The sequence below is a fragment of the Molothrus ater genome, chromosome Z (genome assembly GCF_012460135.2).
Source record: "Molothrus ater isolate BHLD 08-10-18 breed brown headed cowbird chromosome Z, BPBGC_Mater_1.1, whole genome shotgun sequence".
Classification (NCBI taxonomy): Eukaryota; Metazoa; Chordata; class Aves; order Passeriformes; family Icteridae; genus Molothrus; species Molothrus ater.
In genome coordinates this window covers 10426040-10570218 of record NC_050511.2, presented here as the reverse complement: position 1 = coordinate 10570218, position 144179 = coordinate 10426040, and the positions used below count along the sequence as shown (strand labels likewise).

Genomic DNA, 144179 nt, shown 5'->3' with positions numbered 1-144179 from the left:
AGTTCTGCTGGCTGCTATTACAAGAGGCAAACTGTAGAATATGTGGAATTTCAGCCTTTTCAAAATTCTAGAAAATTTGATCAAGATTTAGAAAAGATTCTAGCTGTCATTCATTGGTATATACTCCCAACTTTTAATGGCAATTTTTTTACTGGGACCCATTTGAGAGCAGCAGACATTTTTTTACACCAATGAGTAAACAAAGAGAATCCATCTAAAAAGAGAGAAGTCACAGAATCCCTGAATTTGCTGAGTTGGAAGGAACCCACAAGGATCGTCATGTGTAACTCCTGGCCCTGCACAGGACCACCCCAAGAGTCACACCATGTCCCTGAGAGCGTTGTCCAAACACTCCTGGAACTCTGTCAGGCTGGTGCTGTGATCACTCTCCTGGGGAGCTGTTCCAGTGCCCAGCCACCCTCTGGCTGAAGAACCTTTTCCTAAAATCTGACCTAACATAACTTCAGGTACTTCCGTTGTGTTCTGTCACTGGTCACCACAAAGAAAAATTACAGAATCACAGAATCAATCAGATTGGAAACGACCTCTGAGATCATCAAGTCCAACCTGTGACAGAACACCATCGTGTCAACCAGACCATGGCACTGAGTGCCACATCCAGTCTTTCTGTAAGTGTCTCCAAGGACAACAACTCTTCTTGGGCAGCCCATTCCAGCTAACCAGCTTTTCAGTGAAGAAATTCTTCCTAATGTCCAACCTGAACCTTACCGGGCACAGCTTAGGATTCTGTCATTGTACTGCTGGTTGCCTGGGAGAAGAGACCGACCCCCACCTGGCTACACTCTCCTGTCAGGGAGTTGTAGAGAGTATTAAGGTCCCCACTGAGCCTCTTTTTTTCTGGGCTAAACAACCCCATCTCCCTCATCTGCTGCTCAGTCTCTGACCTCCTCTTCCCCTCATGAAGGAGTTGTAACTGCAGTGAGGTCTCCCTTGTCTTCTCTTCTCCAGGCTGAACAGACCAAACGACCACTCATCACACTGCTTCTCCTCTTGACCCTTCACCATCCTCGTGGCCATCATTTGGATGCTTTTTAATGGTTAAATGTCTTTCTTACCCTGTGGCACCCAAAGCTGCCCCCAGCACTCGAGATGAGGCTGCCCCAGTGCAGAGCAGAGCAGGACAATCCCCTCCCTTGCCTGGCTGTTGATGCTGTGCCTGATGCCCCCAGGACAGGGTTGGCCCTCCTGGCTGCCAGGGCACTGCTGGCTCGTGTTCACCTTGCCATCAGCCAGGAGCCCCAGGTCCCTTTCTGTGGCACTGGTCTCCAGCATCACCCTCCCCAGTCTATACACACAACAAGGGTTGCCCAATCCCAGGTGCAGGAGCCAGCATCTATCTGTGCTGTATTTCATACAGTTGATAATCTCCCATCTCTCTAATCTGTCAAGGTGTCTTTCCAGGACCTCTCTCCTTCGAGGGACTCACCAGCTCCTCCCAGTTTTGTATCATGTGTGAATTTACTTAGCATTCTTTCCAGTCCTGAGTACAAGTGATTTATGAAGATGTTGAGGAACACAGGGCCAAGGATGGAGCCCTGTGGAACCCTGCCCAAGTCAGGGGACAAGTCACCCCAGTCACTGTAACCCTTTGTGTCCCACCTATAAGCCAGGTGCTCAGCCATCAGAAGATGTGTTGATCCAGCTGTGAACTGGGTGTTTTGTCCAGAAGGATCCTTTGAGAGACAGTACCAAAAGCTTTGCTGAAATGCAAAAAGATAAAAATAATGCGCACTGGCTTCCCTTGATCAGCTATGTGGGCTACTTTGTCATGAAAAAAAGTGAGGTTTGACAAGCAGGACTTTCCCCCCATGAAGCCATGATCAATGACTGCATTGTCCTCCAGGTGTTTTTCAGTACCTGCTGAGACCCTCTCAGTCCATCATCCATAGGTAAGATGGAAAGACTGCAGTAAACACGCCTGCTTTGTCTATGTCCCTCTTGGTGAGATGACCACCATTTTCCTATTACAGAAAGTAGAAGCCTTTAAAAATGAGGGTTCAGTGGTTTAAAATTGCATTGCTACTTCTGCTTCAGGCTGAGATTAGGAACAGAAAACTTGAAGGGGCAACTTCTGACTTCTTCAACACTTCTGTGTTTACATTAACACACACAGGAGTGTGCAATGAAAATTGGGCCAGAGTTTTGTAAATAGAGATTTGGGAGTGCCACAAAGTAAAGAAAGGCTTTAAAAACATACTTTATCGATCCTTGGATTTTTATGATGCAGCTGAGTGTTTTCTGAAGCTTCCTGATATAAGGTTGTAAGGCTTACTGCCAATATGCAATGACTGAAGGGGATGTAAGAGGAATGGTACCACAGCTGACATTTCTGTTTCTGGACAATCCAAATGACAAGAGGAGCCTCCATGAAAAATGCAAGTGATAACTGAACTGGCAAGGATGGCCTGATGACAAATTTTTGTTCTATGAACCTGAAGTGAAATGAAGCCATCTAATATTTTGGCATGCAAGGCACACCTCCAAAAGGCTGCATCAGATGAGTGTGGTATGTAACCAGCATTCCTCAGGATGGAAAGGCAGCATCTGAGAGTGTTTGTGGCCCTCAAGCCAAGACAAGAAAAAAGTAGGAGCTGGGCGAAACACATTCCTCAGGAAGCCATACAGTTGTGCACATCTCTATTTTTTCTATGGCAGACACTTGCTTGCAAATCTCACCAACTGCCTGTGGCATTTTAGGAGCATCCAATCAAGTCATCCTGTATGAGGCAGTCACTACTCTTGGTACTCTGGTTGTCATCGAGATTGTTGCTTTGTGTGATCTCATGTAATCACCTGCACTGCCTCTGGTCAGAGATTTGTGAACAAGGAAAAACTTCCACTTATTTTTCCTGTTCAGTGACGGAACAGAACTTTGTGGCTATGAGAAATGTAAGATTGGCAATGTTTATGATGTCAGGAGACAAAATCTCCTTGAACTGACGTAATATTGGTAAATTGAACCATTTCAAAAGGAATGGGAACCTTGTAGCCAGCCAGAGCCAGGGAGGCCTACAGAACCCTTGCTTTTTGGGATACTGCACTTCTCTGGTCAGCATTCCAGAGCACCTGGTTCAGCCCAATGCAATATCTAGTCCAACCAGGGCATGCTAGGACTCCTCAAAGGCTCAGTTCCCAACTTCATCTCTTTCTCTAATCATCATACAAGATTTTAAATACTAAAAGCTATGGTCTCTGAACTAACTTTTCCATCTAAGATGTCCTGCCCTGCCCAGACCTGCCAACAGTGCCCAATGGCCAAGGTCTGGAGCTTGACCTTCCCCAGCTCTCAGGGGGATCCAGCCAGCTTGGGCTCTCAGGCAGGGAAAGCAACCACCTGGCTTCTCCCTTTTGCCATCTTTTGTGCCATGGCCTAAGCAGTGGCAGTTCACAGGACCCAGCCAGCATCACCCCAGGGATCTGCCCTGCCCTCAAAGGTGGTGCTGGGGTATGGCCCTTTGTGACAGTCATCTGGTGTGACAATGGCTGTTTGTGATGCAGTGCCCTAGAAGAGCACCTCCCCCAGGAAGCAGCAGCTGCCCAGGGCAACACGGGTAAGTCTGTGACAGAAGATGCCAAAGGCAACCATGGAGAAGGAGAAGCAGCTGGGAGCATGGCCGGCACAGGCACGTGGCTTCGCTGTGTCAGCTTCCCTGAGCAGGGATGCCGATGCAGGGATGGACCACCAGCAACAAGCAGCACAGCAGGAGCCACCAGGGCTGTCAGTGTGCATTGAGTGCTACCAAAGCACTACCTGGCGGTGGGGGCACAAGAAGCAGGGGCCTTTTGTGAGGGAGATCATTGTGTCCTTTAAGAGAATCCCTCCCGAGGACCTGGATGGGAGCTGCCCAGCCAGAAGCACATGCAGACAGGCCCCCCTCTGGAAAGCCACCCAGCAGGATGGCCTGGAGGGCAGGGAGGTACAACAGCCAGAAATCCAAGGACAGAGTTTCTCTCTGAGGTGCTGTGGGGGACTCCATGACACACCTGGGCAGGTGAGTGCCAAAGACAGAATGGGATGGCCTGAGATGGGATAGGACAGGGGCATAAGCCTCTCCTGGGTGGCTGGCTGCCCCTCACCACAGGTGACAGGGGAGTTCATGAAGGGTATCTTGAATAAGCAGGTGATGCAGGAACAGCTGGGAGCTCAAGCTCCAGTCATCAAGCCAGTGGCCTTGATTAGGGAATGGGAGTGTGAAAATGCCACTGATGCAGAGCTGTCTGAGGAAGAGGAATGGGCAGATGCCATGGACACAGAGCTCTCAGAGAAAGAGGAATGGGAAGATGCCATTGACACTGAGATGTCAGAGGAGGAGGACTGGCAAGATGCAATAGCCAAAGAGCTGTCCCAAGGAACAGATGCTCTTGGGTCACCTCCTGTCCACCACTGGGTCAGTTCCTTTGGCCTGGAGAACAACACTGATCCCAGGGAGGGTCTCAGCTTCCCCATCAGTGTGGACAGAGAGGTTGCAGGAGAGGCAGCTCACAAACTGCTGAAAGCATCTCCTGCCCCAGTGCATCCAGCAGATGCCCAGCCGGCTGATGCTGCCCCACTTATAGCTCCCGAGGAAGAGGAGCACCATGCACCTCTCAAACATGAGAAGGCAGAGCCACCAGCTTCTTCTGCCCCCGTGGAGGCAGCAAGAGTAGCAGGGGCAGAGAACCAGGCACCTGCTCCTCATGGCCCTACAGCCAATGGCCCAGCTCAGCTGGACACAGCCCAGTCCATGGAGGCTGAGGGCCTGGACAGGTCTGTGCTTGTAGTCCAAGAGCTTGACAAGCCACCAAGAGAAATATGGGGCCAGGAACAAAGCAAGGACAAGGTGACAGGAGAAAAAGTCACAGCAGAAGGGGCAGAGAATCTGGAAGTTGGCCTGCAGAGGCCCACAACTGATGCAGCGCTACTGCTGGACTCTGCTGATTACATCAGAACTGAGATCATTAAGAGGGCCTGGCTTATGATCCAGGAGCCTGTCCAGGAGCTAGAAGAAGAGAGGGAGCAGGAAAGAAGCATGGATGAGGCAACAGCAGCAACAGCCAGAACAGAGGGGCCAGAGAGCCTAGCACACAGCCCACAGAGCCCCACAGTCGATACCCCACCTCTGCTGAACATGGCTGACTACATCAGGACTGACGCTGTTAAGAGGGCCTGGCTTATGATCCAGGAACCTGTCCAGCAGCCAGAAGAAAAGTGGGAGCAGGAAGGAAGCAGAGACAAGGTGACAACAGCAACAGCCAGACCAGAGGGGCCAGAGAGCCCAGCACATGCCCCACACACCCCCACAGTCGATAACCCAGCTCTGCTGGACATGGCCAAGTGCATCAGAGCTGAGATTGTAAAGAAGGCCCATCATTTGGTCCAGAGATCTTTCCAAGAGGTGAAAGAGCAGCAGGACCAGAAACAAAGCCCAGATGAAGCGATTGCAAGACTGGCAGGATGTGGCTACAGCCTTCTTGCCTCTACTGTCCTCAACACCCCTCATGAGGGATGGCTGAGCCGTGCCCTTAAACTGCGGCACAGGAGAGAGGCAGAAGCAGGAGCCAAGAGCCGATGCCGGGGATCTGCTGGACACAGCCCAGGAGATCAGAAGCGAGATACTGAGCAAGGCTATGCTTGTGGTCCAAGGATTGCAGGCTAAAGAACAGCAAGATCTGTGGAACAACAAGACCAAAGGAGCAGGCAGAAGAACAGAGAGACCTGGAAAAGGGGACGGGTTAGATGATGAGAGTTATAGACCCATTTAGGATTTGATGTAGACAAATTTTGGTGATAATAAAAGTTGTTACTTTACCAACAGTGCCTCGCTGCTTCATTTTGCCTTCTCAGCCCCTCCTTGTATTCACAGGTCCCCAGGGTGCTGACATGAGCCCTTCATGGTGCTCGTGCTGAGCTCCTGTCAGATGAAGTGGTTATAGTTCAGTCCTTTAGCTCAAAATGTCTTTCTTGCCTGGATTCAGGAGGAAGCGGAGGAGACATTATTCCCACTGCTAGCGCTGAGATCTCACAGGACATGGCAGGGCTGTAGCCGGCCTCCAAACAGCCTTTCTTCCCTACTCAGCGCATGAAGAGCCTCTCTGCACAGGAATTCTTTGAACATTTATCTCTCCCTTCTTGGCAGTGAAAACCCAGAAACCTTTAGAGATAGCGTCATCTCATCTTCACAGCTTCTTGTGAGAGTAACAAGAGGAAATAAGATCACACAGCCTTTGCTACTCAGCCATAATGCTTTGACTTATTTCAGAGCGGTGCCTGACAGTCACATTGCAATATAGATTTTTCCAACATCATCTTTTCATTTTATTATATAGAAAAGTTTGGTCCAGCGTACTTTACCTATGTCAAATTTTGCAATACTTACCTTTATGTCTGAAGAGAGGAACTATTTTCCCAGGCCAAACCTGACAAACTCTTTCTGAGAACTGGGATAATTTAATTTATATAATCATAGAACATGCTGAGGTAGAAATAACCCACAAATACACTGTGGAACCCCACTAGTGACGGGTCAGCAGCCTGATGTCACACCAGTCACTGTAACCATTTGTGCCCCACCCATGAGCCAGCTGCTCAGCCATCACAGGATGTGTTTATCCAGCTGTGAACGGGGCATTTTGTCCAGAAGGATCCTTTGAGAGACAGTATCAAAAGCTTTGCTGAAATGCAAAAAGATGGCATTAAATGGATTTCCTAGACCAATTCAGTGGGTTACCCTATTGTAGAAGGAAATCAGGTTTGATAAGCACAACCTTCTACTTATGAAGTCTCACTGGCTATGATCAATGACTGCATTGTTCTCCAGGTGTTTTTCAATACCTTCCAGAAGAACCTTTTCTCTGATTTTACAAGGCAGTGAGACTGACAGGCCTGTAGTTTCCTCCCTGTAGGGTCCTCCTTCTTGCCATTCCTGAAAATCAGGACCTCTCCAGATTCCCAAGACTGCTCAAAAATCATCCAGAGAGGCTTTGCAGTGACACCAGCCAGCTTTTTGGGCATTCTCTGATGAATCGTCAACAGATTTGTAGGGATCCAGATGGATTAGCAGATCCCACACGTGTTCAGAGTCAAAGGGGGGTTGATCATTCTCGCAGGCCACTAGGACACTCTTGGTCCATTTTTCATGGGGAAGACAGAAGCAAAGACTGTAGTTAACACATCTGCCTTGTCTGTGTCCCTCTTGGTGAGGTGACCACCCTCATCTGGTAATGGGCTTATGTCATTTCGTCACAGCCTTTTGCTATCCGTGTATTTGAAGAAACTTTTTATTTTCTCCCGCAGTTCTGGTCAACTTCACTTCAAACTGAGCTTTGGCTACATGAATTTTCTCCCTACAGCAGCAAGCAGCCTCTCTGTGTTCTTTTCTGTGACACTCCCTCTTTCCATAAACCTTCCTTTTTCATCTTAATTCCAAGAGAAGGACCCTGTTCAGCCAAGCTGCCTTTTGCCTCATCTGCTTGACTTCAACATCTAGGATTTGCCTCTCCTGTGCCCTTTGGAAATCAGAACTACCTCCATCATAACCTCTCTGTGGCTAAGAAGAATTATTGTCTTTGTTCATTTTTTTTAAGGGACAAAACTGAAATGGGCCGAATTATTCAAATAATGAAATGGGGGCCAAATTATTCAAATAACAATTTACAGGAAAAAAGAGACCATTCTCAGTATGGGCTTGTGAGAAGGTCCCGACATATCGAGCAAGCTGATATCAGTTGAATACTAAATATTAAATTCATATTATAAACATATTATTACATATTTTCCCCTCACAGAAAGCATCTCTGAAGACCTGCTGGAAGCAGAGGCCACTTATTTCTAAGTGGGACATGCTCACATGTATCTCCAGATTCTACTAGGTACTGGGACAAGGTAAATACCCAAAGAACCATCCCTGGAGTCTGGAACTTTCTGTCCAGCAGACACAAAGGGTGAGAAATTGCATTTTTCCTGGGGAAAATGGTGGAGCAAACCTCCATTTCCTCTCTTGAAAATGTAGTTACTCTTCTCCAGACATGGCTTTGTCCAAAGGAGGAGAAGCATCCTACAAGCAAGAGGCCTTGTAAGCTGCAGCATGGAACAGGTATGGAATGGGGTGTTTTCTTCTTTCTCTTTCTCTCAAAAAGACTTCAAATGGTCTTGTTTTCATCCCACTGTAGGAAAGTAAAATATTTAAAAATAAAAGGGGACAGATAAACAGTTTCCTTCGAAGCTGCAAGTTAGAGACTGTTAAGACAAACCATTCCGACCTCACTGTTTAAATTTCATATTTGCAAAAAATAAGACTCTGTTTTTTTGAATGGGAATTACTTATCTGTGGTAGCAACAATCTGCAAAGCCTCCCCCAGAAGTGGCTATGGCAGTATCACATCAAGAACCAGACCTTGAACTGGATCAGTGCTCACAGCATACAAGAAATTCTTCAAACCACCCTTTTCTTACAGTCGAACACCGTCTTCTCCTTTCTAGGCCCTGTGGTCACCTTGTTGGGACTTACCTTATTCATCTTTATTTGAAATTCTTTTATATGCAAGGGAAATTCTTAAAGAAATGTAATAATTTTGAAAGTCACAATTTTGTGCTGGGAATACACACATCATTTCAGGATTTTGGCTCTGTAACAGTTTTCACCACACTTTTCTAATGATAAAATAACTCTTGCTACAGAATGGAAGTTGCCCTAGAGCAAAGTAAAATAAGTTATATTTGCATTATGTAAAGTGTTTTGTGATGTGACTATATATGTATATACACTCACTTCTATTAAAATGTGAGAAAAATCTCTTTTAGTTCACATTTGGAAGTTTGGATTAAGTGCCAAGCCTTGATTGAAGGGAAAGCTTAATTTGAACACCTGAACCAACAACAGATATTTCAAAATCCATCCATACATATTGCACAGCTTTTATTTGAAAGTTCAGAAAATAATGTTGGTAAGAATTTAAGTACCGCGTTAAATCTTCAGCCAGTCTTTCCACTCAATATATTTGTTCAAACAATGTGCTGAAGCAGCAGGAATTTATTATTGGGCTTTTCCACACAAGACACACCTTGGATTTTTCCATTCTAAATCTTTTAACAGATGCATAAAGTAGTAAAGGGCTTTATACAAAAAGCTTCAGTAAGTCCAAACAGCAACAAGCAACAATAATGAAGATATGAAATATCAACTCTTGACCTATATCTTAATTAGTTTCAATTTTTAGTCTAATGTTTTTAGGTGGTTTTGATATCAACAATGGTATAAAATAAAATCTGCAACAGACATTACAGACATTACATTACATTATGGAGAGAAGTCAGTTATCATTATCATTTATTTGGAGTAAGTTCTGGATTGAATTTGTTTAACTAGCTGGATTTAAGTATGACTTTTATAAATTCAAAAGACTGGTATACCAAGCATTTGTCCTACATAACTGTGAGCTAACATCCCACTGTTGCTGACCTTGGGTTTATTGACAGACTAAGGGGTGTCTGAGACACAGAAATCATTACTGTGTCACAAGAAGTAACTAAAAATGCATATTTTGTTGAGAGAGATGAAGTCAGATGATAATATGGAGAGCCTGCATACCTAATACCTTACCAGGATACACAGTGCCTTTGATTTCTGAAATGTGCATACAAAACACTAGAACAAATGTGGAGGAATGAGACATTTACACAGCAAATACACAGGTACAGTGAGAGGTATACCTTGCAGGTTTGCTGACAGCACTGGCACAGTGCAGCTGGTACAGGAGCTGCGGAGATGGGTTAGATCAGATTTCCTCTTTTCCTTGTTGGCTGCAGCACAGATATTGGTTTCTTGCTCACTGGCCCCTTGCATGCCTCCTTCTTTAAAAGAGACGAACGTTTCCTGATGGCCATACATATCAACTTTCGCTTTAAAAAGGATGGCACCATGTTACACAAAGAAACAGCTAAGCTGTCATGAAATTACATATTAGAATTTTTAAAAAAAGTACGTTTTCTTGATTTTTCAGTATAAGAATTCATTTTCTTACCTTATTTAAAATCCTACCTTGCCTCTGGTAGCATCCTATCATTCCTTCCTGGAAAAAACACATGGAGAACATGTTATTAACCCAACACCTGAAGAAATGAGCTTCCAGGCTCAAATCTGGAAAAGGCAGAGACCTCTGTGAAGCTTGTAAGATTTCAGTTATAACTCCTAGGTTTTAACATATGTCTGATGGCTTTTTTTTTCATCTCCTAAGGGGTATAAAAAGCAGTATGCAGGCTGTTTGTAAGGATACTGAAACAGAAGTCATTGCACACTGAGATCAAGCAGTTGAATCAGTAAAGCCTGAATTAACTCAAAGGCTTAGAACCAAGTTTGCATTCTTTAGAGGCACTCAAGTTGCACATGAATTGGGCTGCATGAGGCAAGCCATGGTGGTGTCAGATTTCCAACACAGCTTATTGGGCAGTGAGTGAGCTCCTGGCTAAGAAATTATATCTATAGTGTTTTGCATCATACTGGAAGAGTTCCTATTGTGGGAAGAATAGAATGAAACTTTTTATAAGGACATAAGCAACACATGCAGTAAAATATGTGAATTTCAGTAATTATGTCACTATCATATGTATTTCAAAAATATGTGAATTTCAGTAATTATGTCACTATCCAGCGTGCTCCTGGAAGTAAATCGCATTTTCTTCTCCCAGCAGGCTACTTATTGCTGGGTAGAATCCACTGCCTGTGGGCAAGCAGGAAGGATTCCTGTCAGCTCAGGGCCCAGTTTGCCATTTCATTTAACTCACTATTTGGAAAAGAGAAGCCAACTGTGAGAAATGCAGAACAATGCCTGGACTCAAACAAGATTAACCTTGCTAATTTTAATGTTTTAAAGTTGCCAAAGAATCTGTGCTTGTGCAATTAAAGCTTTGGAAAGGACTTGGAGCTCAAAGGGTGTTTAGAAAATGGCTTGAACAATTTATGGAGTATTTTGTGGCAAGAATAATTAGGCAGTGAAGTCAGCACACGTAAAAACAAAACAAAATTGTAGTTTCATTATTGCTGCTAAAAATCCCCAGCCTGTAAAGCTTGTGTAAGGTCCCATCAATCACAGAAATTTAAGTAATCATTGCAGGATCTGTGCTATCGTGATGTGGTAGCACTGACAGAGCAGATTAAGCTTTCACAGGCTGCTCAGTGAAGAATTGGATTCTGATCAACAACAGGGAGACAGAATACTCTAGAATGCAGCTACATTCAAAATCACGGAAAAATTGGAAATGTGATCAGTGAAAATGTTGATCTTGTTTAACATCTTAGAAGAACATTTGAAGGAGAAATGGAAGAGATTTACTCATGAGATAATACTGGAGCTGAAGCTTTTGGCAGGAAGATGATTCTGTTCACAACAGATACTGAAACTACTTGTATGAGAAATGGCACCTCTTCATTGCACTTATATTTAAATATCAAAGTGTTTAATCTTTTGGAGGCAAAGTAGTAGATGTGTAAGTACATGTTTTATAAGATGTGTCCTCTGCCCTGGACATGGCGCATAGGTTGCAAGCCAAATAGACCATCTTCAAAGAACCTGGCATCTGAAAATAAACACTGAACAAGGGACCAGAATGTTTAGAAGAAAGCACAGCTACTTGATTATATTATCTGGGCAGATTTAACCCCTAAAATAAAATAATTTCCTGGTAGAGCACATGTAGTCAAAGAGGGTGATTTTTACAGCTGGGTTGTGCTCACTCCTGTCACAGGTCTGCTTCCAGCCACTTTGCAAGACACTTGGGAATGAGCAATGTCTGTGCTCACATTGTTCCCAGTGAACTGTTTCTTCCTTTCTCAGAAGCTGCACAAATTTGGCCTTTTCTTAAAATTGCTCCCAAGCTAGAAGCCCACATCCTAGTTTCAAGAAACATGACTTGCTGCTTAGGAATGTAAATCACTTTGCATCCTGGTCTTTGAGAAACGTGAGTCAGCCCATGGAGTGGGAGAATGAGCCTCCTTGTTCTGCCCCATCCTGGGGGTCATGGGGTGGCTGACCTCTACTCCCAGGAGCAGAAAGTTCCTGGCAGAGAAGCAGGCAGGAAACCAGGGCAGGTCATTTTGAGCTGAATATGTTTCATTATCATGGTGAGGGCATGCCCTCCAGCAGGCTGCAGCAGGGAGAAGGTGGATGATGAGATGGCAGACAGAGCATTTCAGTGCCTTTCAAAAGAGGGCATTTAGGGCTCTCTTCAAGGCTTTTTCCCCCTCCCTTTATTTCATATACATAGGCACTATATGTGCAGAGGCCTGGCTTGCTGGAAACTCCTGGGGTAAGCAGTAACATTGTGCAAGAGAGGGAAGCAGAGGCTCTCCTGAAATGTTTTTAAAATGTTTTGTCGAAGGTTTTAACCTACCAGTACAAACAGATGATTGTCACTATAGAGCGTGACACAGCACAAGCACCAGGACTCAGATCAGAAATAGCTGTATAGGGCTATTTATTAAAGCAACATGTTGCCCTTATAGTTTTACACGATATTTACATTTGCTTAATAAACACATACACTGCCCATTGGTCATGACAAAGAAACAAAACTCTCAATAGGTGAAAAGGAGGCACGTCACTCTGAGCCAACTAAAGTCCATATCTTTTATCTTTCTCTCTTTCTTCACGTTGTCATAGTGATAGCCTTGGTACCTTCCTCGAGAGAGATACGAGGCTTTCCTTATCTTCAGGAAGCCTTTGCTGGCTCACAAGAACAGCACAAAATGTCTTTCCTACAGATTATCACAGCCTTTAAACAAAGAGCACATCACAGGGTTAGGGCTGCTGCCAGCAAAGTGCCATCTACACACCAGGAAAGGATGGCATTGCTCTGAATCCACAGGAATACACTACAGCCCCTGTGGATCAGCAAGTGCTGAAACAAACCAGGCAGTGCTTCCTAATCTTCTCACACAGGCACACACTTTTCTCCTATGAATATGAGGTCTTTAAAGTAGAATTTCTACTGGAACAGCATATCTAGGAGCAACAGAATATTTCACAAGGCTGTTGAGCATCACTTAATGTGATACAAACTGCTGAACAAAAATTTCTATGTTCATAATCAGTGAAAATTATATTGATTCAAATAATTGCCCCTCAGCTATGATGGAAACCTTAAGTAAACAACTGAGTTATCAATAGTTACTACAAAACAAAATTCACATTCCCACTTTGCCCTTTAATACATTTGAGGACTGCCAGAGGATTTCTTTACTTTTAACTGGATGGCTTACTGATTCCAACAAAGCCAGTAAAAAAATGCTGAGTTATGCATATGAACAAAGGGAAACAATTGAATAATGTGTTGAAAAGTATTTGATTATGTACAACTCTATTGTTTTTATTTTGGCAATAACTACCAGTCAGCAATATCAGAGTCTTCAGTGAGGACAGTAAATAGCAGTCAGTTGCTTAGAGCCCAAAAGTAAATTCACATATTTATGAATGAAGTAGACTAATCATAAAGTCAATTATCATGACTACTATCATGCTTAACTGGTAATTGTGATTGTGAAATTTTGCCAAAGGACTACAAGGAATTTCAAGTAAAATTCAACTCAAGTAGAGCAAAACCAGATCAATTTCATATTCAGATCTCTTAGAATAAAGAAAAAACTCAAATGCTTAAAAACTATTATGATAATTGCTTAAAATCTCAACATTGCTATTATTAAATAATTAAAAATAGCTTTTAGGGCTCCTCTAAGTAAATCCTGTCGTAAGACTAATGCTAGGAATACAAAGATAATGTCATATAACAATTTCTGCTCAAGGCTATGGGGTACTTCTGTTTACCAGTGTAGCTGAATATTTTCTCATTGCAAAAGTTCAATTAATGTAATTTCATCCAAAGAGATCAATACAATAATGTTACAAAACAGGAGAGAGAGTATTGCTCACATTGGATTTGCTGCACAAACAGGTTCTGGGTTTGTTGGGCAAAGGTTGGAATTTCATCTTTTCTTTATTCTAAAAAGCTACTTTTTTCCCATCAAGAATACATATGTATTTCTTTTGAAACTCAGGGATCCCTTGTGGAATCTGAAGCAAGAAGCATTGATTTATCTGATTTCTCTGACTCTGAGCCAGCTGGGTGGACTCCATTAGCACACCAGCTCCCCACGTGTCTGTGGGGAGCTGGTCAGAAGGAGTGTAGGGAAGCTCTTGGAGAAGGAGAGGTTCCTGATCACTCTGATGTTTGGAAAAGCTAATACTTTCCCAGAATTTCTGACAGCTTAAAGGACTCTTTGGAGAATCATAATCTTTAGCTGGGGAGTTCATCCCCTTCTTCACATCCTGCTTGAGAAGAAATTTTCCTGTGAGTGGATGTCAAACTTTTCAAGCCAAGCTCAGGCTTTTACCATTTCTCTGATTCCAGTTTTTTGGTTTTGAATCTGAAGAATATCAGTTGGGATCATGAGAGAGAACCTACTGTTGCAGCTGCTGCCAAGGAGCAGACGTCTTCTTTAAACACAGGAAAACTGTATTCCTCTTTTGTTAAACAAGCCTCATGTTTACTTTAAAGTATCATAACCATAAATATTATGGCCTAAATAGAAAATTTCATTTGAAGGGTCTAACAGCCTAGAGAAGTTGAAATATAGGTTGCAAACAGTATAGTATCTAACTAGCAGCACCTCCTCTGGTTACTTCTTACTTCTCTCAAGACAGAAAATAGGAAGGTTTTTTGCTTGGATTTTTTTTTTTTTTGGTTTTTCTTTTGGTTGGTTGTTTTTTGGGGTTTTGTTTGGTTTTTCATTTTTTGGGGGTTTGTTTTGTTTTGTTTATTTGATTTTTTTTGCATTACTGCCTGAATAGGAACTCCCAAGCAGAAAAAATATCCCATTGAGACAATACGTGCAAAAAGAAAAAAAATTGCTGTGTATTCTTTTGGAATTTCAGGCTTTCTGGGAAGAAATAACTAATTTGAACTGGTTTAGAGTAATTGTTCACTTGCAGAAAATTGCTCTTTCTGAATAAGAATTTCTTAGTGCGTACTTGGCTGGTAAATTTGAGTTATTTATTTCTGAACTCTTCTATATATTCACCCATTTCAAGTTCATAGGAAACTTTTCAAACAATAAACATGGCACCAAACTTGCTGATTTCTAAGTAAGGAAGGATTCTCAAATGCTAAGCCTCAGTATTTCAGCAACAGCAATAAATTCTTGATTGCAACCTTCCTGAGAGAATCATAAATATTTTTGTCAGTGTGCAGTTCTACCATTTGCTAAATGATGTGACGTTCGTGGTAGTATCAAAAGTCCAAATCATAATATCTTGCCAGGAAGCTTTCAAGCAGCTCTTGGACTGCACTATGGTTTCTGTTTGGTGTCAAGCAAACATAACCTCAGTATTTTCCCTGCTGACTACTATTTACTGACATGATTTTCTGGATGGCACAACAAAAGATACAGCTTACAGAATGTGCTATTACAAAAGAAAGCAGAAACAAATGGAAGTGTTGTTTATTTGGTAGTTCAAACTATTTTATGCCTAAATCAAGAAAGGACATCCCTGCACACAAAACGGGGAGAACACAAATTGCACACAAAACAATTGCACACAAATTCCTGTGGAGAGGAAGCAGCCACAAAAACCCAGCAAAGGATTTACTGTAACATTAATTCCTTGCGTATTCTCTGTGCATGTCTGCCACAGCTATGACTAAAAAGCAGGATGTGATCCTGGCAGAAATTATTTGTAGGTTGAAGTTTAATTTAAAGCCAAAGAAAAATGTGCTGAGAACATTTATGCATGTGATGCTACAGACTTATGCATGAGTTGGCTGCTACATGGGATATCAGGTTCCTCCAAAAGCACAGAACCCTCTCCTTTATTTCAACCCAAAATATTGAAAGGTTGATACATTTAACTGATTCCCATCAGTTGTTGTTAATCTCTGTGTGAAATATGTCATAAAACTCACTGATTTATAGGTACCACTCTTCCTTCTCAAATAAAAATTAGCCATGAACCTGAGTTTAAATGTTTGGTTTCAGATTTGGTTTTATTTATCCTAATCATGATTTTCTATGCGACAAATTTTCCATTACCCAGTAAAGTGTTATGAAAGAGATCAGAAATGTACAATAAAGTGTGAGAACTAATAATTAATAATAATTTTAATGAAAATATTGCTTCTCCGTCATTTCTTTTCTCCAAGGACAAACTGAAAGACGTAAAATTAATCCTCTTTGCCAAAATTAAGCAACTAAACTTCCAAGGGGAATTTTCAGTGAAAGCATATCCAAGCAGAAAAGTCGAGTGTTTTTGTGGTTCTCTAACCATCTGTGAAGCTGTCACATAAAGTTTTATGGCCCTTTTTTGAGATGTAATAATTCTCTCATAAGTGCATTGGACGTAATCCAAACTCTTGAAAGTATTTTCTAGGTACCATGAATATCATTGCCCTCCATGCTAGCATGGGTTGTGTAGAAATACAGCAGATACCTTTCCTCTGTTTAGATGAGAAAAGGACTTTCTTCACATGTAAATGGGTCCCTTTTGGGTACAGGGTAATTTTTTAGGCATCTTAATATGGGTAATTACTTCCTTCGTGAAAATCTGACTTCCATGTTGTGAAGGAGAAATGTAGAAGCTCTTGAAATGTACAAATACTGACAAATTCACTATACTTAGTGAGCTATTCACAAATTCACTATACTTAGTTAAATTTCTCCACTCTTGGTGGAACAGTTAGGAATTCCTGCAGCTCTTACAGCTCCCCTCTCTCAAGTTTGTTACCTTCTGCTAAACTTAGTCTTTGAAAAGATGTGGAATGGATTAAGTTCATCCCTCTCAGCTGGTGATTGTTCAGAAGGTTAGAAGTTCATTAATTCATTTTCACCAGGGAGGGAGAGAGGACCTGCCTTTCTGGCAAAGAGACCACAAACATGTTCATGGAGAGATTGAGGCCTGTCAGTCTGTCAAATCAGTGGCTATTTAAAGACCTTCTACATCTCATTTCTATGTCCCTAGACCATGGCTAGATTGTGAAAAAAAATGGTCAAGGACAAGGAAAAGATCTTTAATTAGCCATTGCCCTCTGCAAATGGGATCACCAAGGCCATGAGCTTACTCAGCATCCACCAGCAACAGGTTTTGGTAAGAAGTCAAACCATAACCACATGCCAGGCTCTCTCTAGCCCCAGCCACATCTCTCCCAGAGGGACAGCAGCCTCCAAGAGAGCTCTCCTGGCAGGCTCAGCTCTGAGTCATTCTCCAGTCTCCAGGCCCCTATGACAGCTGTGGTTTTGAGTGCAGGGAATAATAATAGCTAAGGAGAGAAGTTTACACTGGCCATATCTGTGCTGGGTGCCCTGTGCACCCTTCTGGGTTTCTTGTCTTTCCAGGCCTAGCTCTGGTCTGGTCCCAGGGACCAAAAGCCCACTTGTGCCTCCAGTTCTCCTGGTGTACTTCCATCCTTGTAGCACCAAAAAGAGAGCTCAGTTCATACACCCTGACACTGGTCCAGGATGTAAAACAAACCCTGGGAAGTGAGAACAGGACGTTGCCTTCAAAAGCACTCTGCTAGTCCACACATCATGCCTAAAGGTCAGAGTCTGCCTCTCCCAACAAGTGCAGCCACTGTACTGCTAGGGCAGCCATCCTGGAAGGCTCTCTCACCTTCTAATTTCATTCCTAATCCACACAAGTACCAGTAATTAGCAAGGGGAGACTGACTTGACCCGATGGCACCTTATGAATCTTTTTCTGTTCCTCATGGACTTTGCTTCTCTCATCCCACTGGAACATCAAAGCCCAAGAAGTTAGCTAAGCAGAAAAAATACTTCCAATCCACCTGGGAGAGATAGGGATCAGAATTAGGCAGGTGGTTTATTTACTACATAGTGGTTTATCCCTTCCATCTAGGGAAAAGAATTTTCTTTGTGAAGGAAAGCAGCACTTCTCTTTGCTTTTGAAGCCAGCATCTTCCAGCAAGCAGCAGATGATACATCTCTTTTGGAGTTGTCCATGTAAAAAACAAATTATTGGCAATTATTTACGCCACTTTCACATTTCTGCCTTTCACTTCAGTCATTGCATTGGGTATTGGTATTGCAAACTCTTGGTGACTATGGGCACGGTGGGATGAGAACAAGACCCCATGGTGCCACAGCAGGTCCAGAGGGGAAGGAAGGGTCACAAACTGCAGCATTACACAATTATACCTTTCTTATATCCACAGTGCCAAGACGCATCATCCTTTAAAAGAGAATTATTTTTTGGGGGGGGGGGGCGGTAAACAAAGGTATGGTTTCTAAAGGAAAATAATTTCTGTCACAAACACTTTGAAGCCTTTAAAGAAGACTGACCTATGGCCTCTGGGCAGCAGTCTGACTGGCTTCGGTAGGCCAGCAAAACAGCCAAAATGCATTTCACTGAAACTAAACAAAACCACAAACCTAAGCATTCAAAATAAATTTTGAGAGAATAAAATAAACTTTTGCCAACAATATGGTGTCTATTTCAATTAAAGTTTTGGGCTGCTATTATTTTAAAGAGAAAATTTTCATGATGTTCAGTGATATAATCCAAATACTGCAGTAAGCTTTGCTTCAGTTAGGAACTCTGAAGTCTCCCTCCTGAAGGGAAAAACAAAGGTCACTTTATGCTTTAGCAGAGGTGAGGAGCAGAGGAAGAGTTTCCGTCCCAGGGAATTTGCTCTTTTTTGTCCTGGAATGTACAAACTGTGTGACTAATCTTCCTTTGATTCTGAAATACCTCAGTGACTTGAATGGAAAAGCCTTCTTTCCTCCACGGACAGTCCTGATACCATTTCCTTATGCATGGTCTTTGACATTTCTGTGAAATTCCTAGAAATCTCCCAGCAAGCTGCCTGCAATATGCTTCTCCTCGAGGAGTTTCTCATCTCCAGGTGCAGCACATCTGCCTTAACCATCCAGCTTGAAAACATTTCAGTCCCTCTTCTACACTCACAGCTCCTTTCCCTGTTTTCCTCCTCTTGCAGCCACAGGTGCTGTGCAGCCTGCCCAGAGCTGCACTGAGGTGCCCCAACAGAGTGACCCACTGCAGATGGTATGAAAAGAATTCCACTGAGAAAAGGGGGGGCAACTTTAATTTCTTTTAAAGTGGAAGTGTAAAATTCCATGTAACTCGTCCTGTTCCTCTGGCATCAAATCCTGTTGTACCAATGGCTGTGAAGCAGATAATTGAAGTCAAGAGCAGTTTCTGCAGCCAGTGGGCATTTACCCATGGAGCTATAGCCAATATCCTACCATATTCCCATTCCTTTCCCAACCTTGTGTTAGCCTGAGAAATGTGTTTACCTATTCCTCCTCACTCCCAAGGAAACTGAGTGCAGTGGTGATTACCTCCAAACAAACTTTCAGGTTCAAAATGAGGAAAAGTACAGCAGAAAAGCACATTATACCACAGATTCATCTTGGAAACAATTGCTCAGAAATGTTACTAAATGCTTTTGTTCAGCCCACATTTATGTTAGAAATACAAAAAAAAAAAAAAAAAAAAAACAGTGGTCCTTCCACTTCCCTTCTCCACTGGTCCTTATCCACTGCTTTAGAATTAGGCCAACATCTCTTCAGCAGGCATACAAAATTGTTGTTGGTTTCAGTCTATCCATTTTCCTCCATTGCACAGGTTTTCTTGCCTTTGTACAGAAAACTGTGAAATACACATTTGTGCAATATATGCACAAAAAAGAAAAAATAAAATCAACCCACAGGAGCCCTCACAGCAAGGTTTCACTGATGACCTTTCCACAGAAAAATGCTGGCCAGTCATTCTGCATCTTGTGGTTCTGTCCAGGGGTGCTGAGACCTCCAAAGTCAGTGCTGGAATTTTAGTGCCCATAACCAGCCGTGCTTGAATGTTTCCTCATTACAGATCCATCCTCTGTGGTGCTGGCCACCTCACCACCATCAAACCACAGCTCCTGCAACTCACAGGGCCTGGGACAAACAGAGCAGATTCATTGCCATTTTCCCTCCACGCTCTTCCTTTTGGCTCTTTGGTGACTATTAAGAAGGTGACGGGAAAGGTGAGCATCTCAGTGAATGTGATGGATTACTACTCAGGTGAGAGGACTTCTTGTTTTGTTGAGTTTTTTTAAACATGTACTGAACTGGTAGCATCTGGGAAAAGACTAAGAGGCAAAATGTCATTTGAGCAAACGGAAAATGGCATATCTACAAAAAAACCTGACAAACAAACAAAGCAAAACAAACAAACAAACAAAAACAAACCTAAGCAAAACAAAACAAAAAAACCACAAAATATTTAATGGAGTTGTCAGAATGGCACAGTAAAGCAGAATTGGATGTTAAACATCTGTGGGTTCTTCCTCAGGCTGGTCACTCTTGAAGGCAAGAGACATGATTTTGTCAATACCGAAAACAAATTCAGAGTTTTGTTGCCATGTCCTCAGCATGGTGTCATTTCTGTACAGGGTGATTGGACAAAGAGAGACCTTGCCTTTCTTCCCAGTCAGTATGAAAAAAGTAAGAAAATCATAGTGAGAGGCAAAGATTTATAACTAATAAAGTATATGTGCACATTTATCACTTTTCTTCTCTAAGGGATGTCATAGTGATTTTATGATGCTGCTAAGGAGAACCTTTGGCTTGGATTGGTTTGGAAACACAAATTCTTTGCATATCATAGTCATTAAGTAGCCTAGTTTAGAATTACACAATGTTAACCCTGACCTACACATATTGGAAACCCCTTGATATTAAGAGATTTTTCATTCAGTAACCATAGAAAGCTATTTTTCACCCTGGGCCCACACTTAAAAAAAATAACAACAAAACAACAAAAACATGTTTTCCAAACCAGCGTAAATGCTAAATGCAAAAATAACATTTACACTCAAAGCACTTTGTCTAAACTGATGCAACATCACTTCTTATGTTAAATTTGGACCTATTTAAACAATTGTTGGAGAAAAACAGCAAGCCTTGGAGCTCAGAGTGCTTAAGGGCTGCTGTGGCAAGTTTCACCATCCCACTGCTGTGCTTGGAGAGTGTTGTGTCATCGGAGCAAGGCACAGCTGCGACCTTGGAGGGCTGAGCACGTAGATTTGGGTTTGGCTACAGTCCTTGCTGCCCCCAGCACAGCACAGATGTGCACCCTTTTCCCCTTGTAGTAAATGCTTGAGCCACAGCCAGCAGTGGGGAGTTCCCCTTCTTGAGGGGAATTTGCTCAGTGTCTCTCTGGTCTAGTTAACAGAGTGACCAAGGAGTCCAGGGTTTAAGTATTTCTGTAAAGAGATTATCACTACAAGAGCTTGTTAGCAGAAACAGAAGTTTATAACAAGCAATTTTAACTAAGGAGTCAAGGTGCAGGATGAGGAAAGAGCTGCTACTTGTGTTGTTCCAAAAATTGCTTATTCACATTCTCATGCAAAACTGCCTGTACCACATCTCCAGGGTATTTTAAAATGAACAGTTTTTTTGTCCATCAACCAACAGTGATAAAACTTCCCTACGATTTAAGTATGTAATAGGAGCATGACACACAGGGTTTCTGGTAAGAAGCTGTGTTCTGGTTTCCAGCTCAAGCCACAGGATGTCATTCTGGGCTAGGGACGTCACTGCATGGCAGGTGTCACCACCTGGGGCTGGTGGGACAACAGGCTGTGGGGTCAGTCCTGGCTGGGGGCTTATGAGCTCTGCTGGGGCTGCAACCACGGGCAGGGATATGGGAGCCCTGCAGGATGGCCTGCTGGGCCAAGGGTTTGAGTTTGTATACAGCCAGGATCAGGGAAGGATTTTAGCCTAGATTAGAGGATGTTTTTTAGCATGTGCAGGAGAGTTTCTTGTCCTTCCATAAAGAATGGTTGAGTTGGAGGACAAACACAGGAGGAAAGTGAGCTGTGGTAAACTGTAGAGACACTGAGGGAAATGTTTCTGAGACAGAAGGGAAATGAGTTGTGTTGAGAGGGAAGGGTCAGGGTGAAAGAGCAAGTTGGTGAGGAGAACTGGTCACATGTGAAGCAAGAGTAGGAGCAACAAACACATAAAAACACTGTCTACTCTTTGGATTTCACACCATGGCTTACACAGCTCCCTCCAAATGTGAGGTAGTCACAGCAAGTAAAACATCAGGAGTAAAAGATCCCACTGCAGAGATATTTTACCATCTCTATTTGAGATTAACTGCTTGGTATGTTTTTTCTTTTAAAATGACACTGTTTTCTGGCTCACCACTGATCATTAATTTTGCCTGGAAGCCTCATAGAAAAGCAAGAGAGTCTTGGCAAGGAATGTCACAGTTGCAAAATTTCTTCTCCAGGTCTCCTGACCAGAGCTGTGCTCCTCCAGATGTATTGTTCCCCATGGTGCTTCTGCAGCCTGCAACTGATGAATTTGGGCTTGTTCAGAGGGGATTTGGGGGCACATACAAGGATCTCCCACAGAAGGCAGTCCTCCACAAATGTGAGTTACAATGTGACTCCTTCCCACAGACTGCAGCTCTCCATGAACTGCTCCATCCTGTGTCCCCTCTGCAGGGTACAGGCCCTCAGGAGCAGGCTGCTCCAGTGTCAAGACTCTCCCTGGGGTTCTTCAGGAGCAGACTGCTCTGGTCTGGTCCCCTCTACAGGGTACAGTCCCTCAGGAGCAGGGTGCTTCAGTGTGGGCTCCCCACAGGGTCACAAGTCCTATCTGCAAACCTGCTCCAGCACGGGCTCCTCTCCACAGGCCACAGCTCCTGGCAGGGAACCTGCTCCAGTGAGGGCTCCTCTCCACAGCTCCTGCCAGGAGCCTGCTCCAGTGAGGGCTCCTCTCCACAGCTCCTGCCAGGAGCCTGCTCCAGTGAGGGCTGCTCTGCACAGGCCACAGCTCCTGCCAGGAGCCTGCTCCAGTGAGGGCTCCTCTCCACAGCCCCTGCCAGGAGCCTGCTCCAGTGAGGGGCTCTCTGCACAGGCCACAGCCCCTGCCAGGAGCCTGCTCCAGTGAGGGCTGCTCTGCACAGGCCACAGCTCCTGCCAGGAGCCTGCTCCAGCACGGGCTTCCCATGGGGTCACAGCCTCCTTCAGGCACATCCACCTGCTCTGCTGTGGCTCCTCCAGGGGCTGCAGGTGGATCTCTGCTCCCCCCTGGGCCTGCAGGGGCACAGCTGCCTCACCCAGGGCTGCACCAGGGGCTGCAGGGGAATCTCTGCTCTGGCTCCTGGAGCAGCTCCTGCCCCTCCTCCTTCACTGACCCTGTGTCTGCAGAGCTGTTCCTCTCTGTGTTCAAGTTTCTTCCCCCTTCTTAAATCTGATATCCCAGAGGTGTTGTCAATGTCACTGTTTGGCTCAGCCTTGGCCAGAGTGGGTCTATCTTGGATCCATCTGGCATTGGCTCAGGGGAAGCTTCTGGCAGCCTCTCACAGAAGCCACCCCTCTAGCCTCTCTGTTAGCAAAACCTCGCCCTGCAAGCCCAATACAATAAGAAATCATTATTTGCGTAGTATTGGACCAGATTGCATCCAGATTGTCCCTCTGTTGGAGCTCAGTTGTATTTTATTCCACTTGGGTAACAGCCCTGGACCTGTCTTGGAGGGATGGGTTTGCATTTTGGATCATTGCCTGACAATTGGCAGAGCAGGACCCCTCCTGCAGAGCAGGTATCTTCTACCACAGGGGTTTTTTCAAGAGCACAGAACTGTGGGAGAGAGAGAATGTTACATTTTTTTTCACAACACTTAATATATAGTGACTCAGAGACCATTGGGGTCTCTTTTTGGCTTCATTCAGCCCATTGTTAATTTTTGCCCCTTTCTCTAAAAGTCAAGGGTGGGTGACACATCAGTTGGCTCTGAAACTCGTGCTGTGGCTGGGATTTGTCAAGTTAAAATTGAACAAAGTCCCAAAAGCAAAGTTGTTTTGGGGGTTTGGTGGTTTATGGTTTCTTTGGGGGGTTTTAGGGGGTTTGGGTTTTGTGGGTTTTTTTGCTCCCATTTGTCCATGTGGGTATTTTGCTGCAGCTAGATCTGTAGGCAGCAGCTGACACTTTAAAGCTGCTGTCAAGGCCCTGAGGGCACCAGTAAACCTTACTGACCCTGACCATCATCCCACAGGGCCTCCCTGACACACAGAGCACCCTGAGACAAGTCAGGGGATGGATGAAGACAAAGATGGAGCCATTCCTCTGGTATCATTCTACTTAGCTCACTACCAGAAATGCATGCAGGGGATGAGTGAGAACCAGGGGGAAGGTAACCAGAAGAAATTGCTGAAGATATTTGTAGGTGTCCTGGTTCAGGGCAAATTTGGGAGAGAACCCCCAAAGGGGCTCCTCTAGGAAGGCAGATTCAATTGGCCCCTCCCCCCAACCAGTCCAGGAGAAAATATGTCCTTGGAGAAAAGTGGAAAAAAACTGTTTATTAACAATAAAACCTAAACAATATTAAACAATAAAACCCCTTGCTGCTCCAAAAGAGATGACAAACTGAGAAAGTCCCTCCCCGGGCTGCAGCTGAGCTCACTCAGTCTCTGGTCAGTCCCTCCTGTGCTGGAAATGGCGCAGGCCAGGCCTGGCCTGGTGGCCACAGGTGGAGCTGCCGGTGCTCCCCTGTGTGTTCAGTCCAGAGCAGGTTTGAACAAGTCCAAAGAAAAAGGAAAAAAACACAGTCAGGGAACCTCTTTGCCTCAGCTAGCTAAACTAACTAAAAGCAAAGGAGAGCTCGGTCCCACTGTCTGTCCATCCACAGACAACACAGTCAGGAGCAGGAATGTGGAGGAGTGAGTGCAGTGTCTGAAAACAAACTGCCCGCTTCTTCTCTCCCCCCTTCACTCTCTGGAACACGTTTTAAAGGTGCAAAACTTATTATTCAGCATAAACAGAACAAGATGATTGGGGATAAAATCATCATATAGTCAACCTAGAACAGTAGGGAATGTAAAAGCACAGCAAACGGTGCTTTTCTGATTATTGGAAATGCAACATGGAACAGAAATCCCCTCTCCCTCTTTTCTTCTCATTCCAGCAGAATTTACTGTTACGGAGGTAGTTAGATAAACCGTCATGTCACAGACAGGGTCAGGACATGACCTGGGAAAGCTCCCAGATCTCAGGTCTGTAGCTCAGAGGGATTAAAAGGGTGCTTGGGTGGAAAGCAGTATTAAAATGATCACCAGCAACAAACTGCACACAGTTCTGAGGAATGTGACTGTACCCACCTCAGAGGGCCAAGGCAGGAATTTAATGGCCAGAGGGGTCACCTGGTGCTGTTGCTCTGCTTATGTAGCAACACTGAACCTCCTCCAGCCAGCTGACAAAAACAATTTTTTGGCCTTATATATAGCAGCACAGAGGAAACAAAAGTAAAAATGAAACATTTTTCACAGTGGTGCTGTCTCTTTTTAAACATTTTAACTCTTCCGGAAAGACATGTGTGGTTCAGAAAGCACTGAGATAGATTACTCAGCAAAGCCTGGAAACACAGACCTCTCAGGTGAGCTCTCAGGTATCAGCGGGATTTTATTCCTGATGAACCTTCTGAGCAAAATTTACTTCGCTGTTTTTCCAGTCCCCTGCAGTGTTCAGCTCCCATAGCGCGGCCGGCGGTGCCCTCTAGCTGCCGGGGATGCTCCTGATCCCAGCAGCCTGCTCCAGCCTTCCCGAAACAGCGTCTGGCTGTTATCCCTTCCGCTAGAAAACACCTTTGTTTTCACTCGAGGCATGAGATAAAAGGCCGGTGTTTCTGGCAAGTTGTGTCATCCTGCTTCTCGCCTTTCTTCTGATTTCAATCAGTTCTGGTTTTAGTCAGATGCTACTGTGATTGCCCCTAAACCTCTTTCTACAAAGAAAGAAATATTGCCCCCTCTCCTCCACCTGCAAACTATCATCAGCCCCTCTCTGATATCCCAATAAGCTGACAATAAAGAAGATATTATCTATTCAGATTTTTATTTCTCTACCACTATTCAGGGGGAGAAAAAAAAAGTGAAATAACGGGCAATAAGAAAACCTTTTCATGCAGATGAGTACTGTTACTCATGAAAGTGTCAGCAGTTCTAAAGAGGATTTAATTGTGAAAGCGTTCACTTCGCAGCAGAGTCGTGAGCCACCGGAGACCTCCTGGACACTCCCATCATCAATGGATCCAGGCTCCAAAGCCATCCAACAGCTGTGCAAACAGAGCTGGTGTTGCACAGGCAGTGTGCCCTGCCACAGCATCCCTGTGCTGGGCTCACATCTTTCCAAGGGGAACCCATGCAGTGCTGCCCAGGGATGACAGTGCACCTACCTGGTGAAAAACTGACATGAATTGGTCTCAGGTCTCACAGAAGCACCAGAGGATGACCATGTTTCTGCCATGGCTCCTTTGTCCTGAGGTACTCTGAGCTGCCAGCAACCTGGCCATGGGGGAAGAAGATACCATGTATTCTGAGTTGTAGAGGGTAGATGTCAAATACCTGTAACTCAGCTGGTGCTCATTAGCCACTCATTACCCCTCTGCCTGTTCCAGGAACTGGTCTATGCCTGCAGAATGTGACCCATGCATCTGCCATGGTGTGAGAAATACAGCCAAAAAGCCAGGGACTGTGCATGACACTCAGGAAAGGATCCCTTGGGAAGGGGCTGATGGCTTCTCCCTGAAAAATCCCATGCTGTGCAACATCAGCACAGCTGCTCTAATTTTGCTTGGGTGTTGTCTGTGTCTGTGCATTCATTACTGCAGAGCATGACAAGGCAGAGGTGGTGGAGGTGGTGTGAGAAAAGAAGGAAATGGATGGCTGAGTTAAGGACAGACCAAGTCGAGCAAGCTGGACACCAGCACTGTGTGGATAAGCTGTTGCCAACACATTTGTCAGAAGACTGAAAACCTCATTTATGTGAAGCGTATGAATGAATGTAGACAAGTCCTGCAGACTGGCAGAACTCAGAAAGGGGGGGTCTGTAACCCGTGCTGTCCAAAGCTCCTCTATGCTAGAAATTCCTGTGTATTACCAAATGTTCATCCTAACCAATTTCTTCAGTATCTATCACAGCAATTTCCTTCTGGACAGGATGAAAAGCCATGAGGCAAAACGTTGTGCTGTGACTGCAGGTAGGGCCAGTGGCTCAGCCTTTCACATTGCAGTGAAAGCTTGATCCTTTGGACTGTAAGAGCCTATTTTCAGGCACTTACAATGTTGCCAAACTATAACCATTTGGAATGAAATTTTCCATGCCAGGTATCTGCCTCAGGCTGAAGTTTTTGGAAAATGTCCACAAACTTAGCCGTTTCCAATAATGAGGGTAAGGAAAAATTCAATGTTTTGTCCAAGTTAGAAAGCAATTGTGTTCCTTTGAAAAGGTCTGGCATCTCTCTTCCTTGGAGAGGGTTTCCTTTCATCAGAGATATCCCCTTGGCCCTCCTGAAAACCTGCCCAAATCTGGCTATGTTATATGCCTTTAGGAAGCTGAATTTGAACATGCTCAGGGGACAACTATGAGATTCCTTTCATTTTAGCAATTGAACTCCTGAAGTTTTCATCCTCCCTGAGCAGGTTCCAACTGCAGTTCAAGCAGGACTGCCCTTGCAGTTTCAGCTGCAGACTTTCACAGCCCATGGCAAGGCCAAGCACCTGAGGAAGGAGAGCCAGGAGTCTGTCTCTTGCACTTTTGGTGATGATCATTGGGGTGAGACAACATGGAGGAGAAAAACTCCTGGATTCAAATGCAGAAGGGACAAGAGCCAGATGTGTGGGTGGTGGGGGGGGAGTGAAGACTCAGGAGTTCTTCCAAGAAGACAAGCAGAAGGACAAGGCTGGGGGTGGCCTGGGGATGTGATGGGCAGTGTGGGGTGCAAGGCAGGGCTGTGGTGGGAGGCACAAGGATGTGGTAGCAGTGGAGAGCAGGGGGAAATGAAGCCAGAGGGGAGAGGAGGAGCCCAGACAAGTCTTTTCTCACCTGAGACATTGGTTCCCTGGAACAAACCGCAGAGCCTGGAGTCAGAATTTTTGCCTGCCACATCTAATATGTGAAATGCACAGCCTCAGCCCAGACACCAAAGTTAATATGTATTCTTTCCATTAATCTTCACAGCTGGTGAGTGAAAGGGACTCATTTCCTTCACATTTGAATGATGCTGTAGAAGCTAATTATTTCTGAGAACTTGACTATAATGCAGAATATCATGGGAAGAAAAGTACATTAGAAATCAATAGCTATTTAGGGAAAAGCATGAATAGGAAGACATAATGAAAAGGTGTTTTACAGCAGAGGACAGAATTGAAATTCCACAGCTAACTTTAATTCCAGTGTTTCCTTATCTGTTTGCTATTGAGATATCAAAGTCATGTGATATACTTGCAATGTTGCCTTTCCTTTACTGTCTAATTTTACTGTCAGTGCTGTCGTTGTCCACAAGTACTGACTGCCAGCTTCTACTTCAAAATGTGGAACAATAGCGAGCATAGATAGCAATGAAACCTGGGATCTGGTGTTGGGATGGAGATGAAAAATCTGTGGCACAAGGTTTCCGGAAAGGCAGGCAAGACTGGACTGTATCTTCTGGAAGGCTGATTTGGACTGAAGAAAAGAGATGGTTATTTCAGAGGAGGAAGTGATCCTGAGAATCTCTCCTTCTCTACATTGCATTTTCTTCTAACAGTTTTTGTCAAGGATACTGAGAAAAGTACATGCGAAAGATGCATGTCTACATCATATCATTAGATTTAAATTCACTTCATAGGAGCTTTCATTTCTACTAGAAAATGTCCAGACTCCCACAAACTAAAAATAATTTTAGAACTCTGACTAACAATTTTGGAAAAGAACTTTTGATGCATCAACAGGTTTGTGCTGACAAAAGGAAGCATTGCAGCCCTCAGCACTTTTTCCTGAAGTTCTTCGTAGTGTAATGCATGAATGCTCACAGCTCTGTCACAGGCACCCACCCTGTTTGCTAAAACAGGGACAGGGGATGTTAAGGACAAGCACATAACCCAAACCTGTTGGGACCAGGCTAATGGCAAGAGCTTGTTAACACTGGAGTGCTGACAGCACAGCACATATTTGGTGCTAAAGGACTGGTTCTATAACAAAGGGAAAACCTGGACTTTTACTGTTGTTGAAGTCATGTGCAGGAGACTTCCTCATTGTGTGACTGCAGGGAGGTTTGTGTGTCCTACTCAATGACTGGACATAAAACTCCTGTCTGGAGAGGGACCTCCAACAAGCCCTGCTACCTCCAGCAGCTTCCCTTGCAGCAATAATACTCTCAGCTCCTTTCTGCTTTGCTGGGAGGTGCATAAGCACTGGGGCTGAATGGGACACATTTTTTCTTGTGGGAGATACATCTTATATACACAGTGGTGGCAGTAATTATTAAGCAATTTTTACCCTAAACCATCACCACCAAAGCAGCCTCTATAACTATTATTTCCCAAGAGATCTCTGGAGCTGGGAAGGTTTCACAGTCACTTATTTCCATGCCACTGGGGAGAGGACATTTACCATGCTGAATTTATCTCATCCCTCACCCTTTGAGCAAGAAAACATGCTTTTCTTTATCCAATATACTAACTATAGATGGACAACAGGTTGGTTGTTTGGGTTTTTTTCTCACTGCCCTCTTGCTTCTAGAACAAGTAAAATTTTTTCAAAGTATCAGAAGCTCAGAAATGCAGGAAACTATTCACACCACTGTCTGGAGTGTGGGTTCAGCTTGAGTGAATATTCAAATGCTTCTCCAAAGCTTATCTGGCCTAGCCAAAACCTCCTGAATTTACAAAATTGGGCTGGGCATTTTATGAGAACAGGATGTCTTACAAGATTTTCAGAATTTCCTCTGCTAACAGAAAATACCATGAGATCAGCTTGGAAACCAGAATAATTTCTTTTGATTCAAAGTGGGCCATACTGTTTCCAGATCCTAAAAAGATTCAGAGTGAATTGGCTTGTAGAAATCAATTGAGAGTGGAGGAGAATGACTCCTTTTATTTTGCCTTCCTTAATCCAGTTTGCTCTTCTCCAAAGGCATCCAAAATAACTCCACTCTTGGCAGACGTGTTTCCCGTTTCAAACCCAACCCTCCCCTTTCTCCAACATTGCCTTGCTGTTGGAGCACCTTGTCTAGAAACAAATTATTAACTTTAAATTCTAAGCCAGCAATTAATTCTCTTAAAGGTCAGACAGATCAAATGACTTCCACATCAGCTCAAAACTCCTCCATTAAAAATTAGTTGAAAGTGCTGGTGTTCCTGATCCTCATTCCAGTCTGGCATTCCCAGATTTCAAAGGCTACCCTTTGGTTTGGAGGATGAGGATGGGCAGCTGGATATCTGGAGGGGTTTTGCTGTAGTGCTGACGATCTCTCTGCTCTTTGAGCATGTATGTCAAATCTTTAGCACTTGTGCTCTTTAAAGTGGCCCTTCTTTGCTGTGTCCACAACTGAGCTGGGTTTATCTGGAGCAAAAAACTGAAATGCCACCTCCCAGCAAAGCCCAGGTGAATCTGTGCTGGGAGACAGGGTTCTGCTGAAGGGGAGGCACAGCAGCTCCCTCACAGCACCCATTACACCTGCACCTGGCACATACCACCCAGGCTCCTGGGGAATGTTTCAACACAAAAGGGTACTTGAAGTTCTTACAAACTTTCCCCAGAATAGTCTGTTTTCCTGATGTTGCCTGTAAGAAAGAACGCAGACACTCTGGTGGCTGCAAACACACAAAATGTAGATGCTGAGTGTGGTGGAACTCAACCTTGCTGTGACCCTACTGGGTAGGGCCAGGAAATCTGCAGTGGCTGCTCACACCTGCTCTGCCTTTCTGTTCTCAATTTGCTTTTATTATTTGTTTCTCCTCTGGTGAGTAGTTGACTTTGATGATCGAGTTGTCCCATTAATGTCCCAGGAGACTGTCAGGGCCTAATTGCCTGCTTTGTGCACAGACTGTCCCATTCCCTGATCCGTGCCAGGGGGATAACAAAGGGGACCAGGATGGGGCTGCTCTTCTGCTGCAGTTCCAGCTGAGAAAAACATGGGTGTATGTGACTCTCCTGGGAAGCAGTAGCAGCAATGTTAGAGCTCTTTTCACACTCCAAGGAAAGCCAAAGCCAAAGCCAACTTCAAAGAATAAAACACAGTGGCTGTGACTATCTCAGAGAATGGAGCAATCTGGCCAAGTCTGGACTGCATCCACACATCTCAGCTAGAGAAGCTGCAGCCCTGCCATGATGAGAAGAAGCAGTCACTGATCCCACAGAATAAATGCGTAAAAGCCACTTTAATATCCTGCTCTGAACTACAGCTTTTTATTTTAAAGGCTTGCTCAATGTCAGAACTTAGAGAAATTAAAGAATTTGAGAGGGAAAGTCCCACAGCTGCAAACACATGAGTGAGTTCACTGGTCACTGACATGGTCACAGTAGAGAATAACTGTACAGCAGCACTGCAGGTGATCTGCAGTGCTTCTTCCAGTGATTTAATTTGTACATCATGGCTTCCTAACAGTGATGTGTGGAAACCCAAAGATGGTACAAGACCAAGCCCTTGGGAAAGCATTTTGGAGGGAATGGTGTTTAGCCTGGTGATTTAAGATGAACAAGTTGTCATGGATTTAATTTTACTCCAATATAAATAATTCTTCCTTTCAGGACATCAGAGCTAGCTAGCTAAATACACATATATGCAAATATCTGTATTTCTATCAATATATAAACTCTTCTGACAAGAAACTATTTAAAACGAAAAGGGAATCTCCCTTTAGCCAATAGACCAATCATTTCTCATAGTGCAAATTTGAGGTCAATGAGACTGACTGGTTGGATTTAAAAACTAGAACAATGGCATCAGACTGACATATTTCCACTTATTGAAAATAGGTGTTAAGTTACTTAACTGGAAATTGAATAAAGATTTAATGATCAATACAGCTATTTACCAAAGCAGTGTATTTGTGAGGTGTATACTAATGCAAATCAGAATTTTCTTTAAAAATATCCCTAGCTCAAGAACATATGCTCAAAACAGTGGTTAACACAGGGAATTCTAAACAGATCAAACTAAATCATGTCTAAAAGACTTTCTGGTCTTAGAAATTTGCAACAAATATGCAGCAGCAGAGAGGTTGTTCATGGGTTTAAGTGGCCTATTTAGTTCCTAATGCTTGAAGTTTAAGTAGCGTCTTTGAAGCTGTGGCTTAGGTGTTAAGAAGTCATGTAGGTGGAAAGGGAGGGTTTATTCAAATTCCTTTCCTCTGTCACACCCTGGCCCAGGCTGTTGGAGAGGTACAACATTCCCTGTACATGGTCAGATAGGGCTGAGCACAGGAGAGATCTGCATTCTTTCCCTTCTGAAAGGTGAGATATGAGTCCTTTGAACAGCTGTGTCTATCCTGCAGTCATCCCCTTAAAAGGCAAAGATCTGCCTCCCTCGAATGCAGTCCAGGCAGGGAAAAGGCAAAGCTTCAGCAAGAAAAGGCCACTCAAAACACAGGTCTTTATAAAAAAGCATTTCCTAGTGTCTTCCTCTCCATCAGTCCCTGAAGATGGCTTTCAGCAAAACACAAAACCCGTCTATGACCTGAGACTGCACAGGGCACCCCAGCAGTAAGTGGAGCTTAGAGGGCACAGGGGAACTATTGTAGGGCAGCTCGTAAGGAGATTTCTCCTTAAGCAAACTGTATTTCTCCTTATTCCTAGCTGTAAAGGAATGAAAAGAATCTAAAATTACCAGGAAAAAAATATCAGAAAAATGCAGAGGGCAAAGGAACAAAAAATCTGGATCTGTGTCACACTTGCTGCCAGATGTCTGTCCTGTGCCCTCCTCTCCTGAGGCACACAGCATTGTTCATGTTTCTGCTTCTCCTTGTCAGAAAACCTTGGCAACAAGCTCCTTGACCAGTTGAAGGATCCAGGTAAATTTTCAGGAAATGGCATCTTTCGTGTCCTCAGATAGTACACAAACTTCACAGCTCTTGTGGTAATGTTTAACTGGGACCTTTTCACTGTGAGCTGATTATTAACACGGATTTCACACCCCTGAAAGAATGTTCAAAGCCTACAAAGAAAGACATTGTCTGCTTTGTTTAACAAATGACACTATTTCCCTTCTGCCTAGCAACCTGGCCAGAGGATTTGTAACAGGGAGCAAGCAGGGTGAGCAGGACAGAGCAACTCAAACAAGCAAATAAATCTCATCCCTTCATTGCACTGTAGGCAAGAACTTGTAATAAGATAAAAAAGCATGTCTCTCCTAATCCAATAACTGTAAAATAACTCCAGAAACTCAGATGCTTAGAACTATTAGAAACTATAGTTTCTAATAGAAACTATAGAAATATAAGAAAATACACTTTCAACACCATTTCAAAATACATTTTTTGAAAGACTGATTGCTTTGCATATATTTCCATGCAGACAGTAAGATCATTATCATGCCCTTAAGGACATTATCATGCTCTTAATTTCCACAAGTGAGAACTGATAAAATAATGTAACAATGTCACTGCAAACATTAACAGATCCATAATTCTCTGGCATTTCTCACATGTCTTCAAAGTCATCATTCTCTTATCTTCTCTGACATGCTGAAACTGAAAGTATATATGCCTTTTAAAACTTCCTTATTTTATGCCTAGAAGAGATTAGGCTTGTTCACAGCCAAGTTGTATGAGTCAGGCTGTGCCATTCACACAGAAGGTGCAGTGGATGAAGGACAGAGTCTGGCCAAGGACTGAAACTGCCAGCTTGACCAGCTGCTGATGTGCAGGTGTTGTGGCTGCAGTAGAGCTGGAGAGAAGGAGGGACAATGCTGCAATATACCTAGATTTTTTTGTCAATCCAGAGTGACATGACAACTTGGTAATGCACTGGGGGGACCACAAGGCACGTCAGGAAATGGCAGGAGCCAGATGCTCTGCAGGGGACAGCAAGGCCATGAGGGAGATGACACCAAAAGCGCCATTGCTCAAGTCCATGGATGCTCAGGGTGAGCCACAGCCCTTTTCACTAGGGCTAGTAGTGATAAGACAAGGGGGAATGGCTTTAAACTGAAATAGGGCAGGCTTAGATTAGAACTTTGGGAGAAGCTCTTTACTCTAGGGTTCTGAAGCACTGGTAGAGGTTGCCAAGATAAGCTGTGGATGCCCCATCCCTGGCAGTGTTCAAGGCCAGGTTGGATGGATCTCTGAGCGACCTGGTCTAGTGGAAGATGTCCCTGCCCATGGCAGAGGGATTGGAACAAAATGATCTTTAAGGTCTCCTTCCAACCCAAACCATTCTATGACTTTACGATTGTCAGACAGGTCCACAGTGATGAAGCAGAGCAGAGGCCAAGCTATGAAGGCAAGTCAGTGGTTTAGGGTGACAATGAGCAGGGTGCAAGGCTGGACACTGGCATTTCCACAACACAGCTCAGAATGGCACCAATGGCCTGTGCTTTTCTGGAGCTGATGGGCAAAGCAGAGGAGACTTCAGCCAGGATTCCCACTGCTCTTTCACAATTACTGTTTTCTCAATATCCTGGGAAAGTGCTCGTTTGTATGAAGTGAGTGCTGGCCAAGGAGCCTGGCAGCACAAACCCCTGGGTGTGCACAGGGCTTTGGCAACATGTGTGACTTGAAACCTTTCCAGTTTCTTCCTGGGATGGAAGGAACTGAGTGGTGTTGACTGTGTTCCCATACATCCCTGGGTCATTAAAGACCTCAGAGAATCTCCTGTCAGTGAGGTTTGAAACACCTACGTGGCGGAGGCACTTGGTGTCCCCACCAGCACGTGCTGTGACAATTGTGAAATATAGCTCAGCTTAAGGGGAGATCAGGCTAGCACTTAGGAGAGAAATCTATTGAGGGTTACTAAATGTGCAGAAAACCCAAGCAGCTGAAGAAATTCCCAAGCTGAAGGCAGAGGTTTGGGAGGATGCTCCAGGGAAGCATCCCATTTGCTTTTCCTGGCTTTCCCTCTCACTGTTTATCACAGCCACTGCTGGAGACAGGATACTGAGCTGGAGGAGACCTTGGTCTGACCCAGGACAGCTGCTTTGATGAACACACAAGTCGCACTAAAGGATCAATTTTATCCCTTTTAGACTAGGAGTGATTCAGCCTCCCTGCATAGAAGAACCTCAGTGAAAGGCTCAGCCGAAAGTCATCTTCCTTCATTCATGACCCAAAGACCATTCCCTCAGAATCCTATGGTTATGTAGGATCAGTCTCTCTCTTAATGTTGTTTCCAGTCCTAATGCAAAACAAAGATAATAAAAAATAATTTGCAAAGTCCCTTTCCCTTCAAGAATTACAGATAAAAGTTTAAGTATCTTATTTCTCAAATAATTGCAAAACTGGACAAGTAATTTGACTCCTGCTGTAAAAATCTCCTTGGAGGATGCATGTAGTGGTATTCTTCATAAAAACAATCCTTAGATATGTGAAAACTTATCCTTTGTTCAGACAAATGTTCTGGTTTGTTGCATAAGTCATTAGGTCAGATGATAATTTTTTTGCAGATACCTTTTTCTATGCTGCTACATTATCTCCTGTATATGACAGGTAAGTTCTAAACAGGCTTGGCCCTATGAGTGATCTCAGAGTCCCTTTTGCTGTCTTTTATTGCTTTGCCTGATTTGGCAGGTATCTGTGCCCAAATAAACAAACTTCATTAGGGACAAGCTAAACAAAACCTCTAAATATTCAAAATCTGTCTGCAAGTGGCCCAGCACAGCATGCCCCAGCTGGAGCTGTCTGCACCCAGTTGGCCAGAAGACATCAGAAGATATCTGCAAAACAGCTGGAAAAAAGAAATAGCACAAGCAGTCTCTCATAGCCAGTCACAGGCAAGGGAAAAAAGTTAGGGGAAATGTAAGTATTAAGTGAACGTTCAAAGCTTGGCCCAATTTCCATTTAATTGTAACTGAAAGTCCTTGTTGTAGTACAGTGGAGGATGGCCTTGAATTTTATTTTCCCCAAACCTAGGATGGCTCTGTGAGCTTTTGAGCACTACAATAAAGCTTAAATCCAAAAATTTTCACTGTGTTTGGGTTCTCTTTCAAAAACCAGGATTTAGAACTTAGATTAAGGTCAAAGCAAGTAGTGTAACCCCAGGTATTGGATAATTAAGCAATACATTTACTTTTGTTTCATTGATAATTCATCTATATGGAGGAGCGCGCACACATATACAAGGTAGAAGTGAACTTCATTTTTGTTGCCTACATCACATAGATTCTGTGATTATTTTAACAGCAGCATTTGTTTTTCCTTATTTCCATTGTTTAATTGGAACAAAAACAACCTACAGTCCCACTCACAAACAGCATAAATCTCCCAGTTCAGTAATCTGTTCAGTCAAATTGTGTTCAAGCTCTGGGGCAGTATGAGAACTCAGGCAGTCCAGGAAGTGTTTGTAGAGATAAGAGATTTGCAGAGAGAGGAGGGGTGGGGGGTGAAGAGAGTGATTCCTGTGGGATTTTGGTTGCTCTGGGGCTCAGGGGCTGCAAAGAGGGCTGCAGGACCACACAGCCTTGGTCCCCTCGGAGGAGCTTGGGGTACCAGGGAGAGGCAATGAGCACCAGGCTGGAAAGGTTGGGTCCCGTGTGCGTGCCCAAATTCAGGCCTCAGGGGCTCCTGGCAGAGTCCTTCACCCGCAGGACTGGAGCGACATCCCATCAGGAATGAGGAACAGGCACTTGGGGAGACGTGAGCACCTTCCATGTACCCGGAAAGGTTGTGATGGGAGAGTTAAAGAAACGCAGAGCGCATTGCGTGGCTTACAAACAAAGGCCAAAGTCAACAAAAAGCAATAACTTATCCCTCAGAAGTCATCGATTTCCCCTATTCTCACACTAGAGTGCTGCAGCGTCAGGAATCTGTGTCCACAGCCAGCACCAGGAAATCCTGACTCCCGCGGTCCAAAGCTCAGCGGGATCATTAACTCCAGCAGATCAACACACAGCTGGGAATGAGATATGTGGGAGCCTCATGTGGGCAGAAAGAGCCCTAGAGAAATGGAAGAGAATGGAAAAGGGCCTCAGGCTGTGTCCTCTGCTGCTTCCACACCGGGAGAGTGAGCCACGGCTTCAGAGGGCAATGGGCAGGGAGAAATGTGAAACACATCCAGGTGCTGAGAGTTTGAGTCCTGGTACATGGATTTTATGCAGTTGCACACAGCAGGAAAAATAGGGCTCTTTCTAAATTGCAAAAATAATCAAGGAAAACCTGATATGAAATGCTTATTAACTAATTAAAGATGCATACAACCAGTTTCCAAATTAATTTGCTCTGGAAGGCTTGGAAACTCCTGGAAGTTGTTGAATCCATTGTCAGAAGAGCACAGGAATACAGTGACAGGGTCTGCCTTCCTATTTGCACACGGTGAGCAAGTAATTTAATTTAATGCAAGTAATACAGGAAGTTTCCTGAGCCCAGCCAGGGGACACATTGTGATCCTGGAAAGGAAGGTGTTGAAAAAGCACGAAAATTGAATAAATTACTGATTTCATGGCCACTGTAAAAGTTGTTGAGAACTAGGTAAACAAACTCATTTTCCCAGTAGCATTAATGCAGTGGGAAATGAAAGGATTAATTTGATTTAACTTGTGACAGAACGCTTATAAAATGTGCTAAGGGTTTATGCCTTGCAGATGGGGTATTTTTAAAACCATATCCCTTCTAGCTGTGTTGCCTTAGCTGTTCAAAGCTGAAAATTTCTAAAGACATTTCAGGGAATCTGGTTTAAATGCCCGCCTGGAGTTGTGCAGCTGTCACACAAGTAAGTCTGACTGAAGCCTTTCAGGAGTGAAGGCAGAAGTCAGTGTTGCCTAAATTATACAGATTAACAGAGAGGATTTGGAGATGAAATAAGAGTACCAAAGGGCAGTACAGAACCTCTAAGATGTCCTGGCTTCTTGATTTGTGTAACTAAACAAGACAAATGTAAAAACAAGGTTTCCAGGTTTCCTGTTTAGACTTGGCAAATCTCTACTTAGATACAAAAATATGTAAAAGCCTCTACAAGATTTTGGAACAAGCAGCTATCAAACATAGTCCAGAAGACATAACTGAGGGACAATAAGGCTGGAAGCAAAAATTCACAACAGAAAATACAAGTTTAACATGCAGGTGCTGTATCTGATTGACCAGGGACATAAGATTGAGTTATTAGAGATGAAGTCCTTAACTCAATGTACAGCTGCAGACAAGAGCTGCTTTTGAGGTGATAGCAAACACGCAGCACTTTCAAATTTAAAGAGACAGGTTTTTAATTGATCAATTTAAGGTTCGCCTTTAGCAATGCTTTCTCACAATATTTGGCTCTTTCATTTATATTTCTTACTGCTTTTCCAGTGCTTTCTCACAATAGTTGGCTCTTTCATTTATACAGCCAAAATGGAATTGCTGGGCATCAAAGACACCCTCACAAGGTTCACTGCCATCATCTCCTTGCTTCCTTTGGATCCCCCCATGGCTTTGACATAACAGCTTACAGAGCCATCTAGACACAGACAGGCACGATTTTACATCATGAGACAGAAAGGATGGTATGAAGGTTTTACTTGGACAGTTTATAGTAGACCCTAATCTCCTCCAAAGCAGCTGCCTGGACACAATGCAAATGCATGTGGATCTTTTAATCACACATCTGTGTTCTGAACATGGCCCAGCAGCAAAGCAGAGTGCTGGTGGTTTTACTCTGCCACCAGATTGTCCCAGGCTTTGCCAAGGAGCCAGATGTACTGGGGACTAGCAGGCATGGTGTCCCCTGCTGCTCCCTTCTGCTAGCTGTGTGCAACAGGGCACCCAAGCCCTGCCCTTATCTTTACCCATTTCTCCTACTCCAATTCAATTCAAGTTGGCACCCTATGTCCAAAGCCTCTCAGGTAAGTCCTGACAAAACCAGGATTCAGCTCCTCAGCTGAATTGCAGATACCTCTACTGTCCTGATCCCCTCAGGTCACTGTCTGGGAGGTCTCCACTTCAGCACAGGGAGAGTTACAAGAAACACATGCCTAAGGTTCCATAGCCTGTGGCCTGCTGTGGCACAGCTGCTGACTTCCCACTGCTCATCCTGGATACTTTACCCTATGTCCACCTTAGAGCTATCTGGGTTCTTTCCGGGATTTTTGCTGTGCTCACAGAGCAGCTAGCCTAGCCGTGCTTCCTTGCCACACCTGCAGAACAGGAAATGACCCAGCATCTCACAGAATAAAGGGCAGAGGCCACTGTTTCTGCAGTGCATGGAGAGGATGAAGAGGACCAAACCTACAGCTCTCCCTCAGTGCTCTGAGTAAAACCAGAGCCTGGTGGCTGTGCCCAGCAGAACAACCCATGCCATTTTGTGTGGAAGAGCCTTCAGCCTGCCTATCCCCTCAGCAATGGCCTGCTCCTACCCCATCACCCAGCAAACTGCTGTGTTCATTGGCATGCTCCCCTGTTTATTTAGGTGTGACAGGTTTCTGTTGTTATTTGGATCGAACCTGCCTCATTATGTTCATTCCAAGCACTGCTTGTGTGCTGTTTTGTTGACATCTCCTAGGCATGCAGGGCACCAAGGAGATTAATAACATTTATCCAAATGTTTTTGCAGAGGTCGGTGAAAGAAAGAAATACTGGTTCTGACCTTGCAGACTTGAGATACAGATAAGAGGAATTTGGAATGTGAAGGGACTTAAGTCTTATTGCAGCCGAGGGAGAACATTACCATCCACAGGATTTCAAGCTGTTTTGTTTTTTTTTTCTGGAGGCTCAGTGCTGCTCCCTCTAATGCAGGACCTCAGGGCAGAACTGCTCTGTGCAGTTGGAGCCTACAAAGGAGGCTGGTTGAGGACTGCAGAAAAAGCCTCATGCAATGAGCCTCTTCAGAGTATCACCTCACCATCATCTTATCACACAGACTGTCCAGTTCTGTTCATCTTCAGTCTATGCTTTTCACCTGCAATAACCTGGGGAGTGATGCTGGAACGCTGACACACACAGCAATACTTTGAGATCTCTGTGTTCAGAAGCTTGCAGGAGGTATAGCAGGAGCAACCACAGCAGATTTTAACTCTCTGGAGCCAGAAAGTACATCATTTATGTGCTCCCAAAGAAGAACCTGTGCTGGCAGTCACAATAATGTAAGTTAAAAAAAAAAAAAAAGTAACCTAACTTAGGAGAATAGAATTGAAACAGAGGAAGATGTACATGTAAGGCTTTGGGTGGGTTTCCAGTACCATCAGGTACTCCCAGGAGCTTCTGTATTTCAAGACTAAACTTTTAAAAGTGCAGTTACATGTACTGATGATTGGGTTCCTGACACACAAACACAGAGTTGGGCTCCATCCTCAAATATCAGCCCTTCCATTGGCTCTATTCCCAAATGCCAAGGCAGGGATCCAGCCTGCCTGACCCTGAGCATACATGGCACAGTGCTCACAGAACTGAGAGGCCTCTGACTGACCCCGTGAAGGCCACCTTGGGGAGCTCCTGAGGACAAGGTCTGAGTTTTGCACAGCTGTGTGCCTGGTTCAAGGAGTGACCTGCTGCTGGGGATGTAGGAAGACTTGCTGCTTCCCTGCCTTTGCAGGCACAGCAGCCCTGTGACATCACATCTGTCCCCCTGATGGCAAAGCCACCATCCCTGTAGAGTCATTTGTAGCTTCAGAGCCATGGAATTGCCACAATGTGTGCCACCAAGGCCATTTCCAAGCTATGACTCAGTTACAGACAAATTCCTTTTTCCTGACCCGCTTCCCATTTTCCCACTTCCCTCAAAGCCAAATTTTCCTCCTGCATTAGAACTACAGAAAATTTTCTTCCTGCTGCCAAAGTGGAATTCATTGTATTTCACACTGCCATTCTGGCCCTTGACACCTTCTTGTGCATCCTGTTTTCCCCCATTTAAAACCAGCCTCAGCATGCAGTAAATGTCCAGGTAAGAAATACCTGATTTCCAGCATGTCCCTCTGTGGGACAGCACCTGGGGTCCCTGCATCTGAATGATCTTTGTCCTCTTGGCCCTTGAGGCTGTGCTGGTTTTGCCAGAAACTGGCTGCAGTTTCTCAGCAGCTTCTGCCCAAGGTTCTTGTTCTTGGTTGCTTGGTTTGAGCACTTCATCTTCCAGCTGAGGAGGCATAGCCTTGTCCTTAGCACCCTCCAAGACTTGGCTACTCATGTCCCTGACAACCTGATTTAATTTGATTGGCTTAGGATGGAGGTTGGATGAAGGGGTCTTTGAAGGTGCCTTTAAGTTTAAATCACTCCTCAGCTGTGGTGCCTGCAACAGGGACTCAAGAAGACTAGCAGTAAATCAAAGTGGGTGATCAAGGATGAGGGCAAACATGCAGCAGAGGAGTGTGAGACACCCCTGAGGCCATGAAAGCAAGGCTGAGAGGGCTGGCAGCTGGGGATGAAACCACCTGAGAAAGGCTCAGCAAGCCATTTGGTGCCAAGAAGGTTGAGGACAATCTATGATGGGGAGCCCTACAGTACCAGGCAGGAAGCTGATAAAGCAGTCTGAGCATTTGAAGAAATCACCTGAGCAGAACTGCAGTATTTGGGAAAAGAAATATAAAACTTTATCTTTAGTAAGGGCACTTAACATCATCAGGATGAGTTAAAAATTTAACACTGCGCTTATAAAGATCAGGGACCCCTTCTCTGCTCTTCTTGGGTGAAAACAAAACGGCAGTTCCATGAAGAAGAAAAAAAAATAAAATGTATTAAACAGAGCACAGTCTGTGCCTACACAGCACCCCATTAATACAGGAAAAAAATTAGACAGGCATGGGTAAGGATTTAAATATGGTTGACTTAATTCTTTTATATTTTGACCAGCACATATTAAAAGTATGTGTTTCCTTTCCTTACTAAGTACAAACCCAGATCTACAATTATGAAGTCTAGAAGAGAAGGAAATATTAAGGTAAAGTAAGGTTCATGCTGGTTTTGGATGAAGACAGGGTGCAAAACCCACGAGTGACTTCATTACAAAAATAAAGATTAACAAAGGAATTTACCAACACATAGACAACAAGTGGAAGAGTGCACAGTTACACTTGCAGGGCCAGTTGCCATGGGAGATAGGGAGATTTAATGTGAAGGCTTTTTGTTTTCTTTCTAACAAGATATGATTCTACGAGTAGAAATCATGTTTATGATCCTTTTCATAAGCCTTTAAAGCCAATTCTTAGTGTTGGACACTAAGTGGGATCTTGGCAAAGAAGTAACAAAGGAAGAAGCCTAAAAAGCATTAAAATATGCCACAGAGTAAAACACATATACCTTGTGATAATTATTATCCAGAAAAGGGTGATTTCATCTTTGAGGGATATGAGTGAGGCCCAGTGATCTTCCCTCTCAGTGAGGGTAGGGAATGGAGAGTCACACAGCAGCAAACATCTGAGGACTATCAATGTATTAGAAACCACAGAAGAACCTAAGAATGGTTCCACAGGAATTAGAGCTTCTTCCCACAAAAAGGCTGTGGGGTCAATATCCCAATTAAATGCATTTACACCAATTCACACAGCATGTGCAAAAAATAGGGGGAGCTGGAAGCCTGGGAGTGCTGGATATCTTGCAAGGAGGAAAACCTAAAGGTACAGAAAAGCCCACATGTGCTGAAAATTGAGCCAGCAGGGGAGAAGATTGGCCTGGCTGAACAGAGAGCTTTGGCTGACAGGGGAAAAAGGAGAGTTCATGTCTAGAAGAAGGGGCAGGTGACTCAGGAGGACTAAAAAGATAATTTATTATTTCTCCCTGAAATTATGCAGGGAGAAAACCAGAAGGGCCAGAACCCAACTACAACTTAATCTGGCTACTGCTGTAAAAGGCAATAAAAAATGTTTCTATAAATACAACAGTAACAAAAAGAGGGCTAAGGAGAATTTATATCCATTACTGGACATGGTGGAAACATAGCAGCATAGCAACAAAGGATAAGAGAGGCTGAGGTGCTTTATGCCTTCTTTGCCTCAGTCTGTAATAGTAACCCCAGTTGTTCTTGGGGTACACAGCCCTGTGAGCTGGAAGACAGGAATGGGGAGCAGAATGAAGCCCCCATGATCCAAAGGAAATAAATGGTCAGTGACCTGCTGCAGCACTTGGATGCACACAGGTCTGTGGGGCAGATGGGATCCACCCAAGGGCACTGAGGGAGCTGGTGGAAGTGCTCACCAGACCTCTCCCATCATTTACCAGCAGCCCTGGCTCACCAGGGAGGCTCCAGCTGAGTGGAGCTTGGCAAAAACAGAGCCCATCTACCAGCAGGGCCAAAAGAAAGAGCCAGGGAACTACAGGCCTGGCAGCCTGACCTCAGTGCTGTGGAAGGTCATGGGGCAGATCATCCCAAGTGCCATCATGGACACACACAGGAAACCAGGGGATCAGGCCCAGCCAGGATGGGTTTGAGAAAGGCAGGTCCTGCTTGACCCACCTGACCACCTCCTGTGACAAGGTGACCCACGTGGTGGGTGAGGGAAAAGCTGGGAATGTGTCTGCTTGGACTTCAGCCAAGCCTTTGACACCATCTCCCACAGCATCTCTTGGAAAAATCTGGCTGCTCATGGCTTCTCACTGTTTCACTGTTCACTGAAAGCTGCTTGGATGGCCAGGCCCAGGGAGTGATGGTAGATGGTGCTGCTGGTTGGTGGCTGGTCACCAGAGGTGTCCCCAGAGGTCAGTGCTGGCCCAGTCCTGTTTATCTTTATTGATGATCTGGGTGAGGGAATTGAGAGCACCCTCAGCCAGTTTGCAGATGGCACCAAGCTGGGTGTGAGTGCTGATCTGCTGGAGGGCAGGGGGGCTCTGCAGAGGGATCTGCACAGGCTGGATCCATGGGCCAGGGCCAATTGTGTGAGGTTCAACCAGGCCAAGTGCTGGGTCCTGTCCCAGGGTCACAACAACCCCCTGCAGCTCCAGGCTGGGACAGTGGCTGGAAAACTGCCCAGTGGGAAAGGCCCTGGGGGTGCTGGTCAGCAGTGGCTGAACATGAGCCAGGGTGTGCCCAGGTGGCCAAGAGGGCCAAGGACATCCTGAATGTATCAGCAATGGTGTGGCCAGCAGGACCAGGGCAGTGACTGCCCCTCTGTGCTGGGCACTGGTGAGGCCACACTGCAAGTGCTGTGTCCAGTTTTGAGCCCTTCACTGCAGGAGAGACACTGAGGTGCTTGAGGGAGTCCAGAGAAGGGCAGTGGAGCTGGAGGAGGGTCTGGAGCACAAGTCCTGTGAGGAGCAGCCGAGGGAGATGGGGGTGTTTATCCTGGACAAAAAGCAGCTTAGGAGGAACCTTGTTACTCTCTACAAATGACCTGAAAGGAGGATGTAGACAGGTGGGGGCCGGTCTCTTCTCCCAGGTAAATAAGCAAAAGAACAAAAGGAAATGGCCTCAATTTCTGTCAGGTTTGTTTAGGTCAGATATTAGGAAAAGGTTATTCTCTGATATGCTTGTCAAGCACTAGAACAGGCTGCCCAGGGAAGTGGTGGGGTCACTGTCTCTGGAGGAATTTAAAAGTTGTGTAGAAATGACACTTAGGGACATAGCTAAGTGGTGGAGTTGGCAGTGCTGGGCTAATGGTTGCATTTCATGATCTAAAGTCCTTTTCCAACCTAAATGATTCTGTGACTCTATGATTCTAAGCAACAGTCCCAAGCAGCAACTATCTGCACTGACAGCTATATTAATTCATCTGAACTTGGATGGAGAGAGGGACATCAGACCTTTAACTTCAATTCAAGTTACTTTCCAAAATCAACATTTGCCAAAGTCTTGTTGAAATGAGCAGGCACAGAGCCAGGATTGCACATTCATACCACTGTGTTCAGCTCCTATTGAAGCTAAAGCAAGATCTGCCATTAGCTGGAGTTGGGGTTTTTTGCACACAGCTGATGTCTGGTGAGATTTGGGAATGGTATTTGAAACCTGATGACTCTGAATCCGGTTGATTTATTATATCATTAAGTTATGTTTTTCATGCTTTTGAGATCTAGCTATGATAGCTGACAAATCTGTTTTGCTTCCCCATTCCACATCCAGCTTTTAGACACCTAATTTTACTCTAGTATAATCACACTATTTATTAACTGAGACAGTCTCATGCTTGAAATCCATTCCGGATCTCAACCTTCCCAGAAAAGGCATGTGATGGACTGGTTTATTCAGCTATCAAACTGCATATACTGGGCCTGGGCTCCAAAATCAGGTATCTCTTCATTGCTGGGTACATGACAGCAGGGCCAGTCTTGTGGACGTCCAGCTGGCACGTGTTCCCACAGGTCTCTCCTATTCCAGCAGTTATCCAGACTGTGGGATTCTGGATTGTACCTTGGCAGTCTTTCTCCCTTGCCTGCTGACATCTCACCAGCCTTGGCAGAAGTTGTTTCAGGGAACATAAAGCAAGACTGCTTTGTCTGTCCACCCCCAAGGCCTGGCATAAGGCATCCAGGCATCCCAGCCCTTCCAAAGCCTCTCGTGCTGCACACAGGGAACCACAATGTATTCTCCAGCACCTTGTGACCCACTGTACTTTCCACTGCTTTCATGGGATTATAAGGAACTGAAGCTTCATTAAAAGCTCGTAATTGAGCTTCATATTTCTTTGCTGTTTTCCTCAAGGGCTCACGCATTTCAATGTGTTTTGGTCACAGACTGTGAGGGACTGGAGTGAGAAAGAGGGCGGAGTGAGGTACTTTCCTCCTTTCCCAAAACTGCAGCCACATCAAAACATACCATATTTTTTATGGCAGAAATTGCAGAAAAAATCCCTTTGCATGCTGCTGTTTCCCCTCATGGTAACACTGTTGAAAGCCTCTTCTCCACACTGTGCCTCTCTGTTTCACATTCCTCCTCTCTGAACAGCACCATGGGTCTATCCCAAATCACACCCCTTGGTCTTCACCCCAGGTCTGTGGATTGCTCCAGCAGAGCAAATGGACTGTGCAGGTCAGGACAACTTGGTTGAGTGTCCCGCTCCAGACTGCAGTGTTCATTCACATATGCAAATGAGGGGGATGTCCCTGCATAGCTGATTTTCTTTGCCTCAGTTATTTTCTCCCACTCCCGAGTAAACAACCCATCCTGCTTCAAACAGTCACCTGTGAACCTGCGATCCTAGCTTTGCTTCTTTTATACCCTTGTTTTTCACTTTGTCTTTGGTTAGCAACTCCCCTCTGCATCATTTCAAGTAATGACTCCTCTCACATCTTTTATCTGTAAGTTTCACCCACTTTTTTAACTAGTTTAACCCCAGGTTGGGATGGTATGTGCTTTTCCTAATGCCCAGCATTTCTCTCACTGCTACTTTGCTAGTTGCCGTCCAGTGGATTCTTCATCCACAGAGATTCAGGCAGATGCATGGAATTAATATTCAGTGTTGGCAACAGCTCTGACCTAAGCAGATTGGATCTTTGGGTTACATAGGAGTCTCCACACCATTATTTCTATGATTCTTGCATGGCACAGCACCTGCAAGGGTGCTTTCTGTCACTCTGTGTTTGGGACCTCTGAACTACTTCATTGTATAGTCTTTGAATTACAACCTTGTACAGAGTCTCTGCTTTATTAGGCCTACTTGTTCATGCTCAGAACAAGACCTTCACAGGAACTAAAACAGTGTAGAATTTCAATGAAAAAGGATGTTCTACCAAAACTCAGCCTCACTGACAACCTGTCTGCCAGGGAATATATTTTACAACACTCCTCCATCACTTGATCACGCGATGCAAAACTTCCAGCAGGCTGTGTCCTTTCCTGCCATCACATAGTTATTTTGTTCCAGGCTGGAGAGCCAGTGGAATGCATTCTTGCAAAGCCTAATCTTAAAACCATTGAGATTTGTACAAAGTATTGGATCGGTCTTCTGCATCCTAATTCCAGAAATGGGCAGATGGCAGAGAGCAGAGCATATTCTAAGAGAACATATTGGAATGTCATAAGAAGCAATAATGAGTAAAATTTGTTTTCATAGTGAAACATTTAATATGCATGACATGCACTGCACAATTACTCACATTCTTAAAATGAAATGGATAAATGTTTCCAGCAGGCATCATCTTCCAACAATTCTTTCAAGTTGATGCCAAAGGAAAAAAAAGTAAAAAAGCAGCTAGTAAAATTTCTGTACAGAACATACCAATATTGTCTCCAAAGCTATCAGACATGTTTTCATGAAGATTAAAGTCAGGTTAAGAGAGAGGCATCCAAAATATATTTTTTCTAAGGGTGGGGATAAGTCAGTGAATCACGTAGGACCACTGTTTCACGTAAGATATTCTGTTTCCATTAGAAAAGGATGGTGGATGAGTTTGAATTCCAAAGCATATTTATCTGTATTTACAATTCTAATTTAGCTTAACCTAGGTTCAGATCTGACCAAATGTCCCACTAGATGTGACTCCCAAATGGATGAATGTTTGCAGAGGAGTCTAAACTCTGAATGGTCTCTCCTGTTAGTGTAGCTGGCAACACCAAAATCTGTCCACATCTAAACAAGGTGCTTCCATCCCAGGTTTGCAGAACCAAAACCAAAAAAAGCTGATTATCTACTTTCGGAATGCCTTTTATTTATGGTCACATCCTTCCTGCACACACAGCACTCAAAGGAATCCCACTGTCTAGTCAATGTCTCCCCATCTTTCAAGTTCCTTTATCATCTCTTCAGCTGCTATCTGTGCAACTCTTTCCAAGCAGTTTTAGAAAATACACTCCAATCTTTTCACTTTAAGAGGCTGGTGCTAACTTTACACTGAAATAATCTGTTGTTATTGCCCCACCCTTGCATCTGTCTGCTTCTCTGTCTAACCAAAATTTTATCATTTCTTGTCTATAAAATGCCCATCATGTGCCAGATGCTGACACAAATAAATAATAATGTTCTGTTTGCAGGCTGGGATCGTATCTAGGTTTTACAACAGAAAAAGACTTTAGCTATTGCCCACTATTATTGATCTGTTTCTGAGCAGTGATTTCAGATGGCACTTTGGCAACATTGCAAATGCCTCAACCAGGACCCTTCAAAATGTGGGCCTGTGATTGCTGAAGTGGTGAGTGCAGGGCAACAATCAGCAGCCAAGATCATCCAAACAGTCCATCTAACAAAGCAGCTGTCCTGGATACACACACAGCTATGCAAAAGTAGGCAGGGACATCCAGCCTCAGGACTAGGCAGGTCTTGGGAATGGGAGGAATTGCTGCAATTTCAACTCTCAGGTTCATGCATACAAAATGTTCACAGATTCTTTGTTATGCTCACTTTTCACAGCTTTTACAAGGCTCCTGCTTAAAGCTGGTAGTGTTCTTGCTTATTTCAGCAGTTGTTTTTCCTCTCTCAGCTGCTCTATTACTTTATGTATTTTTCCAAGACACTTTCTTCTCCTTTTCTCTTACATGTTCTGAACTCTTACACGTTCTTAATTTGCTCCGTCCTCTCATCATTTGAGATATCAATCGTGGTTGCTACCTATTGTTTGCAGCAGTAACATATTGCTGGCCTACACTTGTAGTTGGACACAAGTAAATGCCATGGAATTTACCATCTTTGCTCCACCCACTGAGCTTTTCCATCTCAAAGGCATGGACACTGACACGGCTGCAGATTAAAATTGCTTTGTCCTACTTTTCTCCCCTGAGGAAGCCCCTGTGGTGGGTACCAGCTGGTTGACAGCTTGCAATGTGGATTGGGTGTGAGTGATCTGGACAGTGAGGTGTCTGGCTCTGTCACACACAAATGGATGCTGAAAACACCCACGTGTGTCACGCACAGAGCCTCATATCCTACACCAAATCCTATTTAGGAGAAATTAGTGGGTTAATACATTGCTGAGATCAGTAGTGAGAAGGTAGATATTGCCTGTGGTATTAAATCATGGTGAAAAACATCATGCTATAAAATGTTGGGCTGGACAATGCACCAGCCTTATTAGACAATTATCAATGTGACTAATGATGTGCCAAAAGTATCAGACTGAATGAGTGGTCTATAATTTTCCTTCAGCTTTTCTCTCCCTAAAAATGGTCTATAACATTTCTGCAGTGTTTTCTGGTGATTACTCATTGGGTATGCACTAAATTTCCAGGTAAGTAACTACCTGTGAAATGCTGTTTTTATGGCATGCCATTCAGCCGTGTACCTATGAGGTGTCAGAGCTGTAACACCTCCCTGACCTACGCTGTTCATGAAGAGCAATGCTCTGTGCTGCAGCATTTTGTCCCTAATTGCTCCCAGAAAGAGCAGCAAAATGTTTAAAATCAAGTGGCAATTGACAGTCTCTGCAGAAATCAAGACTTCTACTTCATCCTTATAAGACCCTGAGATAACATCACATAAGACATACAAAAAAAAGCTAAGAACTTTGTTTTCAGGCACTTAGGGCCAATGTGTTTCAGACCTCTTTGTCTTCTTCTGCATTCTTAACTCTCTTAACTCTTCTTTCCTGAATATTTTCTCCTTTACACAGTCCAAAATTCTTCAGACAGGGATTGTCTCTTTTTTCATGTAAGGAATGTACCTACTGTGCCCTCAGTTCTCCAGCCCAAGGCCTCTAAACATAAAGAAATAAAAATATTATTACTTAGGATAATAGAATAATGAATTGTCCTCAGAAACCTCATTAATTCCATGTGCCCCACTGTGTGTCCTGTTTTTGTCCCCTCCTTTTGACCGATGACTGGGCATATGAAAGAAGATGCTTGATTCAGGGTTACCCTGCAGAGCCTGGTTTGCTATTCTAACCAAGTTCTGGGAATAACAGCACATTTTTCATCTTGGAGAAACAAGATACAATAATAAAGAATATTAATCAAAAATTGTATTGTGTTCTCATCTTTGGTGAGCCTGAAACTATTTTCCACACTAAAAGAAAATAAATAATTAATAAAGAAAGCTCTTTTGTGAAGGAACACAAGCTGAAAAACATCCTATAAAGTTACAAAGTAAAATGCAGTGTGTTTTTATAGTGGCCTATGAAATGCTTATAAATATTGTTTATTTTCAGTACCATGGACCTCTGAACATGCAATAGATGACAATTAAGTATCTGATTCATTTTTGTAGATATTTTTCTCTACAGAACCTGGTTGCATATTTATTGAAGCATGCCACATGCCAATTCTTCTCTGTTTGTCATAGTAACTACAGCCAAATGCCATCTCAGCTGAAAAAAGTGTCCTACAAAGACTGGAATGTAGTCAATGAACTCAAAAAAATAAGGGATTGTAATGCCAGTGTGTTCACTGTTTTTGAAAGGAAAAGCATCATGTTTTAAAGCATTCAATATATGCAGGAAGCATACTTCAGGATGCCTCTCCTGGTGTTTTTCTTCCCTTACTGCACTGCAGACACCCCCATGTTGTTATTTCCCCTTTTTTCCATATCCTAAGTGTAGTTTCCCTGCTCTAGATACATTTCAGCACAATGGGAAAAATGTTTTGTCCTGTGCTGTGTGTAGTAATTTCCTCTGAAATGCCCTCTCACTGGAGGAAAAGAGCCTGTGTCTGCCTGGCAGCACAAAAAAGTCCCATTTTCCAGTGGTCCTGCACAGCTCACAGGGTGCTGCTTGGTAGAGACCATTCACCCAGGAGGAAAACTCATCATGGGAAGGTAGCATCCAGGTTGTCTCAGGGAGGACAGAGGAGCCCTCATGTCCTACCCCAGCCGGAGGGAAACCTGCAAGTTTGGGTGTTATAATGCCCTGGTTACACAGCTCTGCTTCAACTACTGATCTCTGCATGAGTCAGTATATAAATGCACACATGAATTAGAAATTCTTACTAGTATGACTCTGACTTGCAGGGAGGCTGAGCCCCACACCAGCCCAAATAATCAGACATTTTAGCCCTTGTCTTTAAGAACATTTAAAAGCCTAACTCTGGAGTTGGTGGTGATTCATCTTTTGATACATTCAGAACCTACTCATCGAGCAAGCTTAGATGGGCTCAGATGAGTTAGGTTATTTATCTGAGCTCCCAAAAAGCAAGAGCATTCTCCAGGGTTTTACAGCACATTATAGTGAACATTTACATAAAAGATTTTAACAGCTATACAAAATTCAGGGACATGGGTTATCATCTCCTAAACCTCAGGTTTTAGCATCATGTATCTAGATTATTTGGCAGAGGCTGCAAGGAAAAGGGTTTTGCTTTGCACGATGCATTTCTGACATATTTTGTAAATAGGTTCTTAACAGTTCATTTAATTCTGTGGAATTCCCTAATTTCCTGCTTTTATTAGTTGTTTACTGTAGGACAGAGGCTCATGGAGTGAAGGGATTCAGCTACAATCCCTGCTCTTCACCTGGGCTGTTCTGGGCCTCAGCCTTGGCCGAACTTTTACTTGGAGGGTGGGAGTGACCCTTAAGGTGAAGTGGCAGACTAATTGCAATAGAAATAGTGCTACAAAATAAAAAGTAATTGTAAACTCAGGTGGAATGTGTAGATGGTATCAGATTTATCAAAATACCTAAGCCTTTACATTAACAACAAAAATGAGTATCAAGTGGTCTGCCATGGGATTGCTATTGAATTGTCTTTTGGAGGACTTGGTGGCTTTCTCAGGATGTCTCCTCAAAGCTGATCTGGGTCTCAAGGCTCTCAGGGTGGCTCTGAGCCCCCTCACACAAGTTCCAGCTGGCCACTGAGCTGTGTGGGCTGGAAGCCCCTCGGTGACCATGGGCACAGGGCAGAGCTCTAGGGCTTGAACGACTGAAAAGGGCAGAGGGCTCCTTGTTCAGGTGGTGATTATCCCTAGTGGAGCAACAATTACACTGCAGCAGAACTGAGGAAAGGGATCACTGGAGGGTGGTTTGCGCTGTGAGTTTCACTGCTCGGGTGTCGCCACAATTCTCTTTGCAGAGAAAAGCAAGGCACAACTTCCAGAAAAATTTCTGGGATTCATGTTCTCTGAACCTCAGGAAAAGGAAAAACAATTCTTATCTCATTTGCTGCGCCTGTGTTTGTTCACAAGTGGAATGCATTGTGGAAGATTGTTTACCTGAAGGGAATTGATAATTGGATTCTGGTGTGAGTGTTTTGATTCACTGACCAATTGAATCCGTGTGTGTGTCAGGACTGTCACTGATAGATGCTGTGCAGGGGAGTGCTTGGCAGATTCAGTTTAGATGTAATGTAATATAATGTAATATAGTGTAGAATAATGTAGCATAATAAAGTAATTAATTAGCCTTCTGGTAAGATGGAGTCCTCCTCATCATTTCTCCCTACCGCGGGGGTTGTCCTGTTCGGATATTCGAGCTGGCAAGGTGAAGAACAGAGGTGCAGCCTTGAAGGGTGAGCGAGCCCTGCACTGACCCAAGACTGCAGGCAGTGCAGTTACAGCCAGATACACAAGAGCTGTGCTAGTGCAACATCACACGTCCAGTAAAATTCACACCATCTAACTGAGCTTGGACTGAGGGAGGTGCCAGAACAAGATCTGTAAGGCTCTCACCTTCAACTGTAGCTTAGAAGCAGCTTCCTCCTCCACAACCTGAGCAGTAGCTCTCCATCTGTGCTATCTTGCTCTTTGGCAGGAACTCTTAGGAAAAAATAGAACACAAACACTCCAACAACACAGAACAACATACTTCCTGGCAGATCCCTTCTTAACCAGACATGTCTCGGTCTGCAACAGTGGGTCCTCTGTGGGGCCAGTGGACATTTTGAAGAGTTGGAGCATGCACCTGGAGCAGCCCCAGCCTGCTTGCTGCATTAGCAGAGATTCAATCCGTCGTCACTTGGAAATAACAACAATGGAGAAGTGGCTGGAAGCACAGGTGCAGAGTGAGGGCTGACAGGAACTTCCACCACAGTCATAAATCTGGGGGGAGAAGCAGATGCTCACCCCATCCCCAAAACTGATTTTCCCTAATGTGAATCAAGCCAGGCTTGAGTTGCCCGCAGACAGGTTACCTGGTGGCAGCTGCCTGGCACACTGACAGAGATGACAGGGAAAAGTACTATGAAGATGCAATTTTCCAGAAAACCTCTTGTGCTTCTGAATTCTCCTCACAAATACCATTCCTTTGTCTCTACTTCTTCTACACTCCCTCTTTCCACCTCTTTATTGGCAGGAGGTACTGAAGTGGGAACAGCAGAAGGAGTTGGTGGAAGAGCTATGGCCTGACTTTCCCTACAGGAAGGTGTCCCACCAAAATGATTGTTCACCTACTGCTCTTTTCCTCTTTTCATAAATTTGAAGACATGAACAAAGACCCTTCTCCAATCACCATCATTCAGCAGGAAAAAGAAAGGATGGGAAAGGAAAACAAGCCGATCACTGCACACATAATTTGAAATTTATTTGCACTGTTTAGAGGATTTGGCAGATTTGAAGGCCACCAGTCTCTGCATCTCTGCATGCTTTGGGATCACAGCCACACAACAGGGCAGCTCCCCCTGCTCAGGGCACAGTGTCACTGCTGCATCAGCTGCACGTGTCAGTGCACCTGCAAGGTGTCTGCAAACCCAGGCGAGGTGTGGCAATGGTTCCAGGGTCTCTGCACTGGCAGGCTGCTGGACTATATTAGCCAGGATTGCTGTGCATGCATTGCTAATCTCATCTAAGTCTCATCTGCCCCTCTCCAGGCAAATGTAGCAGCCTGTGCAAGAGCAGGTGGTGGAGGGTGCATTGAAACATGTTTTAGTTTTCTGGTTTCTTGGCTTATCGAGACAGATCTGGCTGGAGCATTCAGATTTTGGCCACAAAGTTTGGGCCTTGCCCTGTGCAGACTTGAGAAGTGAAAAATGTGCACACCTATGTGTCAGAGTTCAAAAGGGCTTCTGCATTCCCTGAGCCAAACACAACCTGACAGCCTGGTCCCCAGGGAGAATCAAAGATACTGAAGCCTGAGCTCAGGAATTAAAGGAAATTAGACCTGTCTGTGTTTCTTTAATGGGAATGCAACGCAATTTCAGTGCATTAACTCTAATCCTATCTACGAGGCAATGTTACTCACACTCACACACTAAGGAGAGCCAAGAAAGTGCTCTCAGCAGCAGCAATGTGAGTCTGAAGTTTAGTATTTACATTCTTCTGACAACTCAGATTACTTAGTATATCAATTAATGTCCCTGTGGTCCAATGATGACTCTCTTAACTGTGTTAGCATGTTTACGAGAACAAAGTACATTTTGTTGCATGTTAGTATATGTGAAGTATTTCACATGCAGAGCCTTAAAATTAGACAAAGCACAGTATCAATCACCAAACAGCTATAGTCTCTCAGTAATTTATGTTAAATAAGAAGAATAAGACCATGTTTTGAAGACAGTTTGGTAGACTGTGAAAGGCATATCAAAGGAAAGACAGCATTCAGGACTTCTGGCCCCTATCACTGAGTTATTCTCTCATACATTTTAACACTAGTATTTTCTAAATAATTGACATGTGCCACATAGCCAGTTATCTCCACATCAGACAGGCACAACACAGCCACTACTTCAGAAAGCATAAAATTTTATTATGTAAACGTGAGTCAAAGAAAGGTGTTTGAATAAGCTTAACTTCTGATTAGGTCTCAGATTCCAAAATAAAAATCCATCTTGAGCCTCTTCAGCTAGGAGAAAAAACAATTAACACAGTTTGGACACAGTTAAAGTTCAGTGTAACCTTTCCTAAGGAAAGCTGAAAGCCACTAGAACAGCATTGCAGACAACCTTGTACCCTTGCAGACATTTTTCCAAAGGGCCTGGTTTACTGTGCCCAAAGCAGCCCTGAAGTCCAGAGAAAATAAAGTAACAACCCACGTGAGACACCATCAGTCACTGCCTCCAGAAGATTCAGGCAGCCCCTAGAGATTACACTAAAAACTGCTGCAACTGAGAAAACAAGGTCATGTTTCAAGAGTGTTTGACTGGAATAGCTGACCAGACACTGGCTTTGGCCTTTCCCCAAGGAACTGCAGCAGATTTTTTTGGTTTTTTGTTTATGTAAAGCAATAGGCTGAAATATGACCTATTTTCAAAGAGAGTAATATAACACTTGTTGCCAGAAGATGAACAAACATCTCTGATCACTGAGGAGCTGCTGCAGCAGTGCAGGGTAGGTAGTGAGGAGCTAGGTATGTCCAATGCAGCACTCCTGTGTGCTGACTTTGCTGATTTATATTGAGGGATAATATTATGAGCAGCATCAGCAGGAAATCAAGCAGTTGAAGATTCATTTTTAGCAATGGGAAAATCTCTGATCCCATCAGTTTTTACTTTGGAACAAATTAAGAGAACTAATTGCCTTTCTTTGCAGAGCAATAAGTAGGATAAATCATTCCATTGGGATGCACACTCCAGACACAAGAAGCTGCCTAAACTATTCCTGATTCCTGCTTGCAATGATGAACCAGATTTAAGTAGCCCATATCTAGGGCTCAAAAAAGGCAAAACTAATTATACATGAGTCAGTTACTTCAGCAAAGGTAATAGCAAATGAGGGCTGTGATTTTCAAACCAGACTGTGAACTGGATGCTGGTTTCCCAGTGAGCACCAGAAGGATTTGGATGAAAAGGATCATGTGATAAGAGAGATGGAGATTAGCATTTAAACTCTGTGTATTATCTGACCTAAGGACCCCCCTTTTAAAACAGGGTAGGTGGTGTTTTGTGGTTCATATTACACCAAAGTAATCTTCCTGAAAAAGTTGTTTTCTTTCTCATCCCCACTTGAGCCCAAGAGATGTTCTGACACACACAAGATGTGCTGGAGGTCACTTACCTACTGTGCAGAAGATGAAGTAAAAGAGAGCACTCAGTTCTTTCTATGTGTTTTTTTTTAAATATATGTCATGTGCATAAATACATGACAAAAGATTGTGAGATGTCCAGATACACATTTTCATGGGGTGCAACAGAGCTTTAGTCAGATATAAACAGTCCTGAGACTTTATTTCCAGGTTACCTCGTTCCTTCCAAAGGACTTCAGTCCCTTAACTATTCAAAATATGCTAGGATAAACCAGATTTTACCTCTCATTCATATTCTTTAAACTGATTGAATGTCAGGGTGTAGTTTTAAAAACCAGATAGAGCTGAACTATGCCTACACCATTACCAGAAAGAGTGAGCTCACTCTTTACCCAATGCCCTGCTCCAAGTTCCTGATCTTTCCTCTCAGCCTCCACGGCCATACAGAGAGGAAGATGTGCCCTGAAATACATGAACACTAACCCATCCCACCCCCAAAACCCACAAAAATGATCACCTGAAGCTGATCTTAAGGCATTGTCCTGTATTTGTCCCTGGGTCACCCCTACAGCCTGGGAGCCCCCTGTTGATCCTGTGACAGCAGGGACGCGGTGCTGCGGGACCAGCACTCCCAGAGACCAGGACACACAACACACAGGGGATGAAGATGGATGAGAACATTTATCACACCAGACTCAGAGAGCTGAGAAAAGAAAGAATGAGAGATCGAGATGCAAACTGAGAGCAAGAACAGATGAGGACAGGAACACAAAATAAAGGGAAATAATCTGCCCTGAGGACACAGCAGGGAGCTATGCACTACATGCGCAGAAATCCAGCTTCTGTGCTGGATGCACAAGAAGCAGAAATGGAGAAAAGCAGTCAGCATAACTCCTCACAACAGAAGAGGTGAGGAAGAGCCAGAAAAAGCCATTTGCAGCAGATACAATTTACTAGTTAATAAAAGAAATGAGAATGTGCTAAATATTAAGTAATGCACTCTATACCTGTTAAATTTTTTATAGGCAGAGGATGATATTCTCTGTGCTTCCTCAAAAGAATACACTGAAACATACTAAGCAAGGCTTAGTGCTCAAATTTTTAGTTTTGTCCAGAAGAAAAGATGCTCCTGGGTATTTTGCTAATTAAGATTATGACCTGACTGAGCCAATAAGATTGAAGTCAACAGGATTTTTGTCATTGAATACTCCTCATTGTTTGTTTTTGCTTTTGAATACTGATGGCCAAAAAAACCTTTTAAAGAAATACAGGAATATGAATAAAGTGGTGCTGAAAGGAGAGGTTCTACCTCCAGGTTGATTGATTTTAGGAAAGAAGAGAATATAATTTGTATTATTAAGAGATAAAAAAGATACTGCCACTTAGACTAAATTCTTTCTCCTTTTCCCTTAATTCATATTCACCATTTGGGACAAGTAACATCATAGCTAAGAAAAAAGTTACTCAACACACTCAAGAGTGAAAGGTGTTGCCAGACCATGGAAAACAGAGGTAGCAGAACAGTTGTAGAAAGCCTGAAAAAAAAATTAAAAAAAGGTCTCTGCTAGGCCTTGGAAGAAAGATTTTTTGTGAGTTTATTTCCCCCATGAATAGACTTGTACCATTTGTGTGATTCTGTGAAGAAAGAGCACATACTGTATGTTCAGTAACATTCAAATCTGGAAGAGAATTGACTGTGCCATTGTCACACTAAGTGTGTGTTTCCTAAAAAAACATTTATCATTTTTTAAGATGTCACAAGGCCTCCTTATCTTGCATTTTATTAATGCAATCACTTATTCCCAAATCAGAATATATTATTTCATTCCTTTGGGTTTTTCCCCCCTCTGGCTACATCAAGAAAGTGCATTAATAGCAATATAAGTGTAGTCTGTAGGATTCCAAGTGGGAACATAGAAAATCATAATGGATTAGAAACTTACACCTAAATGCCTGCTTTTCACAGTGACACTCAAGGACCCAGGGTATTTAATGAGGTATTTTGCATAACTGAAGAGAGGAAGTAAGTGCTCTAAGAATGGATACAAGAGATCCACATGGACCAGGTGGATAGAACAAGTAATAACTTATTGAGAAAACATATAAGAAAAACCACAAATTAGAGATGATCAGATTCTACAGGTTCTGTGGATGAGCTCTGCACAGGAAGCAGACTAAGGGGATTCAGGCAGACTTGGACAAATGAAAAAGAAATTTAACCTGAAACCGACTCTAAGGAAAGTCAAGTGCCACAGAAAGGCACATGTATATCTAAACATTATTCTATCTACATGTTTAAGATAGATTTTGATACTTGTTCGGTAATATTTTTTAAGAATGAGCTAAGAAATTGCTCTCTAGATACAGCCACTTTTTATCAGTCATATGTTGCTTAATTTGCAGATCTTCCAAAAATAAGAAAAATATTTTTAAAAGCTGAAATAAAATATTTTTGAATTATATTTCAATAAGCTAAGAAAAGATACCCCAGGGCCAAATTAATCTCTGTTGCCATCACACCGACCACAACAGAATCACATTTGGAAACTTCTGCTTTAGCCTTGCCAGCCATGTATCCACATCTTGCAAAACTAGGAACTAATCCAACAGGACACATTTCTGGTTCTATTCACTATCCTGAAAGTTCACTTGCTGTCATAGCCACTCAGAAGGAAACTTTGCCTTTCAGTTCTGCCACTGCATGGATCAGAACTGCCAGTTATCAGAAGGGCAACAAGAGCTGGGGCAGGGTCCGGAGCAGAGGCCCTGTGAGGAGCAGCTGAGGGAGCTGGGGGTGTTTAGCCTGGAGAAGAGGAGGCTCAGCGGAGACCTGATCACTCTCTGCAGCTGCCTGACAGGAGGGTGTAGCCAGGTGGGGATCGACCTGTTCTAGGGAACGAGTGACAGGAAAGGGGAGATGGCCTTGAGTTGCACCCAGGGAGGTTTCGTCTGGACATCAGGAAAAGTTTCTCCACAGAAAGAGTTGCCAAGCACTGGAACAGGCTGCCCTCAGAAATGGTTGAGTCACCATCCCTGGAGATATTTAAAAGACATGCAGATAAGGCACTTAGGGACAGGATTTAGTGGTGGGTTTGGCAGTGCTGGATTAATGGTTGGAGTCAGAGGTTTTTTCCAGCCTTAACAATTCTGTGATTCTTACACATGAGGACCATGTCTCTCTGCTTCATTAATGAGTGAAAATGTGAGACAGGATCTGTAAGAGCCCTGACTCTGTTATAAAACTGCCCTTGAGTCAGACCACTTTTACATATCTGGCAGTAGCAAATGAGACACATGGCCTCATGAGAATGGTACTTCCTGTTGTCCATTCCCCTGTCCTTTCCCAGTGTCCAGAACCAGGGATGTTAGTGAGTACATTTCTCCTTGGTTTCTTCCAGATTCCCTTTATGCACATGCCTTTGTCACATCTTTTGAACCTGCCCCCACCATCCCCTGTTACAATAGGATCCCAAAGTGTTTTCCTTTTCCTAAAACTGTTTCCAACTAGCTTCCTCCAGTGCCACCTACTTCTTGTGTTGTGGGAGTTGTGAGAACAGCAATCCTCCATTTAATTTATCCACCACCTTCTGTGTTTCCTAAACTAAGTTGCAAATCTCCTCAGCCACCTCCCCATGGTCTGGACAGTCCCAGTGTTTTCTGGGGCCTCACACAGGTATGGATCTATCCAGTTGTCCAAGAGTTTCTGCCTCTGAATTAAGCTAGTGAACTTCTTAGTTTATGGCAAAAAAGAAATAGGCAGGAATTGCCATTTGTTCAGTAAATACATATTCAGGATGAAACCCTGATGGAGAATAAGGTTTGAAAGGTAAATATTCAAGATTCCATTCAGTCTTTGAAATATTTTTTCTACTAGCATAGAAAGGAATTCATCACTCATGTTTAGGGACTCATACTAAAGATACCAGTATTGCTCTTAGGCACAGACAAGATGGATTTAGCTAAAATAGGAGGGTAAAGCACCTCCTATAGAAACTCTATGAAACCTGTGACCACAAAACAGCCAGCAGTGGTAGATTAGAATGCCTACCTGGAGCTGAATTATGCTCTCAAAGAAGACAAAGCCCAAATAATAGCCTTGCCCTGGGAGAAATCAAGCTATACTAAAGATCTCTGTCATCACCCTGTCACATTAGGTCTTTGCAGCTGGGTCTAACAAGGCACTCAGAATGTTCAGGCTCTGCTAGGTAAAGTAATCACAGTAAAATGAAGTATATAAAGGTCCTCTAATTGCAATTACTATTTAGAAATTGTCAGTGTGTTTCATAAGTACATTATAGGGACTGACAAGGAATGAAGTCCACAGTAATTGTAAAACACATCACAAAGTTCTGACAGGCTCTGTGGTAAGCAAAAATCTAGTTTATCTTATTGACAAGCCTAAACAACATTCTCCACATCACCTAGTTTTTCTAGCATGAAATACTATTTTTTAAAACAAACGGAAAACCAGCTGATTTTTTTTCCCCCTTCCAGCTGCCCTGCAAAGCCAAGCATCTAAACAAATTGCACTCACATTTCAGAAGTCATCAGCCTTCCAAGCTGGGCTCTCATCTGCCAGATTTTAGCCTGAAAGGTATTGAGGGATGAGGGAAAAGATACCAAGTGTAAATTCCACTGGGGTTTATAACAGAAGCACTGAGAGCAGAACAATATAAATATAACTCTGTCAACCTTGGGTGCCCCACAAGACCAGCTCACTCTCAGTTCCTGATTCAAGATGGGGAACTGCTGAGATGTGTCATTTCCAACTATTCCTTGTGTTACCTGCTCTCAGTGTAAACTCCTCCAGAGGACACAGGGCCTCATTCCTGCAAGTTGATTCTTGTGAGCCTGCACAAAATCTTATTATCTTCAACAGGGCTTTGCGTGGGTGTAAGGGTTTGCCTGAACAGATCAGTTTGCAAAATCAAAGCCTAAGAGACTGCACTTAAGTGCATGTTCAACTCTCTCTCCTGCCTGCAGCTGGGCCTTAGTTATCTCTCCTCCTAAGACATCCCTCCTCTCCAGCTCAGTCAGTCAAGGCTCATATCCCAAGTTTCTCTGTGCTGAATCCAGACATTCTTGCACTCCATCTTTTTACCCCAAGGGCAATATACTCCACTCCTCATTTTTTATTTTCCTCATTACCAGCCACCCCTTTACTCCCCATTAAAACAGACTGGCCTAGAGTCAGCCTCAGCTCATGATAACTTCACTCACAAAGACAGGTCAGAATCACAGCTGGCATTTTCTTAAACTAGAGGACACTCATGATAAAAGATTCTCCAGACCAGGACCTGACTCTTTGGAGACATGTATTTATGGTCAAATTCTATTCCAGAATAAACTTATTTAGGAGTTGTTTTTGAATGTAAAGAATACATGTTTGTATTAAATCCTATAAAATGCATTTCTAAAGAAAAGCTATTTGATTTTCTCGCCTTTGAAGCCTTGTATATTAGACTTCATTTTGAATATTTTATTCCAAGATCAAACTTGAAAAACTGCTGGCAGTATTGAGGATTGTACTGAGTCTCCATGGTTTCTGAGACTAGTTTTCACTTCATTTGTTGTTGATTGCAATGATAAGATTCAGGCTGGTTTGTTCTGTTTCAAAAGACCTGTTGCTGGAAACAATTTATTATGCAGAAATTTATATTTGTTTAATCTTTCATAAGGACCAGTATTTTCTGAAAGCTTACACTGGATGTGAGGTCTCCCTTTGTATCACAAAATTCTGTACAGGGTGAAAAGCCTAAAACATTTCACAGTCGTTGGGTTTTAAATGTGAGGAGAGACTGTTTTATTTCTTCACATTTCACTGTAAAAAGATAGACATAATTTTTTGACCTAAAATCTCTGTTGGTCAGTAGAAGTATTAGCACAGTTATTCTCAGCAATTACCACATCTAAAACTCCTAACTACATAGAATACTCCCTCACTGAAATGCATCTTTGACATAGTCCCACATATAATAGGCAGTTAAAGTTGGCTACTCAAGTCCCCTTTCATAGTAAAAAATAACTTCAGCAGCAGATTTATTAATGAAACATGCCTTCCCACTTTTACTATAAGAATCCTATCACCTGGTCTCCCCATTTATTCTACAACAAGCCTTTCCCTGAAGCTTTCTATAAGTGTACATGGTAAGAGGTACACTGATTAAGGTGGACTCCTACAGGAACTTTTCAACAAATCCAAACACCAAAACAACCCTTTTTGCTCATTTTTCCTGTCTTCGATCCTACAAAACCCAAGAATCACTGTAACTCCAGTAAACCCACTGTACTGGTTTTGGCTGGGGCAGAGTTGGTTTTCTTCACAGTGGCTGATACGTGGCTGTGTTTTGGCTTTGTGCTGAGCACAGTGATGGTAACACAGAGATGTTTTAGTTACTGCTGAGCAGAGCTTACATAGAGCCAAAGCCTCTTCTGCTTCTCCCCCGCCACGCTGGTGGGGAAGCTGGGGCTGCTTGGCAGAGTGGGAGGAGACCCAGGCAGGAAAGGTGACCCCAACTGACCAAAGGCATATTCCAGACCTTGTCACATCTCCTTCAGGATATAAAGGGGAGGGAAGAAGAGGGAAGGAGGCATGCTGGGCATGATGACATTTGTCTTCCCAAGTGACATCAAGATGTGGCGGGCACTGCTCTCCTGGAGATGGCTGAACTCCTGCCTGCCCATGGGAAATGATGAATTAACTCCTTGTTTTGTTTTGCTTGCATGTGTGGCTTCTGCTTTCCCTATCAAATTCTCTTTATCTCAACCCTTGAGTTTTCCAGCTTTTACCCTGCCAATTCTCTCCCAGTCCCATTGTTGGGAGTGTGAGCAAGTGGCTACCTGGGGCTTGGCTGCTGGCTGTGGTTAAACCATGACAACCATTTATCACTCACCAAACAGAGGTACTTTGAGACCCTACAAACAAACAGGACCACAATTCACCCAAAGAGAGGCCCCACCTGGGGCATCCCAACTCCTTTCTGTCAATTTGCTCTGCCTAGGAACATGGTCCACATGCACCTACCACAAAAAATGGAGTAGCTCACTTTTACCATTCCTTGGTTCTGTGTAAACCTGCACCCCAAAGAAAGGTGTTATGCATCATAACTTCTGAGACACATAAGAGATTTAACAAAGTCAGGGAGAGTGGGACTTCCAGATTGACAGGATTTAAAGTTCAGAGCTCAGGATATTAAAGTTCAGGATGGGCACTCTCAGCTTTTGATAAATACTGAAGGGAAAGTACCTGCACACCCTACATGCAGGGTAAATTCATCCCTTCATGCATATTCAGACCTATTTCTCTCCACCTTTCCACCTAACAAACTGATAAAACTAAAAAGATATTGAAGTGTTTTACAGTTTAACAAGATTGACAAATTCTGATTTTTTCCATCATTTAGTTGACCAAAGTTGAACAAATTGTAACCCACACTTTGCCATTTTTCAGTGTTAGTTTTTTTATTCTCCCTTCTCTTCCCAAAATAACACAAATTATATTGAAAGAAAATGTTGGTGGTTTTTTAATTACTTCTTGGGCTAAGACCAAGTTTTTAAGAGGAAGCAAATTTTCATGTCCAAGTTATAACCTCTGAAAAACAACTTATAATGAGAATGCTGACACAATTTTCAGTGGAGTGACATGAATGGCGCCAATATAATGTAGTCCAAACCTGTGGGGAATAAAGTATTTATTTCCAGGGGGATATGAATTTCCCAACTCAGAATAAAGTATACGTCTGGTATTTACTGAATTCTAGCAAACATAACAATTTTGCAAACATGCAAGAGCTTCAGGGAGTATAGGATTTAATCACAACTCAAAACCTCTTCATATCAGACACCTTTGAGACAGAGAGATTCATAACCCATGGGGGCTAACTTCTTTTCCTCCTCCAGAAAGTCAAGTGGGATTTACCCCAAGTGAATAATAGTAAGAGATAAAATAGGAATTCAGCAAGACATATACCTAGAAGAAATGTTCAAAAACCTACAGAAAACCAAAAATGTTATAAAGCACCTAAAATTATGCAGTGCGTAGTAACCATGCAGCATGGGAACCACAGGAACACACCAAAAAGGATGAGAATGTGAGTTTATATGTCCTTTGTGAGTCAGCAGATGTAGTTTCAATGCTGACACGAAGCAGAGCCTGAAATGAGCTATTATCATGTTATTCTTTATTAGTTGTTAAGCACTGACATTTTATTCAGCTCTTCACCAGAGAGCCCTTGTGCTATTGGATTTACAGTTGCAGGCCCTCTGCCATTTGTTCCAGCCAACTCTTAACTCCTCTCAAACCCCTAATGTCAAGATGGATAAAGAGACCTGCCAAGACAAACCCAATGACTGCACAAAAAACTACATTGAAGCAACAATACAAGCCTTGAAATGGAGAAAGAGTTAACTGCACTTTTACAAATTACTTACTGTGGGAAATAGAGAAAAAGGAAATGTTTAAGAGTGATGTGAATGGGAAGAGATGGATTAGTAAAACAATGGATTAGTCCTCTCTTGAGGACAGGAAAATTGGCACAGAGAACTGCAGAGAACACTCAAGCTCTACCCAGGAAATAGGAAGGAATAGCTGTCAAAGCAAAAGGAGCAAGAGAATGGAAATTGAGTCTACAGAACAGGTAGATATTGTGCCTCCCAGGCAAAGAATGCAAACAGAAAATAGGAAAAAACCTAATGACTCACATTTGTCACAGGGTTGTCCCTCTGCCTTTCTTTAATCTTGCCCTCAGCTGCACAGTCTCACCCTTGGGCTGACACAGGCACTCATGTGATGAGAGAGGGATCATCTTCCCAAAAGAAAACTACTTGCTTGTTCCTGTTGGCTTATTTTCTATCAAATTAGCCACTTGAAGAGCAATGGAGAGAATATTAAAAAAACTGTTTATCTTGCCTACACCAGTGACTCACTAAATCAGTTTAGCCAGCTCCCCCCTGAATGCAGACCTAATGTGCACACAAAAGTTCTTCAGCCCTTCCTCAGGGCCTCCAGGATGTAAAAGCATTTTTTTCTGACAGGGAGCTGCTTCACTCACTCCATTGATAGTGAATGCAAGCACAATTGAATGCAAGCACAATTGAACTTCAGAAGACTTATTATGAAATCTTACTTTGTTCTCACCCATTTTAGAAGGTACTGGTGTCTTTTTCACAATGTCTAGAAATGTGGGAAATTATTACTAAGATTAACCCTGGTATGCTGCTAGCCACACAGGTGTCACTGAGCATTTCATAAATATGAAAGCCTGTAGCCTCTAGGCACTAATCACCAAGTCCCAACAACTTCACATCAGCACATTTAAAGCAGGAACGGCCAATAGGTAGCACAGCTGTTTATTTTTAAAATAATGCTGACATCTAGTGGCTGGCAGTACTCACAGAGGTCTGTGCAGGTCTGAAAGCTTCATGAGTGTCATTAGCCACCCTCTGGAGACTAAAGACGCTCCAGCTGGAAATGTCACATCTATCCCAACTATTCTAACTGTGCACTATTCAAACAAAAAAAATGCATAGTTCTGCAGAAAACATAAGCTAAATTTAAAAAAAATACAGTCAGGGAAAAAAAGAATTCCCCTTATTTTGTTGTTGGAAATTACCATGTAATAAAAGAAATTAGAAGGCAGATGATTAAAAGATAATGGAGTCAAAACTGCTGCCAGCTGAAGCTGAAGAAAAATGAAGAAGAGACCAGACTTTCCCAGAAATATCAGATGTCTGAAAATAGTGAGATTTGATGATCTGGAGCGAGGCACATTGAATACTAACCCTACCCCATCCTCACTGTCAGCTGAGAAAACTGCTGCTCCTCCACTGGCCAGGGAGGAGATTCCTGGGCTGAAGTGTCTGAAGTGACCCATACACAAAGAGAACACAGGCAGAAGAAACCAGACTTTGAGAAACACCAAAGACAGCCAAAGAGAAACCTGAAACATGGCCTGGGCAAAGATTAAGTGTCTTGTCCTGTCTTATCTGTACAGTGAGCTTTCTGTTGAGAGACCTATAGGCTGCAAATGAAGTAAAACTGTACAAGGTTGAACCTCTTTCTTAAGTCCTGCAAAGAAAAACTGTACATATTTCATTTTGGCCCCATACAGCAGTTCTGCTCGCTTTAACTGCCAGAAAACTGTAAAAATCTTATAGATATGTCTCCTACAAATGATGATCACTGCTCATACACCTCTCCCTCACTGCATTTGCCTTCTGATCAGAAAGCAAGATGTAGCTTGCTTATGCAGCACATTTAGATTTTCCACAATAACTGAAATATCTGGTCCTTGAAGAAAAGACTGGAAATATTTGTATATTCACATGCCGACTAAACTGTGAGGCAGTTCCCTCTCTTCAGAGTTATGCAAAGCATATCTGAGACTTAAAAAAAATACCAGTTTTTAAGAAGAGCACAGGATGATCCTGCCTCTCTCCTGGCGCAGGAGTAAAACAGACAACCCAGAGATGAGCAAGCTGGCCTTTCTGATGCCCAAATTGCAACTGTGCCATTTTCTCATGACAGGAGGTGCATGTTCATCTGCAAACAAGTTACTGGAGTAGGAAATGGACACCCATCTGGAGTACTGTGCCCAGCTCTGAGGTGAACAACATGTGAATGTCTTGGATCTGTTAGAGTCCAAAGGGGACGTGAAGATCAAGAGAGGTGTAGCACCCCTCCTATGAAGACCAACTGAGAGAGCTGGGGTGGCTCATGCTGAAGCAAAGAAGGCACCAGGGAGACATTATAGCACCTTACAGCCCCTAAAAGGGCTACAAGAGAGCTGGAGAGGCACTTTTTACAAGGGCACGTAGAGATAGAACAAGGGTAAATGGCTTTAAACTGAGAGATGGCAGGTTTAGATTAGGTGTTAGGAATAAGCTCTTTACCCTGTGGGTAGGTGGTAAGACACTGGCACAGGCTGTCCAGAGAAGCTGTGGATTCCCCATCCCTGGAATTGTTCCAGGCCAGCATAGGGCTCTGAACAACCTGGTCTAATAGAAGATGTCCATGGCAGGGGAGTTGGAATTAGGTGATCTTTAAGGTTCCTTCCAACCCAACTCATTCTGTGATTCTATGAAATACACTTCATACACCTGTTGCATTACTTTTTTCCCCATCAAGAAAAGTCCAGAGAGACTTGCTGTACTTTGCCACAGTACCTGGTTTCCTTTCAGATCAGACTTTGCTTTAGGAAGGCTAGTGGCTACTTCTTCCAGGTGCCAGGGACTGCTGGAGAGAACAGGTAGCAAAGCAGAAAGCAGGATCTCACAGGTGTCATTGCTCCTGCTATCCCAGCAAGTATGCAGACTGGCCCCGAAAAGCTGACTGGAATGAAAGATAGTTCAGGGAGGACCCCAAGAAGTAGGACTATACCAAGGTTACTGATCATTCAGGAAAGCCAGCACAGAGTAGAGATATGAATTCACACTTCATGGCACAAAAAAATACTGTATCAGTACCAGAAAAACAGACACGAGCTGAGCCCATCTCATCAGATGACAAGCCAAGAAGTCCAGACGTAGCCATCCATCTTCATCAAAATTGTAAATTTCATATATCTAAGAGCAGTAAATGCTTAGTGTTACATGAAATAGCAAAGTCCTAAGGCAACAGAGGCACTATGTGATCCATGTGATCCGTGCTGGTTTTCATCTCATTGCTCAGACAGCTTTCCTACAGGCTGAAACAGAATTCTTAGCAACAGTAGATACATTATTCTAAATATCTTGAACAATGCACATTGGCTTAAGAAATTGCATAACAAGACAAAAATATATCTGCAAAACATTGGGCCATTAACTCAACTCAAGGAATTGACACAGGAACTTTTTTCTGAGCACTAGCAAGAACTGCTCTTTAAATCCCCAGTCCCATCATTATCACAGTAAGAAGGTGTTATTTAAGACAATGTTCTTCATTTCAACTCTCATTACTTAGAAAACAATGATTCAAAGCCCTGTCCAACCAAATTCAAAGTATTTACTGAAGATTCATGTGTCAAGAAGTGGAAAAAAGGCCTCCCACAGATGTTTCATTTCTGAGTGCTGCAAATGCTTCAGCACTACTGGCAGCCAACAGTACAGAGAACTCAACTAGCTTTATTCACAGATATTGGCCATCCTTACCCAATACTCCCTCTGAGGTGAGTATAATGTTTTCTCAACAAAGTCCTCCACAGAACATGGAGGAGGCTGCCTCTAAAAGATAAGAAAGTATCTGGAATGCTGAGAAACATTTTCCTACACAGTAATGCAGTGTTACTATATGCCATACACAAACAGCTGTCCAGTTCTACAATAAATATTTGCAGTGACATCTTCTACTCTACAACTCCACAGCCAAGAAATCCAAGTGCGTGGTGATTTATCAAGTCATTGTTGAGGTGTTAATGAAAAGAATTAGATTAATTATTTAATTATGATCAAATGATAAGTAATTGATGATTGACTAGAAATTAGATACTAATCAAATGGTGATTAAGTGATCACTTGAGAGTAATTAATGGGTGATCTGACAAAGACCTAGATGATGACTTAGCAATTCAGACAGCTGTCAAACGCTGTACTATTTAACAGAGTTGTAATAAATAAGTGGATATTGTAATAAATAAATAGATGGATATATATTAATGTCATTAGCATACAATATACCTTTAGGCTGAAAGTAAAATACTCCTTACCTCGCTGTAGAGATCAGACACTGGTAAAGTGTCTCTCAGTCCTGAGGAGTGACCTGGAGAGCTGTTCCTGCTGCCAGGGACGTCAGGGCCTGGCTGCAGGAGAGCAGCAGAGCTCAGTGGCTGGAGGCGGCCACAGGTACTCGGAGGGCAGAGTGAGGGACTTGCAGCCAAACCCTGCCTGGCCCTTGTGCACCTGTGTGGCTGTGGCAGCTTTAGCTCTGTCTGGTCCCAGCTCGGGCTGCTGCTGTTAGGTCCTGACAAGACATGGCCCAGGAGCCTCGGTCCCTGAGGAGATGCGGCCCCGCATGGCTCTCACCGGGATCAGCCCGGCCGGAGCCCAGGCACCGCTCAGGCCCATCACCAACCTCACCAGTTGGTGATAAACACATATTTGCTGCATTAACTTATTACTTAAGTATTGCTCTCAGCAGAGAACTTGCATGTAGTAGCCCCTTATACAAATGTTTGTCTGAATATTTCTTAGAAAAAATATAGGTTACTCAAAAATCATTATTGAGGTTTATTGATGAAAAAGAAAAAATATCTCACTTGTCTGAACTGTTATATACACTGCTGAAGGTTTGCCAACAGGTTGCCATGCTCTTTCATATGAAGGATTTCAATTCAGATCTTGCATGCATTGAAGTAAAAAGCGACGATATGAGTTATTTCATTCTACTTCTCTACCCTTTCCATACATCCCGTATTCAAAAGATCCGTAATGAAAAAATAAATCTGTTTGGAAATAGAAAAGTATTTCTCTACCTTGCATGAGGATTCCCATCCTAAATGCTGTATGGATTGACGATGCCAATGAAAGTACATTACCAATGACTCAAGCAGAAACCAAGTGCAAAATATATCTGAACATCATCTAAACTATACTATCAATTGCAGAATTAGGAATTTCTTGATCAGGTGCTAATCTCAATCTTCTTGAAGACAAAACCACAAAAAAAAAGTTAATTAATGATGCTAAATATACATACAAATTTTACTTTGGTGGAATACACAAAAAATTCTTAAAACAAGTCTATTGTACCCTTCATTTGATACACCAGACCAATAGTACCAAGGCTTTGAGGTGATACTGACCTAAAGCAGATCAAACTCCTTGCCCAGAGCACTCAGCAGCCACTTTGTCCCAAAACTTCCACACAATAAGTTAACAAATCTCTTCCTTCAACCAAAGATGTGACATCCACTTGTGGAAAGCTTCAAAGTTCTCACAAGGCTTCCTAGAAATTTACCTATTTAGTTAAGATAAGTTTCAAAGTGTCAAAACCACAAAGTCAGTTAAAAATTGTATCTTGGTATAAATTAACTTAGCTTTAACCATTTTGTATTGGTAAATGTAATGTTTATCTATGAAGATTTCTTTGAAGATTTCTTCAAACATTGCTATTAGGTTTTTCAATAGCATTTCATAAAAAGGACACATTTGATGAATTTGTGTTTGAACACAAGTTCCAAAGCAGTTCCAAAGTTAAATGGAATGCTTTTTAGTGGTTTTGGAGTTAGTTTTTGCCTTCCAAATGCAAACATACTGTTTCCAGATCACATTCTGAAAAGGTTCTAATTTAGATAACTAATTTATCTATAAATTTTCCTCTCCTCACCTTCTCACACAGCATTACCACAAGCTTGCAGTTTAACAGACTCTTTTCAACAGTTACTCAGACTACAAAGCAAACAGCCATAGGTAACAATCTAGTAATCTAGCAGAAAATGCATCCAAGCATGACCTCTGCAAGCTGATTTTCAAAATCCAAAACTGTAGTGCTTAGTTAAAAATAAGGATTTTCATAGTTCCTTAAGGATCACAAGGACAGAAGTTCAGTTTCCTGAAATAAAGTGCCAAAAATCAAGGCACAAACACATTTACAGGAATTTTATAAGAATGATGGAAACACCTAGGTAACTTATTTATTGGGTTATGTAGAAACAGACCTATGGCAAATTAATATTGTTAAATGGTTTCTTTGGATAGGAGGCCAATCTTTACATCATCATAGAAGATACTCATGTACTACAGGTCACTTTAGGAACTTTTCAGGCAACCCACACAGACAAGCTTTCTTTCCAGTGACCAAACCATTGCAATTACAATCACCCTCGCTCATGGCAAGGATATCCATCCATGTGACAGCTTTCATCACTTTTTCCCCAGGAACTATCTCACTGGTATTCTCCAAGCTGCTCATGATCACTTCATGGGGAAAAGCACTTGTCCAGTACTTTCACTGTAGACAATAATCCAAGTATGAAGAAAATTACTTCCTTTGGGAAGTATGCATGTTAGCATGAGTAGGTCAATTATTTTAAGGACACTTTCTTTATCACAGTGCTAAAATTTATAAACACACACATTCACCTTTATTTAGCCATAGCAGCTTTATCTGCCAATTACCACTAGGATACAATCTTGGAGATATTCCTTGTCTTGTGATAGCTTGAGTTTAGCCAGAGACATCTGTCTTCCAAGAGGCAGATGGATGACTCCAGTCAGAATATAAAGAGTAGAGGAAATACAAAAGGAGCTGCAGATCTCAGTAAGGGATGGCAAATGTAAAGCAGGGGAAACAGCAAAGCCATTTCACATTGATACAGCTAGCAAAAACCTTAAAAGGTTACATAAAATCAATGCCATGCACACTGAAAAGTAGATTGCAATATACACTGCCTAGCTTTAATTTCAAGCAGCCAGTTGTTAGGGTAATGACAACCTCAGATCTGTTCTTAATATACCATCATTCACCTCTCTCTCAGATCCGGAGTGTGAGGGTATTTTGATGAATAGATAAACTGAGGTTTAAGATGAACTAAGATGAAATGAGCTTTGTTTTCAACAGTGTAAAAATCATCCTGACACATTAGGTTATTAGTGAAAACATAAAGCATTTAATTTCTTAAGGTGTGAAACAGCTTTTTTAGATAACATGAATAAACAGCGTTATGTAAAATCTTACAATTTCTTTACTTCAACAGTTTTCATCTCATTAATTCCTCTGCGAGTGCTGATAACTTAACAGCAGTCTACCAGGCATGCTGACCAAGCAGCCATGTTCTTCTTTTTTAGCCTTATCAAATACAGCTAGAGATTTCCTGGAACAGTCTGCTAATTGCACCAGCTTGCCATTCTACAGTAAGCTCCTTTAACCTTTGAGAGCTCACCTCCTTCGAACAGGTAACTTTTAAAAACCTGAGTCCTCAACACAACCTCAATCCCTACCTCATTAGACATCTGATCAATGATGAGCATATGAAATCACTGAAACCAAAATGGAAGTACAAAAAAAAAACCCAATCAGGCAGATTTTACAAAAAATTATTACATTTTTGTTAAATCTTAAGTGCAATAGTACCAAGGGCACAGACACCAGGCTCTTAAGAGTACCCCCATGACTGGCAGCATGTCCTTCTGCTCACATGATGGCAGAATTAAGCTTCCCTGACAAACCATCATTAAGCCAATGACCATCTACTTGTGTTTCCCCAGAGATGTTTTCACACTTCTATGTAACTGAAAGCAGGGGACACGCAGCCTTGATTCACCAGAGGACAAGCAGTGCCTACTGGAATGCTCTTCCATGCAGTCACTGGAGCTACAGAGATGAGCCCCATCAGTAAGGGGAGGGCAGTGAGTGAACATTGGGGAGGACATGGTGACCCTCCTTTGAGTCCCTCCCACCGTTTCTTCCCTTTGAGCCAGAGTTACTTCTGTTTCTCTGGCTAAACTATGCAAAATTACTTGAAGAAAAGTCTGATAGGTTCAAGGCTATAGCCCACTAATTAATCCACCCCCTACAGATCAATTGCTTCAAGTGTGTGAAAAAGAAATAATCTTCCTGAAGAAGCCTATGCAGACGTAACTGACCAATGATAATAAATGCATGAGATTTCTCTACCTCATCTGTGGCAACATTTACATTCAAAGAGAAACTCCACTGAAAAAAAGATAATCAGCCAATCTTGTAACAGTAACAACTTACCAGGCACTTTCCTCCTAGCTGATGTTTGAAAATGTGTTTTCATCTGCTGCTTCTGTATTTACATGATAGTTGTTTTTCATATCCTAGTGAGAAACTTCTATCCCTCTGGGCTACACAATCAGTTTCCTACCCGCAAACACAGACCAAATATAAGATAATGAAGTTTCCAAATTTCCAAATTACAACAGCTGCAAGAAACAAACAGCAAGTACCATAACATTATAATGCAGCTAAAATTCTATTAAAAATAACACTATGTCAACAGAAGTCTTTTTATTTCCAAGTGTTCAAATTGTTACTACACATATGCCATTTAACCATTTTTTATTTAACATTAAGGTAATTACAGTTGAAGGGCTCTATTTCCAGTGGCCTCTCTGCATTGGACACCACCAGAACAAAACATGAAACATTCCACACGGCTAACAATAAGACATTTGAGTTACCAGAATTACAATCATCAACTTTTTTTTTGCTAACAGATCACATACATACATAACCAGGGCCATCTTCTTTAGAAGAAATACCAGAATTAGTACCTCATTTATTTATTTTCAATATGAACACCTATACATATGAGCAACATGGTACATGACAGTTTGATCATCACATATACAGTACTTTGGCAGTTCTGTGATGTGTTTTTTCCCCTAAGCTCCACAGTAGGCCTCATTTATAAAACATATTGCTAATATGCCCTGCATAAACACCAAGAATCAAATGTATCTTTCATCACCTAAATGGGAAGGGAGCAGTGCTTTTATCTTGCATTTGACAGCCTCGTCATACATGCACAATTTTCTTCCATGGACACTTCAATACACATCCTAGCTAACACTGTCCGCAAAAAATAACCTTTAGTCAAAAAAGATTTGAATTTTCTTCTCAAATTAAGAGAAGCTACAGATGATTACATGACAAAATCATTAGCATTTATTTCAAAACAATACTGAATGTGTCACTCTTATTGAGGTTGCTTGCATATTACCATCTTCCAAGCACATCAGTCGCCTGATCAAGTCATCCCATTTTGAGTTCATTTGTGAAACTGAGTTGTGTCTTTTGATACCTACTAATAACTCACAGTTTGTGGTTAACTAATACTAATTTCTTTGAATACCTCTACCATCAATTTCCACATGAAAACTAATCGCTATATTAAACCTTTTCACTCAATCTCCCCAGATGAATTATTTTAATTTCCCACCTTCCTGAACACAATTGACCTATTAGCACAGTAATCTAAGTGAGGACAATCTTCCCTCTAATATAACTATGCACTTTTAAGTAGCCACTTCAAAGTTCTGAGGTAAAATGCATGAAATCTGGTTGCAAAATCTCAGATCTAAAGGAACAAAATCACATTATATATATATTGCAATAAAAAACACCTAGAACCTGTCTATAGGGATCTGAAGCAATTTATTTCACTCATCTGTGAAATTTTAGCAGCTATTTCATATTTATTCTATTTGGTCCAAATAGCCCTATAAGTTGTTAAGAGTCACTCAAAAAAGAACGCTGTGCCCAAAACCACATCTGCTATCACAAACATCTCCTCACCCTTTTATTCACCCTCAACCAGTTCTTAAAAACATAAGATTTCTTGAGCTATACAAAAACAGATTTAAATTTTATTTGTAATAGATCAACAGTGGCTAATTAAAAAGCAGTTGAAGATATGTGACATATTTAAACTAAGCAACATGCACTTAATTTGATGAAGTCTCTCTTCCTCAGCCTTTTAATACCTATTTGCATTGAATTATGAACTCTGCAGCACATAAACACAGTGTATGGCACTTACAATCATGTCTGCAATATAAACAAATATATCAAAATGTTCTGTAACTAAACGAACAGTAAATCTTGTTTATCTATACAAAATTTAGAGACTATGTTATCATCAAATGGGAAAATTACACATAAACTAATTAAGTTGGACATTCACCAGTTTTGAAATGTTCTTTTTCATAAAGTTGTTTTATCTTCTTGCTTTGCTTAATTATGTCAGAAAATGAACTCCAATTCTGCTTCCATTTCTTCACTGTAGTTATTTTGTGCCAGCAAACTTTGATCTTGCACCATTAACTTCCACCCTGGTGTGCCCCTTGCATCTTCAAGTTCTCCATCACATTCTCCCTTCTCCCTTCTGTTGTTTGTGACTCGGCATCACCCAGAAGCCCTTCCTCTAGGGCAGCATCTTGTGTAACAGAGCTTCCATGGGGCAGAGGCTTTTCTGTCCAGGGTAGCAAGGCTGACCAGCCAAGCTTGCTGGGTCATGGTGTGCCGTGTACCGGGTAATCCCCCTGCGCGCGCTAAGCGCCTTCCGCACAGAGATAAACCAGCCCTGCACACTGGAGCCACAGGGAGCACCCTGAGGCCTGGGCAGAGCGTGCATGAGGCAGAAACATGACAGACAGACATTTTGGCTGCAGCAGTTTTAACCCCGTTTGACTGTTTAACCTGTGTTACAGTCTAATTAAGCATCATTGTTTATGCAATACTTTCAAATGAACAAAAACCCTACAGACAGGTAAACCACTCCTTTTCCATAACTGATTATGCCTTCCAGAATGAATTTCATGCAAACCTTAAAGAGCATTAACTAATAACCACGTTTGGAGCCTTTAAATACTGTCTTACTCTGAGGTATATGTCTATTACTGTAGAAGCTAATGCTTCACATCTAAAGTCCAAAAAAAAAAGGCTACTTGTATATTCTAGATCAAGCAAGCTATAGAAAAATGGGAAGAGAGAGCATGTGTTTTGTGGTCAAGTGTTATTGTTTAGCATAATGCTTCATGCAAGTAATGCAAAAAAAAGCTATATATTCAAGACTGTTAACATCTGAATAAATAGAGTAAATTAGCAAACACAGTATTGAAAATTATCTACAAAAATGTGTTTTTCCAAGTATTCACTGTTTGTATCAAGTCTTAAAGCAGAAAGCTGCAGGGCAATACCAAAGAAAATGGAATAAAAGAAAAAGTGAACTTGACACATTTCAAGAAATCCCCTCATAAAACAAATGAATATTTACTGTAAACTAAACTGAAATTAAAACAATGGCTAAAGCTATTAGATGGCCTTATCAGCAAATACCTTGAATCAAAAGGCCATAAACAAGTATGCTTTACATATTACTTAATTTGTTTATTTTACACCACGGGGTGAAAGCAACAATTCCTTTTAGTAAAGTATACACAAATAGCCTCACTCAGAATACACTTTTAATGCACATAAAAAAAGTATTCATCTTACAAATTGTTTTGCAATCCAAATATACAATAGCTTGGAAAACAATATTTTAGAAAATTAAAGCCAATGTAAAAAGACTGCTTAATACAACTAAATGATATAAGTTTTTGTATGGCTCTGTCTTTAGAGTTTTCTTACTGCATCATCAATATCAGAAATCTGTTCCTTCAGCTGGTTCCACTGTTCTGGATTTAAAGAAATACCTGAAAAGCATTAAAAATAAACACTTAAGACAAAAAGAAAATTGTGGTGCAGGATCTTGTGCAATTATTATAAAGGCTGTTTTCATACACTAAGCCTCTGTTATAATATTAATACTTGAGTTACTTCAGCAACCATCTTAGTTACAAAGTGAAACTACCCACTTCAAAAGCTTCAACTGCACTTCAGGTCATTTCTAAACCAGTTTACAAAGAAAATGTGTGTAACATAACTGTACAAGTACTAGGCTAAACACAAGAAGTGAAACACAACTCTGGCCTTGACAGAATGCAGTACAAATGTCCTGGGTGATAAGTAGGAAATAATTTCTATTCCTGTTGGCTCCTAAAAGCTGTACCTATGCAGACAGGTCTGCTGCACACCTTTCTAGTACTGTAATTCGGGGGGGGGGGGGGGGGGGGGGGGAGGGATTTTCCCCTTTTTGTTTTGTAAAGTACTACAAATAGCAGGTGCTGTAAGGAGCCTTTTGGAGAGACTATCACTCCCTAGAACTCACAAACCAACACCAAAGTTACTTTTTACTTCAAGTTCTCTACAGCTTCTAGTGACATTCAACCAATAATCATTCAGTACTCCACACACCATCACTTCAGTTCTAAATTTGATCTCATCTTCCCTCAAGCTTGAGTACAGGCACGTGTTTCATTTGTGCTTTGGTATACTCATTCTTACCCAAAAATTTCTACAACCACTCTGTGGAAAGTGCAGGCTCCCAGAGTTCCCAGTCATCTCATACTTTCTCCTGTCAAGCTCTTCCAACTAATTATTCCTACTGTCCTCTCCCAGTGATAGCTTTCCTTCATTGCTTTCTGCCTGAAGGTAGAGCAGGACCTAAAAACAGCTGAAACTTTGGATTCTATTTTCAGAGCACATAGCCTTTTCTTTTCCATCACTGTCTTATCAGAGCACCACCACAATTTAAAACAGCAAGTAGTGTACATGGGGCTTCTCTAAGCAGTCTTCCACCAGTCTTTGGAGGGCAGGTTTCATCTGAAAACAGGTCAGGTGTGCTAACCATTATTAGGGGATTAAATGTCATGAAGATGTCCCTCAATCACAGACCAAGTGAACCAAACAAAATTCAGACCTGCTATTTAAGACACTGACAGTAATTTAAACTGCTGGGTTTATTTTTGTTTTATTACAAAATTTTGACTGCTTATACTGGTTTCAGAATAGATACATAGATAAGCAGCTTATGAGTGCATCAAGGAAACATTAGACTCACATATTGTATAAGATTATTTTTATCATAACAAAATTCAGACCCTTGCTGCATTGATGAACACTTCTATCTACTTCCTCTCATTTTTGTCACTTAGCCCACCCTTTAAATCCTGTTGTTGTTTGCCATTCTAAGTGCACATACTATTGAATTCTACCTTGAAACACAGAACATGAAGTCCTTAGAAGTTAAGAGTAACCGTTTCCGTTAACTAGCAACAAATCCAAAACCAGCAATTTTCCTGTAGAGCACCAGTATAGCTGTTAACGCAAACCTATTCTCAGTGGTTATTTAAGCAATGTTGAAAATGCTTCTCAAACATTCTAAATGACTGCTTACTGAGTTGCTCCTGAACACACCAAAAGAATGTAACAAACCTTACAGTGATTGTACATTAGATTTCTTCAAACTTAGCAGCCTGCCAGTACACAAGGCTGGGGGAAGGACTTTTTGCAACAGCATGTAGTGACATGACAGGGAGGAATGGGGGTGGGTAGAATGGAAGTGGGTAGATTTAGAGCGGGTATTAGGAAGAAATTCTGTACTCTGAATGTGACAATGCACTGGCACAGGTTGCCCAGAAAATGTGGATGACCCATGCCTGGAAGTGCTCAAGGCCAGGCTGGATGAGGCTCTGAGGAACCTGGTCTAGTGGAAGGAGTTCCTGCCTACAGCAGGGAGTGGTGCTGAACGAGATGATCTCCAAGGTCCCTTCCAACTCAAACCATTCTGTGGTTCTATGAATCGCCAGGGCAGAACATTTCATACTTACCTCTTGCACTGATGCTATATGAAAATGGATAAAAAGTAGGCTTTTCAAAGAGAAGCAATATAACATTAAGCAGAGCACCACCACTGCCAACTATTCTACAATTCCCATCTTGAGATGTGGAAGTTCTGAAAATGGTACACAGTGAAGCCTTGCCATGAAAAGCAACTGTGCAAGTGACAACTAGAAGTACAATGGCTTGTGCTGTGCTACAGATTACAAACTTGGGACATTTGAGATATTTCTCCCTCTATTAAAATATTTTTAACAATTTTTTTCATAATTAGTCACATGAAATGTTTAGGTTGTTTTAATCTAAAATTTAGTAGAAACTGAAGGACATGGTTGGTTTAATAAATTAAAAATCTTATTAAATGATTAAATATTTTTAGCTAATTCTGAAAAAAGAAATCCAACCATAAGAGGAAATTCAGTTCATTAAGTTAATCACTGGGGGTGGGGGGGAGAAGAAATATGGCAATGGTATAAATATGTTTACAACTCCCCTACCAAATTTGCTTGTATTTGACATCTTGCTTTCCATAAATCATGGAGGATCTCTTTAGGAAAACAGACTCACTTAAGATTTTATCCATAACCTACAGATAAAACTAATCCTTTGTAAAAATACAAATCATAAGAAAGTGAAAATAATACTCAATAAGAATAACGCAGCAACAAAGGAGAAAAATATTATATAGGAAGTTCTACTGCAAAGTGCAGACCACGTTTCAATACAAAGTAACATGAAGCAGAACAATACCTTTTCTGCCAGGCTTCATTTCACCTTCTTGATCCATCCAGTATTCTCTAATATCAATTAAGACTTTCCCTTTAAAATCCCGAACACTGACATACCTCATTTTGCCAATCTGTCAAAACATATAAGGGTCTATTAGGTATTTTACATATTAGAGCATTCACTTTCCCCAGCAGCATTAGACTCTGACATGTCACACTGCAGCTTATTTTAGAAACCACAGAAACAACTAGATTAAAAGCTTAATTCAGAGTAGTCAGTAGGCTAATAAGTAACGACTTAAAACTGGTTGAGCAGGCAATGCTCAATGCAAGTAGCTCTCCTAGAATAAAAATACATGTATTCTTTACATACTTGCTTCTAGCAAGTCGTGAATTTATTGTTTTCTGAAAAAATTCATTTCCTTTCTTTGCAAAAATTCTAAACAAAGAAGGAAAAAGGGAACGCTACTTTTAAATCTAAATTTTGGTCCATTCCACAAGTACAGAAAGCAAATTAAGATGTTCACATGTGATACCTTCCCTTTTTTTTTTAACACAGTAAATACAGATGGAAATGAAAATTAACCACCAACTGTCCCACACTCACTCCCAAGTCCTCATGGGCACCTGACTCCACCACCAGCTCTTCAAAACAACAATCAAATCTTTTAAGTTTACCAGTATGTACAAAATTTTGGAACTTGGATTTTGGAATTCCATAATTTTCAAATCAGTGTCACAACTGAATTACATGAGTATTTTTTTTTTGGGGGGGGGGGGGGGGGGGGGGAGTGGGGAGAAATTGGGGAAGAATCATACTACCAACTATGCAATACACTCTGAATTTGGGCTTATTTGCTATCTTCCCAAACATGATCAAAATCTATCTATTCAGATAAATTCCAAGTACAATCTGAATCTGAGAACCAGAAAATATATAATTAAAACATAATCAAATAAAACTTCTTGCAATTCTAAGAAATCCTTTGAATTCTGCATCTATCTTCTGGATACATTTTATATAACAAAAGAACAGATTCTAAAGTACACAATTTTAAAATAAAGCACTCCTTCCTGGAAAAACCCTAACTTTCAATTTCAACTTCCTTTATCTCTCTATGTTGCATTTTGATACAATTTAAGGATGGGCCCTACACTTCTGGCCCAAAAACACTAGAATTAAGTTTGACCCGTAAGACTGAAGAACTCTCCAATCAACTACAGTAATTCGCAGATGTTTGAGTCATATCCTCTCATTTCACAAAACAGATACAACCAGGAATACTTTATCCTTGCTTACATTAATTTTTCGTTTTCTGCAGATGCTACGTAACATCTAAAATTGATTTTAGAACAATTAAGATAATGTAAGTCTGAAGCACTTTTCCTAGTCCAAAGCATCCTTTAAAATTAATAAGACATTACTGTTCATAAGACAGTATTTTTAATGTATAAAGTTACAATACAGATTTAAAATTAAAAAAAACCCAAACTATAATGTTATGGCAGCTTAGCTCTTGCAGAGCAAACCTGGTACCATTCCCAAGTCCATCTGCATTCCTGGCAAAGAATACCCTAAAATAGTCTAGATGGACAACATTTCTTAGTTTTACCCTTTAATGCTCCAGTAACTTTTAAGGTCACCTCCAGGAACAGCTTCAACCAGTAGCACTCTGCAGCACCCTTTTTTTCCATGGCTATTGAAGAATATTAGTGCCTTGCCAGATTTGTCATAAGAAATAAAATCTAATTCAATATAGCAGACAGATTATAGCTGCAAGCACAGTAGAAGGGTTTAGAATATGATTTTCAAGGATAAGAAAGATTTTATGTCTTAATTCAACTACAGTAAGGTGAGGGGCAATAATGCAAAATTTACATTCACTCAGTCAATGAAGTCTATCTTAAATAAAAGCACTTCTCTATGTAAATGCTGAAATTAAGTTAGATTTCACATCACATCGAGGTTTCAGATTAATGTTCCCATTAAATTTCAGATCTTGAGTTGAACTCTATGCAAAAGCTGCCACTACTAAAATTATTAAGCGGGCTTCTAAAGTACTGTTCAAACAAACACCTACATTTAAACAAAATTTAGACTTAATTTGTTAAGTAAGTAAATTGATTTTCCTTGATACTTAGCTACCTGTAATTCTGATACAGGTTAATTTCTGAATATTTCTTTCATGCACCTGCTGAAAATGTCAAGAATAATTCCAGAGATTGAAGGTATTTTTCTGTCTCTATAACTAGAGCAGCAGCATTTTAAGAGTTGCTGTATTCAGAAGAATTAGTTTTCTTCACAGTGGCTGATACGTGGCTGTGTTTTGGCTTTGTGCTGAGCACAGTGATGGTAACACAGAGATGTTTTAGTTACTGCTGAGCAGAGCTTACATAGAGCCAAAGCCTCTTCTGCTTCTCCCCCGCCACGCTGGTGGGGAAGCTGGGGGTGCTTGGCAGAGTGGGAGGAGACACAGGCAGGAAAGGTGACCCCAACTGACCAAAGGCATATTCCAGACCTTGTCACATCTCCTTCAGGATATAAAGGGGAGGGAAGAAGAGGGAAGGAGGCATGCTGAGCATGATGACCTTTGTCTTCCCAAGTGACATCTAGATGTGGCGGGCACTGCCCTCCTGGAGATGGCTGAACTCCTGCCTGCCCATGGGAAATGATGAATTAACTCCTTGTTTCGTTTTGCTTGCATGTGTGGCTTCTGCTTTCCCTATCAAACTCTCTTTATCTCAACCCTTGAGTTTTCCAGCTTTTACCCTGCCAATTCTCTCTGGTGGGGGTGTGAGCAAGTGGCTACCTGGGGCTTGGCTGCTGGCTGCAGTTAAACCAAGACAGTTATCATGATTTATAGCTGAGTACTTAGTGCAGTTCAAACTTCACAGAGAAGTTCATATACTTTTTATTAAATAGTACAGATCCTTAGATTATATTACTCTATTGACTTAAATAAATCAGTAAACAGTAAAACCATTATTTCCCGGTTTCTGTTTCTTAGAATAAAAAGCACTGAAATGTATTTCTGTTCCTTTCAGAGATATGCAATTGACTTCCTCTGTGAGTTTCAGCAAGCACCTTCTTCATCCTTTTTCATATTTCCAGTTTCTCTGGATTAAGCTGTACACCCACAGAGCAAGCATAAACAGCAAAAAATCCTCTCCCCTAGCCAATAACCATATGTAAGGAGCACAGGAGTCCTGTGAACAGTGACATCTGCAGCAAAGCAAATTGTGAAATGCATCAGTGACCACCTAAGTTTCGTAATTATTGTGCTAAACCAGTAACAGTTTCAGAGCATCATAAATTTCTTCTTTTTACCTTCTTTCAGGAGTCTGTGATAAGGACATTGGGAGATTATACTGAAAAAATTGAAGAACTTACACCTCAAAAGTAAAAGCCCAAATATAGTGAAAACTCAAAAAAAACCAAAAAAATAGGGGTTGGGAAGTGGACAGACAACACAGAGACAACTTCTGAAATAACAATTTCAGTTAAATGCATGATCATGCCTCTGGTTCTGCTCTGGGTAGCCATTAATGAATCCTGACAAACCTTATCCAAATCAGGCATAGGTAGATGATAGGATTAGTCAAACTAACCAAAGCACAGGGTGCAGAGCTCAGATTGGCTTGAAGCCACAGACAGGAATCTAATGCAGCAAGGCTAAACCCTTCCACGTTAACACAAATAATGCCTATCCTTAGGGCCTCAAGTAATACATCACACATGGGAGTAACATAAATTTCTGCATCCTAACAGCACACAAATCCTTCATCAAGTTGCAGAGTATACCACGTTCCCTATAAAACCTAATAAGGCCAAGACATGCAAATACATAGAATACACCTTGTCTCTTACACTGAACAAATTGTCTTCTCCTTACACTAAAACCTTCTTTGTAAGTAGCTGAAAAAAAAAATTACACCAACAATTTCAAACAAAAAAATAAAATGTACATATTTATGAAAACTATGAATATTCTGACTACAGAAGTCACAATGAGCCCTACATTAAGGGAATCTGTATGCTTCAAGAACATAGCCTGAGGGTGTAGAACAAGAAGACTCTTGGTTTCACATCATTTGCAGCCACTCCCACACACCACAGAACTTGTGACTATCCTATGAATGCTTTACAGCCCAATTTCCATCAGCTAAAGCCACTCTTGTAAAGCTATACTGCAAAGTCACTTCCACATCAGAGATCATTTTACTGCCTTGAGAAAGAAGCTCTCCAGAAAGGTTTCTAGTATCATTAAGATGCCTAGAACAAACAAAACTAGATCTAAAAAATTAACGAGCACGCCCTCCTGGGTAGGGGGGGAAGAAGGGGGAGTAGCCTCAGACCCACTGTGGTTTTATTTCTATAGTTTAACAAGTTTATGTAGACTACAAAAACTGGCAATGCTTCACCAAAACACAATGAGTAATCTAAAAAATATTTTATTGTTAATTACTTCAAAGGCAGGCACAGACTGGGTAACGCTGGTATTGTAGGTCAAGGTGATATTTAAAGATCTGTATTCTACTCGACACCAGAAGAACCTTGTTCTTATCAGAGTAATGTGAATCCTCTACTGTCTGTTTTTAGTAACTTTTTATTATCTTAGGTCGAAGAGGTTTCAAGAAACCAGAGCATGCATACTTTTGCTTTTATTTGAAAGGATCTGGGTGCATTTTTGCATCAGGGGCACTAAAAGATTTGAAGTTTTCTCCAAGGCTGGAATTTCTGAACTTACTACAACGATAGCAACTAGAATTTCTAAACTTAATACAAACATAGCTTTAAGTTTATACACAGTTCTTTAGAGTTCCACCTGCAGTTCACTTCCTAAGTTGTAGAATTCACTATTTCATTTTTCCTATGGAGTTCAAAGCATGCCCAAGCAGAACTAAAAATATTATACACTTCCTTCAATACAGAAGTCCAGACACAGCCTTCAAGTGAATTTCTCCCTTCTAAACATAACTGAAAAAGTAAGAACCTGGACATTAAAAATAACGTCTCTGTATGGCAGTATCAGTTAAGCGGGTCTTTTCTCTAGAAGAGACTTTTCTTCCCCTGTACTGCTTCACACTGCTATAGCCCAGAACCATTTCATTTACATTACTCTGCGCTTGGGTCATCTCACTAGGCACTTTTCCATACCCTTTCACAAACTTGAGACTCAAAGCCTCAAGAATTTAAAGTTCCTTTCCAGCCAGCTAGTCAGAGACCTTTAATAGATCTTGATCCACATCCCCAAAACAGGTAATTCTGAGCTGTGTATCAACCCTCAGCACACACTGCTACTGCCTTGGCTAGCCCTGGGAACTGCAATACCTTGAATTCACAAATGCCTCTTTCTACTGAAAAACAGACATCCATCCAATCTTAAAAACAAGGCAATACCACAAGTTACTATCTTTATGGATGTTCAGTGATAAGATTCTACATCATAACATAAAGGAACAAACAAATCTTATTTCAAGATGCTGTAATAACACAGGAGGCCAAGCTGCCCTTGACCTAGTTAAATAGGAACGAAGAGTCCACATTTTGGTTTCCAAGAACATATTGTTCAAGAGCCCTAATTAAAAAAACATTTCCATGTAGAGAAAAACCTGATCTAATATTTCAAGTATACTGATAGCAAGTGCTGTATTTACTGACAAAATGACTACCCACAGATACCAGGAGCAAAGTCATGAGAATTAGATCAATTGATACAACACAGATTCTTTTACTCTTGTTGAAACCCGACCAGACTTTTCTGAGCATCTCATCTAAACACCAGCCTCATAATCCCCTTCGGCCAAGGATTCCAGGAGGCCAAGCACTACCCTGTCAGAAAGTTCAGATCACCTCGTAAAATTTATATAGCATATGATGTAACATGTTACCTTAACCAGGCTCTATGAGTCATCAATTTTACCTGAAACATATTCTCATCTCTATTACTGCTTTGCTTAGAAGAAGCTGCACCTTTTGAACTTTCACCAGTCTTTTGTTTCTTTACAGTCTTCTCTGGAGTTACTTGCTTTTTCCGCTTTGCCTTGGAGCAAAACAACAACAACAACAACAACAAAAAAAAAAAAAAAAAAAAAAAAAAAAAAAAAAAAAAAAAAAAAAAAGAAAGCATGAGGCACAATCACTCTTTATGCTACAGATAAGTTTACACTGTATATCACAGCCTACTGCCAAGCAATGCACTTCATCACCTTCTTGCTGTGAAGGCAGGAATTCAATACTGTACATATAGGCTGGAATTTAAAAACTTCAAAATGAGCCTGATTCTGTTCTCAGTTAAGTAATGCTTTGGCTTTGAAGAGAATTTAATCACATCAAAATACATTTCAAAAATCCTTCTCTTTTTGCACAGTAACGCTGTCAGTTCGGTAGTTTTAATAAAAAAATTAAGTCTGATGAAAATGGCACCCTCTTTTCCCCTAAATGGAACAAAAAGTACAGAACAGCTTAACTTGCAAACACATAGATAATAAATAATCTAGAAAAAATATTTATTAAGATAATTAGTAAGAAAATAAAAAATCTGGAAACCACCTCTATCAGAGACCATTTTTTTTACTAAGCATCTAATTGTTGCCCACAGCATGATAAATTATGCAACTTTTTAAAAGCATTCAGACCATATCGCTGTAAAACAGATTACACAGAGAAGTTACATAGTTACTATTTCTACTCATGTAAAAATAGGAGACCAGATCTCTCGATGTACTGTACTACACTAAAAGACCTGGTGTCTGTGTTACCACCTATCATTTCTTAAAAAAGATAAATTAACTATTTTTTCCTAAATCACTTTGATTACTACAATCATTTTGCTTTTGTTCAAAATGACTGGTACATCTACACAAATTTCTAACTTAAATAACTATTTAAATTAAACAGAAACATTTGATTTATACATTTACAACAATCACCTTAAAATTTATCAACTCAAAGACACTCAGGTTGGCTCAGCTTCTGAGTGAGAAACCAGCAGATGGTGTAATAACAAATAAAAGAAAATGAAGCAGAGAAAAAAAAACCATGCAAACAAGTAAGCAAGTGACACAAGGAGCACAGAGCAAGTGCATATTTTTGTTATGGAGAAGTAATCCACATATTAAAATGGCAGAGGGTGGCTGTAGGCATGTTCTCAAGTTCAAATTCTTTCCACCAAAGCAGTTGATATAGAAGCATTCAGAAGCTTGCCACAAAGCAGCAAAGAATCACAGGGAATTTGCAATTATCATATGGAATGGCATGAAGAAAACAAAGTGCAACTAAAGAAAAAAACTTTTCTTCAGGGAAAAATTATGCAATCCACCCATACTTGGAAGGTGGATTGTTTGGTTTATGTTGTTGCAGTTGTTGAGATGAGTGGGTGGGAAAGAAAGTTTCTTAAGGTGTCTGATAAATGATATGGAATGACATGCATGTTGTGGCATAATGCTCACCTAATTCCTTAACCCCAGCCTGAAACAAAAGAGTTAATACAGTAATGAATTGTATGTATTGTTCACCTTTTTGTCAACTTCACTATCTGAATCACTGGCAGATGAGCTTGAAGATACAAGTTCCTTTGATTTAGGCATTCTGGGAAAAGAAAAATAATATGAAAACACTATATAAGGAATGACATTCCATTTTGGCTGGAAAGCAATCTTCAAACCTGTTTGTACTAGCTCATCTTCTTCAAGCCCTCCAAAGATTTTCCTGCCCTTTCATTTAAGCTTTAATATGCACTGCAGATGCAATATCAAGCAGTCTTCCCTCTTATATCTTTTCCTCTTTTTGCTGCAACTGCATTAAAACACATTTAGAGCACATTAAATACAGTGTTTTGGCTTCTGAACTGTCTACAGCAGAATGAGTTTTCACGATTTTCATATATCCCTGCACATGGCAAAACCCACAATGTAAAACACAATACAATAGTGCCCTCCAGCTGAATCCTTTCTATTACATTATTAACACTCTAGCAGTATTTATATTCTGGCACAGGCATTTCACCCAGTTGGATTTGCAAGCAACATGCTGCACAATTGTCTCACACATGACGCTTGAGCTCCCACCTATAATCTAACAGTCTTAAATACACCTCAGCCGCAGAGAGCTACAGCACTGCAATTAATATTTTCACTGCAACTTCAACATCAGTCACTGGAGACTATTAATTCGCCAGGCAAGCAGACATTCAGCATTCCTTGAATGCGTGCTGCCAGGTGTCCTCGCACGTCACCCTAGTATGCAAACATGTGGTTAGGTATAGCGGTTACACATCGTCCGTGCTGCTAGAAACTCTTTGTAACAAATATACCGCTCATTCGGTCTTTTAGAGTAAAATTAAGCATCCCTGAAACTGTACAACACAAACATCAGCTACGAAAGGCCAAGATAGCATTACAGAGTATCTCAGGAAAGGAAAAAGGAGTAACAGCGGTCTTAAACGGGCAGTGAAAAAAAACCCCACATATGCAAATGAAAAAAAAAACAACAAAACCAACAAAACAAAACAACCAAACCAGAGTCCAAATAATGCTAATGGATCAACGTAGTTCCAAAGTAGGGCAAGACCTGTGGTAATAGCTTGTAGCACAAGGACGGAAGCTGCAGCACTGCACAGGATACAGGGTGTGAGGAAGCACACACAAGCCACGCTCTAGGATGGAGGCAGAGGACCGCTGGAATGGGACAATGTGAAAATAAGCAAATGGATGACACTGAGTCGGCGAGCCAAACGATGTTTCGGGGGGTGACCCTGGGGTCCGCATGGGACGGAGAAAGGGACAATATGGAGGAAGGTGTGGGCCGAAACTGGGGGAAAAGGGGATATGGGGTGTTGGGTGGCCCCCCGGGAGAGGCCGAGCGTGAGGAGACACCGCAGCGCCGGCGAGGGGGACGAGACGAGCCAAGCCAAACGAGACCAGGGAAAGGTAAGGAAAGGAAGACGAGTCGGGAACTCCAGGTAGGCGGATCCCAGCCGCCATTTTCCTCCCCTATTCCTCTTTTCCACGGCTCGTGTCGCCCCCCGAAGATAAGAGTCGAGACCCGAACAAGGATGGGGGGCAAGGGGATGGGCAGGCGAGAAAGTCCAATTCTTCCCTGGGCAGGGCGGCAGCGAAGGGACTGCGGGTTACCCGCGGCTGAGCGGACGAAAAGGACAGCACGGAAACTAGCGGGCATAGGGTCGCCGGCGGGCCGGGTTTACCCCCGGCCCCCGGCGCGGGGGGGAGCGCGGCCAGGCGCCATCTTATCCCTCTATCAGACTCTGTACCCCCCAACATGGCAGCTCCCCCTCGGCAGCGGCGGCTCGCTCCTCCCGCTCCACAGCGGGGTATCCCTCCTGCTGGGCACCGCGGGCACTCGAGGAACAAGAAGAAGCCTACCCTCGCCGCCACCCGTCCGCGGCTGCCCCGATCGGGCCGGGAGGTGCCGCGGCGGTGGCAGTGGGGGTCGTGGGAAGGGGCGCCCGGGAGAAAATGGCGGCGTGGCGGGGGCGCGCGAGGGGATCCAGCACTCACGTCCTGCTCCACGCGTGGCTCCTCCGCAGCGCGACACAAGCGGAACTGACGCGGCTCGGAACGACCGCCCTGGGCTACTCACGTGGGGCGGCGGAGGGAGGCTTTAAAGGGGACGCGCCCTTTGTCCCCGTCGTCACTCGTTCCCGCCTCCCTTGAGGGGCGGGAAAAAGTCGTAGTGCTGGAAAGGAGATTTTTACGGGATCACAGGAAGTCCCGAGTTGGCAGAGACTCACAGAGGACGACGACTCGAGCTCGTGGCCATGCACAGAACACTCCAAGAGTCATACCCTGTGCCTGAGAGCGTTGTCCGAGCACTTCTTGATGCTGTGACCACCTCTCTGGGGAGACTGTTTTAGTGCTTACCATCTTCTGAGTGAAAAACTTTCTGGTACCCATCCTAAACTTCCCCTGACTCGCCATGGAATCCTGTCGCTTGGCCGTGAGGGTGAAAAGATCGGTACCTGCCCCTCCGCTTCCCCTCGTGAGGGAGCTGGAGACTGCCATGGACATTAGGAAGAATTTCTTCACAGAAACGATTAGACATTGGAATGGGCTGCCCAGAGGGGTGGTGGAGTCATTGTCCCTGGAGATGTTTAAGGAAAGACTGGAAATGGCACTTGGTGCCATGGTCTGGTTGACGTGGTGGTATTGAGTCGCAAGTTGGACTCAGTTGTCTCCAAGGTCTTTTCCAAATTGATTCTGTCGTTCTCTGAAGTATCCCCTCAGTCTTCTCAAGTAGAAAAAAACCCTACAATAATTCATAAATAGCAGGGTTTTTTTCACGCTCTGCAGCGGTTCCTCGATGCCGCTCGGAGCCGCCCGGGCAGCGGCGTGAGGCGGGGTGCGGCTGCGGTGGGTGGCTTTGCATAGCGAAACCACGGCCCCGCCACACCTGGGGCGCCGCTCGGCAACCCCTCCTGATGCTTCCTCTCCTGATGCTTCCCCTTCTGCCACCGCATCCCCCTTCTGCTACTGGTGCCCCGGTTTTCCTTCTCTTACCGCGGGGCTCTGCAGCTAGGAAGCATGAGGGCACCTGTCCGGGGGCTGGAGCACCGTGTATAGAAGGTTAAAGCTGTCTCAGCGCCTCTTTAAAACACCTACATTTTAAAAGCTGTCCAAGCACATAGCCTTGAAAACGTACTGACAGTACTGTTTTTTTTCTGTAGCGTGTTCACACGGTGATGCGTCCCGGAGTGCCCTGCTGAGGAGGGCTTGACAGGGCTGAGTTCACCTAGATGAGTTCTGCTTCTGAGACACACCGAGATAGAAGGGAGGTGAAGAAAGGGCCCTCTGCCCTCAGCTTTGTAAGAGGCGATTTTTAGCAGCCTTTGCAGACTGCGATGGGCCAGGCATGCTGTCAGAGCACGAAGTGGCTTCATGTTGTGTCTTCTGTGTTACCTGTTAATGATGAATGTAATGTTTCAGTTTATGATGAGTGTAATTCTATGAATGTATACTGAATATAATAAATTTAATGCTATTACTGACATTAAAATACGGTCATGATTCACATGAACTAACACAGCTTGCTCCTATTTGCTGATCACTGTTTGCAGCAATGGGTCACGTACTTGTGTTGTGAGCAATGACAATTCTTCAGACACCCAGTACCAGCTGACTCTTTTTCTCATTCTTACTAACTCTAGACTTATGCTTTTCCTACCACATGAGTACAAGATTTTTGTAAAAAGTGCAAGCAAACTATAAAAAATAGGAAGTGGACTATAATCCCAATCCTAGCTTCCAGATAAAATTGATACATGCTGAGTGAGGTAGTGGTTGATCAGCCTTCATAATTCCAATAACAAACACCTATTAAGAAAGTGTTGAAAAGCAAAAGTCTTTTTTTTTTGTTTTGTTTTAATTGCAAACATCTCTGTTTATTAATATGGGCCAGAAAGGCAAACAACATGTTTCTAGAGGGAATAATCATCCAAAATCAGCATGAGCAGCTGCAAGTTCTAAGCAGTTTCTGAAAAAGTACTTAAAGGAGGTGGACAAAGAGGTTTTCAGAGGGGATCTATGAAGTCCTTAGAGGCCTCATCATGAAGTAAACTGGCTTATGCTGTGAGAAGTGGCTTTCACTTCTTCACTTTAATAGCAGGAAAACAGTAAGGAAATACCAGAAATAGGAAGCCTACTCACCTAAATAATCCTTGGTAACTTGCAGTTTCACAGTGTCACGTAGACCACAAAACAAAAAGAAAAATAGAAAAAAATACAATTCTTACTACATCTCTGACCTTTGGAAGATAAAAATAGTTGTTTAAACAAGCAAGGGTCAAAGCACAGCAAATGATATGCAGGTAACATAGTAATTATCACCACTGCAGCAACACCTGGCTTGTCAAGCCATGTAATTGTGGAAGATGAACAGATAAAATGTAACAATGTTTGACTCCAACAACAAGATCATCTCAAAATAAGGACTATTAAGTTGTAAAAAAACATAGTTACTCTTTCCAACTGATTCACGCTAATTTTTCATTAGTTAGAGGCATAATGAGAGTTCAGGTGTTTGTAATCTGTATATGCTTTGCTTTTTTCAACACTTTGCACACAAAGAATGTTCAGGTTTAAATCAAATCAGCAAGGAATTGTTTATTCAAGTCAACAATTCTTTATGAATTTCTAATCAATTCTTTCAGTCTTTACATAAATCAAACTGACTAAAAGAAACACTTTCTGCTGGCTCTTAATGAGTTAATTTCTCCCACCTGGAGTATTTCCTCCAAAGCAAGCACCAAGTTTATTTTTATAGCTGAATTCCTAAATAGCAGGTCAGTAAGAGGAAGGGAAGGTTTGCTGCAACTGGGATTTCATGTTCTGCTTTTCAGGAATGATACATCTCTTTGAGAAATATTCTGGTTACTGAGTGTAGCGGCACTTTGAGCTTCTGGTAAATTACCTTCATGATATTTTATTGTATTTAGAAAAAAAGAAAGAAGCTACTAAGAAAAAAGGCTGTCTGTAGAACAGTCGGAAAGGAGCCATAATTTTTCCAAGGTAAATCTCTGCTGTTACCTTTTGAGTGAGTCATCCATCCCCCCAAGGGGTATAGTTCACTTTCTGAGCTCTTAAAATAGACTTTTGTAATGGGTTTGTTCCTTCATCAGACACTTTCCTTCTGTAGCTGCCTTAAAAGGGCTTAAATTCTTCTAGTTACTGCCTGATTGCCTCATTTCATATCCCACATGTCTTCGGCAGAGAAGAATATTCAAGCATTTGTTTTTTCTTCAGTAACAGATTTCAGCATGCAGATTTGAATGGCAATGCTGAAAAATACACATTAGTGCTTCTGATCACATAGCAATTACTGCAAAGGATGACTCCTCTAGTTAGAAATAGTAGAGCTAGCAAGAAAAGCATTTTGGGGCAAACTTGAAGTGGGACAGCCTTTAAAGCTTTGGTGTTTCTGCTTACTAGTTTAAAAGGTGGAAGAAGAAATCTGCCATGAAAGGGTAGGTTAGTTTATAATATTGGCAGTACTTTTATTAAAGTGTCAGGAAAGAAAGAGTAAGGGATGATACTACACAGTTGTTTTGTTTGTGGAACTGGTACTGGTTCATTTCCAATGTGTATCATGTAATTTGAGTTTGCATCAATACTTGCATAACTTTCTATTATGCTTGGGAAGTGGGGATTTTTTTATTTAGTAACCTAAACAGTAATAACTTCCATAAATAGTTTTAAAGGTCTGTTGTTATGGTCACTGTACAATATCTAAACCCTGTTGTTAAAAGTAACACATTTTTGCTTTAATAATTGAAAAATGTGGGGTCTTTACTGCTTAAAAAAATGTAATTTCACTGTACAATAAGAAGGTTGATAAGCTGGTAAATGTCTTGTCTTTCTGGCTATCTGAAATAATTTCCAGGTGAGAAGATAGCACCATAGAAGATATGGTCTCCATATGCTGATTGCAAATCTCTTTCTATCTAGAGCATTTACAAAGAGAGCACTAAGTATTAAATTACCTTTTCAGGAAATAAAAGCAGCTTTTGTTAACATGGTCTGCACTGTGTTGGAAAGCTTTCACCTTCTGCTGCGTGGCCCTGCCCTCTGGTGGGCACGCAAAGGCTGGCTGAGAGCCTGCTTTTACATAAACCGGAAGGTTGCCTCCAAGAAATCTTACCTAATCTTGCAAATCCTGAGAATTAAAAACATTTAGTTATTTAGTTTTCCCCACTGTGCTCAGTCGCAGTTTTGCAGTCCTGTGGCAGCAGCAGAAACATTATCACACGCATCTTGGGATATTAAAGTAAAATAGTAGGATTGATGACACTTGCCTGTTATTGTATTGCTTTCTTCTTCTCACCATATTTTGGCGATCTCTCCTCAAACGGTTGAAATGAAGGTCAAAAATGTGTTTTCCTGAATGCCAGCTTGCTTGCCATTTTTGTCTGTGATATTTTTAGACACTTTGAACTTTACACAGATAAAGTATCTGCTGTATATAATTCCAAATTAAAGATTTGTGTTCCAGCATATGTTTTCATTCTGGAACTTCTTGGCTGTTCTTCTGTAATCTTATTAGGACTGGGGATAGAGAATTTTCTTTTTCCTATTTAACAAATACCTTTTCCATGTTTCACTAAAGCTTTTCTGTCTTTCTCCCTGTGCCACAACTTGCACTTTATCACTCCATGTATTATCCTTCCAGTTAAAGATATAGAAATCAGTGAAGGTCAAAATGCCCTTAAGGATCTAATCTGAATTTATTACTGTTTTATTTTGAAGCAATCCGATACATGTCTTAAAGAGACAGAATCTTGTTTTATAATCCTGATGTTTTTAAGTATAGACCATGAATCTGATCCTGCAAGCTAGTAGTAGCATAAATAGGTGTTATGTAATGGTTCACAAAGTCACCAGGAAGCATCAGGTTCTTATTAGGAAACTGCTCAGGGAAAGACCTGTATAATACTAGTGGTTTGGAGCTTTTTTCCCAAGGAGAAAGGAAACCTTGGGTTTTAATTTTTTTTTGTCACACTTAAAAAGTATGACTTCTCATAAACTATGTTATAGTCTTTTTAAAGTTATGTATGCACTCAAAATGCAAAATTCACACAGGAAAGTAATTTGAAACTTCTTCTGAAATTGCAGCTGAATTGGGCTACCAGATGGGAGCTTATGCTCAGAAATATGCAGGGCTGAAATCACAACATAAAGGGTGTAGTATTTGAATTTTAACAACTAGAAACTATTTGGATGAAGAAATAGTTTCTATTTCTAAGTCAAAAATCTCAGTTATGAGTAAGAAAGCCTTGGGTTTTTTGTTGTTTTTTTTTTTTTCTGTTTGTTTTTCATGGAGACTAAGTTGAAAAGAGGGTAAATACTCCAAGTTTATTTGGAACATTATAATATAATGAATATCAATAGAAGTATATATTAATAATTTTGATATACATCCGTGGAGAGAGTCCACAGGAGCATCACTGAGTTGATGAGAGGAATTGGGCACCACTCCTATGAGGAAAGGGTGAGTGAATTGGGTTTGTTCAGCATGGAGAAGGGAAGGCTTTGGGCTGACCTGAATGGGGCCTTCCAGTATACCCAAAGGAAGGCTACAGAAACAATGGAGAGAGGCTGTTTACAAGAGCCTGGAGCGACAGGACAAGGGGGAATGGCTTCAAACTGAAAAGGGAGTAGGTTTCGCTTAGATATTGGGAAGAACATCTTTACTGTGAGGGTGATGATGCACTGGCAAAGGTTGCCCAGAGAAGGTGTGGGTGCCTCATCCGTGACAAGCTCAGGGCAGGTTGGATGGGGCTCTGAGCAAACAGGACTAGTGAAAAGCCTTCCTGTCTATGGTAGGGGAGTTGGAATCAGATGGTCTTTAAAGTCTCTTCCAACCACAGCCAGTCTGATTCCATCTTTCTATGAAGTTCATCTCATAAATGAATAGCAATGACAGGCCTACCTACTTTGCAAAAATAGCTTTAGTGATGCACTGATAAAAGGTATGTCTGTGTGTATGTATAGATGCTTATATTTTAAATTAAATGTGTATTGAATATTGTCTGTTTATCAGGATATTGGGAGGCTTATAACTGGAAAAGCTTGAAAGACAGTGGAACAAAAAAAAACTTGTGTTGTCTTCTTGTCCAAGCAGCATGATCCAGTGGTTTGATTATAAACAATTTTTAATAGAAGTAAGGATAGATATAAATATCTATATAAATCATTAACCTATTTATAATTTGTATCTCCTGAGTCAATTGATATTTGCATGACAGAGGTCATATTCTCTAAGTTCTTCTGCAGAAGGTTTTTGTAGAGCCTTCTCATTGAGTACTCTCCCATGGAACTGTGGATTAAGGCTTTTCTTTCCTAATCTATAGCAATTGGATATTCACTCAGTAGCCACTTTCTTCCCAGAAAAGCACTTTGGGCAGAACCAAGGAGATTTCTTTTACTGTTGCGCTTGATTAGGGTAAGAATGAACAGGAGGTACAATAATATTCAGTTCCTATGCAAAATTAATAATAATGACCAACAAATTATGTTCAGTGAATTGGGAAGGATGTTTGGCATTGGGAATGGCTGTACTTCATATGCAGCTGCAATAATGTTAGCTATAAGATGAGAAAGTACTTTCCTCTTCTCATTTTATGAACAATAATATCCTTGCAGTCCTACTGCCTATGACCACAGCCACTGTGGGATGTGGGAATCCCTGCTTTTGTTAGGACTGCAGGAGGGAATCTCAAACAGGTGTGTTTTCAGGAGGCTTAGCTTACAGCCCACAAAATTATATCCAAAATTATACATTATACTGAATCCAGTGTTTATTAATCGTTTTATAAGCCTTTATTAGTTTATGAATAATGCACACTGGAGCACATGCAAAGTACATAAATGGGATGAAAGTATTTAAGCATTCAAGTTTTGCTTTGTTCAGAGATTTGGGGGACAGCTGATGCTCAGAAGGAAGGATTTGCCGGAAGGAGCGGCAGAGCCGTGAGGAACGGACGTTCATTCAGTGCCTTTGATCGGGAGGGCGCTGCACTGGCCGCAATGTGCCGCCCAGCCCGTTTCAGGAGTGATCTGACGGACTGCTGGCTTTTGGAACAGCCACGGGAACGGGCGCTGTGTGGGCGAGGCTGTAGCAGGGTTGCAGTAAGCACACGGGAGCCATGGCGGGACCCTTCACACCGTATATCCATCCACACACGCGTCTGCGTGTGTGAGCGTGTTCTAGGAGCGCCGCCAGCGCGCCTCCCCATGGCCGGCCTGCGGGACTACAGCTCCCAGCGGCTCCCGCGCACATCCCGCGCCTGCGCACACGGTCCCCGGGGCGGAGGCGGCTCCCCGTTCCTTAAGCGGGAACCCGGCTGCGGCCGGACTACATCTCCCAGCGGCCCCCGCGCACATCCCGCGCCTGCGCAGGCGGAGCCGGCCCGGCCGCACTCCGCCGTTGTCGCCGTCGGTGGGTGGGTGGGGGAAGGGAGCGAGCGGGAGGAGGAGGGAGGGGGGGGAGAGTTGAGAGTTCACCCGCCGCCGTCGCTGCCAGGCCGGACTCATGATTCCCATATGCCCGGTAGTTTCGTTCACCTATGGTGAGTAGCGGTGCTCGGCGTGTCCGTGCTTGGGGAGAGGGCGGCGGGCGGGGGTCGGTCCTGAGGCGCCGAGTCTGACCCGGCGCTCCCGCGCTCTCTCTCTCCCTTGTCCCTCTGTGTGTCCCGTTCTTTCCCCACCGCCTCCTCTCGCCGGGCCTCCTGTCATGGCCCCCGCCGCCGCCGCCCCTCGGTCGCCGCCGCCGCAGTGCCCAGCCGGCTGGGGGAAGATGCCAAAATGGCCACCGGCAACTACTTTGGATTCACCCACAGCGGGGCTGCTGCCCAGTACAGGTGAGCACCGCCGCGACCCCCCGGGACCCCGCCAGGGCCCCTCTCCCCGGCCGGGACCCCGGGCAACTCCCGCCCCTTGCCCCGTGCCGTGGGCTGTGCTCGGACCCTCCCGCCGCGCCCGCGGCTGTGTGTTCTTATCTCCCCGTGTGCCTGGGGCTGGGAGGTGGGGCTGGGCACCGCCGAGCAGGAGGAGGAGGATGATCAGCGACAGCATCGGGTCCCCAGGCCCTTAGATTAAAATGGCCACTTGCAGTCAGTCAGCATCAGCGGCGAGTCACCGTGTGCCGCCCCCAGGCCCGTCTCCTGCCTCAGCTTCGGGGAGCACCGGCCTTGCTCCCCAAGGCTTTGCTGTCACTGTGGGAGCCCAGAATCCCTTCTAACATGGGTTGAAAACCAACCTAAGGGAGGCTGGATGGATCAGGGAGAGATGGAGCAGGAAAATAGCAGGGGACTTAATCCAATTGAAGTAATGTGTCTAAGAAAGTAGAGGAGGTACTTCATGGACAGGTACCCTTTTAAAAAAAATGTCCTACTCTGATTTCTAAGACCAGGAGCAGTGTTGTAGGGGAACATGAGGACCTGTGACTGTGTTAGACAGTATACATACATACCTGTGTCTTACGTGTCTGGATAGATCTATCAATACAGATCTCATACAGACAGACACACTGCCACAAGTCTTTGTATCTTTGTAGTTTTTGTTCATCTAAATTGCGGCCAGCTTGTTAAAAAGTAATTGGTATTATCTATTATATCACAGTTTCTGACATCATAATACTTAATTTGCTAAATACATTCAGGAACATCTTTGCAATTTTGGCTTGTATTGGAGTGACATCTTTAAGTCCACATTTGAATCTTATGTTTCTCATTCCATAAATCTGTAATAAGGACCTTCCACAATGCCTAAGTTGTGGTGAATAAGATAAAACCCAAAAGAATAAAGCAAATATAACAGAGATTATTAGCAAATGAATGCAGAGCTGTGCTAGTAGCTAACAAAAATTGCATACCTAATGTAGTTTTAGGAATGTACACTTCTGTGGAAGTGTTGGAATAATTCCGTTTTTCCCATTGATTTTTTTCCTGAAAATGAATGTGAAGTACACTGAATTTAATTTACTCCAGTGTTTAATAGAGGATTAAATTTAGCTAATCTTCTAGTTCCTTTGGGTGTTCACAGTGCATATATGTGTTTACATTTTACATGATGATTATAGTGAATATTTAGGACATATATATAGAATTTCTTTTTAAGTATAAAGGTTAAGTGAATGATAAACCAAGATCTGTATGTCTGCAGTTTTGAAGTGCAGATGAATTTTTAAAATCATCTTTTATTGCAGGGCTGAGGGGATCTTTAGACTAAAGATCCTGAACAATTCCTTTGAAGTTATATAATTGGAATAACATTCAAGTTTAATAGCTGATCCTAAGTGTGTTTTTGAGAAAATGGAAAACAGATCAAAAGAACCTTTTTCCTTTGCTATCATAAGTTTAAGATACTCTTTAGTTTGCTATTGGTTAAAGACTCTACATCCTATAAATGATTTGTGTGTTTACCGCATCTGAAGGTGAAGACACACAGCGATCAGTGTTTAAGTAGTCCTTTCATAAGAAGGAGTTTAATATTTTGAGCTGAAAACACAAGAGTCACTTAAAATGTCTGAGGGAGCTTACTTTTACCAAGCAGACTTGTTAGGTGCTTACTGGTGTGTTTGCAGAGTGCTACAAATCATGTATTCCACTCCAGTATATTTGAGAAAAAGATGATGGTGGCAGAGGAAGGTGGTGAGATTTGATTTTACAGCAAGTCTTTAAGTTTTTTTCCAGTATTTGAAAAGACAGTTCACAGAATAAAAAAATCGTCTTCTTGGAAACCAGGGCAATAAATAAACAAACAAATGGTTTTTTACCTACTGAATGCATAGGTGAGCCCCATAAATCTTGAAAAATAAAAGGTGTTTCTGGATGCTGAACTAACCTATGGATTCTTAAAAAGTTGCTCAAAGTAACAAGTTGTTTTATGAGAAAAAAACCCACATTGCAGTTGAAGTCTTTAGTTCTTTATACATACACCATTTGGAAGTTCTGACACTGTAGTTTTTATAGCAACAAACAGAAATTTTCATAATAAACACAATATTGGTCACATTTTTAAAGGTTCTCTCGTGCCAAAATGGCTGTGAAAAATTCTGGTATGTTGGAAGAATATTAGTCTTCAATTTTAGATGACTCAATGCTCCCTAATGATTATAATCAGAATTTTATTGATTTCAGCACTTAGTTCAAAAATTTGTGCAATTCTTTTTATCATACATACCTTTCTTGTAATAACTTATATGAATATCTCAAAATATATCAAATCTTCATCTGGAAACATGCAGAGAAAATAAAAAGCCTAAACTTTGCATCAGAAAGAAGAGAGTCTAAGTAGATTCTGTTCAGTTTCAAGGAATAGAAGAGACTCTTCCCGTTGGACCTATAGTCACTGTCCAGTTTGCCTGCCCACTCAGGGCTGGCCAAGTTCCAGCACGTTGCTAAGGGCACTGTCCAGATGCTTTTGAACACTGACAGACTGGGCATCGACCACTTCCCTAGGAAGCTGTTCCCGTGCTTGACCACCCTCTCTTTATAGAAATGCCTCCTAATGGCCAGGAAAGCTCTCCTGGTGCAGCTGTGAACTGCTCCCTCCTGTCCTGTCCCAGGATTACAGGGGGGAGAGCTCAGCACCTCCCTGTGCCCTTCCCCTCTTCAGGAAGCTGCAGAGAGCAGTGGGGTCACCCTTCAGCCTCCCTTTCCCCAAACTGGACAAGCCCAAGTTCCTCAGTTGCTCCTCACAGGAAGTTCCTTCCAGCCTTCCCACCGGCTTTGTTTCCCTCCTCAGGATGCACTGAAGGACCATCCCCTCCTTCTCCACCTGCAGGGCCCAGCAGGCCCCAGGCAAGGCCGCCCCGAGGCTGAGCCCAGCGGGCCCATCCCCTCCCTGGGCCCGTGTGCCCTGCTCGGTGCTCTGGGATGGGCTTTGGCTATGCCCTGCTCCATGCTCTGGGATGGGCTTTGGCTGTGCCCTGCTCCGTGCTCTGGGATGGGCTTTGGCTGTGCCCTGCTCCGTGCTCTGGGATGGGCTTTGGCTATGCCCTGCTCCATGCTCTGGGATGGGCTTTGGCTGTGCCCTGCTCCATGCTCTGGGATGGGCTTTGACTGTGCCCTGCTCGGTGCTCTGGGATGGGCTTTGGCTGTGCCCTGCTCCGTGCTCTGGGATGGGCTTTGGCTGTGCCCTGCTCCATGCTCTGGGATGGGCTTTGGCTGTGCCCTGCTCGGTGCTCTGGGATGGGCTTTGGCTGTGCCCTGCTCGGTGCTCTGGGATGGGCTTTGGCTGTGCCCTGCTCCATGCTCTGGGATGGGCTTTGTCCTCGGGGCTGCCCGGGCACTGCTGACCCACCCTGAGCCCAGCACCAGCCAGCCCCACTCCCTCTGCACCTGTCCAGCCACTCCTCTCCCACTTCATCCCTGTGCTTGGCATCACCCCATCCCAGGTGCAGAATCCAGCATTGGTAAATTTCACTCCATTAATGACTGCCCAATGCTCCAATCTAACTAGGTCCCTCATCAAGGCCTCTTGTCCCTAAAGAGCATCCACAGCACCTCCCAGTTTGAATTAGCCAAATTGCTAATGGTGCACCCAACTCTTGGTTGCCAGATGAAGCCCCATTCAATACAGCCCTTTGAGTGCTGCGATCCAGCCAGAGCACTGTGAACCTGCTCATCCCACAGCTGGCAACTTGTTGGAAAAGGATGCTGTGAGGGACAGTGTTAGCAGCTTTAGTCAAACTGGAACTGCATCCACTGCCCTCCCTTTATCCAGGAGGCAGGTGACCTTATGATAGAAGGATAGGTTGGTTAAAGAGAACTTTGCTTTGTGAAACTGTTGACTGTGGGAGATGACTGCATTGTTCTTTAACAATTCTTTCACCTTCCAGTAGCACTTAGTATCTCCATAGTTTTTCCAGGAGCTGAGGTTACACGAATAAGTCTCCAGTTCTGTTTCTTGCCTCACACCTTTGTAAATGGGAATTACACTGGCAAGTTTCCAGTCAGCAGTGACCTGCCCAGACTCCTAAGGCCTCCAGTAGATGATTGAGAGGTCTTGCTGTAACAGCTGCAGGCCCATTCAGTACTCTGGGGTGAATCCCATCAGGGCCCACAGAGATGTGGGAACATTCAGTTTATAAGCTGGTCCCTCAGAATTTGAGTATTCACAGTTGTGGATCTCCCACTCAGAAGACTCAAAGGAAAAAATCTGCTCTATTAAGTGATAGCTGAAAGGTGCTTTTAAGGAAATTTTCTGTATTTAATTCTAGACTTATTGCAGACTGGTATAAACTCTTTCTGAATTGCAGTTCCTCAAAATGACAGTATTCTAATTTGTGTTATTAGTAGTGAGTCATAGGATCACAGAATATCCTGAATTAGAAAGGACCCACAGGGAACATCAAAGTCCAACTCCTGGCCCTACACAGGACATCCCCAAGAATCACACCACATGCCTGAGAATATTGTCTAAACATTTCTGTAACTCTGCCAGGCTGGTACTGTCACCACTTCCCTGGGGAGCAGTTCCAGTGCCCAGCCACCTTCTGGGTGGAAAAACCTTTTGCTGATATCAAACCTAAACCTCCCCTGACACAACTTTAGGCCATTCCCTCAGGTCCTGTCGCTGTCCCCACAGACCAGAGATCAGTGCCTGCCCCTTTGCTTCCACTTGTGAGGGTGTTGAACAACGTCTCCCTCAGTCTCCTCCTGGCTGAACCAAATGACCACATCCACTCCTCACATGGCTTCCCTTCCGGGCCCTTCACCATTGTTATGGCCTTCCTTTGGACACTGTCTTACAGGTCATTACCTTTATTGTGGCACCCAAAACTGCCCCCAGCACTTGAGGCCACCCCAGTGCAGAGCAGAGCAGGACAATCCCCTCCCTTGCCCAGCTGGTGATGCTGTGCCTGATGCCCCCAGGACAGGGTTGGCCCTCCTGGCTGCCAGGGCACTGCTGACTCAACTTGCCATCGACCTGGAGCCCTAGGTCCCTTTCTGTGACACAGCTGTCCAGCCTCTCCTTCCCCAGTCTGTCCACACATCCAGGGGTGCCCTGTCCCAGATGCAGAATTTAAACTAAGAAGACAGTGGAACATAGAAGTCACTGTGTCTTCCTAGAATTCCAACTTATCCATGGCCATGGTGGATCATTTAAATACTCTGTCATCCTTCTCATGAAGAAGGAATTAAAATTTGTCCAAGTCTTGACATTAAGTACTGATATTTTAAGTGGTTTTAAAGGCCAAGTTGATAGATGCTTAGGTGGTAGACTTTGGATTTGGAAAATTCAGGAGTACTGGGTTATTGCTGTTTAGCCCCAACCAGCAACTAAGTACTGCACAGTCTCTTGCTCACTTCCTACCCACCCTGGTGGGGAGGAGAATCAGAGAATTCTTCCTGGACTGAGATAGGAACTGTTCATAGTTGAAAGAAAATAAAGTATAATAATATGAATTATAGCAGTAATACTAATAAAAGTAATAGTAGTAATGAAAGGATTAGGGGGAATAAAACCCTAGAGGAGGAGGTAATGCACAACACAGTTGTTTATCCCCTGCTGCCTAATGTTCAGCCTGTTCTCCAGAAACAATCAGCAGCTCCTGGCCAAGTCGCCCTGGTTGATACTTGCACGCATTATGTTCTATGGCATGGAATGGCTCTTTGGCCAGTCTGGGTCAGCTCTCCTGGCTGTGCTCCCACCCTGCTTCTTGTGCACCTGCTCACTGGCAGAACACAAGGAATTGAAAAGTTCTTGACTGGGAGTGAGCCCTACTCGGAACAACTAAACCATCTCTGTGTTACCAGCATAATTCTCTTACTAAATCCAAAACACAGAATTGAACCAGCTACTAAGAAGAAAATTAACTTTACCCTGGCCAAAATCAGGATGGGCATGCAGAACTTGATAATACTGATTATACTGTTGTGACAGTATAATCAGTAAAGTTCCTTCAAAGAAGAGGAATAGATTACTGTATTTATTAGTTCATAAATACTAATTTTCATAAAACATACTTGAAATCTTGTTTCATATTTAATCAAAGACAACAAAAGAGCTAAGTGCCCTTTAAACCTGTAAATAATGTATTAGAAGCATTCTTGTTCCTTTCAGTGTTTTTGCTGCGTGAAATTTCCTGCTACCCTACTAATTTAAAATTCTTTGTGTGCTCTACCCAATAATAATATTGTGATTTACTGAGGAAAGCATTAGATTATGCAAATAGTAATGCAGGAAATTTCTCTGAACATTACAGGACCTTTACAGTTTGTGCTTTTTGCTAGTGGTGGCATTAGGGCCTAAGGTTATAAACCTGCATGCAATGCAAACCTCATTTGTTACTTATTGCGGTGACTGTACTAATCCATCTGTTTAGGAGGCTAAAATAAATGTGGAATTTGGTGGTACTAGACTTCTTTGTGTGTGTGTGCATACTGTGTACCTCACCAGAGCCACTGTGTCACTACTCAGTTTGAAATTAACAGCCTAATATTGGCTTGTCTTTCCAATGTAAAATAATATTAGCATTCTTGCTTCGGTGCTGGAGAGAGGTATAATTATGCTTCTAATCTCAAATTGGCTGGTTAAAATGCTGATGGAGAGATAGGGGCATTGAATAATGTTTGGACAGAGAAGTGTGCAAATGGGATTGCTTCATTTAATTAATCTTGTATTATGGTTTTGGTTTCTGTTAAAAAGGTGAAGAATCTCTTGAGTGTTGTGAGTTTCATCTTGGTGGTATTCATACTGTGTCTTGCTCTAACGAGACAGAACACTGATGGGAGATGCTTGGGTGGTTAGGAATGATTTGTTAACTTTGAATTGCCTTGAAGCAGCTTTAATATTACTGAGTGTGGTGAGCTGTCACAGATAAAGGCAATTTTAGCAGTGCAGGTTCAGAGCAGACCACAATGCCTGTGAGTCCAGGTTAAGATGCAATCTTCTAGGCAGCAGTATGGAAGTGAGCTCTTGCAATTACAGCTGGTTTGGAATTCAAATGTAGTGCACCATATTACAGCATGTTCAAGTGGTGCAAAACAAAAGAAAGTGAATTGCTACGCATGGATGAGTTGGCTGTTGAGAATTGATTGGGGGTGGAGTGTTCTTTTCACAATTGCTAGTATTTCTAATCACTTTTGTCTTCAGTATCCTGCCCCAGTTAACTCTTCTTCATCTAGATACTGGTTTAAAAAGGATTGAGTCTTTCAGAGATTTTAGGGCTGTATTTCACCCAGGCATACGAGACCAAGCTTAAGGTATCACTAAACATAATTCAGTCTTCTGTTGGTGAAAATGGGGTGGTGAGGACAACAGTGGGTAGGACTTCTTCTGCAGACAGGATGTACTACTAGCCTTGAGCAGTGAAAGTAATTCAGTTTTACCACAGGATGAAGCTAAAAACTCAGAATGCTTGCTCTGTGTACTTAATGCCCACGCTCTCTTGAGTTCCATCACATCTTGACCCATACATAATTCTTAGCAGAAGAGACTTCACTGAATATGGTAGAGCTGTGTGGAGCTGATTCTCTTTTGGTCAGTGAATGCTAGTGTTTAGTGCTGTAGTTAAACATGCTGTTCTACCTCAATGTACACAAGAAGCCTCCAGTACTTTTGTTTGTGAAAGGATTTTGATGCACTTCTTTTCAAATCAGTGAAGTCCCACTCTCAAAGGAGATATGTTAACATGAGAAATGCAATACGTGGCTCTGTGGAGTTTGTTAACATAGGTTGTATGGCAGTATTGTAATAGGCTGTAACATATAACAGGAAGACAGAGAAGGTGGTAAATCAGGGGGAAAGGTGCCTTGAGTTAAAGAAGCTGTTGTCATTTTAAGGAGGGCAAGCCTGCCAACTAGTTGAAATTTGCAGCAGGTGCTTGTCCTTAGGAACTGACTACTTTGGGAAGATTTTCTGTTAATGCTATATAGCTGTGTCCTTTGTATCCTCAGAATGGGTTGGTGGTTATAGGCTTAACTGTGGGGTGTTAAATTATGTGTGATATTTTGTATGCTACTAAAATACAACAATGGTAGCTTAGACCATTGTTACATTATTGATGCTAGAAAAGCAAAGTAGTGGCTTAAGGCAGGAAATACAGAATGTTTTAACAATTTAGTACAATTTTCCATACTAGTGAAGTTTCCTTCCTTTTTTGGAGAACTTGCCAATTTCAGCATTTTTTCTGTTTAGCATCTTCATTAATGGTCCAGATGTTAGGGCAGAGTGTACTCTCAGCAAGCTTGCTCATGACAGAAAATGATGAGGAGTGACTTACGTGCCAGAGGGTTACAGTGACATCCAGAGGGACTTCAAAAATCTGGAGAAAAAGGCTGCCAAGAATCTGGGGAAGTTCAACAAGGGGAAGTGCAAAGTTCAGTATGAAAGAACAACTCCATGCACTAGTATATGCTGTGGGCCACCCAGCTGGAAAGGAAGAGGACCTGGGGGTCCTGGTGGATGCCAGACTTGAATGTGAGCCAGCAGAGGGTCCTTGCAGCAAAGAGGGAGAATGCCATCCTGGGATACATTAGATAAAGTATTACCAGGTGGGTGAGGGACGTGATCATTCCCCTCTTACACAGTACCAATGAGGCCACACCTGGAATCCTGTGTCTGTTTTTGGGCTTCAGTACAGGAGAGATATAGATGTACTGGAGAGAGCCCAAGAGGCCCACCAAAGCTGCTGAGGAGTCTGCAGCATTTCTTTAATGAGAAAAGGCTGGGAGAGCTGGGACTATTCAGCCTGGAGGAGGGTGAGGAGGATCTTAATAAGTATAAATACCTGAAGGAAGGCTGCAGAGAGGGCAGAGTCAGGCTTCTTCTCAGAGGTGCACAATGCCAGGACCATAGGCAATGGGCATAAACTGGAGCACAGGAGTTTCCCTCTGAACCTGAAAAAGCACTTTGTGAATACAAGAATGACTGAGTCCTCGTGCATGAGGCCTAGGTAAGTTGGAGTCTCCATTCCTCAGAGATGCTCAGAAGCTGTCTGGATATAGTCCTGGGTGTTTGGCTGTAGGTGATGCTACCTAAGTGGGATTGGACCCTGATGACCTCCAGAGGTCCCTTCCAAATCTCTGCCATTTCATGATTTTGACTGGGATGATGTTAGTATTTGCTCCTTTTTAAAATAGATGTAATCTCTGAAGCTCAGTTCTTTTTGTTTTGCATATTACCATTTCATGAAAAAATGAACTTTTTAAAGAAAGCAATATGGACAGTGGGCTGTCTGTTGTGTGTAGCCAAGCAAGGAGAGGTTGATACAGAGCATATATTACATCACTGTTACAGACACCTGCAGTGTATACGGGGAACAAAACATGGCAGAATTTGATAAGATTGAAATCAGGTTGTGAGAATAAATGTAGAGATTATCAAAGAAGAAAGGTTGTTTTGAAAACATGTAGCTGTTTATCTTTGAGGTGAGTTATTGATAAGTATATGGTTTAGCTATCTAGTGGCAGTCAGTAATTTGTAATGGCATGATGCAAGCAAGTTTTTAGAACAAGGAAAGGGAAGGGAAAACTCGAAATGGCTACAAAACCCTGTCTTTTTGAGGCTTTATGTAGTTAAACCATAGAATGTATTACTGCTGAAATTTAGCAGAATTCATGAGAGTATAGCACATTTGAATGCCTTCAGGCCTTTCTGGATTCCTAGTGCATTAGAATAGGAAAAAAGTAATTTTCCCTAAAGTTCTAAGAAGATATTCAAATATTGAAAATTTTATGCCTGTAGTGAGTGACAGGCTCCAGAAATACAGGGGCAAAGTCACTCCTAAAGTGCAACCTACTGTAGTGTGATATTTCATTTCACCATTTTACGCTGTTTATTGTCAAGTTTGTTTAGGAGAATAAAGCTCGCCTTTTTTTTCTTGTTAATTGTAATTTTGGTTTGTCTTGCTCTGTCCATGTTCCATTAGCACATCCGAAACTTCATCTGACCAGTTATTCAGGAGTGCCTCTTCCTAGGTTAGGATGTGAAGCAGTAGCAGATTGCACTGCTTCTAGCAGTTTTTACAGAACTAGAACATACTTGTTTCAATCATCATGTTCCTGAAAGAACTGCAGAACTGTGTTTTTGCTATTCTGCTATTAATAGACTTATCTGTGAAACTTCGAGAAACCTGGCACTTAGATTTCACCAAATATGGTTCCTTAATGCTAATGTGTTCCAATGTTCTTAAAAGGTACAAATCAAAAAATACATCCTAATTAGTGGAAGGTTTCATTCAAGATACTCATATTTTAAAAACTATTTTAGAACTTATCTTAAATGTTGTGCATGGAAATAAAAAAAAAAAAAAACCCTGGGAGAAATATATTTTAAAAATTGTAATTTCTGAGGAATACTGTCTTTTGGGTAGAGACATACTTGGTTTTAGGCCAGATGCTAACTGTCTATCAAAACAGCACTTGTCAGAAAACTGAAACTGAAAAATCGGAGATGTTCTTTGCCTCTTGGAGGAGAGTTTTCAGTGTTCAGCAAGATAAACAGAACTTACAGGAGCATATGAGCAGTGTTTGTATGCATGTGTTGCTTGTTAATACAGCAGTGTGCTGACGATAAGCATGTTATGTGCATGAGTAACTATTAATTTCTTCTTTTTTATTCAAATAAGTAAATCAAGTGTGATAAAAAGCAGGGCTTATAGGGAATGTTTTCTGTGCTTCCTATATACATACCCTTTATGTGCTATATATCTTACTTGGAAGTAGGCTGCCTTTTCCTGAAAATGTATTATTCCTCTGACAGTAACTGCCACAGATGGATTATCCCATTTCTTAATGCATGACTTACTCAGCAAATACCTTAATGTGGAAAATAAAGTATCTTACAATCTTCATTCATCTGGCAAAATAGATAATGTTGTATTTTCTTTACATTGCTAACATGAAAAAATACATAAAGTTTTCTACTTCCCATTTAGTTTAAAACAAAAAAGCCTCCACAATTTTTTCTAGAAAAGGGCAGTAGCTGGAAATGAAAAAAAGACATGACATAAGTGTTTTGCAGAAGAGAATTCAATATTTGTTTCAGATTTGCTCTTAATACTGTGTCATTCTTTGGAAATCCAGATCTTCTTTCAGTGTTGCTGTTGGGAAGTAACTAACAAAAGTTCTCCTGTATTCCATCTAGCAAGCTCTTATCTAAGCTTTTTTGGGGAATAATGCTGCTTAATTGCAAACCTACCTTATATGGCTGTTTAAGGGAGACAAACACATGGTTGTGGAGCTGAAGAACATTGTTTTGCCAAATGGACACCTGTACCTCATTAATTGCTATTGACCAGCAATTTCTGCTCTGTACAACTTCTGACAGTTTAAGTGTGCTGCCAGCTTTTTTTTTTTTTTTTTTTTTTGCTTTGAAAGTCGGTGTTTCTTTTTTTGTATCAAAAGCACTGCTACAGTGTTCTTGCTGAAGGTCTTCAGGCAGTTCAGAAAAGGTTATTAATTGCTGCTTGAATATTCTGCTTTTTGACAAGAGAAGTAGAAGTTAGAAACAGAATTATAGCATTAATCTAGTTATTTTAATAAGAAATACGGAGCAGTGATTACTAACACTTTCTGTTTTGAGAGCTTGTTCTCAAGGTGTAGACTTTTTGCTGCTGATGTTTTAATACAAGTTGGCCAAAGGGTAGAGTTTTCCAGGCTAAGTATCTACCTAGCATTACACCAGTTTTTGTAAATCTTTGCTGTAGCTCATTTGATTTTGTGGTGTAGAATCGGGCAAGGAGATCTTTGAGATCTGGTGCCTCAGTGATTGCCATGGAGACTTTGCAAACAAGAAAAGTATTTTAAAATACCGATTTATTTCAGAATGAGTTCTGGGTTTACACAACTGGGTCCAATGTCGATACCATGCAAACAGCCACTGTGTTACTCTTATATCCAACTTAAGAGATATCAGGGCAAAACGTGCACCTGCTTTGAGAAAAGGTACTTGTATTTGATGAAAGGAGATTTGTGCACAAGACAGCAGTGTGGATAAGGCCAGTTTTTGCTTTGGCTTTTGCTCTGGGATAAATTATACAAGATTGAGTGACAGGGTGGCCCCTCATCCCCACCCCTAGAAAATCAGATTATCATGGAATTAGAGAAACATGCTGTGGAGAAACATACATGGTCACAACTCTCTGCAGTCAATCTTATCTAGCAGGTTTAATATCATAGTGGTGTTTTGCAATATGTGGCACTTGTGCTGATACTAATGCAACAGAAAGATTGGTATTTCCCATCGTTAGTATCAGTAGGAATTATAATAGATGTTATTCAAAGATTTGAGTCAAAGGTGTTTCAGAAAAAATACTTTTACACAGTAGTACAGTATTGCTGATAAAGAGTTAACCTCTCATTTTCTTGGAGTTATTCAGTTAGAATGTGAAAGATGAGGACAAGTTAAGTATATACTGTGGTAAAACTACTGAATAGAGGTGACCTTGTTTGAGAAGAGGAAATAAAGAGAATGAGGAAATAGTATTATAGATGTGGAAGTTTAAAAACAGGTAAGGAGAGACAAAACACTTTAGGTAAGGTCCTGCAAATGACCTTCTGTAGTTGACTGAAATATATAGCTGCAGAATCTGGAGCAAAAAAACTGGGGGCATCACGTGCACTGCAGACTGGCTCTGGATGGGATAGGGAAATGCAGTAACGCAGGTGCCTGAACAGGAAGATGAGCATGGAAGAGTATATTGTTCCCAGAAAACAGAAATTAAGTCAGCTTTGTAGGGAAGCACTATTTGTATTACAGTCAGAAAGACCTAAAGAAATAGATCTGGTATCAGTAAAATACATTCTTTTTGAATGAAAATTTCTTGTGGAAGATGTGGTATAACAGTAGTACAGCAGAGTACAATTGGAAGCTACTCGTAACTTCCTAAATTAAAGAATAGTTTATTCTGAAAGTTAATTTAAACACTCCAAGAATTGTTACATGAAGGTGCATTGAATTGAGTGGTCAGAAACTGGTTCTGCCTTTGTAGGTGTTGGTTTAGAGCACATTTGCTTTTGAAATTGGAGCTTTAATAAACTAAGGAAAAAATTCTTGACAGGATGCTCAAACATCATGTGCTGGTTTTGGCTGGGGTGGAGTTAATTTTCTTCATAGCAGTTGATATTAGGCTGTGCTTTGGATTTGTGCTGAAAACAGCGTTGATAATACAGAGATGTGCTCTTTATTGTTGAGCAGTGCTCACAGAGAATCAAGCAAGGCCTTTTCTGCTCCTCACCCCACCCACCAGTGAGGGGCCTGGTGGTGCACAAGAAGGTGGAAGGGGAAACAGCCAGGACAGTGATCCCAACTGACCAAAGGGACATTCCATACTATATAGCATCATGCTCAATGATAAAACTAGGAAACTAGGGAGAGAAGGAGGAAGGAGGTGATGTTCAGAGTGATGGTATTTGTCTTCCCAAGTAACTTTTTCTGTGATGGAGCCTGGCTTTCCTGAGATGGTTGAACACCTTCCTCTTTTTTGGGCATAGTGCCACACCTCAGTGTTTTGTGTGGGGCCCAGAACTGGACACAGGATTCAGGGTGTGGCCTCACCAGTGCCTGAGTACAGGGGAGAAATCAGTGCCCTTGTCCTGCTGGCCACATTCCTGATACAGGCCAGGATTCCATTGGTCTTCTTGGCCACCTGAGCATACACTGGCTCATGTTCAGCCACTGTTGACCAGCACCCCCAGGTCCTTTCCCACTGGGCAGTTTTCCAGCCATTCTTCCCCAAGTCTGTAATGTAGCCTGGGGTTGTTGTGACCTAAGGGCAGGACCCAGCACCTGGCCTTGTTGTGCCTCACATGATTGGCTTTGGCCCATTAATCCATCCTGTCCAAATCCCCTTGTTTTGTTTTGCCTGTGTGTGTGGCCTTTGTCTTTCATATCAAATGGTCCATCTCAACCCACAAGCTTTCTCACTTTTATTCTTCCAGTTCTCTCCCTGCTTCCACTATGGGGGAATGAGCAAGTAGCTGTGTGGGGCTGAGTTGCCAGCTGAGGTTAAACCATGACACACTGGAAGAGGTTGTGTAGAGCAGCCTTGGAGTCTCCATTCTTGGAGGTGATCAGCCCCTGAACAGACAAGGCCCTGAGAAACTTCTAGGTTTGAAATAAACTGTCTTTTGAGCATTGGGTAAGAACAGGTGACTTCCAAATCCTTGTTTAAACCTAAATTATTCTGTGAGTTTTAAACTCCTCCAAGTTAATAAAGCAAACTGAATCAAGTGTATTTGGAAGAGAGCTTGGACTCAAAAATGCTAGTAAGGTATATTAGAATTTATTTTGGGGAAGAGAAGAATTGAACTACAAAGAGAAGTGGCTGCATCAATGAGTTTAGCTGCTTTCTCTGCAGTCCTGGCATACCTATTGGTGTATTCTTAACTCATAGAACCTACAGAGTAATTTGTATAAATTCAGCTTTTCCCCATACTGTATTTCATTGGTGTTCTAATAACTTGATTATGTGCCTAGATCTTTTGGAGACTTACTTATCAAGACTAAGAAGAAATACTTGATGTGGTGCAGTATGAAAAATGACTGCTTAAGGTAGAGATTAGTAAAATAATTGTAGAGAAGGAGCTGGTAGAGGTCATTAGTAGAATTAGAAGAACTATTATCAAATAGCAGTAATTGCAGTGGAGTTCACTAGGGGTTGGTTATGACTTTAGTATTTCTACTAGTGTGGCATATGGTGCTATTTGATGTGAGGAAAATAGAGTCAGTACACAGGTAACTTTACAAGAATCTGCTCTGAGGAAGCTAGACTGCCGGGAGAGAAAGCAGTTGTCTGGAGTAGAGTGGGTGGCACAGCTGAAACTTCGTATGAAATGACGCATGAGGTTCTTGCCATCTGTAGTCAAAGAAAAACAGATAATATTAAGATAGGTGCACAGATGAAGGAAGAGTGGAATAGGGAGTTTGGCAGAATAATCTAGGAGGAGCTAAGTTCATCTCAGCAAATGTGGTAAGGCACTAATCACCAAATCAGGATAAGAACTCTTGTCAGTTAATTAAAGAAGTTGGCACAAAGATATTTTTATGTAAATTAATTACATTGAAATGTCTGCTCATCTTAATGTTAAAGACTTTCAGTAAGACCATGGAAGAGAAGAATGTCACAAATTTAGAGGAGATGTCACCATTAATTTCTGTTACATAATGTAACACAACTTTTAGAAAGAAAGAAGCAGTCAGTTATAGAATACTTTTCCTGCAATCTTGCAAACTCGATCACTAGCTCTGCATGATGTTGCAGAAGCAAGGGGAACAGGTTTGCTAAAATAAACATGGCCATAGAACCTGTATTAGCCTTAGAAATCTAATTATTTGGGCTGTTAATTCTATGCCGTGACAAGGAATTTTGCTGCTTAGTTGCACAAGAAATGAAGTTGTCTGTACCATAATCTTGTTAATAGTTCTGCTGGTAATGTTTGTAATCTCTTCACGATTTTAAATACTGACAACTATCGGCTATCTTTAACCATACCTATTCTAAGAACAAAAGCATTTTCTTTGCTTAACTGACTGGTACTGTTACTTTGTAGTGTGTTGTGAGCACTGTATCTTGTTTTGTAACAGTAACAAATAGTTTCATGAAACGTGGAAAAACCACGCTAGCGCTTCTGCACAAGTCTTCTGCTCCCTTTTTGCTCTGTTTCCCTGTATATATATAATTAATATGGGTTCTGACTCTCAGCAGACCTATTTTGTAAGCTGCTGTGTTTCTTAACATTTCTGGCACGCTAGAATATGACCCCAACAAGAAATCCTCACATTGTTTTCTGCTAGATTAATGAGTTAAGTCAGTGCACTGAATGGCTTGACAAGTAGCAGAATTAGCACCAGGGATGGAATAAGATGGCTTAGCCAGGATTGGTGTTTGGGAGAAGGGAAGACCAAGAGTGGGAAAAGTGTGAAGCAAGACTTACCTTGTTGGCAGTATTAGACTCTTGATGTGTTCAACTGCAGTCAGTTAAGCAGACCGCTGTCTGTTCCTTCAGTTTAGTGTGATTTTAGTAGATATATATTGCCATGATAATTACCTCAGATTTGGTGACTATTTTACACTTCTGTACTGTTAGTTATGTAGATAATGAGACCTAATTTTATAGACTATCTTTCTTTTCTACCATCATAAAACAGTCTTCCTGAATTTTGTGATGGAGTCCAGTTTCTCATGTTAAGTAAACAGAATTTTCCTGTGAACATCATGGAGGAGGAGTTGCAAGCAGCAATGTGGTGTACATCAAAGTGGTTTAGGTCTTTTCATTTTGCTCTTAGGCTAATAATTGAAAATAACATAAAACATTATTGTATGTAGAATTCACAACTGAAGTAAAATTGGATAGAATGCAAGTAGTCTTTAAGCAGTGAGGGACATGTGGTGGGAAGAAGGTGGAGTCCAGGCATGTAAGTCCATCAGTAGTAAAATTTTCTCTGTTTCTGCTGTGAGAATGGTTGGGAGGGGGAGGGGGCTGCCTGTATGTGTTTTTTTAATTTATTAAAGTAAGTGGGTTCTGCTGTAATTGAAATGACAAAATCAGGTTTTCTAAAAATAAGTATGAAAAAATTACTGAACACAAGGGAGTTGTGGAAATTACTTTTGTGAAATTAAAAGTGTATAGATATAGCTATTATTGAACAGCAGTGTAGGAAATGTACAAAAATAATAGAATTATCACTGAATCCCCACTTGATGTCATTATTCCAGATAGTGATATTTTACCTATATTTTACCTGCTTCACTTTATTTGCTTAAAAATCAAAATAACTATCCCAACCTTCTGATCATAATCCACAGTTATGCATCATAATAGGTCAACATCATGCACAGTTACATATCAGTATAGGACAGTAATTCTAATTTCTGTTCAAGTAATTAAACCTTTGAAGCAATCAGTTTTTATTTCTGCTGTTAGTATTTATGGATTTTTAGTAAATTGCTACATATTAGCGTCCTACCTGCAAATTTTAGAGAGGCAATTAGTCTCAGCAGGTGCCTGGGAGATTGCCAGAGTGGTTTTCTTGCTCAGTGTGATTGTCTGCACTTGTGATGCTTTGTGTTGCGTCAGTGGACTTCTGCTCGTGCAAGTGGGACCAGCTCCTAAAATTCTAACCATCTGTTTGAGAAGTCCCCTATCAGTTCTGTGTGTCTAAGTAAATACAGCAGTTCCGAGCTGATTTTCATGGCTGTCTTTAGAATTTAATTGCTTGAATATGGTGTAATGAAAAACTTCATGTTAGTACAGGTCAGTAATGAGCTCTCACACAAAAGTAGCATTCTTCTTAATTTGATGGGTGTGTCACTTTACTGAAGAACTACTAAAGTATTTAAAATTTACTAGTCTGGAAAAGCTATCAGCTTGGGACTACTGCATTATTTTGAATGAAAGACTTGTGTTCCACTGCTTGGAGAAAACTCAACACAAACACCCCCCCTTTATGAAGTAAATAATCATCTACATGAAATATGAGGAACTGTAGAGATAGAACACAGAGTAATGGGTACAAATTGAAAGAGGGGACATTTCGGTTAGGTGTTGGGAAGACATTCCTTACTCTGAAAGTGGCAACACAGCTGGAACAGGTTGCCCGGGGAGGTTGTGGGTGTCCCAACCCTGGCAGCATTGGCCTTGAGTGATCTGGTCGAGTAGGAGTTGGCGTGGAGGTTGGGACTAGATAGTCTTTAATGTACCTTCCTGTGTGTTAACATTCTGTGATTGTGTTCTATGTGTCCATCCACAGAAATTAAAGAATGATACAGCCTTTTTCACGGGGATGGAAGATGGTTAATAAAAGCCATTAAGTAAGAGTATGCACAGATAGAAGGCTGCTCCAGATCTGTCTGTAGAACAGGAAAAGTATTAATCAAATCTGGGATTTTGAAATGTGTAGGCATTAGCTTTGTGCGTCGGATTAATTACTTACTGTCTTCTGCCAATACAGCCAGCAGCCAGCTTCGGGTGTAGCCTATTCCCATCCAACCACAGTTGCCAGCTACACTGTCCACCAGGCGCCGGTGGCGGCGCACACGGTCACTGCAGCCTATGCCCCGGCCGCAGCCACAGTGGCGGTGGCCAGGCCTGCCCCGGTGGCCGTGGCAGCTGCTGCCACAGCTGCTGCCTACGGCGGCTATCCCACGGCACACACTGCTACAGACTACGGCTACACGCAGCGCCAGCAAGAGGCTCCGCCGCCACCACCTCCTGTCACCACACAGAATTACCAGGTAGGTTCCTGCTGTGTGATTTTTAAGAGGTGCTTTGAGAGGAGGAAGCCTGTTTGGAAAAGAAAATGTGATTTTGCGCAACTGCTGCTGTAAAGAAAAGCACTGTCTTCTGTTAGCTTAGATGTTGGCTTGGTGTGCAGTAAACTGGGTCATGGAACTGAAAAGACTGTTCCAGTAAAAAATTTCAGTAGAGGTAGAAATAATTCCTTTGTCAGATTCCTGGGTGCCACTGGAGTCTAGTACCAAGCCTGTGAGGACAGAAGATTGCCCTAGGAGATAAACTACCCTGTGGGTAGTTTTTTTGGATATCCTCTTCTGAGATCCCTGCCTAACCATCTGTGGATACAGGCTCTTGCAAAAGGGCTTTTGCTCTCTGTCCCCTTTCATCTTGAAATACTATGTTTCTTGCAATAGTTTTTCACCTTTCTAATTCTGAACTTATCAGGGCATTATCTAGATTCTAATTAGCATTTTGGTTTGTTTAAAAGGACTATATTATTGCTGCATGTTCTCAGTTCTTTGGTGTAGCTTCTGCAACTCGTTATATATTATGAGGTCAGTTATTAGATTCCTTTGGAAAAAAAGAGAGTCCCCCTAAACTAAATAAAATAATTTCTGTTTACACAGGTTGGACGAAAAAAGATTTTGTTGTTGTATTTCTTGGAATTAAAAAGGATTTTAATACATTAGTGTATTTCGGCTCTAGTAGGTCATGCCTTGTTCTCCTTCAGTTGATCAACTCTTTGTGTTTTACTATAAACATAGAGAGGATGGGAGAATGTGTCTACATGCATGTAGTGGCTTCCAGGCGTCCCCTTCTAAGCTTATTAGAGATCTACTGTGTGGTAAAGGTATCAAATGAGCTACTTGCCTTCCCTTTGAAGACCAGTTATGTTTCTCTAATGAACTAGTTGATACACCAAAAAGTAAAGAAGGCTTTAAAAATACTACTTTCATACTCTAAAAAATGTAACCAAGAAAAATGTTGTTAATGATAAGATTTTTAAAGAAAATACAGGCTTATGTTTCTACCCCTGAGAATTTATTGGGCCTTGTAGAAATTCATGTTTTGTAGAGATCTGTGGTGGACTTTTTCTTAATATTTTACAGAAATATAATCCGATACTGTCATTAAAAACTATTGAGAGTAGAGGCTTTTCAAAAAAGTTTGGTAGAGAAAGGGATTAATAGCATGAGGATGATTACAGTATTGAGTCTGTAAAAGGCAGTTAGGGCTGTTTCAGGCCTGAAGTATCTATGAAAGTAAACTTAATTTCTCTAATGCATTTATTTGTATATACTGTACGTGTAGATGGGGAGTTTTTATTCTACTTGAGTAGGCCAGAAGACAGTACATTGTTAATTTGACTCTGCTGATCATTGCTATTACTCTAGCCATATACTTACAGGTAGTTTCTCTGTTTTCAATCCTTAGGATTCCTACTCTTACGTTCGATCCACCGCCCCAGCAGTGGCGTACGACAGCAAACAATATTATCAGCAGCCAACCGCGACTGCCGCAGCCGTGGCTGCTGCTGCCCAGCCACAGCCCTCGGTGGCTGAGTCCTACTACCAGACAGGTGGGTGGCATGATTCAAACTGCTCTTGTTACTCACAGTCTTGTCGACTACTTTAAGCCTTAAAAATAGTTGTTTGACTGCTTCACGTTATCTTTTTCTGTTTTAAGTTTTGTCGCGTAATCTGTGTCACTGCGTGGAAAGTTTTTCCTGTGCCTAGAACTTCAACACTTGTGACATTGCCATGAGTAGCTGCCTCTGAATTTTGGACTGCCACTAAATATACTCGAAACATACTTTTAGGCAAAGTTTTTACTGATTTGTCTAGAAACCTTGCTGAAGTAGTTGAGATAATCAGTGTTGTGTTCAGATGATAACTCAGTTAGAAATACTCTTTTGATTCTCTAGGTTCTTCATGTATATAATTCTCTAATTATTCATATCATGATTGCTACAAAGCATGAATCCTGCTTAGTATTTTTTTATGTAGAATTAAGAGGAAAGTTTAGGTGTGCTTTGGTTTGGAGTATTCTAGTAAAACTGTTACATAAGAAGGTTGTTTAAAACCATGTAAAAAACATGATAGCACAGTTAAAAACAAATAAATAAATTTAAGGCTTACTTCTTGAGCTGTGACTTGATTGAGATACATGGTATGAAATGCATAGCTATGACAGTAAAGCAACCAAATGTACAACACTAAAAAGCAAAACAAATGAAGCAAAACTCCCAAAACAAACCCCCACTTCTTACACATTTGTTCACAAACATGTTGTTAATTTTCCCTTAGTATGGTTTCCATTTCACTCAACTAAAACATGTCAATGTTTCTATACTTGTATTTTCTCTCTTCATTAGCTCCAAAAGCAGGATATAGCCAAGGGGCAACTCAGTATACCCAAGCCCAGCAAACACGGCAAGTGACAGCTATAAAACCTGCAACCCCAAGTCCAGCAACAACAACATTTTCCATATATCCGGTGTCCTCGACTGTGCAGCCAGTGGCAGCTGCAGCCACTGTTGTTCCATCCTATACTCAGAGTGCGACGTACAGCACAACAGCAGTAACTTACTCTGGTAAGAATTTTGCATATTTTCTTGCTGGGATCTTTGAAGTTGCTGCAGAAGAGGCTTTCAGCGCTCAGAAGTTTAGCACTTCATGCTCAATTACATTGTAGTCTGCTGAGAGGTAGCAACCAGTTCAGTCATTGCCATACCAGAATGTTTTGTGTCATCTTCAAAACAGTTTTGATGCCTTACATACCTATTTTGTTAGATATGAGAATATACAGAGTGCTTACATAGCTACTAAGCAGTGATTCATTGTAAGGTGAAAAGGAAAAAACAAGGAATACAAAATATAACAAAATGCATCCACGCAAATGTTACTCCCAGGAAATGGGAAGGGTGCATGCAGTTACAGAGACAGGGAGGAACAGTTCAGTATAAATCTTTTAAGTTTGGGCTGTCCTGACCCAAAATGGAATGAGAAATGTGTGCTGGAAAGACTTTATTCAACCATTAGGAATCCAAAACATAGTTAAAGATGAAAATATGGTAACTTCATAGCCATAGATGGTAATTAACTGGCATGTTATACCTACCCTGAACTTTTTGTTTTCTGTTTCTTGCTTAAAAAGGGATTTTAGTACGTCCTTGACACAGAGCCTAGTTTCCTTGATTTACTCAGCTAGAAGTCAGGGACTGTATAGCCAGATTTTAGTGAGTGAAACATCTTCTCTATACCAAAACAACTTAAATCACTGAAACAGGATGTAATAGCACTAGATGTTCTGTCTTTTATCTTCATTTTTCCCCCTTCCTCTCCATATTATCAGTCCTTGCCATTTGGAAACATGAACAGCAAATTAGATTAGATTCTAGAAGATTGTTTGCTTCATGTGGCCTTTGCTAAATCTTTCATTAAAATTCTTGTTCCATCTTACCCAATCTTACCAGATGTACCAGGAAATTTCGTATGTTCTCTAGGGATGCTTTGTTATATCTAACTTAACTGTGCGTCTGCAAAGATGTGTCTAGAATTTAATATATTCCCACACAATTGTTGGCTGTATATTTGTCTACTGTGAAACATGAAGCCAAATTCAAGACTGCCTGACAAGATCTCAGTGAATTACTTACATCTTGCCTTGCCCCTCAACTGTTATGCAACATGATTTGAATTAGTGCATTATGTAATTGATACATTATATATGGTGATGTAACATTTGTTTTTCTTTTAATTTTTCAGGTACCTCCTATTCTGGCTATGAAGCTGCAGTGTATTCAGCTGCATCGTCCTATTACCAACAGCAGCAGCAGCAACAACAGAAACAGGCGGCAGCGGCAGCTGCTGCTGCTGCTGCGACAGCTGCTTGGACAGGGACCACCTTTACTAAAAAGGCACCATTCCAAAATAAGCAACTGAAACCAAAACAGCCTCCCAAACCACCCCAGATCCACTACTGTGACGTTTGCAAGATCAGCTGTGCTGGACCACAGGTATCTGTATTATGTATTATTCTACTGTGCTTTATTCTACTATACTTTATTCATAATTTCTTCAGCTAAAAAACCTTACCCTCTTAAGAGTCATAGAATTGCAGAATGGCCTGGGTTGGAAAGGACCTTGAAGACCATCTGGTCCAAGCTCTGTGCTGTAGGCAGGGATACCTTCACCAGAGCAGGTTGCTCAGAGCCCCATCCAGCCTGGCCTTGAGCACTTCCAGGGATGGGGCACCCACAGCTTCTTTGGGCAGCTGTGCCAGTGCATCATCGTCCTTACCATAAAGAATTTCTTCTTAATACCTAAACTTTCTTTCAGTTTGAAGCCATTGCCTCTTGTCCTGTCACTCCATGCTTTTGTAAAAAGTCTCTGTCCATCCTCCTTACAAACTTCCTTTACGTACTGGCAGGTCCCACTTAGGTCGCCCCAGAGCCTTTTCCAGGCTGAACAAACCAAATTGTCTTAGCCTTTCCTCATAGGAGGGGTTCTCTATCCCTCTAATTAAGAGTATTTGTTGATTTTTAGACCTGATTCTATACTTGTACTAAAGGAATAATGAAATAAAAATGCGTAGTATTATAGAAAGAGTTCCTGTTGGAAGACATAAAGATACACCCCCTGAGCTTGTACAGAGGAGCTTCACCTCACTTCAGAATTATTTGAAACTTTGAATGTGATTTGTTTCTTCAGCATAGGAAACTTGTAGAAAATACTCTTTTGAAAGCTATGGAATTACACAAGTTTAGTGAATGGGAAACCTGCCCCTTTGAAGGAGACTGAGGGAGACTTCTTCATTATATTCCAATTTCCCAGTTTAGTGTCATAGTGGGTAAAAGTGCCTAGAAAGTAGATACAAAGTCATGCAGAATGTTTATATCTGAGTCTGGCTAAACAGTTCTTTAGGTAAATTTGTCATTATTGCCTACCCTGTCTGCTCTAGATTGCCAGTGTTGATATAGGAACTAATACCAACTTCTGCATTTCACTTTCAGTACAGCCTTATTTGTGCACTACCTTCTTTTAAATTGATTTTTCTGTTTATCTGGATACACTTAAAGTTTGAGGGAAGCTGGAAATCAAAAATAATTTAATGCAATGAGGAAACCGCAGTTTCTGATCCTGTCAAATTTTCAGTGGTGATACTGTTTGACCACTACTTGATTGAGAAGTTGAGAAGTTAGAGGAGAAAAACCTGTATTGTTTTACCTAAGTGTGGGATCCTGATGCTGGAGAAGAAAATGTTCTGGTCTTAGAAGTGGCCTGTTAATGCATGCCATACCACAGAAATGTTCAGTGTAGGAGGTATTTCCTAGGCAAAATGTGTGTTTTCTGCCATGTTCTGTATTAGGTGTATTCACGGGAATGATGAACCAGCAGTACAAAGACAGCTTACTGTGCGTTTTGTTTATTTAAACAGACTTACAAAGAACACTTAGAAGGCCAGAAACACAAAAAGAAAGAAGCAGCATTAAAAGCTTCCCAGAACACCACCAACAACAGTACTTCTGCTCGTGGAACTCAGAATCAGTTGCGCTGTGAGCTCTGTGATGTGTCTTGTACCGGGGCAGATGCTTATGCTGCCCATATCCGTGGAGCCAAGCATCAGAAAGTAAGAGATTTCTCTTGTTCTTACCATGCAAGTAAGAACAAGAACATTTCTCCCCATCATTTTTATCATTTTAAGGAAGGAGAAAATATGCAAAAACAGGATAATTTAAATTATTTTATTTAAAAATTTTAGTTCTTCTTTTCCTTTCAAATTTGTCTTTAGGCTCACTATGAGAAGGGCATTGTTGAAAAAAAGGGGGAAAATATTGCCATGGCATCAATGAAAAGAGGATATATTGGGCTATCACCCAAATCATAGGAAGAAGGTGTGGAGTGAGATGTGGGAAAGGTACCATTGAGGATGTCTATGCTTGTGCCCCCTAATTCTTCTCAAGACTGTTCTTGAGATTCATCTTACTTGTCTGGCTGGGACAGTAAATCTTCCAATGCACTTTGAAACACTGTAACCTAAGCTAGTGCAAAGAACAGGCATCATTCTTTGATGGTTCCTGCGAAGAAAACTGTCCTCTGGAAGCAAGGAACAATGTCCTGTAGTAGACTTTATAATGACTATGTTTAGAAGACTTCTGGTACATGTGTTGTTCTTATTGTTTGGGTGCTCTTTTGTGGGCATCCTGGAATAAAAACTGTGGGCTGCACTGTGAAATGCTGTGACCTATGTTTTAAACTTGGCCATACAACACTAAGTGCAGTGGTAGGTAGGATATGTGTTTAGAAATTACAGATTTTCCTTATAACTCTGGAAATGCCACTAACAAATACAAAGTATTAATACTCTGCTTTTATAGTTCTTTACATCTCAGTACACAGGCATCAGTAACATTGTTCCTACTAAAATAAATAAATCTCATAGCATGTTTAAAATTATCTTCCTTCAAGAGCAAAAATCAAAATTTAGAGAGACTTTAGAGAACTTGTCCAGTGTTCTTCCTTTAGTAAACTGAGCCATTACTTTCTTGGGTTGTGCTCCATAACTCCATAGGTATATAAAGTGTAGTATATATTATCCTTTCATATTTGGATATAGCTTTCTCTTTGTGATAGTTGCAAGCCATTGCTGGGTTTAGGTTCTTACCAGTGTGAAAATGGTATCACAAAGGACTCCATTGCTGTGGTAACTAAAGAACTGTGTTCATTCTACTGGAAAAAAGTAATTTTGAACAGTTGCTTGAGTTTAAATTTATACTATTGTGTGACATTAACATGTCAGTATTCTGATAGGGAACATAAAAAATAAGAACAAAAGGCTAAGAAATTAATTTGGATAGTTGTGTGCATATCATGATTGTGTACATGTTCACGTTTAAGGTGTGTCTCACAGGTTTGTATTTTTTTTACTGCTGTTTTCAACACTCAGTCTTTAGTTTTGATCTTGCATATTTTTTTCATATGGATTACTTGCATTGCTTTTTCAGATGGTGGTCAGCAGACACCAAAAAGAAGTATTATTCCATGAGAGACATATTATAGAAAGGCCTGTGCTTATTAATTCTAATAAGCATGTACCTCTTTACTTTCTGTGTGATACTAAAGAGCTCTGAAATACCTCTTGAATCCTCCTTAACTATTTCTAAACATTAGAAAAAAAAGGGAAAAACGGAAGGCATTTGCTTAAGGGATTCTCTTCAGCTTGGCTAAATAACGTGTAAAATCTTTCAATATGAAGACTCTTGAAATGTAGCAATCAAAAGACACAGTGTTGCTGAATCTGAGCTAAATAATTCTTAGTTACAAATATTGTTTGGAACCAAAACAGTTTAATGTTCTGCCCCTTTGAAGGAGACTAAAAAGAGGCAACAAAACAGATACATTGAAACATTAGGAGCAAAATGTATGCTTGAATTTATCTTGAGTTGTAAGCTTGTTGTGTTTATTATCTAAACAGTTGCTGGAGTAAATGCCTGAATTTCTAAAGTAAGTAAGCAATGTGAGATAGCAAGTGCCTATTTCCCTGTTATAGATGACAAGAGCTTTTACGCATCCATCTTTTTTCTTTACTAAGGCCACTTTTTGCAAAAAAAACAAGCTAACAAAAAAACAAGCTATTTATATTGATTTTTTAGATATTGATATTTTTGCTTGTGATAGCTGTAAAAATAATGTATCTCAGGGAGATAATGTTATTAATTTCTCTTCCTACTTACAGGTAGTAAAGTTGCATACAAAACTTGGCAAACCCATTCCTTCAACTGAACCAAATGTGGTTACCCAAGCTACTTCCTCAACATCCACATCTGCTTCCAAACCAACGTCCTCTGCTTCAAATATAGCAACTAGCAGCAGTACAGTGAACTCCTCTGTTGCGTCCTCTGCAGTGAAAGTTCTTACTCCCACGGCAAACACCACACTTAACACTGCATCCAACAACAAAACATCTTCAACTGCTGCTAACATAGCAGTAAAGAAAATATCTACACCGAAAATAAACTTTGTTGGCAAGTACAGAAGTCAGTCTTTATTTTGAAACCTAACCTATTCTGTAAATTTTTCTTAAGAACTAGTTCAGCAGACACAAATATATTTAGGTAACTCCATGCATGAGTTACTCTGCTGTGTTTAAGGGAATTACTGTTAAGTGAGAATTTCTATAAAAGTTTTGCTTCAAAATTGATGTTGGTGTTTTCTGCCCAGTTGTCTCCACGTGGCCCCTCCTGAATATTTTTCCCACCTTCATAAGAAGCCTTCCACCTTTTGTTTCTTATGTAGTAGCTGCTGGAGTATTGCAGTTTATAGTCCTAGTTTCAGCTCACAGCCTGGGCTATTAATGTACATGCAGTAGATTGGCAGTTTGTGATGGGCAACCGAAACATCCTTTTTCAGTGGAAAACTAACCATATAAACTTTGAACTGAGTATAACAGAGATGGGAAGCAGCTGTTCCACAATAAGCTATCCTGCTCTTCAAGGAAAGACCTATACAGTTGCATCGCTAGGAGTATACTACCTTTACTAGTACAAACATTATAAAGTTTTGAAGTACATTTTTTAAATATATAAATTTTCAAAATAACAAAAAAAAAAGATTATTAAAATACATTTTCTGAGTTGTTTCCCATTCAGTCCTGTCCCTTGAAAAAGCAGGAAAACAAATAACAAAAATGGTGATTTTTTAAAGCAGAAGTTTTTCTTATTAGAGTAAACAACTTCAGTGTTTAAGTAACCTGAATGTTGTTAAATTTACTGTTAAAATATTTAATTATATTGAAAATATACTTAAGTTTTGGTTGATTTTAAAATCCAATAGATTTTAAAAGACCTATAATTCTTTGCCCAAATCATAGGTATTTGCTAATAAAATCTTCAGTTTGCACACTATGGTTAATCACATTCTCATTTTATGAAGAGCAATAATTTAACTTTTGGTTTTGATTTCTAGGTGGTAATAAGCTTCAGACAACAGGAAGTAAAATGGAAGAAATGAAATCAGCTGAAAGTGTTAAAACACCTCCTGCTGCTACAGTGCAAACACAGGAAGTAAAGCCTGACACAGCAGCTGAACCAGTTACTCCCACAACTCTTGCTGCCTTGCAAAGTGATGTCCAACCAGTGGGCCATGACTATGTGGAGGAGGTATTAATATGAAAATATGTATTATTTTTTAACTGTTATAGTGAATGTAATCATGGAGTGATTGAGGTTGGCAGGGACTTCTTTAGATCACCTGGTTCAGTCGCCCTGCTTAAGAAGGACCGCCTACAGCCAGTCACCCAGGACCATGTCCAGATGTTTTTTGAGAATGTCAAAGGATGGAGACTCCATAACTTCCCTGAGCAGTTGTGCAAGAGCACAGTCAGTCACAATAACAGAGTGTTCTGATGTTCAGCTATTTTTCACTTGGTGCTAATTGGCTCTGGTCCTGGCACTGGGCACCATTGAAAAAAGTCTGGCTGTGTCCTCTCTGCGCCCCTCCCCTTCATATGCACTGATATGATCCCACTCAGCCTTCTCTTCACTAGGTGAGACAGTTGAAGTCCCTCTGGACGTCAATGCAACCCTTTGGTATATCATCCCCTCCTCTTAGTTTTTTATGTCATCGGCAAACTAGCTGAGGATACTAGCTGAGGATCAATCCAGAGCATTACTGAAGATGTTACAGGACTGTATTGATCCAGGGGCTGTATTGGTGGCTCCTGGCCTCCAACTGAGCTTCATTCTGCAGATCACTACCCTTGGCCAGGCTTTTCAGACAGCTTTCAGTCCAGCTCACTGTATACTTATCCAGCCTATGCATTGGCAGCTTGTGTTGGAGGATATTGTGGTGAGACTGTGTCCAAGGTTTTATTGAAGTCCACAGGGACAATCTTGACTGCTCTGCCTTCATCTGCCAGGCCTTCACCTTGGTGAAGTCATTCTGACTGCCCCTGATGGTTTTCTTGCCCTCATTGTACCTGGAAATAGTTTCCAGGATTAGCTGCTCCATTGCCTTCTCAGAGATCAGGATGGGGTTGACTGTAATTCTCTGGGTTCTCCTTGAAGATAAGACTGACGATGTGAATTTTGCATGATACACAGGTCTGTGATTTATTAGCTCACTATGTTCAGGTTTGAATTTAAAGCTGTGTACTCTTTGAAATGGAAGGACCTTGTTCCCTGCTCATTACCAAGCATGGTGGTGTGTCTGTCAGAAATGAAGGTTCTTTTTTTCTACTTTGCCTTCTTTCAGTTATTGTGTGAACTTCTTAACATGTTTTAGGACACGTAGACATTATCTACGTGGCACTGGATAATTTGATTAATGGATAATTTAATTTTATATCAGCCTTATAAAATAAAAAAGAAATGACCAAATGTGTTATAACTTTATTTTCCAGGTAAGGAATGATGAAGGAAAGGTGATCCGCTTTCACTGTAAACTCTGTGAATGCAGTTTCAATGATCCTAATGCTAAGGAGATGCATTTGAAAGGGCGGCGGCACAGACTTCAGTACAAGGTAAAAATGCTAATGCTTCTCTCTGAAAATCGACCAGATACCAGCTAACTGGTCTGGTCACCTGCTCTTAGGTTTAAAGACTAGACAAAAGTAGGCACTCTGAGTAAACAGCATGTAAAAAAAGAGAAATATATTTTATAGGCAGTGTAGTCTTAAAAGAATAATGCAAACTGTGAAGTTACATTTTGGTTGAGGCTTTTTAAAATGTTTTGAATGTTGCTTGTAGTCTAAGCAATGCTTAGTGAAGTGAAGCAACAATAGGTTCTTTATGTTCTTTACCATGAAGTTTAAAGAGTATGAAATAGTATTGCTCAGTGTTTTTGGTAGGATAAACAGCACACACTCTTTGTGTTGCAGACTTTTTAATGATAACTGCATTTGTGAAGTTCTAAAACTGCATTCGGCTCCTTTTGATTTTATTGTAGATGAGTAGTGTATGTTAAATATGTCAGAACTACTCCATAACCTTGAGATGAGGACAGGAATGCAACATTTAATTCATTACTTTTCTGATCTAGAAAAAAGTAAACCCAGACTTACAAGTAGAAGTGAAGCCCAGTATTCGAGCAAGAAAAATTCAGGAAGAGAAGATGAGAAAACAGATGCAGAAAGAAGAATACTGGAGAAGGCGAGAAGAGGAGGAACGCTGGAGGATGGAAATGAGGTAATGCATTATGTTTCATGAATGAATGTGACAACCTGCTGTCAGATTGTCTGAAACTAAACGCCATAGTTACTTATTTTAAATACTTTAGGGAACTCCATACTGTCGTGTTTTAAATTGTCATTCTCTCACTGGGATTTTTGTTTGCTATTCTTCAATCCTTCTGAGTAATGCAGAGTTAGTAGAATTACTTTGCCATAAATGCAGACCTACTTTTACAACAATAATTCATGTTGCTACTGTCTCTTCATTGGTATTTGCTCATGACTGCTAAAAGTTGTTGAAGACAGAGAAGGATCTGTCTAGAGCAGTGTCAAGTATTAACTGCTGTATAAAAAGAATACTTTGATTGATGCACTTCAGGCGTTATGAAGAGGACATGTACTGGAGGAGAATGGAGGAAGAGCAGCATCACTGGGATGACCGTCGCAGAATACCAGATGGAGGATATCCTCATGGCCCTCCAGGACCACTAGGTCTCCTGGGAGTTAGACCTGGAATGCCTCCTCAACCTCAAGGACCAGCAGTGAGTTTCTTACCTTGAGGAAAAAAAATTAAACCATTCTTACCAGGAGGCACAGTTAAGAAATATAAAATTACTCAGTGCTACTGCACTTGTCTCTGGTGTTTCTTAATAAAGGATTTGGAAAAGAGAGGAAGAAATTATATGCTAATGAAATGGTGTAGGTGTACTAGTCCTCCAAAATAAGTCCAATGAAATGACAAGAGGATGCTTTAAATATTGCTTCTTATGAAACACAAGTCATACTGAATTTTTCTATTTTTTATTTTATTTGATTGTGTTATACAACATTATTTACCTAATTGTGGACAAGTGTATGGATAAAAAGTAGCTCCATCAGACTTGGAGAATAACGGTTAATGGTGCATCATATTCTAGCAGTGTAGAGTGCAGTACCACACTGCACATGGGTTGATTCTGGTATTAGACTGAAAAGGATCAGGGATCTGAAAGGTGATGGAGTGAGTGCACATTGCTGAGGTTTGCAGCTGGTATGAACCTGAATCACGTTGGGATGGGGAGAATAGCTGATACCTTGGATGGCAAGGCCAACCATCCAGAGGCACCTAGGTGGGCTGTAGGAGTGGAACTTTATGGCATTCTGCAAGTACAAGTGCCTAATGCTGCACTCAGAAAGGAAGAACCCCTTGCATTGATTGAGGCTGGGTAGCAGCTCTCCTGAAAGGGATCTGGGGGTCCTGGCAAACAGCAGTCTGGGCATGTGTCAGCAGTGTGCCCTGGCAGCAGGGCCAGCAGCTACCTGGGCTTTAAGAGGAGCACAGTCAGTTGATAAAGGGAAGTGATCAGCTTTCATAAGACCCTGACTTCAATGCTACATTTAATTGTGGGCTTTCCAGTAGAAGATACATAAATTATAATGGGCTCAGTGTGGTGCTAGATGTTCAGAGGTCTGGACCACCTGCCCTGTGAGGAGAGACTGAGGCATCTGAGATTGTTCAGCCTGGAGAAGAGAGAGCTTCAGTGGGATAGAGTAGCCTTCTAATAGCTGTGCTTTATAAAGGAGCCAGGCTTTTTATAGTCATGAGAGGGTGAGATGCATCCAGCTTAAGCAAACACAAAGGAGATTTAGACTGAATACAGGAAATCTTTTTTTGTACAGGTGTTGCGCAGCCACCATCTTTGAAGGTTTTCAAAAACTAATGGGCTAAAGCCCTGAGCAACATGATGTGGTCTTACAGCTGACCGTGTTTTGAACAGGAGATTGGACTAGATGACCTTCTGAAGTCATCCTGTACAATGCTTTGATTGTACAAAAGAAATCATGGGTACTTTATTTTGCAGCAATATCCAAATATTTTCCAGTTGAGGAGTACCTCTGATCTTGGGATTTGTCCTTAGTTTAAATTTTGATACTCTTCATGTCTTTTCAGACGGGATTCATTGTGACAGTGTAGGCTGTTGAGGAAACTTCATGTTTTATTACATTTCAGTGATGTGAGGTTTGAATATTCTGTTCCTTAGCCACATGTTTGGGTTTTGGTATTTTGTTCCATTTGTGATCTTGGAAGTGCCCCCAGGTTTCAGAAGAACACTTTTTTTGTCTGTTCAGCCTCTGCGCCGCCCTGACTCCTCTGACGATCGCTACGTGATGACCAAGCATGCTGCTATATATCCAACTGAGGAGGAACTTCAGGCAGTCCAAAAAATTGTTTCTATTACTGAGCGTGCTTTGAAGCTGGTTTCTGACAGCATGACTGATCATGAAAAAAGCAAGAACAAAGAGGGAGATGACAAAAAGGATGGCAGTAAAGACAGGTATTTTTAAATTACTTTCTAAGCATTTTATGGTTTTTCCTTACCCTGTTATCAGTGTTTTCAGGATCTCATTTCTTTGGGCTTTTATGCAGTTTTTTGAAGTCTCAGAAAGATGTGGAGTACAATTTTATTTTACTTTTCTATATTCAGGATTATTTTTATGATTTTTACATTATTATTTTAACTGCAACTTTCAACTACAATTCACAGAGCTTTGAAAGGCGTTTTACGGGTGGGCGTTTTGGCTAAAGGTTTGCTGCTCCGTGGAGACCGAAATGTCAATCTTGTTTTGTTGTGTGCTGAGAAGCCCTCCAAGACATTACTCAGTCGTATTGCTGAAAGCCTCCCTAAGCAACTTGCAGTAAGTAGAATTTAGATTTTTGGATTTGAGTTTTTGTAAAAGTACTGTGAAAATCTGTCCTCAAGTTAAATGTCAGCAGGACTCACTGTGCTCCTACATGACGTAGCTCAGGTTCAGTTTCTTTCCATTTTCTGAGTGTTTTCATCTGAATTCAGAGACTGCTGCATGTTCTGCTTCCTCCATATTGTGACCATACAAGAGTGTGCTCTAGCAGCGTAGTATCAATCACCATTTAACAGATTTCTTTTATTTGGGAAATAGAAATGAACACAAGGAAGACCATTAATCAGTTACTAGCAATAGAGATAATTACAGCACGTTACATGTTACAGCACATCTGCTGCCTCAAGTCAAAGTTCTCCATTAATGCCATTTTTTGTACTTATATCTTGTTTCCTTATTGTATGTGTCAGTGCTTTATTGTTCAAAATTAGCCAGCTAAATCTAGTTTGGGATTTTTAGGATGTAGACTGTTTAAAAAAGTAAATATGCAGTCTTAGACCATTCAGTGAAATATAAAACCTTTTTATTTCCACAAGAAAGTATAAAGTCTCTGCTCTCTGTTAAACAAAGCCTGTCACTGTAGAGTGCTTGTCGCAGCATCAGTATTTCAATGCAATCAAGTAAAATGCTTCACAGAATCACTTGCATGATAGAAGCTGTAGCAGGAATAATGAAAAAATAGTCTGAAGTTTGCACTTCTTTGAAGTAACAGAACAGAAGTAAATTTAACAAATGGACATCTTGGTCTGTCTTTGTGGAAATGTTCACCAAGTATGTAGAAGGTCACAGAGGAGCCTACAGCTTTCTTTTGGGACTATTTAGAATTTATATAATAAAGTTGCAAAAAGCAATTCAAAATAAACACTTTATTAGTTAAACTTACACTTTTTCCCTGGTGCTTATCTTGCCCCTTTTTCTTAGCACGTTGTGACACCAAAGCACAGAATATACCTAGCAATACCCATTTGTAATTGTGATCTTGAAAAATAAGCATCTTTGCTTTTCAAAGACTTCTGTGTTTCAGTGAGAAACACCCTGCTGATATTTTAATTGGCTCTGAGGCTTTATTTCAAACACCATCAAGATTCTTGTTATATAACGTCTATTAATTTCCTTTCTGGGCAGTTTTTTTAAATTCTAACTGCTTGGTTACGTATTTTCATTAATAATTTGGAAACAATATGCAAGTCTACATATCTTTATACTGTGTAGCGTGGTTTTATGACTACATAGGTATCTGTTTCATATAATTATATTGTGTTTCTGTCTTTCTGCTGAAAAAAGAATATGTTGGAATCCTTTTTCTTCCTGATACTTTTAATGGCCACACGCTAACAGAAATTTCTGTTTCTCGATATTTAGGTAATAAGTCCAGAGAAATACGATATCAAGTGTGCAGTCCCAGAAGCAGCAATAATTTTAAATTCGTGTGTGGAACCCAAAATGCAAGTTACAATCACACTGACATCTCCAGTCATTCGGGAAGAGAACATGAGGGATGGAGGTTGGGAAGTTGTTAAAGATGTTATTTATTTCTCACCTGTGTTTTTATGTTTATCTATTCTGCTTAAGATGGCACTAAGGTCCTGGAAGGCAACATGCTGGCACACATATTTGATCAAAACTTTGTTTTTCAACAACCAGTCTCAGTAGAAAACAGTTGGTTAAAATAAATGTGTATATGATGCTTTTATTTAATTTTTAAAATTTCTAACTTTATGTCCAACCTCAGCTTTCTGGAAAAGGTACAAGCTTGATTTTTTTCCCCCTTTTAAAATCATGTGGAAAACTAAGTATTTTATAGCAAGTGGCTATAAACTGGCTTTCTAGAGCAGACTTGCCTTAAGAGAAAGATTGTATGGATTTAGAAAATCAAATCAGAGGTTTTTGGGTTTGAACTGGGTCAGTATTACCATCACTTAGACATTCTGAACAGTGCCACTTAAAATGCACTTTTACAGTACTTTTGACAGTAACAGTGCTTTTAACTTTAAAAGATAATGCGATTTTTTCCAGCTCTCTGAGGTTGTTTTTTGGTCTGGAGTGCTTTTTGAGTATATTTAGGCTCCTGGTATTACAATCACTCTTCTATCCAACTGGCAAACCCAACTAGTACAATAAGAAATGGCTTTGTCGTTGAGCTGAAGCAGAAGGTGGAGCTTGGGAGTCAATTTACGTTTTTGAAGTCCACAGTTTCTCTGGTGCCAGCAGTGTTGCTTTAGGGTCTGTTCTGTAACACTTTCAAAGCTCCAAAAGCTTTTAAGCCAACAAGCATGATTAATGTCTGCAGTACATTGGTTCTTTTTATTTACGGGTCAGATAAAATTAACTTTTGTTTCCTTTTAATCCTGTATTTTCATAGTTGAAAGAGATCATAGCAAACAGGGTTCTGGTGTTTGACAGTGAACCTACAAATAGGAAATCCAAGGCTGTTTTAACACTTCTCATATACAGGTTGAAAGAAATTTTATGTGTGTATGTATACATGTGCTTGTGTATATACGTATTTATATAAGCCACTGAGGTTTTTTTTTTAGATTTCATCTCATCACTACATGTCCTCTAAAACACTTGAGGTTTTTATATTGCATTACTAAGTGTCCTGTAGCTGTGACTAGTGCATTTATAAGCAAGCTATGTTAACAAAGTCATCCTACATAATAAGAAAGAAAAATTTTCAACATGTATTTTGTGGTTTGGATGACTTCCAAAGAGTCTTAGAGTGCTTTTGTTTTAAGCTGTTCATTTTATCCTAGCTATAAAGGCTTTGTATGTGTACTGTCACACCCAACCAATTTTACTTGGTTTTGGACAATCTGAGTATAACATGACTCTGGGCTGAATCCAACTTTCCGTATTATTCAAGTTTACTAAAAAAAAGCATTTTATCATTAAATTAGACTAACCATTTAATGAAATGAACCTTAAACACAATGTGTATTTCTTGATGTACTGTACAGAAGTGCAGTATTGATTCCTGCCACTATACTCAATTCAACTAAGTGGTTTCTGGCCCAAAATTCTGTGATGTGGACTAAAAGTAAAACAAATTTCAAATTACTACCATCAGTCCCCTAAGTTACGCCGCCAAAAGGAAACAAATCTGTATTTTTGTCTGACCCACACTTGAGTTAAATTATCTTTGTGAGTTTATTCACTGCTGAATGCAGTACTGCCTCTAGGCAAACAAAATCAAGTTAGATTTCTCTTCAAGACACTGAGCAGTATAAAATGGATGTGCAGAAAAGTTCACTTTTGAAACTGGAGCAAATAGAAGACTGAATTGCCAATTATTGCAGCAAAGAAGTTCCTTATTCCGAAGACTGCTGCTTATTTGCTGCAGAGTAACAGTATGTGTTTGTGTTTTTCTTACTGCAGCTTCTCATGCTCTGTGTCTTACATTGGTTTGAAGTTTTCATTTTCCTTAGCCCGCTTGGGGAGCTAGTTCAGGTGTTAAGGAAGGCTTTACCGGAAGAACCAGTTGGAGTAAAGATGCAACTTGAGTCTTGCACGTGGAGTAGAATCATGTTTGATGTGTTATTAAGTAAAAGGCTAAAAAAAAAAAACCAAACAGTGAAATGAAATTGTTAACCGCATAGGTACTGTTCCTGACAGTATTGTGCGTTTGACAGTTAACCGAATCTGATACATTCGAAGAGCTCTAACCCAGCTGTGGAGTCTTCCTTCGGCAAACAAAGTGTACATACTTACAAACACCTCTGCGTGTGCGCGTGTGTCTCTTTTATCCTTAGCTAACAGCACCGGTCCAAAGCCTTCTAGCAGAGGGACTTGATTCCTGTCAGGGGTTGCTGCCAAGACATCGGAAGGATTTTTGACCAAGGTTTTCTAAAGCTCAGTGTCACACCTGCCATGCTTTACAAAGGAGGGGTTTGGATGCATAGTCCTAGCATCTGCTGTTACTTTGTGTTTGGTTTTTGTTTTGTTTTTTTCCTTTCGTCTTTGTCTCTCTCCTAGAATGAAGCAGTGTTCACACTAGTCTTATAATAGTTGACTGGATAAAATGCATTTTACATAATAAAACTTACCTAAATTGACATACCTGTTAACTTTTAATGAAGAGGTAGTGTGGACACAGCACGTCTAATAAAAGATTAACCCCTTATGTTTAGGCTAGTAATAAGTTATACAGGGTAAGAATTCATGCCCGTGTTTTGTAAATTAATTCCATTTTTGTCCTAGTTTAGTAGGGTGGTAGGTTAGGCATCTGATTTTAGTTACACAGTCTTTAAGGGGTTAATCCAGAAATGTGAAACATATGCAAAAATCCACAGAATAAATATTACAGGAGTTCCCTTTATACATTTTTTTAGTCTGTGTTTCGTCAATGTAGTACCTGCCTCAGCAACTTCTGACTTTCAGAGTCTTTTTAAGTTCCAAGGGTATTCTTATGACAGCTATTAGGAACCCATTTTAGATGAACATTTCCAGCACTGAGTAAGATTCTTTCCTGTACATTTAAATTGCAATTCTTCTCAGTAAAACTATTTTAGAAGTTGAAGATTTTCAGAGGTAGAAATTTCAAATTATTAATGAATTATTGGGCTAAAAGTTTGCACAGTGTCACCTATTTGCATGTTAGCTTTAGAAGAGTGTATATAATTGACTGATTAGACTATTGGCCCCACAGCACATATTTGCATTTTTAATTTCTCAACCTTATTTTGCCACTTTTTCCTGTGGTGTGTCTTCTCAGGATGTACTCCTTGTCTCATATATCTGGGTTGTACTCCTTTAATCATTTAGCTTTAGCTGGCACCCCTCTTGTATAGGTTTGGAGGGGAGTTTTTGTTATTGTTTTTGCTTTGAAAGAAACATCACTTCAGACATCTTCATTTGCTCTGTAATTGCATTGTGAAGACTTTTATTTTTCCACCTTAATATATAGTTTGTAAGTTCAAGTAAGTGTGAGAAGTTACCTATGTTCTTCTCAACTTTGCTGTTATGAAGTCTTCAGCTTTTTATCCTGATGCAGAACAATGGGACTATCCTATCAAAATGCTCGAATCTGAATATAGTACTTCACATTAAATTTAGTTACTGTACTGAAAAGCTATATCATTTTAATTCATGGCCTTTTAGCTCTATAGACTAAAGAATCCTACTAGTTTACATTTGTGGTTTCAGAGCACTATTTCTGCAACATATCTAAAAGCTTCTTGTTGCAGGCATGTTTCATGAGCCTCATTATTTTTTATTTTATTTTATTTCCTGGCTTAACCTAAATTTAGATCTTGAAGGAGTAAACTGTACTGTTCCAAACAGCTAGCTCCTGTGAGATGTGTGCCATTGAGTGAGGGCTTTTTGTTTCATCTTATTTGGTGTATCACCAGTTATGCTAGCAACATACTTTGTGACTAGTCACCATAGCCATTTTCAGAATGAGTAAAAAAGTAACTTTTAATGGTGATCACTGATCTCATTATATCTATATAGTTTTCAAGTAACTCAAGGATACCATTTCATATTGTTTAATGGTTCCATTTTCACTGATTAAACCACTTCTGTAGTATCTTCATTTTTGGTAGGCAAGCAGTCAGCTTGGTAATCAAATTATTTTCTGAACATTCAAATAGGCAATGTCTGCTATGTTTTCTTCATCTTTCAGACATTTTGCTTTGTTTTTTAGACTATTCCTTGCTTTTCTTTATCTTGGTGAGTCTTTGGTAAAGCAGTCCCTTTTCAGATCCTTCCTTGCATCCTAAGTGTTGCTGGAACATATCTATTATGGGCTGAGGAATTTTATTTATATGGGTAAGAGAGAAAGTGCTAGAAAACAAGGAACTCTGTAATATTGAAGAACATATCACATTCCTTTAGTCAGGTTTTTAAAGTAAAATAATTTTAAGATATGATAAAAATAACATGATTACTAAACATTCAGTGCTTTTAAGATTTGTAATACTTAGTTTTTCTTTCAAGAATAGGTCCCAAATAACACCTGACAATTAAAATTTAAAAGAAACTAAGTTTGAATGTTTCTACTTGGTTAAAGTGGATTTTTGTGTTCCTTCTGTCTTGTGTTCTCTGTGCTGGTGCACTGTGTCCAACCATCCTTCCTTCAGTATTTAATTTTAGGGGATATGTATTTTTCCACTGTTAGCTGAAATAAAGAAGTACTATGCATTGCATAATCAGCAATGCAGATGAAAATAACTTCAGAGCTGAAGTGCATTATGCTCTTGATCTTTCTACTGGGTTGATGCCCTAATCCCAATTGAGCAACTACCGCTGAACATTTACATTTCTCGTTCAAGGGTTTAAACTTTAAATGGCATGTGTGACATTGAAGCTATTTAAGGAAGTGTCTTGCTCACCTGGTCAAACACCCATTCCTCACTGCATTTTGCCAATTCAATCCATTTTAGATGTAACCTCGGGTATGGTGAAAGACCCACCGGACGTCTTGGACAGGCAAAAATGCCTTGACGCTCTGGCTGCTCTACGCCACGCTAAGTGGTTCCAGGTTCGGAACATCATTTTACTTTCTTCTTGTAGCCTTATGAGAGATTAGTTCAGTTGCAATATGAATGTTTAACTGTGTGAAAACACTCAGCGTTGTTCATGCTAATAATACTTAATATTTCTCTGGTCCCTAAATTTAACTGTAGGAGGTTGAGTATGGAGGAGCTGCTTTATGCAGTTATTGCACATTTGACTTTTTTTTTTCCAGTCATTGAGAAGGCGATGTTGAAAGCTTGACTCGCTTGGGGTGATCATATGTTGTATATTTGTTATATATTCCATAAGGCTGCAGAGTAACTTCGCTTTAAATAATGGGATATGTGTCTAAAGCTTTGTGTTTAGATTTAAGACTTTTTTTTTCTATTTCTTTTAGTGCATTAAGTGTAGGGAATGAAAGGTGAGAAGCAACTGTTTGGTTTAGTGACTTTGCATTCTGGCAAAGGCACAATAAAGAAACCAAACAGATTCCCTTGACCTTTCAGTCTCTATACCTATTTCTTAGATCTTGACTTTATCCTTTTTATTTCTAATATAGAAAGATACTGTATTTATTGTTTCAAATGAACGTGGGTCAAAGTGTATAGGGGATCAAGAAATGTTATTCTTGTATAACCTGTGCACTTTGACTTCTACCACCTTAAATTACTAACCCTGTATAAAATACTGCTGTAAATGGCAGCTCACGGAATAATGCTGTAGAATGATTTGTTTCAATCTTGTATCTGAGCTTCCATTGAACAGTGGTGTTTTAGTCTTTCAACAACTCCTGTTTGCTATGGGTGCAGGGGTTAATTAATTGGATTTTGTATTGCTCTCAAGGCTAGAGCTAATGGTCTGCAGTCCTGTGTGATTATCATACGTATTCTTCGTGACCTCTGTCAGCGGGTTCCTACTTGGTCTGATTTTCCAAGCTGGGTAAGTAATGTCTTTTTAATGAGTCTTCTTAATAAAGATGTTACTACAAGGAACTTATAGGGAAGTGTTAGTACAGTTTTTAAATTCAGACATTTTCAACACATAGTGTAGGGATTTTGGGGGTTTTTTTGTTAACAAGTACTCCAGATTACCCTCTTAAAATACAGTTTTCTAAGGTTTTTCATTTGAAGCTGGAAGTTACTGTTTTTTTCCAAAAGACATTTTCTTGTTCTTTTCTATTCTTTGTGGGTAGATCCCTATTCTAAGTTTTAGCATTTTTTTCCTTTACTCTGTATGAAAGAACCTATTTTTTCCTAACCACCAACTCTGAATTGCTTGGAGTTTGCTGAAACGTATTTAAAATAATGCCGGCTGTGCCCAGATAGTTCTGTGATAACAGAAAGAAGTCAAAAGAAAAAATCACAGGAATTCTTATGTTTATTATGTCTCTTTCATAAGGTGAAATACCACAGTACTTCAGTACAGCCTGTGGTTGTGTCATCATCGTATTTTAGTCAGTGCCACTTAAATCTCTGGGTCGTATCAGGTCACCTTTCTTAATTCAATTGAGTGTTCTTGGAGCATTCTTTTTGTATTGACTACCTTACAAATGCTCCAAATACTAACAGATATACAATCTGTGGATTGGATTAAGTTATTCTGAAACAAATACCTGAAACATGCATCATGTGGAAGTAAACCTAGCCCTGACTGTTGTTTTTTGCAGACCAAATCCATTTGCACTGTGCTGCTTCCTTCTCCGTTTTGACAGGAAGAGCACTAACAGTGTTTTTTTTGATCAGCTGACTTTATTTAGATGAGAAATATTTTACAACTCCACTAAGTTTGCAGACAGTTTTATTAAATTACTTCTAATAATATTTATTGCTTCTGGAAGGCAAGTGGAACAGTAATGTCTGTTTTTTAAATATTTAAATGGAAAAAACTAGTGCCATTTTCAGTACTGCATCTCATGAAAAGTACACTAAACAAATACAGCTCAAAAGATGCTAAGTGCTCTCTTAGTATCACTGTGATACTGAGCTGCCAGAGAATGAACCTTGGCTTACTTTCAGAAAAGTATCCTTACAACTGTTGCAACACAGAGGAGGGATATGGGTGAAGAACAAGAAATGTGGCTTCTTAACTCTCACATTATGTGTTCCAAGGAACATCCAGAAGGGAAGAGAGATATGAAGTAGTGTGTCAGACCTTGCTGTGTCTCAGTTCTCTCCAAAAGTGATTCCTGATTTGTTCCTGATGCATTCTCAGAGACATGGACCAGCACTGAACTGTAGTCAGCTGTTCTTTTGGCCTGTAGGAAAAGTCTTACTGATAAAAACAATGACAAAATGAAAGTGGTGATTTCAGCCAGTACAGATGGAATTTCACAGATTGGAGTAATACAGTTTTCTGAATACAGATATTCTTCTACCCTCTGTAGGGTAGGAACCTTTTACAAATGAAAGAGATGACAGAGCTGGTTTAAAAAAAAACATAAGTAGTTGTAAAAATATAAGTTAATAGGAAGCCTGAATGCTCACAGTAGTAGCATTTCATGTACCTAAAAGTAGAAACTAAATTAAAAGAATTTTAGGTTCACATAAAGAATAATGTGTAGGTCAGGTTCCTACACATTATTTAAATTTGAAATCCAGCCTTTTGTGCACATAAACACCAGGACATCATAATTCACATTTTCCTAGGACTGAGTTAGAGACCTTAGTGTATTATATGGGGATCCAAAAGAACTAGATTTTAATATATGCAAATCCAAGATCTGCTTTTTTCTCTTTACTGATGTACTTTGTTTCCTGCTTGAAAACATCTTAATTACTGTTGCCAAATCCTGACTGATACAGTAGGAGTATGGAAATAACATGCTCAAGAATTGAAATCTGTCAGTTAAATGGAGCTAAAATAGGAAGAAATGGGCAGCCTTAGTGATTAGCACTGCCTGTAGTTACTTGTATACATCAGAATAAATATTTACACCTTGAAAGGAAGAAGAAAAGCGTTTGAACAACTGTAGATGTGGTGAGGAGGACAAGGTACAAACACGTGCCTCCAAAAAACCTATCAAAAACTATTGTTTGAGAATTAAACTTGCCAAAGAGGTAGCAGTGAAATATCTATCTAATTCTGGGAAAGAGATCTAGGAGAAGTTAGTTCTTTCTTTTGCAAATACTTTTATAGGTTCTTCTGGGAAAAAATAATGTCTAATAAAAGCGAGCAATGGAAATATTAATGGAAAAAACATCAGTACTTAAAACACAGCTAAAGATTTAAACCATTTTAACTAACATCAAATGTATACATTCTGAAAATGAAATGTATACATTCAGAAAATATATTTATATTGATATATAAGGTTATATAGAGGTTTTTTATACTTGTTTAACATCTGAATTAGTGTTGCTTGCTTACCAGGAGAAAAATTGCTGTAAGCTTCAGTTTTTCTAAACTGAACCTAGTGAGGATACTAAGCATTTTAAGGACATTAAATGTTTGATATTATAAGTTTCTGTAGTCTTGCAGAAAAAACTATTTCTATTTTTCTAAAGCATCCTGTTTCATTAGGTATACCGTGTACTGTATTCATGTGGCTGACAGAATCAAGTATCCCAGAGTGTTTCATAGTCTCAAAAATGGCTGGACAAGTTGTCTACCTGTATATGTAGGCTACTACTGTATAAATTTCTACAAAATTCCTGAAAAACTTGTGATGGGAAGAAGCCCATCATAGAATCACTGAATTGTTCAGGTTGGAAAAGACCTTGAAGATCATCAAGTCCAATTGTTAACCCAGCACCACTAAACCATGTCCTTAATTGCCATATCCACATGTTTTGTGAACACTTCCTGGGATAATAACTCTGTCAACTCCCCAGGCATGCTGTTCCAATGCTTTACAACCCCTTCAGTCAAAACCTTTTTTCCTAATATCCAATCTAAACCTTTCCTGGTACAACTTGAGGCCATTTCCTCTTGTCCTGTCATCATTTATGTGGGAGAAGAGACCACCCCCCACCTGGTTACATCCTCCTTTTAGGTGGTTATACAGAACAATAATGTCACTCCTGAGCCTCTTTTTGTCCAGGATAAACACCACCAGCTCCCTCTGCAGTTGGTAACAGAACTTTGTGCTCCAGATCCTTCCCTAGCTCTGTTCCCCTTCTCTGGACACATTCCAGCACCTCAATCTCTTTCTTGTGAGGAGCCCAAAACTGAGCCCAGGATTTGAGGTGTGGCCTCACCAGTGCCCAGCACAGAGGGGCAGTCACTGCCCTGGTCCTGCTGGCCACACCATTGCTGATACATTCAGGATGTCCTTGGCCCTCTTGGCCACCTGGGCACACCCTGGCTCATGTTCAGCCACTGCTGACCAGCACCCCCAGGGCCTTTCCCACTGGGCAGTTTTCCAGCCACTGTCCCAGCCTGGAGCTGCAGGGGGTTGTTGTGACCCTGGGACAGGACCCAGCACTTGGCCTGGTTGAACCTCACACAATTGGCCCTGGCCCATGGATCCAGCCTGTGCAGATCCCTCTGCAGAGCCCCCCTGCCCTCCAGCAGATCAGCACTCACACCCAGCTTGGTGCCATCTGCAAACTGGCTGAGGGCGCCCTCAATTCCCTCACCCAGATCATAAATAAACAGAACTGGACCCAGCACTGAGCCCTCAGGACACCAGCAGTGACCAGCTGCCAGTATCAGTACTCATTGTTCATCTGGCACCACCTTTCTTTTTATTCATCTTTATAAAATAACTGGGGTTTCTTTTCATTTTAACTGAAAGTTATGATGTGTATGATGTGTAATGTTCTTCAAAATTCAGGATTCAAAATTCTCTACTGAGGAACAGTAACAGCTTTATTCTGTCTTAGTCCATCTTCTAATTTGGCTAAATCCTCCTGTTTTGGTCTAGGCTATGGAGCTGCTTGTGGAAAAAGCAATTAGCAGCGCGACTGGACCACAGAGTCCTGGAGATGCACTGAGAAGGGTTTTTGAGTGTATATCTTCAGGAATCATCCTTAAAGGCAAGTTGCCTTTTATGTATACGTACACTTAACTAATCCTGCTTGTAATAAGGTAAATATATGTTACTAATTAGCCTGATTATTGTAGGTGGGCCTGGCCTTCTGGACCCTTGTGAAAAAGATCCTTTTGATACACTTGCTGTAATGACAGATCAGCAACGCGAGGATATTACTTCAAGTGCACAGGTAAGGGAATGTAGTTGTGAAGTAACTAAATTTGATGGATGGTTTTGTATTGGTTCTGGGGTTTTTTTTTATGTAGCTTTATATTATACATGAATTTTTTTTTCGCAGAATGCAGTCAGATCTTACCAGTCTTAAGCTAAGCATTGAACATCTCACAGGAGAGGGTGTTCATAGTGCTTGTTATTGCACTGAAATAAATGTATTTTCCCGAACAATTTATAGCATTCTCATCTATGTCTATACATCTAGATCTGGATCTGTAAACAGGCTTACTCTGCAGCAGTATGTTACTAGATTGGAAATTTTATAAATACGATTCGTACAATAGTTATGACCATTCATGCTTGCAGTTAAAGAGGTAACTGCCTCTGCCTCTTCATCTGATCCTTTTGCTAATGATTCCTGATCACTTGTCACCTAACATGACATGTGACAAGCCTTGGCTGCTTCTGTGCAAGCCCAGAAGCCCAAACACTAGTACATTAAACTAAGATGCTGCACTTACAGAAGCAGCAAAAGTGACATACACATTTTATTATATTGATTTTGTTGGGAGATAGAAAGATGGAATAATTAGAGCTAAGGGTAATATCATACATCACTGATATTCTTCCCTAATTGTTTGATAAAGTGCTCAAAATGGATGTTTGTTTGTAACACAAGTGATTTTCTGTACTGTTTTTCTAGTTTGCACTGAGACTCCTTGCGTTCCGTCAGATACACAAAGTTCTAGGAATGGATCCGTTACCACAGATGAATCAACGCTTCAACATCCATAATAATCGTAAAAGGAGAAGGGACAGTGATGGGGTTGATGGGTTTGAAGCAGAGGGAAAGAAGGACAAAAAAGATTATGATAACTTCTAAAAATGTTGGTCATCATTGCTAATATTGATGGTAATGAAAAGTCCATTTGTTGCCTTGCTTCTACTTCATTCATAATGATGTCTGTTTAAAACATCCAAAACCAGCTTCTGAATTAGATTTGGAAGAGAACAACTTAGCTCTTCTGTGAGATTCTGAATATTTTAATTGGATGTACTGTACCAGACAAATTATGGATGGAAAGACTGCAAATGGAAGCTTGTCATAGGAAAACACAGTTTTCCCTCATTGCATTTTCTTTAAATGTGTTGCTAAGTTTAGTATCTTTTCTTCTTTTTTTTTGTCTTTTTTATTAACAAGTGCATTGTCTTCCTATCTTGACTGTATTTAACGCAGCATTTGTGCTTCTGTTGCTATGTGTATTTTGACTTTTTGTTTAGAAGTATTTTTGTTTGCCTTTGACACTAGTTGTATGAGTTACTTTGTGTTAGGTAGTAAAACAGTTCCCCTCCCAATTAATATTTTACAGAAGTGGTTTTTTTTCCTTTTTTTGTAAAGTGAGACTGCAGGATCATGTTTTTTTCTAAATGTGAAGGGGTTACAACACATAATTGTCCTGCCATTTGAGTGCTCAGAATTAAATGTTTTTGCCAATCTTGTGGCATTTGTCTCCTTAGTGTGATATAACGGTGTAATTAAGACAAATTTGTGTTAATCTAATCGAGTTTGCTGTTAGTTGTGCATTAGCAGTATAAAAGCTAATATATACAGTATGGTCTTGCAACAGTTTTAAAGCCGCTGCATAATTGATCAAAGATTTGCATGATGGGTTTTGGTTTTTTTTTTTTAATAGAAGGGCTTTAAAAACTATTATCTTAGGTTAAATGCTTAGGTCTTTGTATGACTGACTTCGTGACATAGCAAGGCCAAAAATAACTTTCTGAATTTCTTTTCTCAACAAGCAAAGGTGGGCATTTTCCATTTAGACAAAGTTAGTCATTCTTTTCAGTCAACTTTGTCAATATGGTACTAATGCCTCTCAGCCCTTAAAATAAATGTTTGTCATATCAGTGCCTGTGAGGTTATTCCTTATATCTGTTCCTTATAAACTTTCTGTGATTTTTTTCAATAATTCAAATTTATAAGTGAAGTATTACTTAAAAAGTGAAGGTTATCAAAGAAAAAAACCCAGAAATTTATTTGCTGTGGCCATAGTGTATGCTTATGTCTCTTTCAAAAATCTAAATATAGCAGTGGTGTAAGTAAAGTTACATCATACTGTTGATGTATGCTCTGGTACACAGGTGTGATTTGTTGTCACAGCACTACAGTGGAATACACAAATAAAAGTTAAAATTTATTAAACGACTAAAATTCATTATACACTGGAAACTGAAGTTTCACTTACTCTGTTAAATGTGTATTATGCTTTGTTGCAAACCCATAAAACACAGATTAACATAGATTAACATTCCGGTAGCTACTTTATTGATGGCTGTAGGAGAGTGTCACATGTGACAATTTGTTATTTCTGATACCATTTATTAAGAAAAGCCCAACTTCTGTTCCATTTCAAGGTCGAATTTATCTTTGACCTTTTTAATAAGCAACTATTGGAGCAGGGGGCATGTTTCTGTTCCCAGCATCTACTGCTAACCAGTGTGGGCCTATGGAATAAAAATACAGTATTTTAGAAAAATAGAGGGAATCTAAAGACTTAAAAAAGAAAAACACTTAATAAAAATGTTCTGCGAGCATCAGAGTGCAATTTTCAAGGGAGTGATTATAAGGGGTTAGCATATAAAAGTAAAGCTTTCTCATTGTAGGAAAGCTTTCTAAATAATTAGAAATACAAAAAGCAGAAATGCTTTGACGTTACTTTAAAAAATTACACTCATTTTGTTGTCCAGCCTTCATGCATAGCTCCAAGCATATGCTTGTTCTAGGGGATATCTTGCTGCCATCGTGTCTAGTTAGCCATTACTATTTATTTTGAAAGCTACAGGTGCTATTCATGTGGCTAGTTCAACTCCATACCAAAGTTTCTTTCCTCATAAGGCAAACTTGTCTATTCAGGAATGTGACCCTAAAATATAGGATTAAAAAGGTCAAAGATGTATTTTAGATTTTCTGTATTTTCTGTTCTACTGGCTTTTAGCTCCTAACCAGTTTCTGGATCTTTTGAAATATTGTATACTTAAAGTGATTCCACATTAAATATGAAGCTGTGACCATGATTTTTGTGCTGTGTGGTGAAAGGTGAATTTGCAGTTTGTTTCTGGTGTTCATGCCCATTTTAATTGATAACTTCTGACACTTGTTAACAAATCCATGAATGTAAAAACAAGGTTTTCAAAAGTACAGAGCTAGCTTTGACTTAAATACTATACTGTGCACTTTGGAAGGCAAAACTGACTAAATGAGCATTTTACATACCCTGTGTTTTTGTAATACTGGCAGTTTACTAATAAGCACTATTTACTTTTTTTATTCAGCGGTGCTGTGTGTTAAATCCCACAATTGCAAACACTGTAGACATAATTCACAAAAGGGAAATGTACACAGAAAGATTATTCCCCCCCACGCTCATTTCAGAGGAACAGTTTGTGAACATGTGGGCTGTTCTGTTTCAAAGCTTTTTTGAAATTTGACTTGTCTTCCTAGTCCATAAGTGTGTCCTGTCTGTGAGCAGTGTGGTTTCAGAAGGATCTGTGCATACAGGCACTGGTAGAAATTAAAGTCTGTTAGACATAATCCATCAACTTCTTGCCCTTTTATGAAATTCTAGATGAACAGTGAAACTTGCAGAACTATTGAATATAATGGGTTCATTTGCAGCTTCTATTTTTAGACCTTTTAGTACTTAAAATTTTTCTGCCTAGAAAACTTGCAGCAGTTGGAATCAACTTTAAATATTCCTGCAAAAATGTGCATGCATATTTAACATTCTTATTGCTGGTTGAATATCTGCTGATCATTAGTCTGCTAAGTAGTCACACAATGCCAAATTCATATTCAAACAGATTTGAATAGTGTAGCATTAATAGTGATGGGCAATAGACAAAGTTTGCAGTGGTTTCTTCCATTTATATTTCAGTTTTACAAAGTACAATGATAGAGTCAGGAAAAACATCTGTTTTCCTTCAATTTTTTTTTATGATAGCTGTAAGCCCAAGAGCTTTCTAGCCAAAAAGGCTAGCAAATTAAATTTCTCCTGAGAGATTCTTCTATAGATCACAGAAGATCTTTTTGTCCTTCAGTGTGGTATTTCTTAAACTTTCAAAATTAAAGAGATAGCTGGTCTTTTTGGGAAAGAAAAAAAAAAATCCAAGTAATATTCTCTATGGACTAACTACAGCAGTTTTGATTTATATCCAAATGAAAATCAGACTTCCATTCTATAAATATGTGTATTACATTTTCTTCCACCTTTTTTGCTTGCATTATGAAAGTCTGAGAGAAGCTTGCTGTTGTTTATTGAACTTTCTGATTGTTTACAGTTTGCATTTTAAGAAACACTGTCCTAATAATACTCAGCAAGTGTCCGGCTGCTACCGAGAGCAAAAGTGACTGTTCTTCAGGGACTGGAAGCTCTTGCTGGAGATGTTGACCCTGCACAGTGCACACCTTCCCACATGTCCTTCCCACGTGGTCCTTACATACCTGTATTAGTAAGGGTCATCATTTGGAAAGATGTTTAACACCTATGTTTTCTTAAACTTTTGCAAAGCC

General features: G+C 41.3%; 2 protein-coding genes and 1 non-coding gene across 4 annotated transcripts; 2 read left to right on the top strand and 1 right to left on the bottom strand.

Annotated features, from left to right (window-relative positions):
• Window positions 1-72494: 72494 nt before the first annotated feature.
• SUB1 (SUB1 regulator of transcription) lies at window positions 72495-88038 on the bottom strand. 2 transcript variants are annotated; one of them, XM_036402813.2, is made up of 5 exons: window positions 87974-88038; window positions 85973-86045; window positions 84379-84498; window positions 78477-78585; window positions 72495-75700 (listed from the first exon to the last, which is right to left on the bottom strand). In XM_036402813.2, exons 2-5 carry the CDS (start codon window positions 86042-86044, stop codon window positions 75621-75623), a joined length of 381 nt encoding a protein of 126 aa, XP_036258706.1. In that variant the 5' UTR covers window position 86045; window positions 87974-88038; the 3' UTR covers window positions 72495-75620. The 2 variants fall into 2 exon arrangements, with proteins under 2 accessions (XP_036258706.1, XP_036258707.1); XM_036402814.2 differs by lacking the exon at window positions 87974-88038 and adding an exon at window positions 87027-87115.
• Window positions 88039-95442: 7404 nt separating this feature from the next.
• On the top strand, window positions 95443-142684 carry ZFR (zinc finger RNA binding protein). The gene is made up of 20 exons (XM_036402876.1): window positions 95443-95535; window positions 95742-95826; window positions 113870-114152; window positions 115588-115732; window positions 116528-116746; window positions 117921-118171; window positions 119593-119784; window positions 121891-122179; window positions 123120-123313; window positions 124555-124674; window positions 125193-125338; window positions 125702-125864; window positions 127432-127637; window positions 127848-127998; window positions 129364-129505; window positions 134388-134485; window positions 135304-135399; window positions 139325-139436; window positions 139525-139622; window positions 140310-142684. The coding sequence occupies exons 1-20, from the start codon at window positions 95499-95501 to the stop codon at window positions 140487-140489; spliced, it is 3207 nt and encodes a 1068-aa protein (XP_036258769.1). The 5' UTR covers window positions 95443-95498; the 3' UTR covers window positions 140490-142684.
• LOC118699859 (small nucleolar RNA SNORA66) lies at window positions 111143-111280 on the top strand. The gene has a single exon (XR_004982139.1). It is a non-coding gene; the product is annotated as a small nucleolar RNA SNORA66 (small nucleolar RNA).
• Window positions 142685-144179: the final 1495 nt, after the last annotated feature.

What these genes read in the sequence shown, in the direction of transcription:
- SUB1 (XM_036402813.2), bottom strand. Translation starts at nt 86,044, where the DNA reads ATGCCTAAATCAAAGGAACTTGTATCTTCAAGCTCATCTGCCAGTGAT. An exon ending in ATAGTGAAGTTGACAAAAAG is followed by an intron (nt 84,499 to 85,972) that starts GTGAACAATACA and finishes TTTTGCTCCAAG; the next exon opens with GCAAAGCGGAAAAAGCAAGT. An exon ending in AATGAAGCCTGGCAGAAAAG is followed by an intron (nt 75,701 to 78,476) that starts GTATTGTTCTGC and finishes AATGCTTTTCAG; the next exon opens with GTATTTCTTTAAATCCAGAA.
- ZFR (XM_036402876.1), top strand. Translation starts at nt 95,499, where the DNA reads ATGATTCCCATATGCCCGGTAGTTTCGTTCACCTATG. An exon ending in GTGGAGCCAAGCATCAGAAA is followed by an intron (nt 119,785 to 121,890) that starts GTAAGAGATTTC and finishes TCCTACTTACAG; the next exon opens with GTAGTAAAGTTGCATACAAA. An exon ending in CGCTGGAGGATGGAAATGAG is followed by an intron (nt 125,339 to 125,701) that starts GTAATGCATTAT and finishes GATGCACTTCAG; the next exon opens with GCGTTATGAAGAGGACATGT.